We start from the raw sequence: 144,179 nt of genomic DNA, 5'->3' as shown, positions 1-144,179 counted from the left end.
AAATTATTCCCAAAGAGTTATTAAACTGCCTATACCCTTTGACCCAGCAATGTCACTATTAGGTTTCTTTCCAAAGATGATTAGGGAAAAGGGAAAAGAACCTATGGTTCTAAAATGTTTATAGCAGCTCCCTTTGTGGTGGCAAAGAACTGGAAATTACAGGGATGCCTGTCAACTGGAGAATGGCTGAAGAAATTGTGGTATATGATTGTAATGTAATACTACTGTGCTATAAGAAATGATGAGCTCAATGATCTTAGAAAATCATGGAAAGACTTGTAAGAAATAACTAAGAGTGAAATGAGCAAAAATGAAAGAACATTGTATACAGTAACAGCAATATTGTTTTAAGAAAAACTTTGAGTGAATAAGTCATTTTGACTATTATAAATACCCACATTAACTATAAAGGATATATGAAGAAAGATGCTATCTGCATCCAGAGAAAGTATTGATAAATAAAAGTATGTATAGAATAATTTTACATATGTGTGTGTGTGTGTGTGTCTAATAGTGGCTATCTCTAGGGTGGGGAGGAAGAAAAAAAGAAAAAAAAGGAATTTACATGATAATGGTTGTACATTTAAAAGGAATAGCAAGCTGTACATAGTAGATTTGCCATTTCATGTGAAATCATCTTTTTTATTATACTATGTTATGGAAATGCTTGATTTATTCCATAAATTTAAAATAAAATAAATTTAAAAAAATTTTTTTAATTTAGAAAGTTTTCTTGGTTTTGTTTATATTGTCACCTCCCAGTGCCTCCCAACCTCCATCCCAATAGAACCCTCCTTTATAACAGATAACTACAGTTAAACAAAACAAATCAATATATGAATGATGTCTGAAAACGTATGCCTCAGTCTACACCTTCCATTGACACTATTTATACCCTGTATATAGATAGATATAGATATAGATATAGATATAGATATAGATAGATATAGATATAGATATAGATAGTTGTTCACATGTCATCTCCCCCATTAGTCTGTAACTTCATTGAAGGCAAGGACTTTTTCATCTTTCTTTTTTATCCCCAATGCTTAGCACCGTGCTTCGCACACAGCAGGCATCTCATAAATGTGTGTTGACTGACTGTAATCCACCAATCCTTTGCCAAGAATCGGAAGACATCTAACCTCAGCCTTAGCCTCAGCTCCTCACTCTCCCTCACCCCACGTACCCAATCAATCGCTAAATCTTCTTGTTCCCACCTCCAGAACATCTTGCATCTGACCTCCTTTTCTCTCTGCTCCCATAGCTACCACCTTAGTTTAGGTCCTCATCATCTCTCACCTAGATTATTACCACAGCCTCTGACTGGTTTCCCTGCCCCAAGTACATCATCACTCTAATCTATCCACAGAATTGCTGCCAAAGTAATCTCACTTAAGTGAGATCTGACCATGTGACACCCCTACTCAATCAACTCAAGTGACTTTCCATTGCCTCTAGCATAAAAATATAATCTCCTCTATTTAGCTTTTAAAGCCATCCACAAATGGCCCCAGACAATTTTTCCATCCTTCTTGTATCTTACTCCTCCTCCCCTATCCTGAGAACTAGGTAAAATGGCCTTTTCTCTATTCCTCACATGTGACTATCCATTTCCTATCTCTATGCCTTTGCACTGGCTGTCCCCAATGCCTGGGATGCCCTCCTTCCTTACCTCTGCCTCGTATCATAGAGTCCCTCTGTTTCTTAAAGATACAACTTAAGCACTATAATCTGTATGAAGCTTTTCCTAGTCACTTCAATTTCTCATGTTTTTCCTCCCAAACCATCCTGTATTTCCAATCCAATCCAATAAACATTCATTAAGCATCTAGTAGGTGCTAGCACTGGGTTAAGCACTGGGTATACAATTAATTAAAAGAAAGACAGTTCTTGCCCTCAAAGAGCTCACAATCTATTGGAGGGAGACAACATACAAAAGTCGTTGGGACAATGGAACACCAAAGGGTACTGAGTGAGGGGGTTCAGTGGAGTTGAAACCAGGCAGAGCAGTAAATACAGAGTAGAATGAGCCCGAATGTCTAGTTTCTACCCTCTATAAAGAAAGGCACTGGAAAGAGTTCGGTACTCCCTGCTCCAATCAGACAACACTCCATCTTCCGTCTAGGCTCAGAGCCTTTGGACTTACTATCCCTTGTGTCCTCCTTCCTAACCTCTACCTCTTGAAATCTCTGATTTCTTTTAAGACTCAGTCAATGTGCAATGATCTTCATTGATCTTTTCTGATTGTTTTCTGATGATTCTTTCCTGATCTTCTTTTCCCCTCTCCCCAGCTTTTAGGACCTTCTCCCCCAGTATTGCCTTCTAACTGCTTTATATATTTTCTGTGTACCTACATATGCACAAATTATTTCCACAGTTATCCCTATTTGTTATAAGGTTTTGGTTTTTCTTATTGTTTTCTTTTTTTCCAGTAGGTGAAGGTGGTAAAAAGGGAGAGAAAAATTTTTTTTGTTAATTAAAAAATTTCCATTAAAATTTTAAAAGTAACACTGGGTCTATTTCACTTTGATCTTGGTATTCTCAGTGCCTCATTCATGCCTGGCACATAGCAGACATTGTATAAGAGATTATTGATTGACTGCGTTCTATAGGTATGGCCTACAGAAATGAGTAGGACTTGTGGAAGGGACACTGACCTGGGTTCAAATCCCAGCCTTGTCACTCACTGCCCACACAACGTTGGCCAGTCACCTCACTTTTCTGTACCTCGGTTTCCTCTTTAGCAGGATGAGGGGTTGGACTAGTTGAACTCTAAGGTCCCTTCCAGCTCAAGTGATGCTCCAACTATGCTCTGAATTTGTCTGAAAAACGTCACTCCTAACACTTCCTTTCTCCCCCAAGGTCAGATCCAGCAAGAGATATTTATCACAGAGAATTAATCAGGAGCCAAGTGTGAAGCTTTATGGGGTTGTCAGTTTCTGAGTTATTTTGAGAAGGGGAAAAAAAGTCAAATGAAGCCAATAGGGAATATTTTGCTATCCTTGCCCATATAACTCAAGCCTTGTTTAACCGAGTTCGATTTTTCAGCAAAGTTCATCTTCACATTGAGCTAAGCAAGAAGAGGTCGCTTCAGGCCAACTGGGGAATTGCTGGAGTCATTATGGACTAATGAAACAAAGGAGCTGATGATGGAAGCAGTATGAGAAACTTTAGCCACAGGCAAAGAAATGGCTCTGTCAGGTGGGAGCCCATCCACCTGTATCCATCCATCTATCTACCCATTTGCTGCAACCTTGTTGGGGCCACGACATTAAGTGGCAAAGTGGATAGAGTGCTGGACCAGGAATCAAGACGACTTGAGTTCAAGTTCAGCCTCAACCACTTAATTGCTGTGTGACCCTGGATAAGTCACTTAATCTATCTGCCTCTGTTTCCTCATCTACAAAACAGTGATAGTATCTACTTGCCATGATTGTTGTAAGGATCAAAAGAGATCATATTTCTAAAACACTTTGCAAATCCTTATGCAAGCTATTCTTATGCATGTAGAACAGTTAATTTTCAGCACTACAATGCTGTAGCTGATACTTATCATTGGCATTGTTATGAGGTCTGCACAAAAGCCTACAATTTCCAGCTAAAGTGTGGTTGCTTGTAAAAGGGGGATGAGGTTGGTTATTCTTGGGATGAGTTGGCCTGGTTGGAAGATAAAGTGGGAATGGGAAGAAACTACAGAGAGCTAAAAAAGGAAGTCATTTTACAAATGGGTAAACTGAGGCCCAGGGAGGTTAAGTGGCTTGCCCAGGGTGAAAGGTATTAATTGTTAAAGATGAGATTTGAACCCAGGTCCTCTGACTTCAGAGCCGAGGCTCTTTCCACTGTGTTCCTCCCTCTCTGGTCGTCCAATCAATACTTCTTTCCAGTTGCCGACCACTGAAGGAACCAGTTAAGAATGTGCAATCATTCCACTGGAGAATATTCTTGATTATCCAAGAGAAGCAGACTCTAGACATGTCTTCTGTATTATCACTAGCATAAGTGGTCATTTTTCAGTGCTTCCAGTTTCAAAGAACATTCACATCCATTATCTCACTTGATCTCTACCATAGTCCTCTGGAATGGGGAGTGCAAGCCTCATCATCTCCATTTTATGAATGGATAAACTACAGCTCAGAGGTTAAGAGTTTTTTCCAATGTCATACCTCAGCTATTAAACTGTAAAATCATAAACTCTCAGCATGAAAAGAGACCTCAGGGCTCATCTATTAAGAATCCTCTTTGTAACATCTCATCTAGATTAGGAAAACACTTACTTATGGGAAACTCACTACTTTCCAAGACATCCAGTTTCACTTTTTGCAAAAAAAAAAAAATTTTTTCATATATTAAATAGCAAAATGCCCCTCCAAAATTTCCACTTATTCTTCTTAGTTTTGTCCTCAGGGACCAAGCAAACAAGTGTAATCTTTGTCCTATGTGAGATTTATTATGCGTTTCCCTCTATCCAAGTCTTCTCTGCCTTGGGCTAAATCTACAGATTATAGCAGCAGTTCTCAAAGTGACAATAGGAGATGTTTTAAAAATACATGCAACAGGACCTGGTACCTGATTGGATTTGAAAGGTGAATGAAGGGAAGAATCAAGCCAGATTTGAACTCAGGACCTCCTGACTCCAGGGCTGGTGCTCCAATACACTCAGCCTCCTAGCTGCTTTAGCCTCAATCATTTTTTTTTTGGTGAGGTAATTGGGGTTAAGTGACTTGTCCAGTATCATACAGGTAGTGAGTGTTATGTATCTGAGGCTGGATTTGAACTCAGGACCTCCTGACTCTGGGGCTGGTGCTCTATCCACTGAGCCACCTAGCTGCCTTAGCCTCAAGAATTTTTAAGGGTACGAAGGGATGCTGAGACCAAAAAGGTTGATTACTGGATTACAGGAAAACAGACCTAGAGCTGAAAGGGACCTTAGAGGTCATCTAGTCCAGTTCTCTTCATCTTACCTAGGAGAAAACTGAATCCCACATGATAAAATGGTTTTTCACAAATTCACATAGCTAAAAAGTGGCAGAGTCAAGATTAGAACTCAGGTCATCTGATTTCAAATTAAATACTCTTTCTACCATATCACATCTTCCCCTAATGGGGAGGGGGGAACCTGTAGCCTCGGGCACATATGGCCCTCTGGGTCCTCAAGTGCAGCCCTTTGACTGAATCCAAACTTCACAGAACAAATCCCCTTAATAAAAGGATTTGTACTGTAAAATTTGGACTCAGTCAAAAGGCTGCACCGGAGCACCTAGAAGGCCCCATGTGGCCTTGAGGCCACAGGTTCCCCACCCCTGACTGATCCTATGTATACCAAGGTTTCCAGTCCCCACACCACCCTGGTCACCCTCTTCTAAGCACCTCAGCTCTGTTAATCTCCTTCCCAACACATGGCACCCAAACCTGATTATGAGGGTCCCAAAAGCCAGGGGAAAGCTCAGTCGCTATCCAGACCTTTCAGTCTTTTTAGCCACATCATCTGGAGGGTGCAAAGGCCAGCCCCACACTTTCTTTTTAGTGCTTCAGTCTGGCATTTAAGACCTTCCACTTCTAACACCAACCCACCTATCCTGCTCCTCCTTCTGCCTCCACCACTGCTACCTTTGGCAACCCACTTCATCTTGATCAGCCTTGTTCATAAGCTGGGTTTGTACTTGACTCTTTCCTTCACTCCCCTTTCAAATCCAATCAGGTACCAGGTCCTGTTACGTATGTGTTTCTAAAATATCTCCTATTCCTCCTGCCCTCACCCTGGTAGAAGCCCTCATAACCACCCATTTAGAATATTTAACGATCTCAGTAGTCTTCTAATAATTTCCCCTCCCTTTGCTCTCTCTCCCCTCCAGACCACGTTTCATAATATTCATATGTGCTAGAATAACCCATTACTCCTCTTCTCAAAAGTCTTCATGGCTCTGTACTGCCTTGTAGGGAAAGTTCCTTACAAGCCTTCTGCATATCATTTGCAGCTCTCCAAAACCTGGCAACTACCCTACTTTTCCAACCTTACTTGCTTTAAAAAACAAAAAAAAATTTTTTTTAATTTGTCTTTCTTCTTTGGTCCAGACCTGTGATTTCACTGGAATAGGGAACTTCCTGTGAGGAGACTCCCTCTACCAATGCAGACCCAAAGCAGTCATGCAGAATTGCCTGCAGCACTGAGAAGGTCACTGACTTGCATAGGTTCACACAGACAGTTGGGGGGGGGGTCTTCAACTTGAACTTGAACTTGAACAGAAGCACTGGTTCTTTCTACTATGACTCGCTGCCTCTCTCAAGCTTTATTTCACATTCATTTTCTCTGTTCCCTAAACATCCAATGTGCTCTCAGTTGTACAAGACTTTGCTCAAGCTGTTTCCAATGCCAGCAATGCTCTTCCCTCCCCCCCCCCATCTTCGAGTTTCTACACTGCCTTGAAAACTGGGGTGCTTTACTTGAGGTCAGTGAACTTGTTTTTTTTAAAAAATATTTTGATAACTGTATTTCAATTCATTGTCTTCCTTAGTAAGTCGATGTATTTTATTTTATGCACTTAAAAACATTATTCTGAGAAGGGGCTTTGTTGAAGGAGCCTGTAGGTTTCACCAGACTGTTGAAATTGTCCATGACGCAAACAAGGTGAAGAACTCCCATTTTAAAATCCAACTTTTTAGATGGATGAGTGCTGGGACAGGCTCAGTAAAACCGAAGTTTAATTCAGGCCTCACACACTAGTTGTGTGATCATGAACAAGTCAATTTACCTTTGTCTGCCTTTATTTTATCAACTGTAAAATGGGGATGATGATAGTATCTACCTCTCAGGGTTGTTGTGAGAATGAAATGAGATATTTGTAAGTGCTTAGCATAGTGCCTGGCACACAGTCAGAACTTAATAAATGCCTATTTCCTTCCTTCCTCTCTATCATCTTCCTTTCCTTCTTTCCTTTATTCTTTCCTTTTCCTTTCCTCTCTCCTTCCTTTTTTTGTTTATTTTTTATTTATTTTTTAAATTAATTCTTCCTTCCTTTCTTTCTCCCCTTCCCCAGCTAAAAATAATTCTCTGATCCTGCTGTCTTAAAACTTGGCTTTGTAATTCTCTAATGAACTTGGCATGTATTGTTGTATACTATAGCTCTTTGTATTTGTGTCTTATTTTCCTACTAGTCCATGAGGGCAAAAACCTTGTCTTCTCTAAACTTATATCTCTCCATGGGACTAGCATATACAAATATATGTATATGTATAAAATATATATATATGTGTGTGTGTGTATTAGTGACAACATAATATCAAAAGAGAAGATAATAGTGATAATGCTATATTTCAATGGATCTGTTATCTTACCAACATGGCTACTTACTCCTTCCAATGGCACAACTCCTGATCCATCCACTCTTTCTCATCCGGGATGCCTTTCATCCATGTCTTTCTGTAAATTATCCACAGGGGGGCTCCACCCAACAGGCTTGGAACCTGCCTCCCTCAAGGTCACTTGACATTATGCGGGTGGCAATGGAGTCCACAACCGTCTGGCTGTTACCTCTTACTTTTGCTTCATGACCTTTCTTCTTAGTCATATATATATATATATATATATATATATATATATATATATATACACACACATATATATATATATCTTGTATACATATATATCATATATATATCTCTTGTGTATATATATTATATATAGCATATATATATATCTTGTATATATATATATAATATATACATATATATATATCTTGTATTACATCTTGGATGTAATGGATTTGGATGAGGGACTCCATCCCTCAGACCACCATTTCAGGAGAGCCCCAGCCATGCTCACTTCACTCTTGATTCAACTCATTCTCTGGACTTCTTAGGTATTATCTAGTCTCTTCTTTCTAGCTTCCTTTTATGTGTCAGTCAAGCCTTTATTAAGCTCCTACTCTGGAGCAGCTAGATGGTTCAGTGGACAGAGCGCTGGGCCTGAAATCAGAAGACTCTTCCTTCAAATCTGGCCTTAGTCACTTACTAGCTGTGTGACCCTGGGCAAGTCACTTAACTCTGTTTACCTCAGTTTCCTCATCAGTAAAATGAGCTGGAGAAGAAAATGACAAACCACTCCAGTGTCTTTGCCAAGAAAACCCCAAATGGGGTCACAAAGAGTCAGACGTGACTGAAACTACTGAATAACAACTGTGCTAGACACTGTACTAAGCTCTGGGATACAAAAAAAAGAGACAAAAAAAAACCAGTTCCTTACTTCAAGGAGCCTATAGAGTATTGAAGGTGACAACATGAATTTAATCTCCTTAAGGCAGGGATTGACTTGTTTGCTTATATTTGTATCACCAGTTCTTTGAATAGTCCTTGGCACATAATGTGTCTAATAAATGTTCTCTAGATTTATCTATCTGCTGCAGCCTATCTATGCCATTTCCTTCCACTTTGGGTGACCTCTGACTTCAGTCCTTGAGATTAAAGGACTGTGACCCAACTCCACGTATGGGCAATGCAACAGATTCCTGCCCCCCAATGTCAGCAAAGGGACCCCTGTAATCTCCTTCTGACCAGTTGTCTGACCCCCTTACAGGTCTATGGGCTGAGAGCTTTAGAAGCGGCTGCTCCTGATTCAGTCCCCCCGCCCCAGGTCCTGCTGCTGGTTTGCTGGGGCCTGGACTGTGCTGGCTCAGCCTGCACTGGGCAGCACTCCTCTCTCACCCCTTTCTTGCTGACCTTCTAAGTGGTCTTGGGCTGTAAAATTGTTTCACCCCATCTTTTTGTGGGTTCTGCTGCTCCAGAATTCATTTTGAGGGTAATTTGGGAGAGCTTAGGCAAGCCCCTGCCTTTTCTCCACCATCTTGGCTCCATCCCCGGAATAATGTTTTCAAATGCCTAAAGTAAAAATGCATAAGGTGATGAAAAAAATTATATTGAAATACAATTATCACAATATTAAAAAAAGTTCACAGATCTTGGCATTAAGAACACTTGCTGTGGTCAAAAGTTATTTATCCTTCCTTTTAATTCTAGCATTGTAAAAATTCTAGTATTGTATTAGTAAAGACAGTCATCTTTACCACTTACATGGGCCTTATCACATTCTCTCATGTCTTGCGATGATTTGTGTCTGTATCTTTTCTACCTACTTAAGACTACAAACTCTTAAAGGGCAGACTATTTCTTATTCACCTCTGTCACTGCTCTTCCCCTCCCCCTCCCCCGTGATTGTGGTAGCTGAGTAACAGGTACTTAACAATGTTTATTGAACAAATAAGTGAAAGTACAATCACTTGAAGAGTGAACAGTAGGACATGGGCTAAGAGTACTCCAAAGCTTAGAGAGGAATCTCTGAATCTCGGAGTTGGTATTTTCCTCAGAAGTACTATTATAAACAACCAAATTAACTATAAAGGAAGGACTTATGAAGAAAGATACTATCTGCATCCAGAGAAAGAACTGACAAATAGAAGTATGTATAGGATAATTTTATATATATATACATACATACATATAGGATATACATATATACAGGATACACACATATAGGATATATACGTGTATATATAGGATATACATGTATATATAGGATAATTTTACAAATATGTATACATATATATATGTATATACCTATTTGTGTCGAATGGTGGCCATGGGGGGGTAGAGAAGAAAAAAAGAAATTTACATGATAACTATTACATATTCAAAAGGAATAGTAAATTGCACATAATAGATTTGCAGTTTCATGTGCAATTATGTTTTTTTTATTATACTATCTTATGGAAATGCTTGTTTTATTCCGTGAATTAAAAATTAAATAAATAGGTTAAAAAAAAAAGAAGTATCTAGTCTAACCCTTACCATTTACAGGTTATCTGACAAGCAGTCTCTCAGCTTTCTTTGAATACTTCCAGTAAGGGAGAACCTACAGTTTACCCAAGTAGCCCATTCCATTTTTGGACAGCTCTATCTTAAGGGGGTTTCCTTACATTAAGCCTAAATTTGTCTCTGTACAATTTCCATTCATTGTTCCAAGGTCTGCCCTCTAGGGCCAATTTACATGGAGTCCTTTGGATACATGAAGAAAATGATCATGAAGACTCTTCATCTTCTTTTCTCTAGGATATTTATGCTGAATACTTTTTAGACTGCAGATGATACAATTAATGAATTCATACAATAATAGATCTAGAGAAAGAAATGTTCCCAGAGGTCTTCTAGTATAGTTCAGGAAAGCGAAAGCTTTCTTTAACCAATTCTTAAAAAGCTAGCATTTATGTAGAGCTTTAAGATTTGCAAAGCATTTTAGGAATATGATCTCTCTCATTTTATCTCCATAACAACTCTGGGAGGAGCTGAGAAAGGTTAAGTGACTTGCCCAGAATCACACAGCTAGTAAGTATATGAGGCTGAATTTAAACTCAGGTCTTCCTGGCCAGGCCCAGTGCTCTATCCACTATTCAACCTAGCTGCACTGTAATTCTCATGTGAACTTCAAGAATTTTGCCATCATGGTTGACATCCTTTTGGTATCCCCCAGCTTTTCAATGACTTTTTTTTTTTTAGTGTCATGCCCAGAACTGAAACTGATACTCCAGAAACAGTTTGACAAGGGAACAATGTGGCAGGACTACCACATCCCTAGCCCCAGAAACCATTCTTCTCTCATACTTAAGACTTCACTAGCTTTACTGGCTGCCAAGTTATACTGTTGATTTGTATTGAGCTTGCATTTCGCTAAAACCTCCCGACAAATTGTGGTCTGGCCAACATCCTTCATCCTGTGCTGGTGATGGTGATGGAAACCAAGTGTAGGCTTTACATTTGTCTCTATTAAATTTTGTCTGATTAGATTCAGCCCACTATTAGAGCCATCAAGATCTTTTTTAATACTGACTCAGTCACCAGTATCTTAGCTATCCAACCAAGTTTTGTAGCACCTGTATCATTATGCATGACAAGCATGCTGTGTATGATGAAAATGAGAATCGCACAGCTCTCTGGGACACTCCTCAAGAGCCATCATTCTAAGGTGAAACTGGACCATTAATAGTTACTTTTCGGATCTAGTTAATCAATTAGTACCTTTTTTTAGGCTATACATGTACAATTATATTAAGCGTATTTCCACATTAGTCATGTTGTGAAAGAAGAATCAGAACTAAAGGGAAAAAAAAACAAAAGAAAGAAAAAACAACAACTGAAGAGAAAACAGTATGCTTCAATCTGCATTCAAACTCCATAGTTCTTTCTCTGGATTTGGACGGCATTTTCCATCATGAGTCCCTTGGAATTGTCTTGCATTGCTGAGAAGAGCTAAGTCTATCAAAATTGGTCATTGGATGATGTTGCTATTACTGTGTACAGTGCTCTGTTTCTGCTTACTTCACTCAGCATCAGTTCATGCAAGTCTTTCCAAATTTCTCTGAAATCTGCCTGCTCATCATTTCTTATAGCACAATAGCCATTACATTCATATACCACAACTTGTTCAGCCATTCCCCAATTGATGGGCATCCCCTCAATTTCCAATTCTTTGGCACCACAAAAAGAGCTGCTAGAAATATCTTTGTACCTGTGGATCTTTTTCCATTTTTTATGATCTCTTTGGAATATAGACCTAGTAGTGGTATTGCTGGATCAACGGGAATGCACAGTTTTATAGTCATTAATCAACTAGTTCTGAATCCATCTAACTGTACTATTGTCCAGTCCTTACTGCTCCATTTTTTCCACATGAATAACACGAAAAGCTTCCAAATACTCCAACACTGATTATTTCTGTCTCTCTTCATCTGTGCTGATTCTACGAATGCTTTTCCTTTAAACATTTAGATGCTATACCATCAGAAGCATGTATGTTTAATATTGATATTAATTTATTGTTTATGGTATCTTTCAGCAAAATGTAGTTTCTGTTTATCTCTTTTAATTAAGTCTATTTTTGCTATTGCTTTGTCCCAGATCATGATTTTTACCTTTTTTACTTCGGTTGAAACATAAAAAATTTTGCTCAAGTTCTTTATTTTAATTCTTTAAGCATCTTCCTGTTTCATTGTGTTTCTTGTAAACAACATATTACTGGATTTGGTTTTCTAATCCATGCTCTCTTTCCTTTTGTAATTGTGTTCATTCTATTCAAATTCATGATTGCAAATTATGTATTTCCCTCCATCCAATTTGCTTATACTTTTTCTTCTCATTGTTTCCTGTCACCTCTTTAACAGAGTCAGTCAATCAGCATTTATTAAGCATCTACTATAGGACAGGTACTGTACTAAGTCCTGGGGATACAAAGAAAGACATAAGATAGTCCCTGTCTTAAGGGCCTTATAGTCTAATAGAGTAGGACAATACAATAAAAAAAAACTGAAAAAAGAGGGGGTGTTCAGTGTAGGGGTATGATGAAGTCTGGTAGCCAGGGTGGAAAATGATCTGAGGAGATGTGAGTTACAGACTTGATTTCATCTTGCAGGGTGATGAATTTCTAGAGATCATAAAGTCCAGGAGAGCACCCAGGTGGGAAATGATGAGGTGAAAGCCCTGGGTACTTTTCCTTGAATGGTGGAGGATCTAGGAGGATCTCTCCAATATCTACCCTGCACCCTCTCATAGTAGGGGCAGGTGGTGCTGAGGAGGTATGAGTTTCAGAGTTTATAAAGTTTATAAAGAAGAAGAGGGTGATGAGAGACAAGGAGTGAGCTCAACATCAATTCCCTAGATTTGGTATAATCTGCTTCTGTTTCCCTGCCCCTTTTTCTTTCCTTCACCCAAGCCCAGTAACAGATTCTTATCATTTCTTTCTTTTCTTTTAAACTCCTCTTCAACATCCACCCTCCTTAGTTTGTTTTGCTTAAGACTCTCTCTTAATTTACCCTTCTTCCTGTTATCACCTTTCTCTTTTTCCCTGTTTCCTTCTTGAGTGAAATACATTATTTTATCCATTTTTTGTGTATGTGTGTTCTTATCTCCTTTGACCCATTCAGATGAGAGTGAGGTTCAAATTGTTTACTCCTCCATCCCTTCCTTGTTTACATAGACTTTTACTTTACCCCAATTATGTGATATAATTTTGCCCATCTTCTCCCTCTTCTCCTCTACCCAAATATACTTCTCCCACTTCCTTTCCATTCTTCTTTTTAGATCATCAAAACATAACAGAACTATTCCCAGGCCCTCTGTTTAATAGACTCCTTCTATCACCCCTGATGATGATGACTTCTGAGGAGTTATATATATAAATTGGGCATGTTAGAAGGTAAATAATTTATCTTTGTTTTTTTCCTTTTGATTGTTTGCTCATGTTTGCCTTTTTGTATTTCTTGACTCCTTTGTATTTGAACATTTCTACGAAGCTCTGGTCTTTTCACCAAGAATGCTTGGAAGTCCTCTGTTTTGCTAGAGATGGATTTTTCAATTTGTAGGATTATACTCATTTTTGCTGGATAAGTTATTCTTGGCTGTAAGCCTATATCTTTTGCCTTCTGGAATATCATATCCCAGCCTCTCTCTTTCTATATAAGGGTGGCAGCTAAATTATATGTGATCCTGATTGTGATTCTTTGGTACCTGAATTCCTTCTGGCTGTTTATAGTATTTTTTCTTAGACCCAAAAGCTCTGAATTTTAGCTATAATATTTCTTTGAGTTTTCATTTTGAGGTTTCTTTCATAGGAGGAAACTAGTGGATTTTTCCATTTCCTCTTGGCCCTCTGATTCTAAAAATCTGGGCAGTTTTAAAAATAATTTCTTAAAATATGATGTCCAGGTTTTTGTTTTTTTTTTTTAGTCATGGTTTTTAGGTAGACCAATGGTTCTTAAATTATGCCTTCTCAATCTGTCTTCCAGCTCAATTGTTTTTCTTGCAAGATACCTTACATTTTCTTCTATTCTTCAGTCTTTTTACTTTAATATATATACATGTATATGTATGTATGTATGTATGTATGTATGTATGTATGTATTTGTTATTGTCTCACGGAATTGCTGACTTCTGTTTGGTCCATTTTAATTTTCAGACAATTTGTTGCTTGCATAAGGTTTCATACCTCTTATGCCAAGCTGTTAATTTTCTTTCCAATTCCTTCTTCCATAGTTCTCATTTATTTCCCCATTTTTTCATTTAGAGCACTAATTTGACTTTTAAAATCATTTTTAGCTTTTCATTTAAGCTCCTACCTCCTATCTCTCAGGAACTTTATACCTATGATATGTTTTTCTTTGAGGTTTTGCTTGTAGATGTTTTGGATTTATTCTTTTCTTCTGGTTTTATATCTTGAGTCCCCTGTCCCCATAATAGCTCATTATGATGGGATTCTCTTTTAATTTGCTCATTTTATAGCTTTTTTTCTGACCTTAGACTATATGAGGGCCAACTTTCACGGACTTCTAGAGAGAATGTTTCGGCTGAGCTTGTGTCCTTTTGGATACTTCTATTGATTTCTTGGGGATATTGAATATTATGTTAATTTAGGATTTCAGCAACAGATCAAATCAGGGACCTGTAAGCTTTCAGTGCTCCTAAATTGGTCTCATAAGAGGCAAAGTCTGATCACTGCCCTCCTGGTCTGATCACTACAAGATCCTGATGTAAGTTTGGGTCTGAGCAACACACCTATGAGCCTGCCCCTGGTTTGAGTTACAAAAGACTTTAACTGGATTCAGCCAATATTAGTTAGCTGGAAAACTTTGCAGAGAAAAGAACTTCAGGGTTCCCTTTGTTCTGAGAGTCCTATCCTGGTTGTTCCACTACAGGCTTCAGAGTTGGCTAGAAGCTGAAAATGAGACCCAACTCTGCTCCTGGAGTCAGAGCCACACAGCTACTCTTTGCTTCTGCACTTTGTCCTTACTCAGTATACAGACTAGGGCTCATGTGTGTATCCTGGAATGTCATCCCTAGGCACATCCCTTCTCAGTTATCCCTAGATCTGTGACCAAGAACTGGGTAGTGAATGACAGAACTGCAAGTTGGTACATTTTCCCACAACCTGCACAAGATATGAGCCCTCTAGTTTGGGTCTGGGATCTCTTTTTTCTCTGGCCCACAGCCTTGATTTTCTTTTAGTATCTTCACACTGGAATGTTCCTCTTGGCCCAGTGGTACATGGGTAGCTAAACTTCACTCCCAGTTGTTTTCTTGTTTAGTTTTGGGTTTTTGGTTTTTTGGGTTGTTTTTTTTTTTGCAAACCTTTCTGACTGTATCCCTATACTTACCTGGTTTGGAAATATGACTGGTGAATTTTCTTGGATTTCCTGATCAGGATTCAGTCTGGTGTATTTCCAAGATCTTTATGGAGGAGTTGTGTTGGAGAGCTAGATTACATCACCATCTTGGGTCTGCCTCTCATTCTCTCCTTTCTCTAGAAATTCAGTACCTGACTCAGAGTTTTCCTCTCCATCTCAACCTTATATCAGTAAACTTCAAGATATATATTGTATTATTTTCCCCATCAAACAGTCCCAGGTCTTCAGTCTCTTCAAATCCCATGATCTAGTCCTTCAGTCTACCACAGTCATATGAGGTAGAAATGGTCACACCTTTGCCCTGGTCATTACCCACAAATGATTTACATCCATAATCAAGAATTCTGAAATTTGTACACCTGACCCAAACCCTCTGATGTGTTTGTGTGTGTGTGTGTGTAGGTATATATGTATATATATATATATATATATATATATATATATATTATATCAAAGTGTGTGTGTATACAAATATGTCTCTCTTTCTCTGCTTCACTCTTCCTAAACTTATTCTCCATCTTCAAAGTGACCTCCAGTCCCTCTGTCCCTAAGTGCTCTCCCAAACCATCACCAGGTCCTTTGCTCTGCCTTTACTTTCTTCCCCTCCAAATCTTGACTTCATAGTTAACCAGTTCAACATTACATTGTCCTCCAGTCTCAAATTCCTCTCCCCTTTGTCCTGCCACTGTTCATTTCTGCCAGATTTTTAACCCTGGACTATCCCTTCTACTCACTTCACTGCTGTTCCTAATCACACTGTTGGATAATGCTGTAGGAAGTCATACAATTCTGCTGACTTGGTCCTCTATAAATGAATGTTATCTCAGCACTATTAGGTCTTCATTACATCAAGGAGATCCTTTTACTCTTCTCTATTTGACTCTTTCACAGTCCCCACAGAAGCTGTTCTGAACCTTTTCTTCTTTTCCCAAGCCTCCCATAGCACTCCTTTTCCCATTCTCTTAGCAGATGATCTTGCCTCATACTTTACTTAGACAACAGAGGCTATTTGTGATGAACTCCTTCTTCAACATCTCACTCAACAACTCCTTAATGTTATTCCTCCATTCTCCTTCTATCCTTTACTCCATTCCTTCTCATGTGCCAACAAAGTCAACTCCTCTACTTGTACGCATCTTTCCTTTCCTGTCTCCTATGGGTAGATCTGTTGAGTCACTGGCACCTCTGGCTCAACAGCCAATAAGGAAATTGCTTCATCACTTCAAAGCACAAGCTCCTTCAGGTGGCCCCATTGGACCATTTTCTGTCATGTGCCTCAGGGATGTATCCAAATTCAGCCCCTATTTCAGAGGTATTTCATATTTATTTATACATGTGCATGTTGTTCTCCCTAGTAGAAGTCATCTCCCTGAGGGAACGGACTGAACTGTTTCATTTTTTGTCTTTGCAATCACATTACTGAGCTCCTGGGTCACAGAAGGTGCTTAATTAATGATTGATTGACTGACACAAGAGTTGTCCTCATTCCCCTGGATATGAGTCCTTTCCCTTATGAAATATTTTTGTACTTAATTTGTATGGATGCATGTTATATCTTTCCAGTAGGGTGTATTGTTGACAACAGTGGCTTTTTCATTTTTTTCTTTAATATTTCCACCATCTATCAAAGTGCCTTGCATAGAGTAGGCACTTAATAAATGTTCGTCAAATTGAATTTGTTGGTGTTAGAAGTCCCCAGAAGGTATCCAGGTCCATCTTATCAGAAAGGACCCCCTACATACACACACACACACACACACACACACACACTAGAATTATAACAGCCATGTTAGCTCTCTGTCCCTATCCTAGAGATTATAAATATAATGTCTAGGATATATAATATCATCCAAGGGATCTGGCAATGATGCTCTCTTCCCTCTGGCCTGGAAGGGTATAGAGGACAATCACAGAATCTTAGGATCTCAGAACTAGAAGGGACTCCCAGCATCATCTTGTCCATACCTGAATAGGAATCTCTTTCACAAATAATAATCCAATCTCTACTTGAACACCTCCAGTGATAGTGAACTTACCACTTTATCAGGCAACTCATTTTATTTTTGGAAAGATGTGATTGGTAGATTTTTCTATAAATTGAGTTAGGGTGCCTTAAAGAGGCATGGAGCTTGGTAAATTTTCAGTACCAATATAGAGCAGATAGGGTTCAAGATAGCCCTGAAGAATGTTTGGGACAACAAGCTGTTTTCTCCACTATTCAGAGAAAGGACTCTCCTTATCTGAGGACATCTCAGTTCCACAGATTTGTCCCTCTGCCCCTTCTCTTCAGCCTTAGACAATGGAGTAGTTGAGAAGAGGGAAAACAAGAAATCCTTCATTTGCAGCCCTGGAACAAAAGCCACTAGTTGAAGCCAGCAAGCTTGTGGTAAATCCAGGGCCCCAGGGGGCAGGGGTCCTATTTCCCAAAAAGAGGAAGCCCAGAGAATGGTCTCTGTGGAAAGAATCCATGACATCAGGGGCCCCTGGAATCTCCGTGCTTATGACTCTGGCCAACTGAAGGAACTGTTTGAGTGGGGACACTGTGTCCATACGGTTGGACAGCGTGTCCCTGATATAGAGATCACTGAGAGACTCAAAACAAGGAGTGTTTCACCGTTTTGGGGAGGGAAGAGGGGAAGGAGGAGGAGAAAATTTAAAACTCAAAAGCTTACGGAAGTGATTGTTGAAAACTAAAAATACATTGATTAATTAAAAAAGGGGTGTTAGCATGCATTGGGAATGGCTCCAAAAAGAGGCAGAGGAAAGAACATTGGGCTGGGAGTCAGGAGAGGTAGGTTTGGATCTTAGCTCTGTCACTAACTCATTTTGTCAAAGTGAACAGATCACTTCTCCTCTCTGGGCCTCAGTTTCCCCATCTGTAAAATAAAGCAGTTGTGCTAAGTTGTCTCTATAGTTCTGATGTTCTATGGTTCCACTCATCAGCATAGGCTTCCCAGGGCCTGTCTATGGAAAGACTCTTGACAGGAAGTTAGTTTACACACTTTGAAAATCACAAAACTATTTTTGAAGAAATATTCTTTTCTTCAGAATGGGTACTTATTCAACCTAGCTGCCTTTCATCAGTTGTAATTCCTAAGAATGGGCTATGGCTATCCTATAAAGTCTCAGTTTCAATTTCCCTGGGAAAGGGAATGGCCCTGCTACCCTGTCCAACAATCAAAGTACTTGAGAGCTACAAGAGACCTCAGAGGTCATCAGTACCTGAACAGGAATCCTGTCGACAACATCCTGCAACCGAGTCATTAGAGGACCTCCAGTGGTGGGGGAGTTCATTATCTCTTGTGGAAGCCCAATTCTGTTTATATGGCTCTAATTATTTTTTTTTATTTTTAAATTTTAATTTATGGAATAAAACAAGAATTTTTATAACATAGTATAATAATAAAAAGATGATTGTACATGAAACTGCAAATCTATTATGTACAACTTGCTATTCCTTTTAGATATGTAATAAAGTTATTATGTAAATTTCTTTTCTTCCCCTTTTTTTCTTCCCACTTTCCCCCTGCCCTAGAGATGGCTACCATTAGACACAAATAAGTGTGTATATATGTAAATATATATGTAAAATACATATGTAAAATCATTTTATACATACTTCTGTGTATCAGTTCTTTCTCTGGATACAGATTGCATCTTCCTTCATATGTCCTTTGTAGTTAATTAGGATGTTTATGATAGGCAAAATGACTTATTCACTCAAAGTTGTTCTTAAAACAATATTGCTGTTACTGTATACAATGTTCTCTTGGTTCTACTCATTTCACTCTTCATTATTTCGTGTAACTCTTTCCATGTTTTTTCTAAGATCAAGCTCGTCATCTCTTATAGCACAGCAATATTCCATCACAATCATATACCACAACTTATTCAGCCATTTCCTAATTGATGGGCATCCCTGCAATTTCCAGTTCTTTGCCACCACAAAGAGAACTGCTGTAAACATTTTAGAACATATAGGATTTTTTTTCCTTTTTCCCTAATCATCTTTGGAAATAAACCTAGTAGTAGTTTACTGAGTCAAAAGGTATAGGCAGTTTAATGACTCTTTGGGCATAATTCCAGATTGCTCTCAAAAATGATTGGATTAGTTCACAATTCCACCAACAATGAATTAGTGTCCCAATTTTTCCACATCCCCCCCAACATTTTTCCATTTCCCCTTCAATCATTTTAGCCAACATAATAGGTATAAAGTATCTCCAGGTTGTTTTATTTGCATTTCTCTAATAAATAATGATTTTTTTTTTTGCTTTCTTCATTGGAAGACTGCCTGTTCATATCCTTTGACCATTTAGCAATTTGGAGAGTGACTTTTATTCTTATAGACTTGACAAAGTTCTTTGTATGTTTGAGATATGAGACCTTTATCTGAGAAACTGTCTATAAAAAATTTTCCCAAATTTTCTTCTTTCCTTTTGATCTTGGTTATAGTTATACAAAACTTTTTTAATTTAATGTATTCAGAATTATCCATTTTACACCTAACTTTGCTCTCTATCTCTTGCTTATTCATAAATTGTTCACCTATCCATAAGTTTGATAAGTAATGTTTTATATTCTTCCAATTTTCTTGTAGTATCTTTCTTTATAGCGAGGTCATGATGTATCCATTTTGACCTTATCTTGGTAAATCGTGTAAGATATTGGTCTATGCCCAATTTCTGCCATATTGTTTTCTAATTTTCTCAATATTTTTTACCAAATAATGAATTCCTATCCCAAAATCTTAAGTCTTTATGCTTGTCAAATATAAGGTTATTGTATTTATTTGCTACTGTAAATTGTATATCTACTCTGTTCCATCGATCTATTTTCCTATTTCTTAGCCAGTACCAGATAGTTTTGATAATTACTGCTTTGTAATATAATTTAAGATCTGGTACTGTTAAACCTCCTTTCTTTACACTAGTTCCTTTGATATGCTTGACTTTTTGCTCTTCCAAATGAATTTTATTATTATTTTTTCTAATTCAGTAAAAAACTAATGGTAATTGGGGCAGCTAGGTGGCACAGTGCATAAAGTACCAGCCTTGGAGTCAGGAAGCCCTGAGTTCAAATTCTGACCTCAGACAGTTGACACTTACTAGCTATGCGACCCTGGGTAAGTCACTTAACCCCATTGCCTAGCCCCCCAAAAAATTGGTAATTTAATTGGGATAACACTGGATATATAAATTAGTTTATGTAAAATTGTCATTTTTATTATATTGGCCCTGTCTACCCATGAACAATGAATATTTCTTGAATTATTCAAATCTGATTTTATTTGTATAAAAAGTTTTTTATAATTTTGTTTGTATAGTTCCTGGGTTTGTTGTGGCAGATTTACTCCCAGGTATTTTATATGGCTCTAATTATATAAAAATGATTCCTTCTATCAAGCTGAAATTTGCATTTCTTCCACATCATTCATCACTTCTAGTTCTTCCTTCTGGGACCAGGTAAAATAAGTCTAATCCTTTTTCCCATGAAAAATACCCAAAGACATCAAAATAAGATATTATTTAGTCCAATTTGGTAGTTGAAGAAACTATGGCCCAGAAAAAGTAAGTGCCTTGTCCTAGGTTACATAATTAGTAAGTGGAAGAGCCAGGTTTAGAATTTAGGACCAAATTAGATGCTTTTTTTTTCCACACCCTATTGTCTCTCAAAAATATTGCCTCCACCTACTTACCCCTACCCAGGACAACTAAAGGAACATGTTTCCTCTAAGTCATCTCTTCTCCAGGCTTAATCTCCTCAGTTCTTTCCACATATCTTTGTATAGCCCGGCCTTTCTTTCCTTTTCACAATCATTTCTGCTCAGAATTTAGTCCTTGGGAGTTCTTCAAGTTTTAGTACAGAGATGTCTCCGGCAATTATTCAAATAATTGAAGTTCCTCATCATTCCCATTATGTCACTTCTGTGACCTTTCCGTCATCTGTTTCCAAAATACATTATCCATGTGTTCTTTATGGCCAGCTGGTCTGTAATTTGTTTTGTTTTGAATCATCACAATATTACTTCTGTTTCTCCTTCTAGTGATCCTCACACAACATTTGGCCCCAACTCTAGTTTGTGTATTTCAACTCAGGAGTATATCTTCTTGCTATTTGGTGCTATTGCCCTGCCTCTTTTAACTTATCTGTTTCTTTGGAATGAGATACACCCTTTCATTGCCATATTCCAGTCATGGATCACATCCCACCAAGTCTCAGTGATACCTATGAAGTCAACTTTATTCTCCTTGTATTAAATTCTCTAGTTCACTTTATTACCTTTGTGTGTGTGTGTGTGTGTGTGTGTGTGTGTGTGGTTTCAGTTGTGTCTTATTCTTCATGACCCCATTTGGGATTTTCCTGGCAAATATACTGGAAGTGGTTTGCCATTTTTTTCTTCAGTTCATTTTACAAATAAGGAAACTGAGGCAAACAGGGTGATGTGACTTGCCCAGGGTCACACAGCTAGTAAGTGTCTAGGGCCAGATTTGAACTCAGGTCTTCCTGATTCCAGGCCTGGCATTCTACCCACTGCACCACCTGGCTGCCCCTTATTGTCTATATTCTGTGCATTTGTGTATCAATATCTGAGGCCACAAGAATTGTTACTTCCCCCTTCCTGAATTTGCCTACTGTGACTTTTGAGGCCTCTTTTTTTCTTTGTCATAATACTATTTTGGCTTAGCAGATGGCAGCTTAGCATATTTGTATGGGCAGTTTTCTCTCTCTATGGTTTGATTTGCCCTCTCTCATTGGAAGAGTAAAGATATAGTGAGAGTAATATGAGGCAAGTGACCCCAATTTGAGGCATTTACAAGAATCAAAGACCAAGTTTACAAGGCAGACTTCTCTTTTCAAAGGCCATGTCTAAAAGGATGCTTAATTCCTACCGAAAGGCTCAGGAGGAAATAAGGATTCCCTTGGTTATCCTGCACTATAATGTCAACAGAGAGGAAGCAAGGGGCACCCTGGCAGGAAGGCTTTGTGCGAAATTAGAAAGTAGTCATTGACTTGGATTGATTTTGTGTTGTGCAAATTATTTAAGTCTGTCTGGGCTCACCTAGGTAAGCATCCCTGAAGAATTCTGCTTCAGTAGGCAAGTGGAGGAAAGCCCTCAAGTATTGGTAATTACTAACTACCTAGGGCAGGGGTGGGAAACTTGTGGTCTTCTAAGTCCTCAAGTACTGAATCCAAGCTTCACAGAACAAATCCTTTTATTAAGGGGTTACGTTCTGTGAATGTTTGGATTCAGTCAAAGGGCCCAACTTGAGGACCTCAAGGCCAAAGGTTCCCCACCCCTGACCTAGGGCAACTAGAGGGTAAAGTCGGAGGGTAAGGGATAGACAGAGTTCAAAAGTGATGGCAGCCAGTCCATCCAGGGCTTGGACAGTTCAGTGACAGTGGCTGACGATAAAGCCCAGGAGATCCAATGTACGGGAGGGGCGAACAGGTCCAATATGAGACAGTATAATGTGGGACCAGACTTCTCACTGGTAATGGTCACTGAGAAAGGAGTCAGGAACTGCAAGGGCATGGTCAGCAGGCAAAAATCGTTATCAGATCAGTAGCGTGGCACTAAACACAGCTCTAGTACTTATAGTCTTACTTCATCATGGAGGGAAGGTGTGTTTGTTGCCAGGTTTCTGTAAAGAATTATTTGTCTGAATAACTGAGTAGCACTAATGCAGCTGTTTGACACCCCCCTTCAAAAGGACCTCCAACCCACCCACCCAGTGAGGGTTGAGGCTTTCTGGTGATGACATACTTGAATATAGATTGTTTTCTACAAATGAAGCTAATTACAAACATATCTTGACGCAGGCTCTGAAGGACTTTTGCTCAGAATGTCTTTCTTAGCACGTAGTTTTGAGTTATTCCACATACTTGAAAGTGATGATGAAGTGAAAGCCGATCTTCCCAGGGAAGTTGCAGCTGGAGGTTCCTCTTCTTTGGCTCCCTCCTAGGTCCCAGTGTTGTTCTTTTAGCCAGATGGACAGCAGTTGGCAGCTCGGGGAGAAGGTGCTTTGATTCCCCCATGACTCCTTTCTCGGGTTTTTGAAGCTCAGATGCCCATGGCTTCTCCATTCTCTCCAAGACACAGATGGATTGCTGCTCCAGAGCCCAGCTCTCCAAAGGGAGTAGTTCCACTTCCCTGAGGCTCTGAGGACAGGTTATATCCCCAAACTGGTTCCTTTTTTGTGCTGCCTCTCCTTTCCAGAGCTTACATTGCCACATCCCAGGAGAGCCTGGATGATCAGTTAAGTCCACTCCTCCCCCATTTTGCACTTGAGGAAAGCGAGGCTTGGAAAGGCTAAACAGCATGTTTATGGTTACACAGCTAGTAAGGTCTAGGGCTGGGCTTGGAACCCAAGTCCCCTTCCTCCAAATCTAGTACTCTTCTGCCCAATCATATCATGTCTCAAAAGAAAAAAAAAAGCTATTACCCTTGGGTGTCCTCTCCTCCCACCTATAAATCCCTCTCCGGGATCCCTAAAGGACCATGCGTCTTTCCCAGGCCACAGGGTAGAGCACTACTAGGGAGATAGCATCTGGTAGTCAGTTCCCATGATTTCCTCCGTATTATCAGGAGGGATAACTATAGGTGGAAGGCTAAAGGGCAAGGTTAGACCTCTGGTCAGGGCAGTGTAAACTAAATTTATAAGATTGTAGGATCACAGATTTGGAACTATGGAAGGAACTTTAGAGGCCATTGAGCTAAATCCCCTCACTTTACAGATAAGGAAACTGAGCCCCAGAGAGGTTAATCAACTTGTCACATAGCTATTAAGTATCTGAGAAAGGATTTGAACTCGGGTCTTCCTGATTCTTGCAAGTCCAATGCTTTTTCCACTATGCCATCTAGCTGTTCCTTGAGGGCAGGGACCACTGCATATCCATTTTTGCATTCCCAATACCAACAGAGTGTTTGTAGAGTAGGTGCTTAATAAATGTTTGTTGAGTAGGGTTAAATTGAATTGAATTGGACCTGTGCCCAGTTCCACGTGTGGAGCTGAATGAAAGACCAATATAAAAACTGAATCTACATGGCAAAGGTTTCATTTTCATTCCCATAGGTAATGATGTGTCGTAATTAAAGTCCAGATGAAGACCCTGACGCAGATTGTGTTTATCGTATCCAGCACAGGATATCCCTGGAAATTCAGGGTGGAATACCTAACCAGCCCCTTCACCTCTCCTCCTCCTCATCTTTTATCCCTCAACCAAAACCCACTGAGGGCCAGGAATAGAGAAAACCTTTGACCTCTTGAATTCTGCTCCCTGCTCACAAAGGATGGCTCTGGTCTCAAAGGTGACCCTTTCCCTTCTGCAGGGGGAGCTGGCTATCCTGGTCCTTCTAGCACCTGTCAGTCACACATCAATGGCCCTGCACCTGGTGAGCTTCTGAGCATGGCCAAGCAGTCTGTCACCTGTTTTATCAACTGTTGGGGACAGCTGGGGCAACCCCTTCCCCCTCCCCCATTCAATGAACCAGCTGTGCTGGGCTTATGTTCGTGTGTAGTGAGAAGTAGCCCTTGGCAGGCCTGACTTTGTGGGGTTTGGGGAAGGGAGACAATAAGGGTGCTATTACTGATGGCAACAGGGAATATTGGAAAAAGCACTGCGTTTTGAAGTTGAAAGACCTGGGTTTGAGTCCTGCCTTGGCTCACACAGACACCACAGTTAGTTCAGGCCCTCATCACCTCAGTCAAAGCACTAGAGACCCAAAGGCAGAGAAGGGGACAATAGGTACAACATATCCCTTTGTTCTTTATTGCCTTCAATTCACTGAGGATTGTCCTCTGTGCTAGCTTTTAACATCTCCCCAGGGGAAGAAAAATGGGAGAAGAGAGACCAGGCTTTCTCTATTCTGTTCCTGAATCCTTGGCCAATCCAGCCCAACTAAACCAAGGCTTCCTATGTGTAAAGTCCTGTCCTACGTGCTGAGGGGGAGACAGAGTACTGAGACCTCATTCCTTCCCTCAGAAAACGTACAGCCTAATGAAGAAAGGACACAGACACAGGGTATGCTCTGTGCCCAAAAGAGAAAGCACAGAGTGGTATTCACAAGGAAGCATAGTATGGGGGTGAGAGCACTTGACTTGGAATTGAGACACCTGGATTCAAATACTTTCTCAGATCCTCACTAGCTATGGGGCCTTGGCCAAGTTACTTGAACTCCCTGATCCTCAGTTTCTCCATATGTAAAATGGAGATAATAATACTCACACTTCCTACCCCAGAGGACTGTTGTGAGGAAAGAGCTTTGTAAACCTTAATGTGCTTTTTAGAAAAGTGAATTATTATTATTGAGGTCATTCATAGGATGGAGAGGCTGGAAGAGACAGAGACAGAGACAAACAGAGAGAGAGAGAAAGAGAGAAAGAGAGAGAGAGACAGAGACAGAGACAGAGAGAGAGAGACAGAGACAGAGAGAGACAGAGAGAGAGAGACAGAGAGATTGAGCACCCCAGGCAGTGTCTAAGTGCTGAGTGTCTCTAGCAGTCAGTGCTATCAGAGTTTGGCTTTCTCTCCTGTGCCCCCTCACACACTCTATGCTTTAGGCACATTGACCTACATGCTGTTCTTCACACATGACACTCCACCTCCTTTCTCTGTGCCTTCACACAGATTGTCCACCATTCCTGGAATGCAGGCTCTCCCTTCTCACTGACCCTTCTTGGAATCTATATCTTTCTTCAAAACTCAGCTCAAGAGCTGCTTCCTGTTGTTCAGCTGTGTCCAACTCTTTGTGACCCCATTTGGGGCTTCCTTGGCAAAGATGCTGGAGTGGTTTGTCATTTCCTTCTCCAGCTCGTTCTTACAAATGAGGAAACTGAGGCAAACACGGTAAAGTGACTTGCCCAGGGTCACACTGCTAGTAAGTGTCTGAGGCCGGATTTGAACTCAGGTCCTCTGACTCCAGGCCTGGCAATCTACCCACTGAGCCACCCAAGAACTCAGCTCGAATGCCACTTCTTACACAGGGTCTTTCCTGATCAAAATGAGGATCAAATGACACACGGTACAAATATTAATTTGTAAAACAAAAAAAAAACAAACAAAAAAAACCCCAAATATTAATTTGTATAGCACTTAGCACAGAGCCTGTCACACGACAGGAGCCTGACAAATGGTTGTGCCTTTCTCCTTTCTTACTCCCCTATGTGTTAGTGTGACACTCTCCCACATTATTTTGTATTGCCCGACATAATGTGCCTAGCTACCACATTCTGCCTCAGTAGATACAAAAACTTCTTGAGAGCCTGGACTGTTTCCCAGTGCCTGGTTAGCAAGTTAGGACAGTGCCAGAAGCTATCACCAATATGGGGAATCAAGAAAAGCCTTTTATCACTGAAATTTTAGCTTGAGGGGAAGTTCACTAACATCTGGTTCTTCTTTTGGCTTTGGGTAGGGTCTCTATTATTTGCAGACATATAAAGGAGCTTTCTGCTAACAACCATGAGAAAAGAATACAGAAAAAGGACTGTGGTCAATACTTACAGTGCTGAATTTGCTGGAAAGAAATTTATAGAGGCATTCGTATTTAGTGTCAAGTATTTGAAGGGCTGTTGTATAGAATAAATCAAACACTTATTGAGCACCTACTATGCCCTGGGGATACCTACAGGTACTGAGGATAGATAGAAAAGAAACAAATAAAAAAAAAACCCTCTAGTCTCAAAACTTACATTCTAAGAAGAGAACCATGAGTCATGAGTAGAAGCTGCAAAGAGGCCAAAGCCTGGCTTAGAACCAGGAGGTTCTGAGATAGTCCGGAACCATTTCCAGGGTCCTACATACTCTCAGATCAGGTTTTTGGAGGCAAGATAGTTACGCTCTATTCCTAACAATTAGAGCTGCCCAACATCAAACAGCCTGCCTTGTGAGGTGAAAATCACTAGGGAGGTCTTCAAGCAGAGATCACTTGTCAAGGATGCTATAAAGGGCAGCTTTGCTGCTGCTCACTCAGGCCCGACGTTAGTTCACGGGGAGTAGGGATGTTTGGAGAACAGGGACCTAGATAGAAGACAGGGTTGGGATAGGTCAAGGAGAAAAATATGAAGCTAGCTCTGACCATGTAGTTTAGAATTTCTAGGGCCTGAGAAGATAGAAGGATGGAGGGGGTGGCGTCTTTGTGCTTTGCTCCTGGGAGAAGGGCGTAGAGTGCAGAGTACAGCTGGGGGCCCCTGAGGTACTCTCCTGGAGAGTTAGGAAGGAGGGGAATAGAGGGAACTTAGCCTCTACCATTCCCTGGGACAGGCTATCCTTCTGTCACCTGGGATTTTCTGCTTTGGGCACAAGCCTGGGGTAACTGTCGGTAGCTCAGGGGATAGAGCACTGGGCCTGGAGTCAGAAAGACCTGAGTTCAAATCTGGTCACAGACACTTACTAGCTGTGTGACTCTGGGCAAGTCACTTAACACTGTTTGCCTCAGTCTCCTCGACTGTAAAATGAGCTTGAGAAGGAAATGACAAACTATTCCAGTATCTCTGCCAGGAAAACCCCAATGGGGTGACAAAGAGTCAGACACAACTGAACAACAACAGGGGTGACTTCTGTGGACTGGAGGGGCTGGGTGTACTAGACAGAACAGGGACATTTTAGGGTAGATGGAAAAGTGGGGAGGGTGGGAAGGATCAGAAACAGGCGCTTCTTTTCTTGATTCCAGTATCTTCACTTTTGAATAGACTGCCCCCTAGTGGCCGCAGGGAAGCCAAACCCCTTCGCTACATCTGAGGCTCTGAATGTCTGGTGTTTTGCAGGCAGTTTTCTGAATGTTCATGCATATTAAAATCACAGAATATCGGAGCTGGAAGGGACCTCAGAGGCCGTGCAGAAGCTTGCAGATGAGCTCAAGGGCCCAATTCAGATTCTCTGAATTTTCCAGTTCTAACTCAAAGTTTCAATAGCCACATTTCAGTTCAAGTTAGCAGGATAATGTTACTGAAAGGATTGCTGGACTTGGGTGTCCAAGGACCTTGGGTTCAAATTGTGGCTCTGAGACTTATTAGTTGTGTGACTGTGGGCAAGTACTTCACTTTTCTAGATGTGTTTTCTCATCTGTTAAATTCAATTTGACAAGTTTGTATTAAGTGCTTACTATATGCACAAGCATTGTGGAAGGTGCTAGGGATAAAAGCAAACACAAAAATCAAAGATTCCTTCCCCTCCCCCATCCCATCTCCAGCACCCCCTTTCAGCCAAGGAAGTTAAATTCTACTAAGGGTGAGTACAGGGTGTCCCAAAAGTCTTAGTTCAGTTCTAAGCCACTTAAAACTGACAAAGACTTTTGGGACACTTTATATTTTAAGCTAGTAGAGTTTAAAACTGCATTTAGATTTTACGGACACCATGTATTATTGATGCCACTTACCTCACAAGATTGTTATGAAAACTTTAAAGTGCTTGAGAAATACCAAGTATTCACAAAGATGAAGCTACCCTGCTATTGACCAGCCTTTCCTTAGTCAGTACTACTCTTCATCTCCGTAAAAGCCACTATGAAGAGCTCTTCTCTTCAGCACGTTTAATAATCTCAGTCACTTATTTCCTAGGAATTTTCCCTTCAAAATAAGGGGCAACACTTTACTTTTTAATGGTATCTCTAGGAACATTTCTGCTACTTGGCAGTGGGAGGAGGCAGTGTTTCAAATGACTTCACCTTGGGGCCTGAATGTGTGCCTGAATTAAGGTTTCCTGCTTTTGGAGAAGCCAGAAAGACACCAGGGACCCCTCAAAAGATGTAGGAAGCAATATAATACAATGGGTATTCAGACATTTATTATAGCCTTACTATGTTCTAGATCCTGGGGATGCCAAAACTGCTATGGCACAGAGCCTACTTTTAGGAACATTCAATTTAATAAGGAGAAAGGACATGCACCTAAATAACTAAAATAAAAGGGAAAGTGAGAAGTACAAAGGAGAAGTCCAATGTCCTAGAAAAAACTGGAGGTGAGAGTACCTTCAACACAGGGTTAAGGAGAGCAATGAAGGAGGTGGTGCCAGAGTTGGGCCTAGAAGGAAGGGATAGACTTCAACAGATGAAAATGAGAGCGGGTAGGTGAGTTCATTCTAGGCATGAAGCATAGCGTGAAGTAGGGCTAGGAGACAGGAGAGAGCAGGAGACGGGAGATGAGAGAAAAGCAAAGTGTGACTATTAAATAGGAATAACGAGGCAAGGCTAGAAAGGTTTGGAGCTAGATTGTGGAGGGCCTTGAATATCAGGATCAGTTACTTATACTTTATTCAATAGACAATGAACGGAGAGCAATGAAAAGTTCTTGAGTGACGTGATCAGAATGGTACATTAGGAAGCATTCTGGGAAAGGTAAGAAAGATGAATTGGAGAGGGAATATAAATAAAGCTGGACAGTCAAGAAGGCTTTTGCAATTGTCTAAAGTGGATCAGTGGTCTCCAAAGTGGGACCCCAAAGGATATGTGAACAAACAGCTAGGCGGTGGGAAGATGGGTCTCATCCTACCCTCCCCACAATAATGGTGGTCTGACATCATCACACCTACCTACATTCAACCTCCCTCCCACAAACTCCAAGCATTCCTTTAAGCTGTGCAAGCTACCAACTTCCCTCTTCCTAAGCCAGGGGTTGGAATTCATAGTAGTTCTAACCTAATAGCCACCCAAATTCCCAGAGCAGCAGCTGTGTAGCTACCATGGGCAAAAGTTACCAACTTCTTACCCCCGGGGAAAAAATTGATGAGTAAGAGCTCCCCCTTACGCCTTTCCATTTGGGATGAGAGTGGTACAGGATGGGTAGACATGGATAGACCATGCTTGGCATTACAAATCTCATCACATTACTTTCACCCCCAAACAAAACCCTCTTTCAAATTTCTCTATTCCTTTAAAGGGCGCCACCATCCTTCCAGTTCACCACATTGGTGCCATTGTTGACTTTTTATTCTCCTTCATTCCACATATCCAATTTTGTCATTTCTATCTTCACATCTCTACAATCTGTCCCCTTCTTTCTATGCACACAGCCATCACTCTAATTCAGACCCTCATGTCCTGTCACCTGGACTACTGCAATAACCTAATTGGACTCTTTGTCTTAAGTGTCTCACCTTTTCCCATCTTTCTCCATATAGCTGACTTTCCTATAGTTCAAGTGACCAGGTCACTATTGTAGTCAACTCCAGTGGCTCTTTCGTGACTTTTATTCCATATTTATATTATCCTTTTAAAATGTCTATTTTTGTGATTTACAGTGTACATAATTATTATGTGTATAATTTATAAATATATATATATATGTATATACGATGTGAGATCTTTTTTTTTAACCTATAGGAGTACATGATGAAAAAAATTTGAAGACCACTGGTCTAGAATAGGAAAGGAACCTGAACCAAGAATAGAATAGAAAGGAAATGGATATGAAAGATATTGTCGAGGTGGAAATCAACAGAACTTGGCAACTTATTGCAACTTACTGAAGGAAAGAAAGGAGTTACAGATGCCTGAGGTAAAGGACCTGGATGAACATAATGACGGCGGTATTATTCATTGAAATAGAGAAGTTAAAGGGAAGAGCAGGTGTTGTAGAAAAGATAAGTTTTGTTTTGGACTTGTGGAGTTTAAGACAACAGTGGAATATCCAGGTAGAGATTTCCATATAGAGATAAATTTCTACAAATAGGCAACTAATAGGTCAAGGACAGGATTTCCAGGAGGAAGTTTACCTTATGGGTAAAGGGAGGATTAGGGAAGGCGTCATGAAAGGAACATCTAAGATGGGTAAGATTTTGATAGCAACGATGGGGGTGAAGGTAAGAGGTAAGGCATTCCAGGTCGAGTAAGAGGGAAGGTACTACTTTAGCACAGTTAAAATATCAAGCCGTGATATTTTTTGCTCAAACTTTTTGTTCACAGCACATTATTATTCCTTGCTGTGAGGAAAGGTAGCATATTCCCATCTTGAGGGCATGTGATTGCAAATGTAAATTCTATTACAATTCATGGTACACCTGGACAAAACTACTATGCCCAGGCATACCCTGTACATGTAAAATAGAACGTACATGTAAAACAGTGGGAATCTGGATTAGAAAGGTAATTTGTGGGCTGAGGATGGAGAGCCATAAATGCCATGCTTTAGCATTTGTACAATTGTACAATTTGTACAATAGAGAACTACTGAATCTTTGGAAAACTTGAGGAACAACAGAATAATTTCTTTATAGGGGCCCTTCTCAAATGACCAAATAGAATCTTTGCCACTGGCTTGACACCACTATCTTCTGACAAGGATCATAGGTCATGGACGTAGAGCTGGAAAATCCTCAGGAGTTCACATTTAGTCCAACCCTCTCATTTTACAGATGAGAAAACAAGCTAATATTTTTTCAAATCTTAATACTACATAGCTGCTACAGAAATTACACTGAAAAAAGTTTGAAATAGATAATGACTTTACTGGTCAGCTATGAGTAGGAATATAGTCAGCAGTAAAGAAAAAAAGATACTGTGTGTCAAGGTCATATGGGCAGGCAAGAATGGGAAGAAAATAGCACAAGTAAGATTTTCTCTATACAAGATACAGACCCATTTCCAAATTTTTATTATTTTAAACATTATGTCTAGACCAGTTCTTCTTAAACTGTGGGATGGGATCGCAAAAAATTTGGCAACGTTAAAAGGTTTCTGAACATGTAACGACCAAAAATTTATTAAAATTCAAATACGTAATGAATCCCAGGTGTTTCTGGCAGCGCTGCATCCGGCAACTTCCCTGAAGCCTTGGTTCTGAATACAAAGCAGGTGCACTTTGCACTGTGCATGCCTTCAGGCCGAGCAATGCCAAGGACTGCTGCTGGAGTGGGAAAAGTTTAAGAAGCCCTGGTCTAGACACTCACTAATATACTTCTCTTTATACTGACTAAACTATCTTTTAGGTCTGAATTAATAGGCCTGCAAAGAGCAGTTAGTTTAAGCCCTGGAGATCCACCACAATGAGAATTCACAATGAATACATTTAAGAGCCCTGTGAAATAGGAAGATGGAATTGGAACATTTAACAATTTAAATGAATTTTCGATATTATCTTACATCATTTAACCTCCCCTTTCCCTTATTTTTGCATCTGTTTTAAGAAAACAATGTTTTAGGAGGTTTTCTATATTTAAAAACCTGAACACATTTTATTTTAATTAGATGATTTTCTTTCACATAGCTGGTTCTCAGCTATGTTCTATTAAAATACTGTAATACAAGGTAAAACAGATGAGGGAAATAGCACCTGCTTACCTAGTACACCAACCCTCCCTCCCACTCATAGTTGACTTCTGGCTACTGAAACTTCACTCTCATAGCTAATTTATATATTTCTACAGTTGTTCTAAATCCATCATCAAAAATTATAAGCCAAGGAACATCTTTTCATTCTTAGACATTAAGGGAAGCCACTATAGCGAACATTAAAAATGGCTTTAAAAATCCTAATAGTGCAATAGGATGAAAGCTGGATGTATATTAATATGTAATTAATATTGAACTACTGAGTAGTTCAGTTGAACAAGTGTTCAAACATTGATGTTCCTTGATGTCAAAGGTTTAACAAACTTATCCATATGGCTGACTAGCCTCTCTCTCTTTCCCAAACCAGCCTCTGAAACCCTGGACAGGGGTCAACATTTTAATGACATTTAGATTTGAAGACAGTGCAACTCATGGATTATTCTAAGTGGCTAAGTATGACTAGAAAGGCTGAAAGGCCTTCCTACCTGGGGACAGGGATTGTGTAGGATCTAAAACTTGCATGTCCCCCAACACTAAGCTGGTGCTCTCTCCTCAGTAGGCACTTAGTAAATATTCGTACATGTCAGTCTCTTGCACCTGAGTAGAGGTCTAGTCCAAGGCTTCTGCTCTTGCCTGGAAGTGGTGGGTAAGTTGCTAGGTTGGTTTCCAGATCTCTACCATTTTAATGTTGTAATCAAGCAGTAGCATTGACTCAGCAGTATAGCAACCTAGCTCACTTTTGCAGGTCAGGTTGTAAGGCTCCATCATAATCAAGACCCTACCTTCTAAGTACTACTTCAAGTTACATATTTTTAAAAAATGCAGTATCCTTGGTGCCTGGCCTACCATAACTAATGAAGCTAACAATTCATACAACTGACAATTGTTTTTGAAAAGCTAGTAGGTTTTAGTGATTTAAGAAATTTGCAGTGATTCTGAACTGTTTCAAACTCTAACAAAGAGAAAAGCCTCATTAAAAAAAAAAAGAGAGACATTTGACCATTTGGTAATCATTTATTTCTAAAGGCTAATAGGGTACATGGAATGATATATCAGTTTGGGGTTGATTTTTATCCTGAACTACAACAGGCTGAAAAAAAATACCACTAAATTCTTTAAAATGTCCCACTCACGGCAGGTATGCCATGTGCAGGAGAAAGAACTAGATTCAGAGTTGGAAGATCAGAGTTCAAATCCTAGTCCTATCACTTCTCCTGTGTGACCTCAAACAAATGACTTAACTAAAGGAAAAAAAAAAAAAGACAGTAGCTAGGAGGTAGCTTCTAATGCCTTAAAGAGTTGTGAGGAAAGGATCTGGGGAGCAAAGACTATCTACCTCATAGGATTACTATTAAGAAAGTATTTGCAAAGGCTATATAATTTCGAGTTATTGTAATTATTGCTTGGCACTTTCCAGTATTTGATTTTCTAAGCTTACCTATGTGAATTTTTAACTTACAATAATATTTATAAAATTCAGACATTGATTCAGACTTCTAGAATATAAGAGCCTTTGGAGATAATAAAACCCAATCTTTTCATTTCATGGATGAAGGTCAGAGAGGTTAAAGTGCTTTGCCTAAGTCACCTTGTGAGTTAGTGGCAGAGGCAGAATTAGAACACAGGTCTGAAAATCTTCAAATAAATGTACTACATTGTTTTGTTTTTACTTAATAAAATGGATCCAATCCTTGTAGGATCTGTAAAACTAAGTTTCGCCCAACATAACAAAAGAGTGAGTCAATAACTAAAGTGAATTTAAGCATGTTTAAAATTTTTAAATGTTGCCAACTCAATATTATGAAATTAAGTATTGTAAATATTCAGACATAGTAATGAGCATATGTAGCATTTATATTATGAACAAATCATTTCTACAAAAAATGGAAATTCACCTTATGTCCATGACTCTCCCTTGTCTAAATCAAGCAACACTACCAAAATTTTGGTTTTATTAGCACATGGTAGCATATAGCATTTAGTAGCCTTTCTGTGAAAACTTGGTTGCCAAGTATATTCTGTAAAGATGAAAACAAAACCAAAATACCTGAAAATATTATATGGATACCATTGCCTTAATCAATCTTTATACTAATGCTACCTCAAATATTGAGGCAGAAAAGACACTTTTCCCATGCAGAAAATAAGTGAAATCCTTGCTCTTTAAGGCTGAGCAGATTGCCAAGACAAAATTGAATGCTTTGGCAAATATCCGCTTTATTTGAATTGTCTCCTAGAAATCCTCGTAAACATTTCATTTATAAATGGCTATTTTTAAAAGCAAATAAAACAGGTCTATAAAAAAAGATACATCATTTCCATTATTAGAAGCAGACAGGAAAATAATTTTTTGTCTCCCTCCAAATGACTATGGTTGGGATGGCACAAACATGTTCAAAATCTTTTTCGTAACACAAAATATATTATGGGATGTCAAATGTTTGTGGAAGAATCAATACCACTGATCTCCATTATGTCTGAGAGCAAATACTAGTCACACACATTTTGTTGCTTTCAATCCTGCTGGAAGGGCACAAATGCATAAATAAGGGTATCTATGTTAAATATGCAATGACTACATTCTTCCCAACAAGCTGACTTGAGCACTTATTTGCTCTATCAGAAGTCAATGAAATTTTTTTAAAAATCCCACGTCTGAAAGGATTGTTCTTTAAAACATGTAACTCCCTTAGTTACAAGGAGCAATCTAATCCTATTTATACCTAAATAATGAATTCCTTCTAAAATACTGACAAGTCATTATCTAGCCCGAAGACTTCCAATGTTCTCCAGGGACGGGGCAACAAGCTTTGGTAAAGACACCAGTGTCATCCCGAGTGACTGAGCATATTCTGAAACATACATATTGCATGCCCCAAGCCTTCCCTTGGAAATGTTCACTTTATTAAATGACTTCATGGTTGATGTTCACCAAATGCCTCTGAAATTAAGAGAGTCGAGTTCTGTGTTGGGGATAACAAGATCTGAAGCTTGTTCCTCAGACCATAAGGTCTTAGATTCACAGATGGAAGAGCTCTGGCATCCAGTCTGACCCCTTCATTTCACCTATAAAGATGCTGAACTATATCAATATTTATTGTTCTTGATACTTTCACACAGTTGCTTCAGAAATAACACATAAAAAATAGTTTGAAACAGATAATGAATTTATTGGTCAGCTATGAGTAGGAAAATACATTGGTAAAGAAAAAAAGACCCTGTATATAAATATAATACTAGCTAGTTACAATTTGACCAAGAAGAAAGTTCCACTGAAGAGAACAGTAAAAGCCCTTGTTTACCATCAGACCATATTCAGTTTCCCAATAATCTTATTAAAGAGCTGCCTAGACAAATGCAACATTCTTTGAGCTTAGTGCTGATAATGTGCTGGTTTGTATTACATGAATGGTAAACAAGAGATAGTCCAGTGCATCACACATTATACAGAAGTACTGTGAAGAAAGACTAGATATTCTATTTTAGACACTACTTGAACATTCCAAGACATCTATGTGTTATTAAAATATATGTAGCCAAAAAAAATTGCAAAGTTAACATATACTAAAATACTGTTTCAGGCTGGGTTAAGAAATGCCAACAGGAGCAGTTGCTTGAATAATAACAAAGAAGTTATACAGTTAGTTGATTGCTTTAAAAATAAATTGTAGAAATTCTTTTGTCTTGGGTGGTTTATTTCCTAATAGAGATGGGACTCTAATGTAGTGAGACTGATTTTATGTAGCTTATAGAAATCCAGCCTTATCACTTTAGAGTCACACCACATATAGCTAAAAACGGAATACTGAAAACTATCTGTTGAGAATTTGCATCTCAGAAAAAATTAGAATTTGAATTTAAAATCCAACATTCAGGAGAATAATTTCCCTAGATTTAGAAGCATTAGGCCAAACTAAGGCTTATTAGAATGTTACTGAGTTGCACAAAATAACAACAAATTTCCTAATGGTCTTCTTTGCCTAATTAATGCTGTTTTATTTTGTTTTGTTTTTTTAAAGCTTCAATTAGTTCATATTTCCACAGCTTTAAATTGTGCCACAAGCTAATTTAGATGAACATTATTTTCTCAAAGGATAAATAATCTCCAAAGATACTGCAGACTGTCTTAAGCTTCAAGACACTTTACAGCATGGAATTTAATGGCCCCAAATACCTGTTTTCCTGTAAGAGAGGAAACTCTAACCCTTCACTTTCCACTTTCCCACCCCCCACTTCAAAGAACATTTGTATGATGTGCTTAGCAAGAACACTGAAGGCCTGTTATGGCAACACCAAAACTGCATTTAATTAATATTTGTCATAGAGCTTTTGAAGAAAAAAATTTGCACTGTGAAAACATATGAATTTTATTGCATCTTTTTGGGTACGGCTTGTTGGAAAAGATGTCGAAATTAGATTCATGACATAGGAAAATATTTTAACATAAAACTTGCTTGACAAAAGCATCTCAGTTCAGTCTGGGTGTAACTGTTCTTCCCCTTTAGATTCAAAATATTTCTTCTTGGAAGTTATAGCTGTAAACCATTGATAGATCCTCACAATTCAATTTATCACTACCTAAAAGGTGGAAAAGCAGTTTAAACTGACCCAAAGACTGCAATGTATCTGGTCTAGGCAAGAACAAGTATCTTCAAGACACAACAGTTCATAATATTTTACTCTGCTGCCATAAATTCAAATCTATTTAAGACAGTAACAAATACAGGTGAAACATAATGAGTAAAGCTCAAACCTTTAAGAATCTAACAAGTGCACTCCAGCTCCAGCATCTATTAAAGTAAAATAGCCCCTACTAACAAATACAAAATGAATAAGTGCTTCCCCCAAACCTGCCATAAAGCTTTCTGGACTTATTATTACATAATCCAGATCATCAGAAAAATAGTTTACTCAATTTGATAAGCTCAACTAGCTCATCTTCACTGGAAATTGTCATGATGCACATTACCAATACATTGTTAAAGAAACATGAGTAAACACCTTTTATTCACACTTTACAAAAAAACAAAAACAAAAAAGAACATAAAAGTTATGCATTGACGCTACTACAACAATTCTACCTGCGTTTCAATGTACTGATTATAAACTGGACATGTTGATGTCTGCACAACTTTAAAAAAACAAAACCAAACAAAAAAACACCTCAAACAAAAATCAGGTCCCAGACAAGAATTCAAGATCAAGACTTTAGAAATTTAAAGTGAAAATATTACAATTTACACACTATGTCATTTTATCTTAAAATGGTTAAGCACATTTAAGTGCTGAGATTTTATAATAAAATTTTTAAGTCATTATTGGCAATGACTCATCCACTGTATTAAAAAAAACGCTCACAGTATTCTGCAATTTTGCCTTTAATGTTCATACAGTGCTCTTTTGCTTCCCTGCCTGCAGTTGAAACAAAAGCAGTTAGACCAAGCTCTTTTGGAATTCATTTAATTGATTTTTGAAAGATGAGAGAAGGGGGAAAAAATATAAGTTAAATTTTCAAGATAAAGTTGGCTTTACATCTCTAAGCTACTAATGGCACTATGAGCAACAAACACAGGATGTGATATAACTTAAGTCTTGCTTGACACCCTAAAATAAGACTTGGTCACTTTAAAATGATCTGAAGAATTGTCTTGGGAACCTGTTCTGGATATACATCTAATTTACACTGCTTCATAAATGAGAAAACATTACTTTTTTTTTTTCAAGGAATGATATTCTCTTTTTTGGAGACAGGAACATATTGAAACTGAAAAGAATTCACATGATAGTAGTATTTTGAGTGACAGGCAGCACTGTGCAATGACTCTGTGAGCAGTGCTTGGGTTTGGTGAGCTAGGAGTTGGGGACCCACATTCTGAACATGTTCAAATATGTGATATTCAATGCTTCACAAAAGGAATAAATGCCACAGCTTCTACAAAAGCATTTTCATAAAATTTTCACAAATGTTAATAGTATTTTAAAAATATAAAAGAGGATGCACAGATTCTCTCTGCATGCACAGGCAGTGCTTGTTGAGAACAAATAAGAGCAGGCACAGTGGAGATAGGACAAGTAGTATTTTAAACAGAAGTTAAGAAGCTGTACATAAGCATCCCTAATTTTTCTTAACTTAAAAAAGTTAAAGATTTAAAAATATTAGAATGTACACACATTAGCCCATAGAAGTCTACTGATCATTCACTGCTTAGCTTATCTGTCCTGGGAGTCATATGTTTTTCATACAATTCAGAAATGCATGGATAAGTTATCTCTCATCAGAGTTAATGTCTTAAGCATTAAACAGATTTTGATTTAAAAAGCAATGTTCTCAATTTAAAAATAAAGTAGTTCAAGAGGGCCAACACAACCCTAACAGTGCAAATCCTTAGCAGAGAAAGCCTGTGGCAGCTTCTTTTACTTACAAGCTGACCTAACACATGAAACCAATAAAAATTTAGCCTTAGTTTACAATACAATCATTTCCAAATCTGCTTTTTTAAAGTACAAAATCTCATAAATCAGGTCTTTAGTTCATATACAAGCATAAAGGCTAAATTCAAATTCTATATTTTACAAACAAGTCTGAAAAAGGAGGGAGTGAAGTACAGAAGAATGGTCTCTGGATGTTACTACTGGCCTTAGAAAGTAGTGCTACAGATTTCTGTGCAAAGAGAATATGCTATATAAACATTTCCCTATTTCAAGGCATGAAAATATTATGCTGGATAGAATAGGAAGATTACTTGTAACAAATTAAAGACAGGTGCAAATGCACCAATCCCTGTCTATCGGTATACAAAGCAGATTGGGCTCAGAATTTTGTCTCTGTTGATAGCACCTGGCTTTTACTATGTCTTTACCAAATAATCAAGATTCAAAATTCAGATCATCATTAAGAAAAAAATCCCTGTTGGCCATACCTCACTCCTCTATATTCAGATTTTACAATTTTACAAATCAGATTGAGGTTGCCCTCTCAATATATTTGACTACCTCCTGCCAGGAAGGTGGATACCATTGACCGGGGGCAGGAAGGGTAGTAAGAGCTCCAGTTGTGCAAAAAGTGAGAAGTGGTCAGAAGGGATGAGTGGGTGTGGACAGCCGCTTATATTGTTCTCTATTAGCCAATGGTGATCCAGAGGTCCAAGAATGCCTAGGATGTTCAGCTGAGGTTTAGAGTAGAAGATGTAGTCAATAATACCCTGGAAAACAAACAAAAACAAAACCCACGAGATGTTATTGAAACATCAAGGGCTTTCTTTGGGGAACACAGTTTTAAAGTTTTATCACTGGTATTACCGTAAACCAAATCATTCAAAAAACTTCAGTCAAAGAAAGCAATGAGAACATAAATCATTATGAAGGATTTGACTCAAGTCAATGATAGGAAGGAAAAGGGAATGAAAGTGACTTCTAGATTATGCTATTTGGCTTTAGAATGAAATCAATATAAATCCTGTTTACAGTGACCCGTCCTGATTCAGCCCTGCCACTAACCTAGGATCCAGCAGAATATCAAATGGTAGGAAGAAAGTCTCAGGTTCCACTAGAGTTGACTAGCTGAAATGCATAGAGCTAAGTAGTTAGAATGAGCAGTATAAAGCTGTACAAATTAAAATGTTAAATGACCTAATTTTGGGGGGTGGGGTAGGAAGATGTCTACAGCTATGACAATTAGCACGTATCTCTATGAGAAAATAATAGACCATAGGAACACTCAACTGAAAACAATCTTTTTTTCCCTTGCCCCCCAAGTCCTATTAAGATACCTCATGAAGTGTTGCTGAGTTTACGCGTAGGTCATGCACTGTGTGTATGCCTCATATGATCACTACCCTAGTATAATGGAGAAGGGCTCATAAGCAGCAGGTTGGCCACTACGCCAAATGACGAATTTTTTTGGCCACAGAAATTTACAAAGAGCTGTGCAAGATGTGGAGGGGCTACAACCTGCACTGAGATCTATACTGAAGACTCTTTTGAAGTAAAGTGGTAGGAAAGATATTGCAAACATTCTACTGGAGGATTAAGGTAAAAATAGTACATATACACAATCTGAATAACTTATAATTCATAAATACATGACATACAGATAAATAATCCACAGAATCTCTAAATAGGTAGGTTAAAAGTCATTCTGTGACAGGCATATCTGTACACAAAAGCAGTACTTTCAGAAAGATACAGATTATTTCATTGAGGCATCTTTACTTTTAAAAAAGTAAAAGTGAAATCAGCTGCCTTGGTAAGTAGTTATAAATATCTGGCTCCTCCTCCTTCACTGCTGCAGCTAAGTATATAGAGAAGGCATGGGATTATTCTCAGTAATAAATGACATTTATATAGCACTTTAAAATGTGTAAAGCGCTTTACATACACTTACTCATTTACTCTTAACCCTGTAAGGTAGGTACTTTTTGGTATTCACCTCATTTAACAAATGAGGAAAACGAGGCTCAGAGAGATGAAAATATTTGCCTGTGGTCGCAGTTAAGTGCTAAAATTGGGATGTGAATCCAGGTGTCCCAACTCCAAGGCCAGTACTTTTTTCATTACAGCATGAGGCCTTCACTTATATAATCAATGAAAACACTGAAAGGGAGACTATTTCAATGTCTTTATTCAAACATAAATCTGGGGAGGCTACTGGGAGCAGCCAGTTTTGACTGACTTTTTTTATTTTCACTTAATATTTTATTTTTCCCAATTACACATAAAAACAATTTTAACATTCTTTTTTTCAAATTTTGAGTTCCAAATTCTCTCCCTCCCTCCCCTCCTCTCATTGAGAACGTAAGCAATTTGACATAGGTTATACATGTGTAGTCATGCAAAACACATTTCCATATATTTCACTGACATTTTTAATGGGGAAAAGGAATGCAAGCAGAGAAATTAAGGTCAGGGCAGAAGGCTAGGTTGAAGAAGCAAATGAGGACCTAGTGAATTCAGCACAAAAACACGAAAGGAATTACAGAAAGCAGAAAAAGATGGCAAGTAAAGTATCAACACCATCAGAAATTAAATTTGTCTTCAGTTTCTTTTCTGGTTCCAGGTTTAATCTCTGATGAATCAGATTCTTTTTGCATTTGTCTTCTGACAACTTTTTATTTTTTCCCACTATGTTCAGAAGTTTTCCTTTCTTCAAAAAAAAGTGTGTGTGTGTGTGTGTTTGTGTATATATATATAATATATATAATAAATACACACACACACACACAAACACACATAAACATATATATTAAAAATAATCCAAGGTTTTAAAGGGTAGTTTGCTGTTACCTTGACAGTTCTATCAATGAATCTTCCCATTTGAGCAATAAGGCAGACACACTCATGTTAATTGGGTTAATAGAAAGTGTGTGTGTGTGTGGGGGGTGAGGCACATCCCTTGGGAGATAAGCATTTTTTAAGTACCTACTATGCACCAGGTACTGTACTAAGCAATTTCCACCAACATTATCTCATATGATCCTCACAATAACCCTGGGAAATAGGTGATATTTTTATTTCCCTTTTACAGTTGAGGAAATTGAGGCAGACAGAGGGTAAGTGACCAGGGTCACACAGCTAGTTAAATGTCTGAGGCTGGATTTGAGTTTAGGTATTCCTGACTTCAGGCCTATCGCTCTATTAACTGTGCTACCTATCTAAAACAGAGTAGTAATTCCTCCGTAGATTTTATTCACAGGCAACAAGTTGCAAATGAGACTAATCTTGGGACCAGTAGTCCACTCTAATATTTATCCAATGCAAACACAATAAATTACACCTAATATAGGGTTACTATAAATTTATCAAGCATGATCAAGGAATGAGATGTACCCGTTAGTCAAATATTTTGGTTAATAAAAACTACCAATCAACTTAAAAATTAGAACGTATGCTATAATGTACATCATTTCCAAAAGAATATCATAGTATCTCAGGAATGGCAATATAAAAATTATCTTCTAGACCTTACAGTTCAAGAAGGAAGACCACCTTATTTTTGGTTTCACACAGAAATTAAGTGTTATTACATCACCAATTTACAACAAAAGATGATTTTTCCCCCTTACTGAGGGTCACATATTTTGATCATCATGTATTTTTATGATAGAGATTCTAATCAAATAAGCATGTACTGAGAAAATGTGAAGAGGAAGTCTTTTTCTAACCTAAAACCAATCCACTCCCCTACTCTTACTTCTTTAAATTTTAAAGCTATACAGAGATATTTGGATGGGAAAGAGAATACCTTTTTTGCTAGCTTGTAAACATAAAAACAGCAATATTTAGTATAAAGAGCACTGGAATGGGAGTCAAGGGGACAAGGTTTGAGTCCCTGCTCAGCCAGAACTTAGCTGTGTGTAATGTGCAAGCCACAACTCTGGTTATCAGGGTCTTCCACTGTAAAATAGGGGGATGGGAGTTTGGGGATAAACCAGATAAACTCTACAGCCCCTTTTAAGCTCTGGTACTCTAGCAATCTATAAATCTAGAGTTTACAACAGAATTTCAATGGGAATCGTAAGGCACCACCAGACTTCACTTCTATTGCTCTACTGTTAGACAAAGACAAGTAACTAAGGGGAATTGAAGAACTGCTTTAAAAGTTAGCATAAAAACTGAGAATACATTCTTTTTCAAGCTACTACCTCACTCACCATATTTATTTCAGTAATTGACAAATTAATTCAATGAAGAAACAAAACCAATTACATGCTACACCTTGGACATAAGAACCATCCTTCAACTTGTACTCTTAAAGCTGCATCTTTGAGCAAAACCAACAAGAAAATCAGGAGGTACAGTGATAATAAACTTTCCCCATAATTTAATGTTCTAAAGTTGACTTCACTTAATTCTGACAGTAAAACCAAAGACACCTCAGTTTAACAATTTTGTAATCTGAGATGTGGTAGCCTAAATAAAAAGAAAAATCAGTTAACACATCTAATTTTACTCAATATAGTAATACCTTAACTATCCAAAACAGAGCTGGGGGGAAAAAAAGAAGGAAGTCTAAGAAGTCTCTGAGAAAACAAAATAGATGTTTTTGAAGTATACACATTGAAAAACAAAAACTTTCCTCACAGGATAGTCCCTCATTGAGAGTTTACCTGGTCTTATTTTAAATGTGTATCTAATGAGTTTGGTAATCTGTTTTCCAAACACAGAGAACAAAAAGCAGCTAACTGTTGGTGAGCTGGGGTGGGGAGAACTGTTAGAAGACATAATAGAGTAAAAAAAGAGAAATAATGTGGAAAACAAATATAGCTTTAAAATACAGCATAATTCAGGGACACAGTCTTATAAACCTCAACAATTTAATCACTGTATGCAGCACAAATTTATGTCATGTTCTTGAATCACCAAAAGGAGGTTAAGTAGAGCATATTTTATCTATTCCACTAAAATCCTCCTCTGATTGTCTCCCCATAACATGAAAGGGGCTTTGGATATCCAAAGCCGAAGTCAGATGAGCACAAAACTAACTGGTTCTACCAGCCTGGAAAAGCTCTTGATTATAGGCTTGATAATAGATTATATCTAGTCTAAGGACTAATAACCAAATTCAGAGAGGCTCATCCTTCTTTGAGGTGGGGAGCTGTCTTGAAGGCTACCAAGTGATAAATTTTTTTCAGCAATAACTCACAAAAACTATCTACATCATGGAAGAGTTATGACTTAAATCATAAATATAAGTATACTTTGTTTAAGAAGGCAAGGAAGTATATAAAACATTATTAGAAAAATTTGGTGATCTAAAATGTTCACTGATGCAAATAGCTCATTACCAAACAAGAAAATGAGGGGTCATTTTAACACAAGTCTATAAAAGGTTATTAATGGTTATATGTTTTTATGCTAGAAATATGAAGCACATGTCACATGGACTTCTATCAAAGGACTTACAAATGCTCAGTATTCTAGAAGAACAATACAAATGAGTCTTTTTACCCCAATTAAAAAAACTTGTCCTTGTTTTAAAGATGTGTATTTTATCACTTTAAGTGAAAAGGCTACATGATTTTCTAATGGAATAGATGTTTTCAAGTACAAATTCTCACCTTGAAATCAAATGTGTAATTTGTATAAGGCATTAGGCCATTCTCATAGGCACTCTTTAACTTGAAACCATGTGTAATCCTTCCATTTGTTGTTCCATTTTTCCCATTACAGCTGAAGTTAGTAAGACTTTCGTTGTATCTTAATTCTTTGAAATCCTTATGATTTGTTTCTACTCCACCAGTACTCAAGTATTCTACAACACCTATAATAAACAAAAAAATCTACTAATTAAACTAAAATTTAATTAGTTAAAATTGCCAGGCTTACCCAGTTGCCTTACAACAATATATAATGTAAGTAAATCCTCTAAAAATACTATTTATAAAAGCATCTTAAAACTCATGTTTACTTTACATTATATTTCTACAATTTCCAGATACTTTACTAGTAAAACTGGAGGATATTATGCAGTGATATTTCCAAAGCATAATCCTCAATCCTAATTAGCAATAATAATTCCCTGAAAGCTTTATGAGACCAGTTGTAGAGGTAAAACCATTTGACATAAAGCTCGCTTCTCTAATTGCCCTTAGAGTCTACTAAGCAAATTACGTGATATTGTATTTATTCTACCAAATCAAAGAATATTCTTGCACGGTACTTGTGTTTGTGGAGGAGAAAGGTGTAAATATAGGAGGAAATAAAATGACTTGTTTATGGTCACAAAGGTAAGCAGCAAAGCCAGAACTTGAACCCAGGTTCTCTGATTCAAAACTCAACACTCTTTCCACTTTATCACATAACAGTTGCATTACATACCAAACGGCATTTCAAATGCAGTCTGACTCATTTACCCAACTTGGCTGAAGTTAATTTCCTTGAATTTTGTAAATAAAAAATAAGACCAGTTTAGCCTACCCTATGTCAATAAAAGAGAGTATATCTGAGATCCTGCTAAAGGATGGTTAGAATCTAAAAAAGGTATTGTTAACAATCTTTTCAGAATCTGGGTTACACCAAACAGCTGGAGAATACATATAGACATTTAAGAGATAAAAACAATTATCCATTTTTATCAATATAAACAAGATAAACAAACTTTAATAGTATACATTACAAATAAAAGAAAGACATGAACAGAATCATAAATGATTAGTTCTTTAACTATCATTTAATCACATACTAGGTGCAAAGTACAGTGCTGGGAAAGATACAAAAATAAGCGAGACAGGGTCTCCACCCCTCATGGAACTAAAAATATGGGGGGGGGGGGGCAGGATACATTATTTTTGCCTTAAGTTAAATTCAAGTACTGTCATGAATTAAGACGGAGAATCTTGACCTGGGGTCTGGGAACTTGTTTACTATTTTGATAACTTTCAATATAATTGATTTCCTTTGTAATCCTCTATCTTATTTCATACATTTAAAAACATTATTCTGGGCTGGGGCAGCTAGGTGGCACAGTGAATAGAGCATCAGCCTTGGAGTCAGGAGGACCTGAGTTCAAATCCCATCTCAGACACCTAACACTCACTAGCTGTGTGACTCTGGGCAAGTCACTTAACCCCAAGTGCCTCACAAAAAATAAATAAAAAATAAAAAAAATTATTCTAAGGACAGAATTCAGAGGTGCCAACCCTGATTTAAGAGCACTAATTCAGACACCTAAATTCTAATTAGGTCACTTCTCTATTTAAACTATGTGTTTATCACATCCAAGAAGAGTAACATATTAGGGTTTTCATTATACTATTTCATTTTTTAAATGTACAAAATAATTTCATGGCATACATTTGAAGTTGATCTTTTCAAATGCTAAATCTAATCAACAATATTACCTTCAGTGACAAATGCATTAAGATAAAAAAATTGTATTCTACAAAATAAATATTGTAGTTCTTACCAGAGTCTGGCAAAGAATTGAGATCTGCACACAGCACAAGTGGAATGGTTCCAAGTTCTCCTAGTACATTGGACTTGAGACTCCGAGAAGCTTTGTCAATAATGTTCTTTACTTCAGAGAGGAACATCATAGTTTGTACCAATTTCACATCAGAATATTCAGGATCCCAATGCATATGTGCATTAGCAACAAGAATAAGTTGCTTTTCTGTTCCAAGATGCGGCTTTCCAGCTAAAATTAGAGGATAAGAGAAACCAAACATTTCATTTCATGAGACCTTATGACTGAAAGCAAATGATTTTAAATGGCTCAGTTCATTTAAAATGTCCTTAGTATCTAAAGAGTCTCAAGATCCTTAAAAGAAAAAAACTACAACCTCAAGAGGGAGACTACTTCCAATCTACCTTTGCTGCCAAAAAAAAGTAGGAAAGTATTGAAGTTCAGTGTATGAATAGCTATTTCGTTTCACATTTACCTCTCTCTTTCTTTCAAATCAAGAATGCTTAGAAAAAAATACTGAAGGCTTTTTGCTTTTCACTCATTCTTTACAAGACTTTCTTCGGAAATTCACCTGTATCTTAAGCTTTGTGGGTAGGAGAAATGATTTGACATATTGGAAAAGACTGAAATTTCTACTTTTTTGAGGTACTAATCAAGATAATTAAGATATGATTGGCTATTTTCAGATTTTGACTCTTTTCAAAACTGTCAAGACAACACATCTGTATTTTAGATATCAATTTCATTAGAAATTAGTCACTTACATGACATTTCAATCAATTCTTTTCGAAGTTCTAGTAGCACTGCAACTCCAATGTTATCTTTTGTCATAACTCTGTTCAGCATAGCTTCAGACCCTTCTGAATTTGCCATTGCTAGTTGATTGAATTCAACAGTGTGTTTCTGAACCAATGTGAATCTAAATATTAAAAAAAAAAAAAAAGCATAGTTGAGAAAATGCTTTCTCAGGGGAGGCAGCACGGTATAAAGGAAAGAGACTGGGACCAAGAGACAGGAAGCCTGGCCTCAAGTACCCACTCTACCACATGACTTTGGTAAGATACTCTTTCTTTCTGAAACTTTTTGTTTCTCCATCTGAAAAATGAGAGGGTTGCTTTGGCTAATCTCTCTAGTTCCAAAATTCTATAATTTGAAAACTGAGGAATATACTAAACACAAAAGATTTCTAATCTTGTATATTTATGCATATCTGATGGAGCTAAGATCATTCAAAGACAAATTCTCCACATTTAATGGCAACTTTGCAAAATTAATTTTAAATTATTTTCAATTTGGCACTAATCTACATAGGGCTTTAGAGCACTACACACCTAATAAGGAGATTCTCTTTTCTGAACTTCAATTTGACTTAACCACAATACATATAATCTCTTCTCATAGCTCCTATACCACACTTTCCAAGGATCAGGTTTAAGATAGGCAATTTAAGAAATTCTTTGGGAGGACACAGAAGGGCACACGATGCTTCCATTTATATGAATTAAACCCCAACAATTTAACAGAAAATAGAAAAAACATATATGTATGTATGTATACATACATACATACATACACACACACACATACACACACATATGAATGAAATCTCCCTTCAAATCTATTAGGAAAAAAATTACGACAGTAGCTTTATTTTCATTTATAATTCGGTTTCTTTAACTCAATCAATAAATGAGTTAATATCCCCTTAAAAAAGCCAACTTGAATAGAAAGTTAAATATACTGTGTTTGCAAGGGAGACAGCTTACTTACTTTTCTGTCTTGAAGAATATTGCACAACCATCAACATGTTTTCTTTCCTGTTCTGACATTGTCCTAGCTCTAGATTTTGGACTAAAGAATCCATTATAGCCGCGTTCCTTTAGCTCTACCAGAAAAAAACTGTAATACTGTTCAGTTTCAACCTCCTGAAAAATCATAAACAGCAAAGTATTTCAGTTCCCTAAAAAATTCATTATGACACACAAACTATTATAAGCATACACTGCCTACCATAATTAATTGGTTATATGAAAAGATAACGTTAGGTGAAAAGGGGCAGTCAGTATCAAAGGATCACTACTGTTAATGGATGATGATATTATGGCTGACTTTAATTGTAATGTATTAACTTTTTTATTGCAAAAAGGCATTGGTCAGGGCAATCTTATAGAGGGTATGCCTGTATACCCACATGTTATCTATGGAGGTGTTGCACTTGAGTTATAGAGATAAGAACTGCAAAGGCCCATCCCCTTTTTTCAATACATTTTCTCACCTGCTTGTTTTTCATTTTATAAGTACAAACTGCCCAGATCAATTCTTTTGGTACCCAGGAACACAGAAAAAAACCTAAGATGTAAAGATGTTGTTTTACCCAGGCAATTTTTAAGTAGTTAATTATAATGTCATTCCAGAAACTGGTATGTAAGCACCATACGTGTAAATTTTTCCTATATAAAGTCAATATGCCCTAATCCAGATGGTGCTAAAATGAAAAAGAAAAATCCCATATACATAGCTCCATTTTCCCAGGTACTTCAGATTAAAATATGCTGCAGCAGTGGGGACAATGTTGGCCACACATCAAAGGCTGAAATTAATTCACCAGTGCAGTAGAGGGTTGCAGTGGGAAACTGATAGTCAGTTTTCCCACCAAGTCTAGAACCCAGGGGATTAATGCTGAAACTGGATGACAAGAAACTTACAAATATAGTAATTAAAAACTTTCTTAACTAACACCAATTAATGTATATTTCATTTGTTTCTTATTCTGGCAATTCTGAAAGATGAAATTTTGTACATTTAAGCAAAAGTTTTTCTCCATAAATTACCTGAAGACTTATGATGTCGGCATTGCAGCTCAAGATTTCCTGCATAATGGCTTTTTTTCTGTACTCCCAAGTAAGTGCCCACGATGGACAATAGCCATATAACTGCCGGGTTGCATACTTATCACAAAGAACGTTGTAGCACATAACAGAAAACAAAGCTACAGGAAAAAAAACATTTAACTTATTTACATAAATTTAAGAAAAAAGATTTTTACATTCCTTAATACAAAAACTTTGATTTAAGGTGCTTTAATTAAGAGGATAACACAATACTGATAAAATAAAACAGTTCAGACTCGGCTTTTAGACATTCAATGTGTTACACTCTAAAATGCAAGTTTCTGAGACTCCAATTCCTCCCCATTCTTAACTCCACCCCACCCCACCAAACTACACTCATGGAGAAACATGTAAAATTGATAGAAAAGTTATATTAAAGTTATATTATATTGATAGCAAAGTTATATTAAAAACTAAGTCTTGTTCACTTCTGCAGAACTACACAGTTAGCTTATGCAAAAGCACAAGGAAATCCTGTTAGTTTTAACAAGTATTATACAAATTATTTTCATCAAATTTAGAATTTCAAAGGGCATCAAAGTCAGCTGGCAAACCTCTTACTCAACTAAGAAGTTTGTTGTCCTGAAAGTCTACTCAATCAAATGCTGCTTGATACAATTGGGGCATTACCTAGGTCTTGAAGATTCTGATTTAACATCTATCAAATAATGTTAGCAATAAGAGGACCTCAGATACCATGTAAAATCATAGAAAAGTGAGGCCCAGTCCAAAGTAAGTGAACTAGAATCAGAACTAAAATCTATCAAATTCCAAGCCAGTCCTCTTTCCATTACATTACGCAAATACCCTTTTGCTGTTAACTAAATTTGACTGTACTTTACAGGACACATCCTCAGTACCACACGGAGGCTGGGTATGCCAACATGAAGAAGTTTAGTTTTCAAAAGTGTGATTATTAGTATTTTCCAAATTAAGTCAATTGCAGACAAGTTTCTTTCAAAGACTACTTAAGGATGACCACAGTTATTGGTATGCCATAATTTTAATTATATTTAGTAATAACTAGTAGAAAAAAAAGCAAACAAAAACAATGCTACCAACCAGTTGGCCTTGTTCTGTCTGGTTCTTGTAACATAATCCAAGATCTTGGAGGTGGTTGTTCTGTTGCCACTAGTGGAATATTTAACACAAAATGAAATGACAATATTTCTATTTGTCTTCCCAAAAAAAGTAATCTAAACTAATTACCACTTACTTGTTTTTCCAGTACCTGCCAAATTATCAAGCAAATAGTTCAGTAGCCTTCTTGTCCCATCTGGTTCCTGATAGAGGTTCAATATATCTTGTGTAAGTGGATTTCCTTGAAGTATTTTAAAAAAGCATAATAAGACCCAATTTATGAGTATTCAATTTAGAGATATCAAAACTCTGAATATTAATTACTTTGAAGTATCATAAACTGAATTAGCCTAAATTATTTTAAATGAAATTTTGTTTTAGTCAGAAAAAAAAATCTTGATAAACAACAGCAAAAACTGAGAAATGAAACTCTTTTTTTTTTCTGTTTGGATTTTAATCAAATTAAATGAAAAGGTAAAAGTAATTAATGTATAGGTATGAAATATGTTTGCTTCTCAGGCTACAGTACTCTCTCAGTTAGTGGGTAAATTAGTTAACAAAGATTAATGGATTAATTTCAGCTGAATATAGTCAAGAATGAAGAGTAATGAACCTAGAGCCAAAGGATCTGGTTTGAAGCACTGGTTCTCATACTTGCTTAATTGGTTTATTGGCAAGTCAGAACTTTTCTGGCCCTTATTTACTTCATCTAGAGATCATACTTACATACCTGGCTGTAGTAAAGAACATGCTTTGTAAAAAACTAAAACATTATATAGAAGTGAATTTTTATTACTATGACTATGACTATCAGTGACTTGGAAGGCCTAGTTATCATGTTTATCAACTTCAAAGATGACAAAAAAGTGGAAGGTGAAGCTCATGTACTAGACAATAAGGATATAAAAAGATTTTGACAAACTGGAAAGACAGGCCCAATTTAACAAGATGAAAAATGTAATTTTTAATAATAATTTATTGAAGTTAGTATATGTAAAGTAGTGTAGTTTTTTTTTTTAACTTAAGAACAAAAGTATAGGAAAGCAGCATGGTAAAAAAAATACCATTTCATTCACATCTCAAACAATATGCCATAATAAATTCCCAATATAGTAATGATCTAAATATTAAAAAATTTAAAATATGAAGAGCATGTGAAGATCTTTTTCATAATTAAGATTTGTTTAAAAGAAAAAGTGTTGCTTTATTTGATAATGTACTGCTTGTCACTGTAAGTATTCAAACAAAGGCTGGATCTTTTTCAGGGATGTTAAGGGACTCCTGCATGAGGTATGAGGTTCTAAGTAACATCTTATGTTATTTCAACTCTTAAGATTCTATTAACCATTCTTAATTTTTGAAGACTCTCCCTGTTGTGAGAAAAAGTAACTACAACCCATGTGACAAAATGATCAAAGTGTGGAGTCAAAAACCGTAAGAAGTTTTACAAGGAAAAAAAAAAAGATTAAAGGAGGAGAAAGATGGGAGGCAGACTGGAACAATGATCAAGCGGGAAAAGACAGCAGATAGAACTGATCAGTAGGGAGACAAAATTATGCAGAGATAAATGGAATTGAGATAGGAATGGTTAACCAGAACTGAAGGTGCCCTTCAAACAAAATTTTTTTTGTTTTTTTCAGGTAGTGAAAAACTTGAGCATTTTTTCCTTTTCCTCAAATGAATTTTTTCTTATTTTTCTAAATTTCCTACTTAATTTCAAAAATGTCAACTACTTCTCATCTTTTACCCACCGAGACAACAAAACAATATGCAAAAATTTTTTAAAAAGCATACCTTTTAGACCTAAAGTCTGCAACTGAAACAGTTTTCCCAGCTCAAAAGGTAGAACTCGTAACAGGTTGTTATTTAAATGGAGTTCCCTATTGGAAAAATAAAAGTTTCAGGCAGTCAGACGTCAACATTAAGCTTCACTAAAGGTTTTAAAACTTATTCCTTGGGAAATAAACTCTTTGGGCAAATAACTTATTTTTAAAAATACATTCTAGTATGAACCTAGTCTAGCACACAGGGTACAAAATAGACTAAGTGATGATGAGACAGTTTAACATTTATAATTAGAAAATGGAGGGCTAAAAAAAAGGTTTACATGACCTTGTAGTAACATTCAAAGGAAATGTTTAGATTACCCTTCTGTTGTAAGTTATTCTTTGAATTTACTCAATATTCATTAAGATTCACAAATACAGCAGGCTGTTTTACACAGTTAAAATCATTCACAACTGGATCTTCAGTGCTACCAAGTATAATAATCAGTAGGAATATCAGTTAACAATAAAGGCAAACACCTGCAACACAATGTTATTCTTCGATAAGTATTCATGAAGGCTGTTCCTGTAATCCCTGGTGCTTTCACTTATATTTTAAATCACCTACTCAGTAAAACTAAAGGATTCTACTAAAAAGAGGGTAGGAACAATAGGATTTTGAATAATGTCAGTATTTATTATTTTTTGGGCCATAAATGTATTTGATTCAGCTCTCTTTCCTGGCCAAAAACTACTACAACACTGAACTCTTAAGAATTTTCATTTTCCATTTGCATATTTTTCTTAGGACTTATTTTCTTAGTATACAAGGCTGGATCCTACTCCATTAGAGCTAGAGTGGAGCCAACAAAGTTTTGCTATTTTCCTTTAAATGGACCACGACAGGAAACGAGTAAAATGGAATCGCAGGAAGTGGACATTGACTCAATCAAAAACTATTTATTTGCACACACTACATGCAAAGCAGTATTCTAGGCACTAACAGAGAAGCAAAGATAAAGACATAATCTCTACTCTCATGGAGTTTATAATCTAGGAGGGAGACCACAACAAGTACACAAATATGCAACACTACAAAATACTTATACGACAACTACAGTAACACATAGAAAATAAGCAAAATGCCAAGAAGCAAAGTCATTTCCAGCCTGGGACCGGGGCAGGGAGGAGGGTGCGAGGGAGAAGAGAAAAACCAGTAAAAGTTTCAGCAAAGCTAGACCAAGGTTTGCAAACAGCACAGCAGAGATAGGTGCTAAGGAAAGGAGAAAAGGGCATTCTAAGCATAGGAAATGGTTGTGCATGGGCTCATAATTGTTTTAAAAAAAAAAATCTGTGTGTAAGACCTCAGTAGAAATGTTAAACCAAGGCCCATTCATCTTTTGGAGACAATACACAACACTTAGCTTTACAAGGTAACATAGCTGGGATATACTCTGTACAAAGTTATCCCCAAATCTAAGCTTGGTCTAGGAATTAAGTATAATATAGATGAAATTTTTAATCCTAACTATTTAGCCAAATTTTTATAACACACTTAGTTCAAGTATTACACAAAGCATAACAGTCTGTTCTACAATATAAAGGGCCTGCTACACAATTTCAGAAAATATGGTATCCACTTGTTACTAAAAGGTTATAAAAATCTACAGAAAGAACAAATCACAGTTTTAAAAATATTTAATGCAAAGAACTACTAATGAATGCATTTTAATTGTTTTCAAGATATGTAATGCTATAACAATGTGTCTGAGGGTGCCTGGTTTGTGTTACATTAAGTCAAATATATTTACCTGAGTGACACCATGTTTCCGAGTTCTGCTGGCAAACTACGGATTTTATTAGAGGACATGTCCAGATAAACCAAATTTTGAAGCTTGGCAATGTCTGAAGGAATGCGGGATAAAGAATTGTCACTGAGATGCAAAGCTGTCAAATGGGTCAGTGACCATAAAGATGAGCTTAAGCTTCTTACTTTTCCTATAAAAGAAAAAAAGTAGTCTAAAGATTTCATATCATTTTCCGCTCAACATTTAGTTCCAAAATGAAACAAAAATTAGGGTTTAACAAACCGCTTTAAAAATCAGTCCTACAATGTACACTCAAATAAATTCTAACTTGCTTCAAATCATTTTTTTGCTTAAAGTTATGAATTGTCAAGGGCACACTAAAAATTTTTCAAGGTACTGTCCTTCCCAGAGTAAAACAGGAAATAATTTATCATTTAACTTGATATTTTTCAATATTTTAAGTAGAAAGAAATTAATCATTTGTATCTAAGATAAAGGGGCAGCCAGGTGGCGCAGTGGATAGAGTATCTGGCCTGGAGTTAAGACTCAGACACTTACTAGCTGTGTGACCCTGGGCAAGTCACTTAAACCTGTTTGCCTCAGTTTCCTCATCTGTAAAATGAGCTGGAGAAGGAAATGGCAAACCATTCCAGAACCTCTGCCAAGAAAACCCCAAATGGGGTTACAGAAAGTCAGACACAACTGAAACTGAACAACAACAAACCTATAATACACTCCATCACACTTGAGCATAGGTTTCAGCTTAGATTCATGTCAAGAAATAACTTCAGATTGGTAAGCTGTGCTATATATATTCCTATGGTGGGAAAAAAAATACTCTTAACAGTGATGCTCCTAACTTGATTAGTAAATCCAATTTGCCAAGAGTACTTAAAGGACAACAGCATCCACAACACATTAAGAACCCTAACCCTAAGCCTATATTAAAGACAAATAACACTGCCAGAAACAAACAACTTTCAGAGAATGGTTATCTTTGACTGACAAACTGAGGCTATGCCATCAAGTTAAAGCACCATCAGCCAGAATATGGAATCAAAGAAACGATAATGCTTCTTGGGAGTATTAAGCCTGATCCCTGGCCTAAGATGAATACAATCTGCTTCTGGTTTCCACAATCTCTTTAGAACCTACCCCACAATCTTTGATGGTCACTGCTGTTTGAGAAAAATTGATAAGATCTCATGGAAAAATGCTAGCTCTAGAGAACCAATTTTCTAAAACCTCAAAACTATCTCAAACCTTTAAGTTATTTTCTTTATCATGCAATATTTAAAAGGGGGCACCACAATGTTGTATGCATTGTCAGGTAGAGTTACTATTCTGATTAGTAGTTTTGTTTAGCTGTTTTTCTTTGTTATAAGGGAAGGGTCAATAAGGAGGCTGAAGCAGTATACTGGGAAGTAACTGGTATATGAACAAAATTTATCAATAAAACTTTTAAGAGCAGCACATAATTGTCAAACAGTGCATTTTAGGGGTTTTATTCATCCAACAAAAACATCTGTGAGCACTTCCTATGTACTAGGTGCTGCAGAGAAAACAAAGAAGAATAAAAATGGATGTCTTCTCTCCTGGTGCTGATAATCACTTTGGGGGGAGTCAGACACATGAAATAACAGCGATCAATATATGCAACTACAATTTTAAAAGCATTTTTTGCAAGAAAAACCTAAGAATCATGAAATACAGAAAAAGGAAGTTTTCAGTAGGAATTAAAAAAGACTTTTGGTTATCTAAGGACTCAAGAAATACAGACAACAAACTGTCACTGTGATAAGTTAATGTTTGCTTTCTCTTATGAAGTAAATCACTAGCAACATTATAACTAGCCTCCCTGCAAGAAAAGGCTAAAAGATTTAAAGAATATATTTTTATACTGTGGTTTACCAAACAGGATGCAGGAAACTCTCTAGACAATTAGTCAAAAAAATTTCCCAAGTAGGAAAGGGAATACAAAGTCAAGAAGGAGGTAAGTAGGAAAAAATGACAGTTAAAAAAAAAAGAAAGAAAAGAAATTTTGTATCATTGAACCTATGCAACAGGTTCTCTTCATAAAGACTTCAAGATCTTTTCAAATAAGTCTGTCAGAAGACCCAGAGGACACAGGAAAGCCTCAGGCATGGAACATCTGATTTGTTTCCATCTACCACCCTTCAGAGTGCAGGCTCAAATGTTAACCATTTTTCTTGTCAGTTACTAAATTAGAAAACCTCACTCTGTCTCATTGTACTAAAACAGCATGCTAAGAATATTCAAGAGCTAAGTAAACTGCACAAGAGGATAAGTGTGGCCTGGCTGGATAGGTCATGTGAAAAGGATATGGGGATTTTAGTTGGCCACAAGCTTAATGTCAACTGACAGTGCAATGCAGTTGCTGAAAAAAAATCAATGTGTTCAGTGTTTTAAGTTTAGCTGAAATGGTTTTTTTCTTTGCTTTTTATTCTTTGTTACAAGGGATAGCCTGGGGCAGGGAGTGAAGAAAAGGGGAAGGACATATTTGGTAATGAAAGTATATAAATACAAAATACATACTTTTAATTTAAAGACTGAAGTCTAAATAAAGATGTTCCTGTGAATAAATTACCAGAACAGAGAAGGGGGGAGCATGGCCAAGAAAAGAGCACTTCATACTACTTCTACACTAAAATGCCTTTGTTAGCTAATCAACTGGGATTCTATTTCCTGATACTCCAAAGGCTTAAACTATACTTCATCACACAAAATGATCTCTCTGGCCAAGGATACTACATTTACATATGTAAACACATATACACATGATAAAAATAATTTCACTATCTTAAGCTTCATTTTTCATAACTCATTTCACCAAGGCTTACCACTTATTTCAAGCTCTGCCCAGTGTGATTTCTTCCCATTGGCTGCTTCCTCTGAGGACATAATTGTGTACATCCTCCGGGGGTCAGGTGGATCGTACTTTTCTTTGGGCATGCCTGTTGAATTAATAGAAAACATTTATTATGTCTGCATATCATTTATATATTCAAATACAAAAACAATTATAATTGGTTTTACTTATACTTAAATTTACTAAAATCATGACCTAAATGCTAAACACTTATCAAGTAAAACAGCTTATTTAAATAAGCTGAAATATAAAACTACTTGAAAACATAAGCAATATCTTCAAGAGGAAAAGACTTAAAAGCTTTAAAATTCCTTTTCCATATTCAGGGTGTTCAAAAAGTCTTAAAGACTAAGACCTTTCGGAACACTCTGTCCATCATAAACCGCTGAAAAGTGTCTAGGGAGAGGATGCTATTCATTCAATGGTTACTAATGCTTTTATTCTTGTTTTGGGAAAAATTCAACAACAAAACAAAATTACCAAAAGTACTTTTATAATATTCTTGGCTTTATCCATTAGATTTTTATTGGAAAGAAGATTCATGAAGGAAGGAGGAAATAACTTAAGGGATGAGTGTGTGCGTGCACACGAATAAAATAAAAACATTTACTCATTTACTTGTTTGTTTACTTATTTTTATTTAAATATTTGTGAGGCACCTACACTTTTGTTTAAATCCATGACTATCATTACATGGTGAAAACTACTTTGACAAGATTCAATATTCAGTACTACTATCTTATGGCATAGGACCCTAATTTTTTTGTGAAAAAGTACTCTTCTCCCTAAAGCCTTGAAAAAGCACTGGGGGTCACAGACAGCTAAGTCTCTGAGTAAGCATGGAAAAAGAGGAGAAAAAATAAGAACATTAAGGCCCTGAGAAGAATGGCAGAAGGGGCATCATTGCCAGTTACAATGTACTCTCTATCAGGGACTTTAGAAAATCCTGAAGGGGGAAAGAGTCTGGTGGGTAATGTGGCAGCAGTAACTAGGCTTATAAATACAGAAAGTATGGGCTGAGCTGCACTAACTTACAAACTCCTTATAAGAAAGATTCTATGATATTTACCTGTAAACACCAATATATTTACTGGGGACTTCTGGTTAAAACTAAGTTTTAAAACTCTGCTAAACTATCTTCTATTATATACTGTTACCATAATTAGCAGCCACAGTCAGTGAAAAAAACTTTTATAACTGCTCCAGGGGGTAGCAGTGCATCCTAAACTGCAAAAAACAAAACAAAAACAAAAAAACACACCTTACTATCCTAGTTCTTGGGTTTTAATATTAAAGGCTTCACACAATTTTAATGTGAAATGCTATATTGAAAGATTTCACCCAAATAGTCCATCCAAAGGAAGTGACTTATAGCCATCAGAAAAATATTTTCTCACATTTCATAAAAGTCTCTAGGATATCTGACTAGCAAAACTACAAGTTTTTTAAAGTTTAAATAAGTATACCAAGGTAATCTTAAAAAGCATTAGGTGAGAATGTTAACTTTTATTCAAATGAAATATATAGTAAGTTATCAAATAATCTTAGTGGTTAATGCTACCATTGCTAAGAATACTACTGGCCATGAACTGAGAATTTGTTGATGATATAGAATTGACATAGAGACCCTAGAATGCGACTATAGCATCATAAAATTAATAACAAAAGAAAGGAAAGCTGGGGATAATAAAATATATGCTCCTAGGTTTTAGGAAAATAAATCTTTAAATGTTTAGAAAACAGAAATCAAGACTCATAAAAAGTTCTAAAAGATGAAATTCCTACTATACAAATTATCTAAGGGAGGAAGAAAAAAGTGAGGAATCTAAAATGTAAAACATTGTAAAAGTATACAACAAAATGGAAGGAGGGGATAATCCAGAATGAACATTAAAAAAAATGGCACAAATTTTTAAAACATCAGAAAGGCAAAAGCTTATAATATGCCAAGGTGGAAGTGGAGATCTAAAGATATCATAAAAGGCATTTATTAGCTATGTTCAAAAAAAGAAGAGAAAGAAAGAACAGGCAGTATTGCTCAAGTACAATGACAAAAAGGAAAATTCCAAAGTTATTTCTCTCTTCTGACACAAAGTATCTTCAAATTAGGAAAGTAAAACACCATAAAGAAGGCATTACAGCCTAAAAGCTCCCTAGTCAGATTTTCTTAACGCTTCAGCAGCTATCACATTCTATATTATATTTAAATACATCTTCTCTCCTGTTAAACTATAAATTCCTTCAAGAGAGGAAGCACTGATTCACATTAGTCATTTCTTTATGTCCCTCATTACAAATAATAGTATTCTGCATTTAGCAGATACTCAAATGCGTTAAAACTAAAAATAGTACTTTCGTTATTTCCCCTGATTACCAATTATTTTAAAAATTCAAGCCCCTATGTCCAGAATTACATTCTAGGGTGTTAAAAAAGTTAGATGACCTCAGAGCCATAAGGAATCATGACAAATGGAAGATACATAAAAACTGGAGATGGACAAAGGTGACAATTTTCAAAAGAAGGAAAAAATAAACTCAAAAAATACGGGCAAGTATGACATTAAATGTCTGGGAAAGTTTTAGAACAGAATAATAAAAAGCTGATTTGTAGCCCCTTAAGGAAGGGAAATAGTAATTACAAGAAGCCAGTCTGTGTTCACACATACTAAAGGGTCCTCAATATTTGTTCTATTTGAAATTGTCAAGAACTTGAAGACACAGAAAGTTTTCCTATTGAACCTACAAGTGGCAATAAAGAATAGCTAGCATGTTGTAGGAAAAAAATTTAGCTAGGTTAAAACAAATGATAAAAACAAAAATGATTATATTTAGTTGTGGAATATATGAATTGGAGCTGTGATTTAACTGACATAGAGAACTCTTGGATGAGAAACCTAACTGCCTCTATCCAATGCAGTTTGGCACCTTCTCTGCAAATGATAGTCTTAAGAGAGTTAACTAAGGCAAGGAAAGGTTATTTGTAAGCACACAGATTCATATAGCTAATATGTGACAGAGGTGGGACTCGAGTCCAAGTCTTCCTCCAAAACTAGCTGGTTCTCTATCCACAATGTCATGCTGCCCCTCAATATCATAACAAAGATAAGTACAAAGTTCTACCCTGAGTTTAAAAAATCAATTGCACAAAGATGGGCAAGGGGAGACATTGCTCAAGAGTAGTTCATGTGAAAGATTCGCAGATTGTATTAGATTATAGCCTCAGTATGAGCCATCTCTAAAAGAAGCTAATAATATTTTACGCTGCATCAATGTCGGTACAGTGGTTAGAACAAAGGAGGCAATACAGTCCCATGGTACAATACGCTGATAGATGAAATACCTACTCAATTCTGAGTACCTCATTCTTAAAAGAACATTGACAAACAAATAAATAAAAAAAATCCAGGAAGATGACCAAGATGATGAACTGTGTAGAGACTTCCATCAGGTAAAAGACTGTTGAAGGAATGGAGAATGTTTAGTGTGGACAAGAAAGGACTCAAAATATTTCAAGGAAAATCATGTGTAATAGTTCTAGCAGGCACAACCACAACCCATGAGTCTCAGAGACAGAAATTTCAAACAACTAGAGCTGTACAGCTGTCCATCACTAAACTATTTATGTCCTTTTACCTAGAGATTCTACAAGTGAGCAAATACCTCAAAGATATCCAAGACAGTGAAAAGAGTGCTATAAAATATCAAAATATTCATAGCAACACTTTTTGTAGCAGCAAATATAAACAAAGTGAGTTCTCATCAACTGGAGAACGGCTAGAAAAATTGCAGAAAATGAATGTACACACATACATACATCCCATTCACATTTATAATTTTATCATAAATAATGAATGCAATCAGAGCAACATGGTATGACCCGTATGAACTGACAGACTGAAGTAAGCAGGTAAGAAAACAATACAGATGATAACTACAATAATGCAGATGAGAACAATGAAATGAATATAAGGTGATTATAATCTCCAAACTTTACCCCAGAGAAGAGCACACACCTCCCTCCTTGGGGGAAAAAAGTGAGGGACACTATATATGAAGAATATCTCAACGTTGCATATGCTGTCACACATGATTACTTTGCCAGTTGGTTTTAATTGTTTGGCACTATTGTTACAAGAAAATATTTAAGTGAAAGTAAAAAAGGAAACAAAAAGCATCTAGAAAAATTATTTTTAAAATTTAAATTTGAGCTGTCCATAACTGTGACAGGATGTCTAACAAGGTAGTGAGATTCCTCATTACCATAATGGTTAAAGGAAAGACTATAGGACCATTTGTTAAGGATAGTATATAGATGATTCTGGTTTTGATTAAAAGACTGACCCATTATGATTCATTTTCAGCTTTCAGAATCTGTTATTCCAAATTACAAATGCATAATATCTTAAAAACGCATGATATATACAAACACTGCTATATTATTTATATTTACTATTTTTATTCTGTCAAACTTATCCCATAAATTTTGTTTATTAAAATAAGACCACAAATACTTACTGGGTACCTAAAATGTGGAAGATACTTTTAAAATATAAAACTCTTTGTTTTAACAAAAGAAATATGTGCAAGGTTACAAAATGCTGAGCTGAAATAAAGTTATATAAGAAATAAGAAAAGTTATGTTATAAAGCAATTCATAATATCATCTTTGGGGGGAAAAAACCTATCAAATGGAAGTAATTCAAGTTACCAAAATCTCAAGGGTGGATAAAATACAGTTAAAAATGCACAGAAGAGTCAATTTGTAATTGTATTAGTTCTTCCTTCAGAGCCCATATTTAATTTTTAATTCACCCCCCCCAAAAAAAAGCTAGAGGAAATTTTTGGTATATAAATTTAGGTTGAGACATCTGAATCTTAATTCAAAGACAGATAAAATTCACAGTATTTTTATTTCATAGTAGAACCACTTTAGAAGAATGACTACCTAGCATCTAAACTATAAGTACATAAGGAAATACTGTTTGTTTTAACAACACAGAGTAGCTGATATATATCAATATAAAGATGGAATGTGTCAAATATCTAACCATAAATATAATACCCTTATATTAAACATGAAAATGATTAAATATATGACTACAAACCACTTGTGGTTTGTATCATATGTTTATGTGAGTATGTGGCTGGTAATCTTATAGAGTTTACACTAACTTTGTAGAAAGGGGCTTTAGAAAGTTGAAATATTACTCAAATTGCCTTTACTTGAATTGAGATCATTTAAATGTTAAAAATATCTCACAAATGCAATTATTTAATTTGTTACATGTACTTTCAACAGTCTCTGGCTACATTTCCACAACCATAGGCTAATTAAAGATGATGATGTAAGGTGATTTTCCTTTATGTGAGGAAGGGTTCATGAATCAAAATTAAAATTCAAGGTATAATTAATCATATCAAAAAATCTTGTTTAATGACAAAAATTCAAATAAAGAAATATACTAGTCAAGTAGCAACTTCATGAAACCCCAAGTCAAATAATGTACATAAAAATTCAGAATAAAATAATTTTAAGTTGTTTTATTTGTACCAATCATACTCAAGACTTTTAAATCAAAATACCCTAATAGGTAAAACACCCCAAATCTTCCTACCTTATTTTCCTAATACTTTGGTGAACCATATTTAAGAAATACATGAGTTAAACTCAATCTCAGCTCAGTAAAGAAATTTTTAAGACAAATTTTAAGACAAAATATTTTCCCATTTCTTTATATTCACTAATTTCTCTTTTTCTATATCGTCTGTGGTTGATTCAGCTCTTGCTAAGGCCTTTAAAGGTGCTCTGCACATGTGCAAAAGAAGTGGTCTTCAATCTTTGAGGTCAAGTAAACATTACCTTGACCCAGAACATAAGTGTTTGCAAAGAGCCTGGAGGTGTCAAAACCAACACTTGTTAAACATTCACTAGGATTACCTTTTGGTTAAGAAACTACAAATGCTTTGTAGGAACCTATGTTTCCATAGAATAGTTTGAAAACTACAGCTATGAGGGAATTTTCATAAGTGGACTTCTGAAATTTGGTATTTCACACAATTCTCATTAACTTAATTAGCAATCAATCATTTATTCATCCAGAATGCATCAGGTAATATGCTAGGTGCTGGTGATACAAAGAAAAAAAAGTGCCCTCAAGAGCTTCTATTCTATAGGATAGTCAAATGTAGTGCATAACAAAATAGATACAAAGAAGACAAAAGGTAATTATTGGGAAGAAAGGCACTAGCAGCTAGGTAGAATACAAACTGAGTCTTGAAGGAAACCTGGGATTGTTAGAAATTAAGGTGGGGAGTGAGTGGATTCTAGGCATTGGGGACAATCAAAACAGAGACATAAAGATGAGGCAACAGTGTTGTGTATGACTAATAGTAGTAAGATAAGTTTGGCTGGACCACAGGGCTTCAAATAGAGTAACGTGTAATTAGGCTGAAAAAATATGTTAGGATCAGGCTGTGAAAAGCTTTGAAAAATGAGGAATTGGAAGTAAAAAGGATCCACTGGAACTTGAGTGGGTAATGAGAGTCAGACCAGGAAAAACACTTTGGTAGCTGAATGGAAAATGCATTAGAATGGGGATAGACTTAAGGCAAGGAGACCAATTAGAAGGCTAGTGCAATATTACAGGCAAGAGGTGATCAGAGTCTGAATTAGGATGGCAGCTGTAAGGAGAGAAGGAGATGGATGTGAGAGCTGTTGTGGAATTATAAATTTAAAGATCTGGCAAATGACCAGATAAGCTTCGGAAAGAGAGAGAAGAGGAATCGAGGAAGACAACAAGGTTGTGAACTTGGGTACCTGGGAAGTATGGTGGGGACCTCAATGGAAAAGAGAGAGCCTGGAAAGGCATGGGCTTAGGGGGAAAGTTATGTGATCTGTTCTGAACATGTTAAATCTGAAATGCCTATGGAATATACAGTTCAAAATGTTGGTGATATGAGACTGATGCTCACGAAAGAAATGAGAAATAACATATCAATAAAAGTTATATCTGCATTGAGATCATCAAACCTATGAAGTCACCAAGTAAGTGACTATAGAGAGAAAAACCCAAAACAACTTTAGCATGAAACCAAACCATGCTTTGCTCCCTAACTGTAGGCATACTACAGTTAGGAGACAAACTATGGATGATGATCTAGCAAAGGAGATTGAGTAGGAGAGATCAAATATGTAAGGAAAAGAACCAAGAGAGAGCAGTGTCAAGAGAGTATCCAGAAGGAAAGGGTTGTCTACAGGTGAAGAAAGATAAGGATTGAGAAAAGGCCATTAGATTTAGCAGTTGAGATCACTGTTATCTTTGAAGAGAGCAGATTCTTCTGAGTAATGAGGCTATAAGCTAGACTGCAAAGGGCTGAGAAAAAGACAGAAGTGGATGTTACAAAATATACACATTTTTTCTTAAAGTGACTTTGAAAAGAAGAGAGATACTGTGAGGAAAGAGTGTGAAGACGTGATAGGGCCAAATGAGGGTTTGTTGAAGTATGGAAGGAACCAATTGGGAGGGGGCAGAGGAGTTGAGAAAGAAGGAAAAGGATAAGATCAAGATACATGTAAAGAAGGGTTGGCTTTAGCGACAAGGGCCACCTCTTCAAAAACTAAAGTAAAGGAGAAAAGAACAGGGCATAGATTAAAGAGTATCAAGTGTTTCAGTCTTACAAAATAAAAAATCCACTAAATTTAAAAACATGAACAGAAACTGGTTTCTTAAGAGGCATCTAGTGAAAAGAGACTAAGATCATAAACAGTTCATAGCATAAGTGCAAAATGCTAACAGAATTTGTATTCATTGTCTCATGTAAACTTACTATTTGAAATAAGTCATATAAATAGTGATCTGACACCCAATTCTTAAACTGGAAACATTCCACCATCTTAAATGGCTAATTGAATTAGGATGTTAACTATAGAAAGTGCAATTTTAAAAATACACTATCATTTAAAAGTATTATTTAAATGTTGAAACTCAAGTGCTGATCTAGAGCAGGAGCTGAGAAATCTGGAAGTTTATGTGAGAGGGGAAAAAAAAGTACATTTTATAGCTGAGAATTAGCAAAAGGAGAATTTGGGACCTGCTTACTTGCATTGCTGTCTTGTATTCCAAACTGAGTTCTAGGGGATACGGAACAAAATCTCAGCCCTCATTCTAAAGAATTCAAGAGTGTATAGGGACCATACTGTTCAGGGGTCACTAATACTGCTTTTGCTACTGGGATGTACCTGAAAACTGAAAGCTTTCTTATTTTTTTGGTCACCTAACCAACTACCATCTCCCTAGATAACTAAGCTTAAAGCCTAGATGGCATCATCAGTTCCTAGTTTCATACCCCTCCACCCCCATATCTAATCATTCTCCAAGTCCCGTTTTTCTACCTTGGTAGCAACTTTTGTGTACACCCTTTCTTCTGGTGGGGACACCATCCCCCTACAGGTCTTTACACCTGGACTAGTACTATAATAGCCTCCTGGTTGGTCTCTGCCTCAATTCTCTCACTACTTCAATCTATCCTCTACTCAGCTGTCAAATTACTCTTCCTAGGTACAGATCTGATGTTGCATCCCACTTCCCCTTCCCTGTCATTTCCAGGATCAAATACAAAAATCCAGTTTGGCGTTCAAAGCCCTTCACAATCTGCACCCCTCTTACCTTTATACTCTTCTTACACCTTACTCCCCCTCCCCCAACTCCGAATTCCAGTTGACATTGGCCTCCTTGCTGTTCCTCACACCTGACACTCCATTTCCTAACTCTGGGCATGCTCACTGGCTGTCCCTCATACCTGCAATTCTCTCCTTCCTCATATCCTCTTCTTGGCTTTCCTGAAATCCAGCTAAAATCCCATGTTCTACAAGAAGCCTTCCTGATCCCTTTTAATGCTAGTCCTTTGTTGACTACCTCCAACCTATCTTGCATATATCTTGTTTGTACAGAGTAGTACATGTCGTCTCCCCCATTAGACTGTGAGCTCCCTGAGAGCAGGGATTGTCTTTTGCCTTTGTTTCCCCAGCATCTAGCACAGTGCCAGGCATATAGCAGGAGCTTAATAAATGCTTACTAACAAATCATTTAAAAAATAGGAGTTTCAGAATACAAATAAAGCAGTTTTAGAACTACCATGTTAAATGAATTATATCCCTCCCAATCAAGCAATATATAATAAAAACTCACTTTCATATACTTTTTTTCTGTTCTTTGTATAAAGCATTCATGTTTTTCAAATTCATAAAAAGGAAAATGTTTTAAAATAAAATGCATACTTGCCTAAAGCCTTTTTTTTTTTGCATTCAACTATAGTTCTTCCTTAAATGCATCATTTCGTATTTGTCCCTACTAACTTCACTCAATAAGTTGCTGACCATTTCTAGTTTTTCAAAGATATTTAGAGAATTTTAAAACTACCCTCTAAAGGCAAGTTCCCTCTTCCAACTAGTTCTTAATCTGCCAGTTCAATCACTATTCTATTTCATTATCTGGATCACAAATAAAATTTCTCCTAACAGTTTTACTGTCCTAAAAACATAATCTACAAATTGCTATTCAAGATTTTCTCCCCAAAATCTCACCTAATTCTACAGAGAAAATAAAATTCACCATTTAACTGCAATGTGTACAATTATGATGTTCTCTGTGGTAGTTTATCATATGGCCACAAGTTAAATTGGGGGGGAGGATCGGGGAAAGGGACTATTGGCAAAGTCAATCACACTGAAATATTTTAGAAGTTGCAAATGCTATGACAGCACTTTCTGGGTCAATCAATATATGTCTTCTGAGAAATTACCATGGACAGGGAACCATGGTAAGAACTGCGGGGCATGTAATGTAGCAAGACTTGATCCTTGTTTTCAAGAAATGTATAATCTAATTAAGAAGATGCTTAAATATCTAAAGTTGTGTAATCTGATCTTCTGTGACAACCAAGTAACGTTAATGATTTTAACAAACACAGCAAAGTTTTGCCATACAAAAATTTTGGTATTTGGATGCTCAAGAAATTTGATGTTCTGGATAATTAAGGTAGCTAAATGTTAATCCCTGTAAGTATCTTTTTATTTTATTTTAACCATACTGGATAGGAATTTTTCTAAAACAGTATTTACTTTCTTATCTTACTGAACAGAATATACTTTTTCTTAATGTATCACAATCCAGTAATGCTCAAAAAGGGCTAGAAATCATGTAATAAGCCAATAGGCAAAATACAAAGGTGTAAAAAAGGTAAGGCTCTTTCTTCAACGGTCTGTGATTTTATCAGTATGGTCACTCCCCCATATCACCTTATAACTTAGTAGAGTCTTCTAGAATTGCTGTAGCCAAAAAAAACCCCATCTTACAGCTAACCTGGTGATGTGCCTCTGGTTAGTGCTAACAGATACAATGCTGGGCAGTTAGGTGGCACAGTGGATAGAGTGTGAGACCTGGGGTCAGGAAGACTCATCTTCACAAGTTCAAATCTGGCCTCAGACACTTAATAGCTGTGTAACCCTGGGTAAGTCACTTAACCCTGTTTGCCTCAGTTTCTCACCTGTAAAATTAGCTGGTGAAGGAAATGGCAAACCACTCCATTATCTCGGCCAAGAAAACCCCAAATGAGAAAAAAAAAGAAAACCCCAAATGGAGTTGTGAATAGTCAGACACGACTGAAAAACAACTGAACAACAAGAGATACAGTACTCTAGACCCATACCGAGTTTCTAGCTTGGTAGAACCTGCCAGAGTACACTGTCTTCAAAAATCCTTAGGGTCTATTAGGTATATATTCCCAAAAAAGTGAAAGACAAGAAAAGGGGGTATGCCAATATTCATAGCAGCACTTTCTGTAGTAGCAAAGACCTGGAAACAAAGTGGAAGCCCATCAACTGGGAATGACTAACCCTGTGGTACATGAATAGAATATTATTTTACTATAATAAAAAAATGAATACTAAGAATTCAGAAGCATGGAAAGATTTATATGAACGGATGCACAGCAAAAAGACCTTAAAAAAAGAATATATAATAAAACAACTACAAAATGTAAAGAACAGTTAAAAGAAACTGAATGCTGTCTAATTATAATGACCAAACTTGGCCCCAGAGATGAGAAAATGCACTTTTCTCCATTCTTTGCAGAAGTGAGGAGGTATTGTTATGCAATATTATATACCTTGTAATTTTCAGTTGATGTTCTGATTAGCTTTGCTGAGCTAATTTTTTCCCTTTTTTCTTTGTTAAAAAAGAAGACTCACAGGGTAAGATGTGTGTGGGAAAAGGATTTATTAGAAAATGAAGGTGACAAAAACTAAAAGATGTTAAAAAAAATTTTTAAGGAAAAAAATGAACTGTTTTTGCAGGGGCATCTGAGCTCTATGAGGTATCAAAAGACTTTAATAGAGAAAGGTCTTCTTATAGAATATAATTGTTCCTATCTAAATAGCCTTAAGATTTACAAAGAGCTTTTCTAATAATAACCTTCTGAAAGATAGGCAGTTCAGGTATAATTACTCAACACTTAACAGATGGGCAAATGAAGGTTCAGAGAAGTTAACTGACTTCTCATAGAGACAAGCAACAAAGTTAAGATTCAAATCCAGATCTTCTGTCTCCAAATTCAGGGGGGGAAAACAAATAAGACAAAAAAAAAATCTAAAGATTAATGGTCTCTCTCTGGTAAAGTATGTGATGAGTTGAGCAATTTCACAACTACAGGCAATGCAGGGAACACAAAGATAAATAAAACCATCCTTGCATTCAGGAAGCATGTATCCAGTAGGGAAGATGAGACATAAAGCAATAGAGTATAGAAAGAGGTAACTGTCACAAGGGTTTGTTTTTTTTTTAAAAAAAACCTCTTTTTTCTTGTTTTGCAAAGGTCAGGACTATAAATGTGGAATACTGAATTTATTCTCAAATTCAACACATACGATTTTGCAGAAAAAACTTTTTCCTCTCAATTTTTTAAATCTGTGTTACAAAAGGACATCCTTCTCTTGCTAAAGAGATATATATACTATTTATATATCTCTTGCTAGAGAAGGATATATCTGGAAATGAATACAATGTAAAAAACAAAAGGCATTTATTAAAGAAAAAAATAGGAGAATGAGAAAAAGCTGTATTTGGGGCAACGGGACTAATCTGAATGACTATCAACAAGTACTTACTAAGCACTGTACAAGGCACTGTGCTAAACACTGAAGATACAAGGAAAAAGTTAAGAGTTAACATTCTAATAGAAGAGGCAACATGTATATGTCAATCAATCAATCCATAAACATTTATTAAGTCCCTACTGTATGCCAGGCACTAAGCTAAGCAGTAGGGGATACAAAAAAGGAATATGACAACCAAAAAAAAGAAAAAAAGGATTATCATAGTCACTGCTCACAAGGAGTTCACAATACAATGAGGGAGACGACAAGCAAACATATACAAACTATATATGGGATAAATAAGAAATAATTAACAAAGAGGAGGTACTAGAATGAAGAGCTTGGAAAGACTTGCTGTGAAAGAGGGGACTTTAGTTGGAACTTAAAGTCAGGAGTCGAAGTTGGAGAAAGAGAGCATTCCAGACATGAGGAAGGGTCAGAGAAAATGCCTGGCACCCAGAGATAGTGTCCTGTTGATGGGACATCCAGGAGGCCAGTGTCACCTGGGATCAAAGAATACATGTCAGGGAGTAAAATGTAAGAAGGCTGGAAAGATAGGGGGCTGTGTTATGAAGGGCTTTGAATGCCAGAGAATATTATATTTGACGCTGGAGGTGACAAGGAGCCACTAGAGTTTAAGTGAGGGTGGTGGTGGGGTAATAGGGTCAGACCTGCACTTTAGGAAAATCACTTTAGTGGTTGAGTGGAAAATGGATTGGAGTGGGGAGACTTGAGGCAGGCATACCCATCAGCAGGATATGGCAATAGACCAGGCATGAGGGGATGAGGACCTGGCTAGTGTGGAAGCAGTGTCAGACAGAAAAAAGGGGAGTATTCAAGGGATACTGCAGGGGTGAAATTGATAGGCCTTGACAACAGTCTGGATATGAGGGTGAGAGATAGTAAGGGGTTGAAGATGATTCCTAGGTTGCAAGACTGAGGGACTGGGAGAATAGTGCTGCCCTCTAGAGTTAACAGGGAAGGTAGAAGGGAGGAGAATTTAGGTAGTTGTGTTTTGGAGTTTAAGATGGTTACTGGACATTCAGTTGAAGATAACTGGTTTTTTTTTCTTTTTAGGCAATTGGGGCTAAGTGACTTGCCCAGGGTCACACAGCTCGTAAGTGGCAAGTGTTTGGTCTAAGGCCAGATTTGAACTCAGGTCCTCCTGACTTCAGGGTTGGTGCTCTATCCACTGTGCCACCTAGCTGCCTCCAGCTGAAGATACCTGAAAGGCAGAAAACAGATATGAGACTGGAGGTCAGCACAAAGGTTGGGACAGGATAGGAAGATTTGAGAATCATCAGCAAAGAAATGGTTATTAAATGCATGGAAGCATGGATGAGATCACCACTTGAGATAATATAGAGGAAAAAGAAAAGGCCCAGAACAGAACCCAGTGAAACAGAGGCCATGAAACGAATTAGGAGACTGAGAAGAAACAGTCTGATAGTAGGAGAATCAGAACACAGTGGTATCCCAAAAACCTAGAGAGAAAAGTATATTGAAAAGATCAATAGTGTCAAAGGCTATGGAGAGTTCACAGAGAATGAAGACTGACAAAAGGTCATTGGATTTGGCAACTAAGAGATCACTGGTAACTTTAGAAAGAGCAGTTTCAGTGGGATGAGGCTAGAAGCCAAATTGTAAGGGTTTAAGAAGAGAATGAGAGGAAAGAAAGTGGAGGCATTTATTTACTGTAGACAACCTTTTAAAGGAGATTAACTACAAAAGGTAGAAGAGATATAGGACAATAGTGGGGATGGAAAAATCAAGTGAGAGTTTTTTAAGGATGGGGAGACACAGCAGTGTTTGTAGGCAGTAGGGAATAACACTAGGGGCAATGCGTTGGCAGAGGCAGGATGGAATGGGATCACTTAAGCAGGAAGAGAGATTAGTCTTGGTAATGACAGTAGTAGTGAAGGATCATGAGCTCGTGCATAAAATTGTAGATTTTCTGTATTTGTAGTGTTTGAATTGTGTGTATATGTATGCATATAGAAGATATGTACAAAGTTGAAAACAAAGTAATCTCAAAGTGGTAAGCCGTTAGAGACCAGGAAAAGCCTCTGGCAGAAAATGGTGCTTGAGCTAAGTGAGTCTTGAAGGAAGCCAAGAATGCTTCTCAGGATTTCAAGCCACCTCACAACCTAGCTCTAGGCACACACTTGAGAGTCCAGCCAAACTGTCCTTCCTTTTCATGACACACATTCTATCTACCCTTGTGTGACACTGCAAAGGCTATCTTCCATGGCTGGAATGTGTTTTCTCCTTATCTCTGCTTCTGGGAATCTTTAATTTCCTTTAAAACTCAGCTACAACTAGACTTTTTATAAATGGCCTTTTCTGATCTTTTCCTTGTCCCCAACTGCTACTATCTTTCTCTGACATTACCTTGCATTCATTTTCAGTAAATTTAAACATATATTGTCTCTCCAAATAGAATATAAGCTCCTTCAGGGCAGGAATTGCTTCATTTTTGTTTTTATATCCCCAGGTCTAGATGTGTTTGGCAACAGTAGGTGATCAATAAATGTTTGTTGATTGAGATCTTCAGAAGACCTGGCTCAATTAAGTCACAACACAGTATGTAAACCTCCTAACCAAACTGCTAGAAGGACTATTTTCATATCTGACTTGACACTCTAGGCTCTAAAGATACTTCTTAATCTAACTGGCAGGATTATTTAATAGGTCAAGAAATTGAGACCATCTTGTCTCATTCCTGGCAAGGGGAAAGAAGGCTTTCAGGTTTTCTTATTACATAAGTTTACTGGAATTTAATCAGTAAAATTATTCCTGTCAATATTTTCCTAATCTTAATGTATTTTTTTTCCTGTTCAAGGACAAGGTCACTTCAAATTTCATTTTAAATCAAATTATAATGACTAATTCTGGCATCTCCAAGTCCTAAACTTATCCAGGTTCCCCACTTCAAATTGTTCTCCCTAAAACTCCTTTTCCCTTTGCTGAAGATAACAATTAGTTACATGTTTAAAACTGTATTGTTTAAAGTTACTTCTATTTTTATGGCTCTCTGAAATGACTTGATGTCTGAATCCACCCCCAAATCTCCTCCAAAATCTTGGAGAAAGCATTATGATGCAGATTTGTTGCCATTTTAGCTATTTATTAGTTGCTAATGTAAAATTAGCTATTAGAATTACAAAAGCCATTACAAAACTAACTATAACAAAACTAGACAGACACATACTCCTGAATCTAACCTCATATGAAAGTAAAGGGCAATAAAAAGTTACATGTAAATGAAGAACTTCATTAAGTAAAATAAAATGCCATAAATAAAAGTGCTGAACACATAAAGGTTAACTTCTAATGAAAGCTGATACTCTTCATCCACAAAAATAGGGTGGGGAAATCAGATGTATAAATATGCATTTATTATGCACCTTTGTGCCAGGGACTGTGCTAGGAGCTGGGCATATAAGTACAACGAGAATGAAACAATCCCGAATTGCAAAACACTTAGTTAACTAATAAAAATGACTCCCACCATTTTGGTCAAAACCTTTGATATTTTACTGGTGTAAAGAACTTGAGGAGTCTTTCTACTAATGCAGATCAAGAACTGCTCTGCAACTTAAAAGTCTTAAAGTTACCTGGGGGCACTGAGAGATTAAGTGATTTGCCCAGGGCCAGACAGTATGTATCAGAGGTGGGACTTGAACCAGGTCTTCCTGACTCCAAGGCTGGTCCTCTATCCACTATGTCATGCTAATCTGAAATGCATAAAAACATCAAATATGGAAAACAGGTTGGGTTCCTAATATCACAGTTACGGATTTTGGGTATTAATGAATAAAATTAAAGCCAAACAAGAAACAAGACACTCCTCATTATTTACACTGGTAAACTGTAAATGCTATGTTCCTGCAGGTTTTCCAAATTTGCTGTATCCTACGTCGCTTCTTTTATAATCCTCATTCCCTCTTCTCTAGACAGCCACAATACTGAATTATTTCTGATCTACATGCTTTCACAGTTGTTAAGTTCAACAGATCAAGGGAATAACAAAATTGACATTTATTAAGCACCTACACTATGTACCAGAAAAAGTACATATTATGTCCATATCCACTAAAATAACTGGGATATGGGCTCGCCCCATCTATTCAATCCACAAACTCCCATTTTGAATAGAAACATAAGCTCCTTGAGGGCAAGAATCTGTTTTTACTTTCTATCTTTGAATCTTCAAAATCTATCCAGTCCAGCACATAGTATGCAGCTAAATACCTATTGATTAACTGATCTGTGGATCTGGTTAGAAAGTTCCACTGGTTGTCAGTCATCCTTGCTACATAAGTTGGCCACCAACAGATCTGGATATTCATCATGTCTGAAACATTCTTACTTCCACTTCTAGATCCCCACAAACCTCAGCTCAGGTGCCACCTCCTATATAACACTTTGAACACTTCTGACACTCCTTCCCATTATTACATTACCGTGTGTGTGTGTGTGTGTGTGTGTGTGTGTGTGGTTTTATTTGAACGTATATGCTATATTCCTCCAAGGCAAGAACTGTCCTGTTTCAGTCTTTAGATATCTCAGTACATAGCACGATGCCTTGTACACAGCAGGTACTAAATGTTTTTGAATGAACAGGTTGATCTAGAAAAATGAAATTTAATAGAGGCAGCTAGGCAGAATAATGGTTATGTGCACTGGTTCTGTGATCAGGAATATCTGAGTTTACACCCTGCCTCAGATACCTATTAGTCTATGTGACAGTAGGCAAGTCATTTAACCTCTGTCTGTTTCAGTTCACTCGACTATAATATGGGGATAATGAGAGCATCAACCTCCCAGGACATGCCTTGAGGATCAAATATCTGTAAAGCACTGCCTGGCACATAGTAGGTGATTAATAAATGCATATTCCCTTTCCCTTTCCCATTTATAGGGTTAAGTGCAAAGTTCTACAGGTGGATCTTCAAAAAAAAAAAAAACATGAGTAGAAAAACTGATCATCATGATCAATAAGGTACATACCACAAGTACATAATAGTGGAAGTATTATCTTACAACACTATTTATAAATAAGACTTGGGCACTTTTGTGTACTGTAAACTAAATGCTAGTTAGGGAGAGGCAGATTTTGGCCAATATATGAAAAAACTTACTAAAGATTAGTGTTATCTAGAATAATGGGCTGCTTCATCCCTAGAAGTCTTTAATTGGAAATCAGATTCCTCCTTAAAGAGAGGATCTTGTAGAAGGGAATAATATATGAGTACAAGTTGGATTATGTGACTTCTGGCATCCCTTCAAACAGATTCTGTAAAGTGGAAATGTTTAGCCTGAAGAAGAGACAATAGAGGATATATGATCATTGTCTTCAAATATCTGAGGGGTATGAAGTGAAATATATGGAATGTCCCAAAAGTCTTAGTGTAGTTTTAAGTTACTAAAAGTTCAAATTTCACTAAGACTTTTTGGACACCCTTAGAGTAACAAAATAACAAAAACTATTTAGTAACAGCTGCAAATCAAAAACCAGTATGGTATAAACAAAAGAAGACTGGATTTAGTTAGAAAACCTAAGCTCAAATCCCAATCTTGCTTATTACTTGCATAAATGAAGAAATTGATTAACAGAAAAGTTAATTGGCTAAATGATCTCTAAGGTTCCTTCCAGCTTTAAATTCTATGATCATATGTTACTGTTAGGGAAGGTAATTTAGGATGATGGATAGAGAGCTGGCCTCAAAGTTTGGAAGACAAGGGTTCAAGTACTACCTTTGATATATCCTTGATAATCGCAGTCTCTCACCAATCTTCAATGGCAAAAGAAGTTTCCCTTTCAAAAGTTCCCTAACAGAAAGGGATGTCTGAGGGTAGCATATCGACTTAGAAATTAACATCATCAATGTTGTACTGTATTTTTTATTTATTTTGTTAAACATTTCCCAATTACATTTTAATCTGATTTCAGCTTATCTATTGGTAGTAGATAACTTTTAAAGTCTCTTACATGGATGGAAATAGTGATAAAATCTATTATTACCTAACCCTCCCAATTTTGTATCACTGGCTAAGCAGGGCTCTCTATTTTTTGTATAAGTCACTGATAAATATCAGCAGAGTATGGTCAGGGAAAGTATCCTACAGATACTACTAAAGATACTTTCTTCACTTATAGCGACTAATCAACAGTCTCTGGATACTGTTATTCAGCCAATTATGAAACTACTCAATTGAACCACAGAATTAAGAACTGGAAGGCTACTTCACCCATGGCCACATTCCTCAGCTGGTATATGTATTTGGGCATGGGTTTTTTTCAAATGATGCATATTTTTATGGAGGACAAGAGTATTGTCACTTGCACGTGGAATGCTAAATAAAAATAGCACTTAAAATGATTGGAAAAAAAAAAACTTTCTTCCATGCTACTGTTCCCTAATTAAAGAAGTCCATTATTAAATCAACTCATGAACCATTCAGAATGATACACACCTATAATATTAGGAGTTAACATTCCAGAAGCTTAGCATTCTCTTAAATATGCAAATCAGTTTGTACAACAGAAGACCCCTGACTACCATAAATGACTTCACACTGGTCTTCCTCTTTTGGTAACGTTTTTTTTTTTTTACTTTTTAAATAACACAGAACTTCATTAAATGTCAAGTGACATAAAATAACTAATTTGCTGATCCTATGTCTAGTTAGTGCTTTTGAATCACTACCCATCAGGCCACTGACAGGAAAGTCATATTGACTTTGGACCCCTGAGGAAAAAAATTATCTAAGAAAAAAAGTTAAAAAGAACAGAAAATTATGCTATCGATGGCAAGGAAACAGGTGCTGCAACTGTTCTGAGCCATAAATTCTATTTTTTTATGTTCCAATCTGTATTACTGAATTTGCATTTAAGCTAAAAACCATGAGTGCAGATTATAAGTATTAACAACTATGCTCCAACACAATACTTCAAGAGATGGGATTTTAGCAGTGTAGCAGGGCAGATGTTCCTTCAGCCTACTTAGACTAATGTCTACACACCACACTATGTTTTTTGTGTGTTGTTATAGCAAAAAAAAAAAAAAATCATCTACTGGCTAATGTTAACCTTCTGTTAATAAGCTTTTTCACATTTAGCAAGGATAATTCTTGGATGACAGATACACAGTTCATTGCCAGAACTGTACTTGAAGCATTCACAGTTTGATACAGCCTTCAACAGCTTCCATTCTGCTGGCATGGTGTTTGAGAACCCAGGGTCGTACATCCATGCCAGTTTAAAACAACAGAATAGGACTTGAGTTTCAATATTCCATAAAAAGGCAGAACAATTAGAGAGAAAAAGTTGCCTATGTATAACTGATATCATATTATTTGCCTTCTCAAGGGATGGGGGATGGGTGAGAGAATTTGGAACTCAAAATGTTTTAAAATAAGTTAAAAAATCTACGTGTAATTGGGAAATATTTGATGAAATAAATAAAAATACATTTAAAAAAAGAAAAACAATTCAAATGAACATTTCAATCCAACCAATATTTATTAAGTGCTACTATGTGCAAAGCACCAACCAAGTGCTAGAGGTACAAAAAAAAAAGTCCCTGCACTCAAGGAGCTTATATTCTCCAAGCTAAAATGTTATTAGTTCATTTACAAAAAAGAGACACCCAAAACTTGAAAAAAATTGGGGGGGTTTTTTGAAACTAAAAAAATTTCTGGTTCCAATTTCAGATGCACAGGAATTAAATATATTGTCTCCCTGAAACTTAAAATCTGACTGTTTTAAATGTATACCTTTAAATGGATTTCATATTTTGTTATAGCTAAACCTTTCTCAAATATAACGTCATTGCATTTTGTTTTAAATAATCCTTTAATTTTACACATTTGGACAGGGTTGTTAGAGAGAAATTCCCAAGAGCAGCATTAAAATTCAGGATACAATAGTGAATAGTAAATACAATTTAATACATCTGCAGAATATCTAATATCTATGTTAACATCTGCAATGATATAGCTGGGTTTAGATACTAAGCAGCACCTCCTTATTACTCTTTCCATGAAATGTCATTGACTTACCAAAAAAATTAAAATGGTGAGTACAGGTAGAATTCAAAATCACAGAAAGAAACTAAAATTGAAGTCAGTAACAAAACTCACCTTAAGTCCCAGTCTTATGCCCAAATCACATTTCTACTTTTGTACTACAAATTCAATATTAACAGCAATTCACATTCATATAGTGTTTTAAGGTTTACAGAGTACTTTTCCCTAAACAAGTCTGTGAGGTAGTTGGTACAGATATTATCTCCATTTTTTAGATGATGAAAGTAAAGCCCAAAGAGATGAAATGATTTATCCATGGTAATATATAGGCAATTAAGTGTTGAAATGGATTCAAAATCAGGGGTCAGTGGATTTCTTCCAGTTATCACACTACCTTCTTAACCACTATGATATTCTGTAATTAATTTGTTAAAGATCTAAAGTAATTTTAATGTAATATATCCTACTATATGCCAAAGCACATGGATTATGAATTTAAATTACCACATATGACCATAAGTAAAAATCAAGAGGGATTTAAAATCTTAAAGATTTTTGAAGTTAATCAGTCAACAAGCATTTATTAAATGCCTACTATATACCAGGTACTGTCCTAAGCATTGGGAATACAGAGAGAAGCAAACAAAGAAAAAGACAAACAAAAAAAGTTCATGATCTCAAGGAACTAGTCTGTTTCTTCCCTTTTTTGGTTTCACAGATAAGAGTATTTTTTTTTCCAAACAGATCTTATGGATCTGTGATCCCATCTACATTGGCAATCCCTTTAACAGACAATTGAAATCATCGAGTCTCTTTTATCCTATGCAACTTATGTTCATGTCTTTTCATAAAAATCATTCCTGGGGAGGGGAAGGGAGATGAAGAAAAGGGAGGGTGTGCATCCTCCTTAGTGAAGACCTTCCCTCCAGGTCTTTTAAATTTGGGAATGCTTGTACAGATTGAGTTATCACTCAGTCTCGCTATATGACTAGCCTACTCCCTTTTACCATCACAGCAACCTTTCCAAATTTAAACTTCTTTTGAGGAAGAAATTAAAGAAACATGTCAGTAATAATGACTTTTCCTGGCAATTGGAGGTCTGGAGCTACAATTGCAGTTCTGTGACAACTAAGCTTTACTCACAAGAAAACTTAAAAACATACTTACCCAGAAATCCCAAAACTATTGCCATTAAAATTAATGGTGCCAGATGGCCCCTACTAAAATGTTTTTTTTCCTTTCAGTGTTGTGTGTAGACTATATGTATCTATAAATCTGTAAGTTCATAAATACAAGGTGGATACATGTATCCACAAGCCTCAATTTGTCAATGGCAATATCATTTTATGCATTTAAAAACTGTAAACATAACAGGAAATAATGAGTCCTTCTGCACTAGCAAATGATTTCGGAGTTTTTCCACTTAAAACATTAAGTCTCATTTTAGAGTTGGAAGTTTTCCTAACCAACCTTGGCTGATCAACTGAATTATGCCCAATAAGAAACTTGTGGAATTTTATGATCATTTAATGAAGCGTTTTCACTTGATGATATAGTATACAGGACATGAATAAAATGTAATGAGACTGAGTCCTAAGCAGATACATTGGGAAATATAGTCTAATAAAGCTTAAGCCACATTTAGAATTACAATAAAAGCCAGTTAGATACAAATATTCTTGTTCTTTTATAGTCACACCTCTGAGTAAAAAACAGAATTACCTAGTTGATTTACCTATCTTATCCACCAGACTCAGTGACTCTGAAAGACTTTTGTCTATTTTTGGAAAATAACTCAACCCTCAAAAGGTAGAAAGAATACTGAATTGGAATCAAAAGACCTGGGTTCTAGTCCAAGCTCTGATACTAATTAATGTGACTTTAGGTAAGGCACAACTTCTTTGGGCCTCAGCTCTCTCATCTGTAAAATAAGTAAGTTAGACTATATGCTCTTACGTACCTTAAAGCTCTTAAAAGAAAAAAAAGTCCAACTTTACAATTCTAACTCAAGGACTAAGAATTGCCACCATTGAATATATTTAGAACTAGATGTATACTCAAGACAAATCCCAGAGATAATCTAAAAATGTTTGAAGCAACAGAATCATCACTAAAATAAATACAGAACTTCCCATTGTACCTTGCAAGAGACAAAACTTCTGTCATTTCTATATACACGTTTTAAATTTTTCTAAGTTTTTCAAAACCTTAGTCATTTTTCATATTTAATTTTTTTTATTTCTGCACAATCATCCTCATTCCTCTTTGAAACTCTTTCAAGAATCCAAAAAGAAAAGTTCTATTAGGCCTATACAACCAAGAAGAAAGTAAATAAAATCAATGTAAATGTGGACATATTCATGTAACACATTATTTATTTCTCATTGCAAACCCCAGAATGTCAAGATGACCATTTGAAATGTGCTTAATTCTTCTGAATTAGTTTTGATAAGTCAGTTCTTGATTCTAGGTCCAATTCCAAAAAAGAGGGAAAACGGATTCAAACTAGCATAATAATAGTTTGTTTGGTTTTTTTTTTAAACTTAATTCTCACACTACTAGAGAGGCAGATTACCACAGCACATAGGAATAGAACCCAGGAGGACCTGGGTTCAAATTCCTCCTGAGACACTATTAGCTGTGTGACCTTGGCAAGGGTTTTCTCTGTCTCAGTTTCCTTATCTGCAAAATAGAGATAACAGTACTTAACCTCTCACATAGCTGTTATGAAAAAGTGAAAACGTATGTACTCTGCAAACCATACAGCACTATATGTTTCAACCATGTTATTATTAATAATGCAAAACTTGTGTTCAAAAGGCCAAATCAGAACACTGAACTTGTAGTCAGACAATTTGGGTCTGTCACTAATGCTTTATGTGACCGTGGGCAGGCCACTTGAAATTCCTCACCTACAAAATGAGAGAGTTTGGATTATAGGATCTTTTAGGTCCTTCCAGCTCTAACATGCTAGGACCTATAAAAATGTTCTATAAAGTTACTGTTCCAGTTAATCGTTTTTTAAAAAAAAAAAAAAGATCTGATCCCATGAATCACTGGATACAAGATTAATCTAAAACATGCATACACCTCCCCTGAAAATCAAAGTTACCCAAGTTATACAAGAAGTAGTTATTTCACCCCTGTTACAAACCTAGTCTCTCCTACTAGCTGGATACAAAATTACTCACTCTGATTTAAAAAAAAAAAAAAAAAAGACAAAAACACATCCCCAAGCAGCAGGCATGTTCTTGGAGTCATCCCAAAGAATGGAATTGGAAGCAATCCTCTACTGTTGTTGATTTCTTGCATGCGTAAGCCTCACAGACTCAGCCACTTACCTGCTAGTCATCTTAAGTCCCACCCACCTTCCTTCGGTTTCCCTGCACTTTCCGTCAATCAAAGCCCTAACCCTCTTTCCTGACGGTTTCAGGCTCAGCCTCTGACTGCTCGCTGCCGTGGTGGCTTTTTTTAGTGCCAACTAGGCCTCAGCATCCTGACCTGCAGCGGCAGCAACAGCAGTTGCAGATTCTTATCAAAACAACCAACAGCCCTGCTTTAACAAGCAGCTCTGTGGCGTGGGTTTTTTTTTTTTCCGACTTTCACGGGACCAAAAAAAAAAAGTTGTGGTTTTGTTGTTGTTGTTAAAGTGTTGGTGCTTCCGTGCCTATTTGGGGGAGGGGAGGCAAATGGGAGAGAAATCGCACCCGGGGCTGAGATGAATGAAAGGAAAGGGAGCTCGAGGCGGGGAGGGCACTAAGGGAGGAGGAGGTGGCAGCAGAGGAGACGGAGCGGGCAGCGGCGACATCCTGGGTCCCCAGCCAGGGACGGGGGGCGTGTGTGCGCCCCTCGGTCCGGGCGGGTTAAGGATGGGAAGTTTCGGGGGGAGACTTCTCCCCGGCGAACAGCTGCTCCTGGAGGGGGGGGCTTGTGGGCAGGAAGAGGAGCCTCGGTGCCCGGGAGCCCCGCTAGGGGAGCCCAGCCCAGGACGCCCGCCTGCCCCGCCTCCCCTCCCCCTCCCCCCCCCACCGCCTGCCACCTTCCTCAGCCCCGGCCCCTTCCCCGCCCGGGCCGGGCTGGGGGGTCCCGCTCCCGAGCGCTTACCTCTCGGGGTTCGCCTCCTTCCTCCGCCTCCTCCTCCTCCCTGTGAGTGCAGCGGGGTCTGACCTCTGGAACCACCATACCAGTCCCCCCAGTTGCCGCCGCGCCGCCGCCGCTGCCGCCGTCGCCGCTCCCGCCTCAGCCGCCGCCGCCTCAGCCTCAGCCTCCCGCTGCTCTTTGTTCCCTCCAAGGGCCCCGCGGCCGCCCGCCCGGAGCCCGGCCGCCGCCGCCGCTACTCCCTCCCCCAGCACCTCCCCTCCGCCGCCGCTTCTTCTTCGCCACCGCCCTCTTCTCCTTCCCCGCCGCCGTCTCCTCCTCGTCGTCGTCGCCGCCGCCGCCGCCACCGCCGCCTCCTCCTCCTCGCCCCCCTCGTTTTCATTGAAAGCAAACAACCATCATGGCGGCGGCCGCCGTCCCCAGCCAGCGAGAGCCCACACAGCGGCCCCGGCTCCCAACATCCCCGCCGCCCATTGGCCGCGGGCTCTAGACGCGACCATTCGGGGACCAGCTCGGGGAGCAGCACAACAAACGCCTCTGCCTCCCCTACTCCCCCCGCAAAGGGCTGCAGTTGAGCTGGCCTGTCCCGTTTGCTCCCTCCCCTTCTTCTCTTCCCCCATCTTTTCTCACTCTCCTTTCCTCTCTTTCCCTTCTCCCTTTTCCCTTCTCCTTTCTCCTTTTCCTTCTCCTCTTCTCTATCTCTCTCTCCTTTTCCTCTCCTCTTCTCCTCTCTCCTCTACTCTCTCCTCGCCCTATTCTCTCTTCTATCCTCTCTACTCCTTCTTTTATCCCCTCCCACCCCCTTGCCTCTTTCCCAGCCCCTCTACTCATGTGTAGCAGAAAGAGTAGGAATCAGGAAACCTGAATTTGACTCCCAGCTCTGACACTTATTAGCCCTGTGACCTTGGGCAAGTCAATTCACCCCTCTGAGCCTCAGTTTCCTCCTCTGTACAATAGGGATAGTAACAGCTTGCATTACCTACTTCATCGTATAGCCTGGTATTTAGTAGGTGCCTGGTAAATGCTAATTGACTAACAGTTAACTAGAGAAAATACTTTGTAAATCTGAAAGCTGTATATAAATGTAAATTATTATTGTTACTTTCTTTCATCACCCTATTCAGATTGCCCCAAGGTCATTTCCTCTCCTTTATCTAAATAGAGTCCTCACAGATTTCCTTTCTGCCAGTATCCCTACTCTGATACTTGGGGACTCTAATATGTGTAGTTATTACCTCACATACCTGAATCTTCCTCTTTATCAGCCTCTACTCCAAGAACTGTAATTTTGCTTCACCTCAGCTGCACAAAGGTCATAAACTTGCTCTCACTATCTCCCGTAATTCTTCCAACTTTATGATCCAGATCTGAAATTCTTCCTTCCATCATAACTTCCTATCCTTCCATTCCTCACTGAACCTCACACCTAAAACTATTCTGTGTTGTCTCCCTGCTTTCCCAGTGTACCTTTCCTCTTCTGCCTTGCCTCAGCAATGTAGTGAACTACTCCTTTCCAGTTCACCAATCTAATTATGCTCTTCCTCTATCCTTGTTTCTTTTTCTCTATCCCCACTCAGGCCTTGACAAACCCCAATCCTGGAGTGCTCTCACCTTTTCTGCTTCCATTCAAATGATGCCAAATAGAAGCATCCTCTATTAACATATTACCCCAATTGAGCCCTCACTGCTATAAGACAATTCTTTTAATTCTTCTCTGTCTTACATTCTCTCATACTCTTCACAGCAGCTATTCCAAATCTTCTCTCTTTAAATCTCCTAGACTGTCCTTTACTGGCCCCACCTCAGCTGAAGACAGTGCCTCCTACTTTACTAAGAAAATAGAGGCATCCATGGAGAACCCCCTTTTTTCTTTTCTACATATAAAAACTAATCTATATCATCCCCTGTTCACTATTCCTTTGCTGCAGTGTCTGACAAAGAGATACCTCATTTCTCCAAGGCCAACACCTCTCTTGGTACCCTTGGTCCTATATCCTTACTTCAGTCATCCTCTTTATCTAATCTTCAATCTATCTTTATCTTCCAGGCCCTTCCTAGCAGTGCCCTGTTCTCCCTGATCCTTTGAAAGAAAGAAAGCAGAAAGAAGAAAAAAGCCCTTCACTTCCAGCTATCTATATCTCTCCTCTCTTCCATAGCTAAACTCCTAGAAATAGCTGATTGCCTCCACCACTTCCTCCCAACCTCACCACCATACAGAAACTGCCCTTTCCAAGGTCAAATGGCTGTCTGTCATTCTCATTCTTCTTGACCTCTCTGCAGTTTGTTTATTTGGGTTTGGTTTGGTTTGGTTTTATACTGCTGGCCACTTCATGATTTTGTATGTTGTCTCCTCCCTCCGCTTCGATGACACAGCTCTTTCCTGGTTCTCCTTCTTGTCTAAGCATTCTTTTTCATTCTCTTATGATATAACATCTGCCATGACTAGCCCCCTAACCATAGGTGTCCCTTTAGACACTGTCCTGGGCCTTCTCATCAGTTCGCATTGATTTAGTTATCATCGAAATGCAGTGGATTTTCAAATCTATAGAGCTCTAATTTCTTTTTGAGCTCCAGTCCTTCATTACCAATTGCCTGTAAGACATCTCCAAAAGGATGTCCCCTAAGCATTTCAAATTCAACACACTCAAAAAGGACCACATTAACTGACACCTCTCTTACCTCTCTCCAATCCACTCTCCACATGGCTGTCAAACCATTCTTCTTAAATCACAGGACTGATCATGTCACTAAACTTCCCAAGAATCTGCAGTGGCTCCCTGTGGCCTTTAAAATCAACTCCTCAGCTTGACGTTTAAAGCCCTTCACAGTCAGATTCTACCCTGCCTTTCCAGTCTTATTTTTCATTATTCTTCTTCATGCATTCTACATTCTAGTCAAACTAGCCATCTTATTTTCCTGAACTCAGCACCCTATCTTCTATCTCCATGCCTTGCATAGGCTGTTTCCCATTCTTGGAATGCCTTCCTTCCCTCTTCACCCCTCCTCTTAGAATCCTTAACTTCCTTCAAGGCTTAGTTCAGGTGGCGCCTCCTATGGGAGACCTATGGCCGGTTGGTGACGAATCTAGACTGAGACATTTAGTAGCTCTGTGACCCTGGGCAAGTTACTTATCCTCTATCTCAATTTCCTCAACTCTAAAATGAGGTTAATAAAAACACCTATCTTAGGGTTGTTGGGAGTATCAAATGATATTATTTGTAAAATGCTTAGCACAGTGCCTGGCACATGGTAGATGCTTGAAAAATGCATGTTTCCTTCCTTTCTCATTAATGTTCACTTTCTTTAAATGATCTTGTATTTACTCATCTGTGTACATATTGTACCCTCCCCCACTAGAATTCAAGGAAAATTTCAATTCAACAAGCTTTTATTGTCTAGCTGCTACAGCTTGGTACTTTGCTAGAATTGTAATTTTGAGGGCAAAGACTTTTTTCCTTTAATTTTTCTATCCCTAGTACCTAGCATCGAGTGCATCACCTCTTTCTCTTCAGAATCAGAGCTCAAGCCTGATAATCAAAGCCCTATGTCTAGAGCAGCTCTCTGCCGCTATAGGAGAAACTGAGGCTGGCAGATCTCTTGAGCACCAGAATTCTACATTGTAGTGGGCTAAGCTAATTGGGTATTCACATTAAATTTGACATTAATATGGTGAGCTGCTGGGAGTGAAGCCCACCAGGCTGCCTAAAGAGGGGAAAATGCTCAAGTCGGAAACTGAGCAGGTCAGTACTCTTGAACCAGTTGGACCTGGGGTGGTCAATGGCTCTTCCTCTTCCAGTCTGGGCAAAATAGGGAGACCTAGTCTTAAAAAAAAAAAAAAAAAGCATTAAATTTCAACTCCATATGTGTTTAATAAATGCTTATTGAGTTGAATTAAATTTTTTTTCTCTCCTTTCTTCCCTTCTCCAAGTTTCTTTATTCCTCCTTTTCCCCTTTCCTCTCTTCTCCACTCTCCCCTTTTCTTCTCCTCTACTCCTCTCTTCTTTCCTTACCACTTCTCTCCCCCTCCAACTTTCTACCTTTCTCCACTTTCCTCATTTCCTCCCTCACTTTTGCCTCTATAAGTAAGTGCCTGGTTTTCTGTCCTGTCAGGCACCAAGAATTCAGTATTCGTGCCCTAGGTGAGTCACTAACACCTTTTTCCTGTTCCCTGGCTTTACTGCATTGTGCTGATAAGGCAGCTTGGAGGAGGTGGATACAAGCAGGCCTTGTACCCTCTGGGACTAGAGGCATGGAAGGTGAGTAAGAAATGGATGATAGAATGCTTGCTTATTTTAATTCCTTGTTAATTAGATTGCTATCTACTCTAAATGAATGCCCCCTTCTCCTTCCTATGTTGTAAAATGTGTCTAATTCTATAAGGGTAAAGGTCAATTCAGCTTAAGTGCCCACCTCCAACATGAATCCTTTTTTGATCCACAGTCTGCTAGGCCTCTCTTTCCAAAAATCAGCTCATATTAATTTTTTACATACTCTATGATTATATTGTACATGTCATTCCTCCTGTTAGAATGTAAGCTCCTGGAGGGCAAGAACTATTTTTCTTTTATCTCTGTATCACCAAGAGCTTAGTTCAAACTCACATCCAAAACAGAACCCTCCTATCTTTTCCCTAAATCCTTCTATATTCCCGACTTGCCTATTACTGTGCAAGGTAACACCATCCTTGCAGTTACCTAAGCTTGCAGCCTCAATGTCATCCCCTCATTTGTACTCATCTTACATATCCATTCTGTTGTCAAATCTTGCCATTTTAACCTTCAAAACATCTTTTCTGTGTGTCACCTCTCCATTCATATAGTCACCACCCTTGTAGAGGCTCTCACCACATAATACCTGGGCTATTTCAACAGCTTTCTACTTGGTCTCCCTGACTCAAGTCTCTCCCTACTCCAATTCATCATCCTCTCAAGTTCAAAAGGGATCTTGCCAAAGCGCAGGTCTGCCCATGCCACCCCACTAATCAGTAATGTCCAGTGGCTCCCTATTGTCTCCAGAATCAGATATAAACTCGTCTTTGTCATGTAAAGCTCTTCACAATCGGTCTCCTTCCTTCCAACCTTTCCAGTCTTCTCATGTTTACCTCACTCTATGTACTGTATCCTATGATCTCGCTATATTGGCCTACTTTATGTTGCTAACACAAGACACTACATTTTCCAACTCTATACATTTGCACTGGCTGTCCCTTATGCTTGGCAAGCTCTGCCTCCTCACCTCTACCTCCTAGCTTCTCTGGATTCCTTTAAGACTTAACTTCTACTTTTTATAGGAGGCCTTCCTCTCTACCTACCTTCTGTCCCCACCCCACCCCCCACCTCAGTCCCTTCCTTCTAAGATTACCATTCATTTGTACTGTGTATTGCTTGTAGGTCCATAGTTATTTCCATCCATTACAATGTGAGTTTCTTCAGAGGTCCTTGAGCTTCATGTATCGCCCATGCTTAGCACAGTATCTGGCACAAAGTAACCACTTAATAAATGCTTATTGACTGATGCAAATAAGTCCTTGATAAATGCTTGCCAACTACTACAGTATTACTACTAAAATGGTAGAAATAAGTATTCTAAATGGTATAAAGTGCCAATAAAATAGTAAATGGGAACAATAAGTTATAAACTGAAAATGTATGCATTAGAATCATGCCTGAAATCATATCACTTTACCACTTCTTTGAGGGGAATATCTGTTGGAACCTAAGTTTTCCCAATGCCACATGTACCATAAACCTTAAAATAAAAGGATGTCCTTGCCCCTGGGAAGCTCATCCCGTGGTGCTCTTGCCCATGCCTGTCTAGTTCCTACACCTGGAGACAATCCCCTCTCCAGCACCAAGACTTCGGCATTCATGCCCTAGGTGAGTCACTAACACCCCTTTCCTTTGTTCCCTGGCTTACTGCATTGTGCTGATAAGGCAACTTGGAGGCGGTGGATGCAAGCAAGCTATTACCCCCTGGGACTGGAGGCATGGGAGGTGATAGTTTTATGAAATGGGTGATGGAATGCTTGCTTATTTTAATTCCGTGTTATTTACTTTACAATTTACTCTAAGTGAATGTCATTTCTCCTTACTATGTTGTCAGATTTGTCTGACTCTATATGGTAAGGGTCAATTTAGAGGAAAATAAGAATTTGAAAGCAGTGGTTCTGAACAGATTGTAGCCCCAAATAAGTTCTAACATCTGTGCTACTCCTGATCCCCCTTTTTTTCCTTTTCTTCACTTAAACCAGCCAAACTGGGATAGAACACCATGATTGTACTACTGCTTCCCCTCGGCCGGACTGGAACTGTAGTCCCCATGGAGTCTGACTTCCATTTCTTAATAATTATATGGGAAAAAAACCATGATTAAAATAGGGGGGGCAGATAGGTAGTGAAATGGATAGAGCTCTGGCCTTAGAGTCAGGAGAACCTGAGTTCAAAACCAGCCTCAGACACTTCACACTTACTAGTTGTGTGACTCTGGGCAAGTCACTTAACCCCGATTGTCTCTCAAAAAAATTTTTTTTATGGGTATAGGGATGGGGGGAAGTGGACTGCTTTGAGTGTTGGCCTGAAGCTCTCCAGGAAATTGTATTGTCATTATTAGGGAAGTATGACAATTGAACTGTGAAGTTAGGGAACTAGCAATTGCTGTGGGTAGTCAGTCAATTACCATTTGTTAAATGCCTACTGAGGTGAATGGGATATTTAGGGAGGACTAGCATTTCTGGTGAGAGGGCTTGAGGAGCCCTTTTCAGGGCTACCTTTAGTGTCCACCTGCCACCCAACTCTCACTTGTGGCTCCAAGAAGTTGTAGAAGTGACCACGCCCCAGTAAAACTATCTTGGCAGATGGGTTAAACCAGATTGGAGGTAACTGACAGGCTCATTGGTGAGGTAAGGGGGAAGTCTACCCTAAGCATGTGAAGACTTCCCCTGATCATGGGCAGATGAGAACAATTTCTTCCAGTGGTCATAAAGGTGTCTAAAGCAAGCGCTATGGAGTGCTTTGAGCTCGGTCAGACATCAAAAATGCCAAAATCATCCACTGCATCCCAAGCCATCACCAGTGTCTTGACTTTTGTCTCACCAGGCAACGTGCTAAGTGCTGAGGATCCAAAGACCAAAAAAAAAAAAAAAAAAATCAAACAGTCTGTGCTTTCAAGAAACTCACAGCCTATTGGGAGAGGCAACATGCAAGTAACAGACTAGATATATGCAGAATAAATTGCGGGTAGTCTCAGAGGACTGGGGAATGCTTCTTGAAGAAGGTGATACTTTAATTGAAACTTGAAGAAAACCAAGGAAGCCAAAAGGTAGAGATAAGGAGGAAGAGTATTCCAATCAATCATTCAATAAACATTTATTATTTGTTTATTTATTTTTCTTTTTTAGGCAATTGGGGTTAAGTGACTTGCCCAGGGTCACACAGCTAGGAAGTGTCAAGTGTTTGGTCTGCGGCTGGATTTGAACTCAGGTCCTCCTGACTTGAGGGTCAGTGCTCTATCCACTGCGCCACCTAGCTGCCTCTCAATAGATATTTATTAAGCACTTACTATGTGCCGGACCATACAAAGAGATACAAAAAGAGACAAAAGACAGTCCCTGTCCTCAAGGAGCTTCCTTGAGGAATAGCCAGTAAAAATACTCACAGAGCTATTTGTGGTGGATAGCAAGGAGACCAGTGTTATTGGATTGCAGAGTATGTGGTTGAGAATCAGATGTAAGCAGACTGGAAAGGTAGAAAGGAGCCAGATTCTGAAGGATTTGGGGAAGCAAACAAAGGATTTTATATTTGTTCCTGGAGCTAATAGAGAACCACTGGTGTGGGTGGAGGGAGGGAAGTGAGTCCATTTGAGGGGTAACCTGAGAATGCTTTCACTCAGTAGATAAAAAGGTAGAGAAAACAGAGTTAATGGGTTCCTGTTGAGCTTGGCCTAATATCCATGAGCTGTATAACAAGTACCTTGGAAAAGAAGCAAGCAGAGCATGTTTATGCCAGGTAAGACCTTTCTCACAGTAGAGCATGTGAAAGCCCAGAGGGTCCATTATCCCTGTGTGTCTTTCCTGATTTTATTATTTATCACCCTGCACTGAGTAGCCTGGGGGGTGGGGGGTGGGGTCCTTACATGCTGAGATATGCTATGAGCTGCCCATAGTCTTAGTTAGACAGAACACTGAAGGGCTAGACCATGATGTCTTTTTGCCACAAGGTCAGTGATAGTTACGACTTTGATAACACCTTCAGAGAGCTTATCTATTCTTTTCTGGGCATGCTTATGTCCGAAGTTCAATGTAGTCTGAAGTCATGTGATTAGGATATGATTTTTGCCCTGGTTAGGTAGCAGGGTCCATAGAGTACCTGACCTGCAGTCAGGAAGACCTGAGTTCAAATCCAGCCTCAGACACTTACTAGCTGTGTCACCCTGGGCAAGTCACTTAACCCTATTGGCCTCAGTTTCCAAATCTGTAAAATGAGTTGGAGAAGGAAATGGCAAACCACTCTGGTATCTTTGCCAAGAAAACCCCAAATGGGGTCACAGAGAATAGGACATGACTGAAATGCCACAGCAACAACCCGGTAAACATTTTTTTATGTAAATAGCATTTTATTTTTTCCAATTGCATGTAAAGATGGTTTCAACATTTGCGTTTGTAAGATTTTGAGTTCCAATTTTTCTTCTCCCTCCCTCCCTCCCTCCTACCCCCCTCTCCAAGATGGCAAGCAATCTGATATAGGCTATACATGTACAATCATATTAAACGTATTTCTACATTAGTCATGTTATAAAAGAAGAAACAGAACAAAAGGAAAAAAAAGGAGGAAAAAAGTGAAAATAGTATGCTTCGATCTGTATTCAGACTCTTTCTCTGGACAGCATTTTCCATAATGAATTGTCTTAGATCCTTGCATTGCTGAGAGGAGCTAAGTGTATCATAGTTAGTCATGGCACAATGTGGCTGTTACAGTCTACCCTGGTTCTGCTCACTTCATTCAGCATCAGTTCATATAGGTCTTTCCAGGTTTTTCTGAAGTCCACCTGCTCAACATTTCTCATAGCACAATAGTACTCCATTATATTCATATACACAACTTGTTCAGCCCTTCCTCATTGGATGGACATTCACTCAATTTCCAATTCTTTGTCCTGGTAAACACTTTCTAAGAAATGTAGTGCAATCTTATCTGAAAGCCACCAGGTGGTGCTATTGTCTGTGGTCCTTCTAGTAGAGGCGATTAGCGTTCAGAAAGGCAGTGCATATGTCAATAGCTTTGGGCTGGAGTGGCAATAGGGAGCTAAATTTTCTGGGTCTCTCCACACTGATAGGGCCTCCATGCCCTAACAATACAATCACCCATTCACCCCTTATCCCAATTCACTACTAAAAGGAGAGGGAAAAAAAGCAGAAATTCAGGGGTCACCTAAGGTAACCCTCCACCCCCCCCCCCTTTTATAGCTGAAGAAACTGAAGCCAAAAGAGAAGTTTGCTCAAGGTACAACAGTGAATAAGAGGCCAAAGAAAGGACTAGATCCAGAGCTTCTGGCCCTCAGGATAGGGAACTTTCTACTTTCTTCCATTTATTGTGTTTCATGAAACCAAAGCAATTTCAAAGGAGAATCACAGGATGGCAGTCACATATATTCAATTTTCTTTCTGCCTTTTTTGTTAATGGGAACACAATCCAGTTACTTTTTGCCAAACAATTCAATGAATATTGATTAAGGGATTATTATGTACAAGGTCCTGGGCTGCTGCATGCTATCTGAAGAGCTCTTTTGTTTCGGGAGACAGTGGAATCCAATTGGTCATGCCAGTCTCTAGTTTGTCAACAGCTTGAGTGTCAGGTCATCTTTCTGTGACTCCCTTTGAGACATGAATCCCTGGGGAGATTCAAAGTCTTTATGTCCTGCCTAGAAATTTGTTCTACCTCCTCAAAAATGTGTGACTGTGCCAGCTTTCCAGTGCTTGAAGTGCTATGTCAGCAATGTCTGAAGGACACAAACCAGAGCAAGTTTGATATTTAAAACATAAAGAGTTTTTATGGTGCATCAGCTAATATAGAATTTGGAAAAATGCATACAAGGCGTATAGCATTTTTTTCTCTAAAAATATTTTTGAAATGCATTTTGCTTTGTTTCCCCCTACCACAAGAATTTCCCAATAACCATCCCTACCCCCTCTCAATACACACAGAGAATCATTCCTTAATTTAAAAAAAGTTAAGTAACACCCCATGACACATTGCTGCCTCCCACATGACATATTATTGTTCCCCAAGACCGGGGGGTTAGTTTGGTGGAAATAAAGTCAGCAAGGTTAATAGTTGTAACCCAAGCCCAGAACCACAGCCTTTGGGTTTACGTGTACTTGGGAGATTTATCATTGATTTGTTTTTGTCTTCTGCCCCTACCTAGGGTTTTCCCCTGGGAATAATCATGTCTCATTCTCTACAGATGACAATAAAAGGGCCATGCAAGCACTCAAACTATCAGAATCTATTAGATACCCAGAATAATCTGTTCTATTGGCTTCCCAGAATCACCTGAAATCTCATCACCAATACTGGTTGATTCATTTTTTGATACGTAGTTGCCTCTCCCCTCTGATTGGGGTTCTGGAGGGTAAAGCAATAAACTCTTTCAAAAGCCTTTGTTTATAGAGGGCTTAGCTCAGAACTTTCCATTTTCCATCAACAACTTTGGTTTTAATTCTATGGAGCATCATGCTCCCATGCCAGGTGCCCCCTGGTTGTTGTTGTTGATCACTTGTGTCCAACTCTTTGTGACCTCATTTGGGATTTTCTTGGCAAAGATACTGAAATGGTTTGTCATTTCCTTCCCCAGCACATTTTACAGATGAGGAAACTAAGGCAAACAGGGTTTTCCCAGGTCACACAGCTAGTAGTGAGGCTGGATTTGAACTCAGGAAGACGAGTCTTCCTGATTCTAAGCTCAGTGCTCTATCCACTGTGCCACCTAGCACTCCCTGGTGTGATTCCCCCTTTTCAGCTTCCTTTTATGTGTTATATTCCTCCATTAGATTGTAAACTCCTTGAGGACAGGGACCACCAACTTTTCCATATTTATATCCCTAGCACTTAGCACAGTGCCTGGCACATAGTAGATGCTTAATAAATATTTATTCAATTGAGTTGAAAAGACAGCTTTTATTTAACCCCATAGGAAAAATGTAAGAAATGACAAATAGGAGTTCATAACCAGTCAAAGTCAATTCTTCTCCCTCTCCAGTGAGTCTTACCTTCTCCCAGAGACCTATACTATCCTCCAGATACAGAGTATTACCCCGTGGTTAAGACTCCTTCAGAAAGGAAATGTATCAGGGCTTGCTAGAGAGTCAACTTCTCTTTTCCACAGGAGCCAAACAGTCTGCATCCTTCACTGTAGAAGTGATAGACAGGGTACAAATTTGTGCTTCCATATTGTGGCTCAGTCCTCAAGCTCCAGGACCACATGTTCTTTCCTTTTTCTGAACAGGAATTTGGCCTTGATAAGGAACTCAGAGTCTTCCAGGAAATTCTCCTCTCCCCCTCCAGCAGTTAAGTCCAGGAATTCTCATCACTCCACCACTGCTCCACTGGACTCTGGCGCCACTTGGGTCTTATGGTTTCCCACTGCAAGAATACTTTGACATCAATGCCAGTTTCTCCATAGCTTCCATCTTGTGGCTAAGGGATTTCCTGGGAGACTGCAGGCTTCACACCCAGTCTTGAGTCTGTTCTGTGTGTGTGTGTGTGTGTGTGTGTGTGTGTGTGTGTGTGTGTACACATATGCTTTCTTATATTAGTAGAAGAGCTCCGTCAGCTCTACTTTGCTATGGATTTATTACATGCCTCCCTGCTGACTTGCTCTGTCTGCTCCTTTTTATAACCCTAATCCAAGTATGTAGCTCAGATCTTCAATGGCCGTGTATTTCAGCATATTATATAGGGATGTGCACCCCTTCCGCAGAAAGATGTGTTAAAGGCATAGCAAAGACCTTACCTTTTTAACCTGCTCATGTTTAACAAGCTTCTCATTCACACGCCATGAAGGAAATGTCATCACTCATCTCAGTGGGGATGTCCACACCTAGTATGGAGAGATGTCTTCAGGCTATTCCTGGTTACACCTTCTATAATAATAATGATAACAATAACTGCCATTTATAAGTTTCTTCATCTATAGAACAAGGGGGTTGAACAATGGTTGACTTCTGAGGTCTCTTCTTAGAGCTGTAGTTTCTTCTTAGATTTAAGAACCCATGCAGTGCCTTATGATTTGTAAAGTTATACGGGCCGCACGCCGACCTTCTGCCAGTCGTGCGCCAGTACCTACTTCCCTTAAAAGAAGTACACCACCAGAGTCTTACCCACGCCTGGGTCCTCGGTTCTCAGCCGGATCACCACACAGAGACAAGCCATCGGGAGGCACCAACACCAGAGCTTTATTCAGAGGCCAACACAGCAAACCATCATAGCAAGCCCAAGCAGCAAGGCCAGAGCAACAGGCAGGAGCCAGGGGAGCGCACACGTGTGTTCTGACCACGCTTGTTCCTAAGTACCTACTTAGCCCCTCCTCCCCAGCCCGCTACTAGCTACTAGCCAATGATTGTAGGGTCAGATACCGGAAGGGGCTGTCTGAGTTTAGCACACCAAGGGGGGAGGGAGTGACGTAGGAGGCTAGGATTGGATACAGGAAGGAGGCATCTGGGATTGACGCATAGACAAGAGTACGTGACCTAGGAAGTCAGACTCAGGAGGGGACTGGGTCAGTGCTGCACAAGGTCAGGAAGGTCACAAGAGGCATCTGGGGATGACGTTGCATATAGGGAGGGGACTAAGCAGAGGGAACTCAGTCCTCTGCCATCCCACTCCCACGTGGCACCGCCCCTTGCCTCAGGAGCTCAGGCTCGGCTACTTCCTTGAACCCAGCTTATCTCATAGCACTGCCCAATTGCCTCATGGCTTCTCCGAATCCAGCCCATCCCAGTACACACGACTCTGCCTACCACAGTCCCTGCCTCGACTTCCAAAATACCCAGATCTTACCTTACCCATGCCACAGCACCCAACTGGCAGCTGCCAACATCAGACAGTCCCTCACATAAAGTATTTCATATATGTATCCTGGACTTCTCTGGGCATGTCCAGTTCTAATATGGCAACACCACTGAGAGGGGTCTTTTGAGCCTGCCAAGTTTGGCCAACAAGCAGCCTGTGTCCCCTGAATCCGCTACCACATGGATGGGGGTAGTCTTTTTTTGGCTGCCTGCATCTTTAAACAAGATGGCACTCTTTTCCACTACTCTTTTCTGCCATCTTTTCTGCTGCACTCTTTTTGGCAACTTTTATATTCTTTGTCCAATATGGACCCCATGAACTGAATTGGTGAAAGGGAAAAGAACATCCTTCCCGGCCTCCTTCTCTTTTACCTGCCTCTGAGAAATGGCCCTGGGGGTATTTGTTTCTGTTCTTTGTCCTCAGTTTCAGGTGCTGGAGATGATCCCCTTAGGACCAGGAATTCAAGCCATGGCAACCTTGGAAGCAGGATTGTAGGAGGGGTGGGTGAAGCCCCAGATTACATACACATTAATTTACTTGATGAATAAATTTCCACAGAAGTATATATAATCTTGAGGAATTTCTGCTGAATCACCACGGGAGTTTTGACACTCATCTCTACCTCTTCTGGACCCAGGCTTGGTGTTGGATCAAGTTAAGTTCTGGGGAATCTAGCCTCTAATGGGGGAGCTCTCTTTTCTCATGTTCACTTTATTAAACTCCTCCCTGGCACCCCCAGGGATAATTTTTATTTGTAGCTTATATCTAGGGCTTTCCCAAAAAGGAGGAAGTAAAAAAATGTGCTCATTGTACATTATGAATCAGGTATGAGACAGATCATTTATTGCTACACACAAAAGGAATAATAAACACAAGATTCTCATACAAGCACATAAGAACAGATTTAAAGCAGGATTCAGCAAACTCTCTGGTGAAATCTGCTGGGAGGATGATACTTAAGCTTCATCATAACATAAAGTCATGTGTCAGATCACTGATTAGGCATTTTACATTTTACCTTGACTCTGCATACTTGCTTCATTGCAAACCCGAACCTCCTCTAAACTTTGTGCTCAGCTACTTTTGAAGGTCCTATTTTGCTGCAAATAAACACTCCTTGATGGACCTAGGAGTTTTAGACCTTTCAGAATCACAAGTTTACCCCCAAATCTAGACATAGGAAACCTAGAGATTCTCTGAGTTTGAGGTGAAGAGAAAAACCTACCTACATGAAATTTTTCCTGGACTTCATCTCAGGAATCATGTTCAGTCTACTTAGGAAAAGAAACAGAAAGTGAAAAAGACAGCCAGGGTCCTGGGCCTTAAGACAAGGATACTCTACAACTTATATCCCTAGGTAAGGCCCTCCTGGTTAAGTGCACTGTCCAGTAGTCAGTCCTGCCCTACCACCACCATGAAGCTGTTTTACAGAGAAAGAGAGAGAGGGAGAGAGGAGAGAGAGAGAGAGAGGCAGAGAGAGAGAGAGAGGCAGAAAGAGAGAGGCAGAGAGAGAGAGAGAGAGCTCCCCTTCCGCTACTGCCCTGGTGTCATGGCTATTTCCCACAACATTTTATCTTCTGCCTCTGCCTCTGCCTTTGTACATATGGTCTGGGGTGCACTGTCTCTTCACCTCTAATGCAGAGAATCCCTAGGTTCCTTCACAACATAGCTCTAGTGCCATTTCCTACAAGAACCCTTTCCTAAACTCTCTTCCCCTTCCCTCAGTTATTAGCCCCCTCTCCTTGAAATTACTTTTTTACACACTTTGTGTTTACTGTGTACATGTTGTGCCCCTTAATAGAATGTAAGCTCCTTGAAGGAAGGGACTATTTGATTTTTGTCGTTGTATTCCCAGTGCTTTAGCACAGTGCTTAGTATGTAGTAGGTGTTTAATCAATGTTTACTGAATTGAATTTCATTCTTTACTCAATACTCATAAGTAACTTTCCATGGCTATAGTCTAAACTTGATTTTACTTCCCTAACCCCTACTGCTAAGAGGAACCCTGGGTTATTCTTCTCTAATCAGACCCTTTAATTTCCTATCTCCCTGCCTTTCCCCTGCCATTCCCTAATGCTAGAATCCCTCTCTCCCAGCTCATTCCTTTCCACTCATTGACTGTTGAACTCCTCCTATTCATCCTTCAAGGCCTAGGTTGAGTCTTTGGTGGTAGCTTCTGTACATGTGGTATATAATATGTAACCATTTTGTAAGAGAGTCAAAGGTCCGTAGAAATGGTCTGAATGGTCCATAGAAACTTTGGTATTCTGGGGGATTTTTCTTTTTCTTTTTTTTTTTTTTGGCTCATAACCTTCACTTAGGAAACCTAGGAAAATCCCTAACTGATACCAGCCAGTACATGGAGAGCAACTTGCCTTGCGTGAACACAACTCCCAATATTTGACCACAGGAAGTTCTGAGTTCAAATCCTGCCTTGAACAGTTGCTACATGCTGTATGGACAAGCAAATGTTATAGAAATGAGAAAGACCCCCAACTGATAAATAGTCAAAGAATATGAAGAGGTAGTTTTCAGATGAAGAAATTAGAGCTATCTATAATCATATGAAAAAATGCTATAAATCACTATTGATTAGAGAAATGCAAATCAAAACAACTCTGATGTACCACATCATACCTGTCAGATTGACTAACATGACCAAACAGGAAAATTATAAATGCTGGAGAAGATATGGGAAAACTGGAACACTAATGCATTGTTGGTGGTGTTGTGAACTGATCCAACCATTCTGGAGAGCAATTTGGAGCTATGCCTATAGGGCTATAAAAATGTGCGTACCTTTTGATCCAGCAATACCACTTCTAGGGCTGTATCCCAAAGAGATCATAAAAATGGGGAAAGGACCCACATGTTCAAAAATATTTATAGCAGCTCTTTTTGTGGTGGCCAAGAATTGGAAATTGAGGGGATACCCATCAACTGGGGAATGGCTGAAGAAGTTGTGGTATATGATTGTGACAGGATACTATCGTGCTATAAGAAATGATGAGCAGGCAGACTTCAGAAAAACCTGGAAAGACTTATGTGAACTGATGCTGAGTGAAGTGAGCAGAACCGGGAGAATGTTGTGAACAGTAACAGCCACATTGTTTTATGACTAACTTTGATAGACTTAGCTCTTCTCAGCAATACAAGGATCTAAGATGACTCCAAAAGATTCATGATGGAGAATGCTATCCACATCCAGAGAAAGAACTTTGGAGTCTGAATGCAGATCGAAGCACACTATTTGCTCTCTCTCTTTTTTGTTTTGTTTCTTCTTTCTCGTGGTTCCTCCCATTCATTCTAATTCTTCTTTACAACGTGACTAATATGAAAATATGTTTAATAAGAATGTGTGTGTAGAGCCTATATTAGATTGTACTCTGTCTGGGAAGGGAGGAAGGGAGGGAGGCAGAGAAAATTTAAAACTCAAAAACTTATGGAAATGAATGTTGAAAACTAAAAATAAATAAGTAAATTTAAAAATTTGAAAAAAAAAGAAAGAAATGAAAAGAAAAATAAATCAGAACCCATAGAAACTCAAGAGAAACCCTCCCAATGAGCAGCATTCTCCAGAAGATGTGAGTGAATCCCAGTCACTTACAGCCCTAAATAGGTTAGCTCCTGTCTCATTATATTTCCAAGTACAATTGGTTTTTGGACAAGCTCTTAAGTGCTTTCTCTTATCTACCTACTGTGTTTGCTGGTGAAATGACTCAAAGACTCCACATTAGTTCCCTCTGCAGGCTTATAGGCCTGGTAGGCTCTTTGCTCTTCCCTTTTGTTACCTTAGAGTATTTCTAAGTATGAACCACTTTTGCTCAGCTACAGCATTGTCTTTTGGCCAGTCAAAACCCAGAGCCCTTCTCCACAGGCACAAGGCACTCCATGTTTTCTTGGTTTTTGCCACCAAGGAGGAAAGCCTTGAGAATTCTCATGGTCTAATAGGAACACTAACACAATACAACAGCTATAATCATGTGGGACCAGACCAGAGACTCTATAGAATCTCACAGCTGGGAGGGACCTCAGTCAACTGGCTCAACTCCTACCTGCATGGGAATCCCCATTACAAACACGGTCTCATCTTCATTATCTTTTAAATCCAGTAATTCCTGACAGATAGGGTTGTTAAGAGAGCAGGAAAGTCAACTCAGTAAAAATTTCTTAAACTCCTTTATATGAAGAGCACTATGTTCAGCAGTGCCTTGAAATGAAAAGTCTGATGTAACTCAAGCTCTGCACTCAGGGAGCTCATCATTTAATGGAGGGAAGAACAAGTACAAAAATGTGTACCTTAGAGATCATCTCATACGGGGTAGGCAAGGGATAGCCCAAGGGTCATTGATGGAAATTTTATAAGTAGATACGATAACTCTAATCTAGTACAATCTTCTTGTTTTACAGAAAAGGAAACTGAGACCCAAAAGAGGGCTAGTGGCTTGCCTAAGGTCACAATCATTGAGAAACAACATGGTGTAGTAGAATGAGTGCTCTTTGTAGTCAGGAGAGCTCCTGGCTCTGACACAGTAGCTATATGATCATGGGCAAATTGCTTGATTTCTCTGGGTTTCAGTTTCCTCATCTGCAAAACTAGGATAATAACTGTAATACTTACCCTATAGAAACAGTGTGGTGTAGGAGATAGAAAAACTGTCTCAGAGTCAGGAAGACAGGGTACCAGGTGAAGAGTCAGGAAGACCCAAGTCAAAACCAGCCTTATATACTTACTAGTTATATGACTCTGGATGAGTCACACACATTTCTGTTTACCTCAGTTTCCTCATATGTAAAATGGGGGAAATCATTTAGTCACCTGCTGGCTAAATTTTCACGCTGATAAATGTACTCTTGCAAGATAATCCCTAGTCTTTCTGATTAGTGGTCCCCCAAAATCTCTAGAGAGGTTGGGGAGCAAGGCTTAAGATAACATCTTGGTAAGAATCCATGGAGGGTATTGGTTCTAATTCTTACTTACAACATCACTAATGTGAAAATATGTTTAATAGGAATGTATATGTGTAGCCTATATCAGATTGTGCGTTGTGTTGGGGAAGGAGGTGGGGAGGGAGGGGGAGAAAAATTTAAAACTCAAAAGCTCATGGAAGTGATTGTTGATAATTCAAAATAAGTTAATTTTTAAAAAAAATCCATGGAGGCTGAACAGCAGAGAAACAGACTGGCTGATAAGACAGGACAACCAGGAATGGTGTTGGGCTAAAGACTACTTTTAAATGAAGAGATACTTCAGTTCATAAGCTAATAGTATCCTATTCTGAGGTTTACTCTTGTCTCAATCAAACACCATCCTTAAAACAAATGTTCATTCTGACTATTGTGTTATAAGAAATGATGAGCAGGATGCTCTCAGAAAAACCTGGAAAGACTTTTATAAACAGATGCAAAGTGAATAGAGCAGAACCAGGAGAACATTGTATATAGTAACAGTGATACTGTGTAATGATCAACTATTCTCAGCAATACAATGATCTAAGACAGTTCTGAAGAACTTCTGATGAAAAATGCTCTCCACCTCCAGAGAAAGAAGAGATGGAGTCTGAATGCAGATCAAAGCATACTTTTTTCTTTACTTTATTTTTCTTGGTTTTTTTTTTTTGGTCTGTTTTTTCTTTCACAACCTGACTAATATGGAAATATGTTTTGCATGACTTCACATGTATAACCTATATCAAATTGCTTGCTTTCTCAATGAGGGGGAAGGATAGGGAGGGAAGGAAAGAATTTAGAATTCAAAATTTTTAAAACCAATGTTAAAAATTGTTTTTACATATAATTGAGGAAAAATAAAATCTTAAACAAACAAAAACCAAATGTTCAATCTGAAAGACTAAAAGGTTTAGTTAGGAGTGGGGAACCTGCAGCCTTGAGGCCACATGTGACTGGGACCAAATGTGGCCCTTTGACTGAATCAAAACTTCACAGGGCTGCACTTGAGGATCTAGAGGTCCACATGTGGCCTCTAGGCTGAAGGTTCCTCACCCCTGGTTTAGATCAATGAAATGACAGACCACGAATCTATTGGCAGAAAGACTTTGGAGAGAGAGAGAAGCAGAGTTCTAGAGGGACCTGGAGAAGAAGCAAGGCATAATTTGAATGGCTGATGGGAGCTCCCTAAAGTTGTCTGCATGTGAAGAAACCCAGCCACCCAACATACCTCTTGATTCTCAGTGCCTGCGACACCAGAGACTGCTAAGAGCAGACTTCCTGGGTTAGATTGTTCTCTTCTTGGATGAGCTAAGGTTTCAAGTAGATCCTGAGTTGCAAAATCCCCTGACTCTTTTGTATTCGATCATTTAATCTAATCTTTTAACTTCCCCAATTATGGTTTTATTGCTTGCTTTGATAAATATGTTTGTTCTTTATCCATGATTGACTTTTGTGTAATAAATTACTTGGGAAGAACCAAAGCTGGCTATGAGTAAGCTAACAACTTCTATCCCGTTGAGGCAACCAGAGAAAGTGGCTTTTATCCTGAAATCCTCCCAAAGAGCATGGTACTCTTAAACTAAAATATTTCATGTGTAATAGATATGATTCCAGGTCAATACACCTCTTGGAGATAGGAGAGTAGAGGAATAAACATCCAAGTACAACCTTGCTCCTGCTCCCCACAAAAGGTGTTCCTAGAGATGGAGTGGGTTTAATCCCAGATCCTAGCTCTCAATCAATACTCATATTATAATATCTTCCTGGATGCTGGTCCTGTTGAGACCCTAGGTGAGTCAGAGCTCATAACCCTGTAGATTCCCAGAGTGGGTGATACCGCCCCTAGGGGGTGCTGGAATGATCCAGGGGGGTGGTAGTAGCCTCAGGTGCAATTGGGAGGCATTGAATAAAAATAAGGGGGCAGTGGAAACATAAGCAAAGAAGAAAAGAGAAGAAAAATTTGAAAAACCGTTCGTACATGTTTCATCTGTTGTATAACAGAGTTAAAGTTGTAATGATTACATTATTTTCCAAATAAACACACAAAATGCAAGTTATAACTAATCAGTGGTCAAGTCTGCCAAGGTCTTAATAAGCAACTGTTGGCAGGGAGCATGTCACATTATTGGGAAGTCCAGCATACATTGGCAGGAATATGTGCATGTAATGACTTGTTTGCAATACAGTACTATACAGTTAAGATCTCTGGCAATGTTGCATCATCCAAATTTCAATGCAGGAAAAACCCTACAAATTTATAATAAATTATTAAATTTAAGATGCATCATTTTTTAAAGAATATTTTATGTTTTTTTAAAAAATTGTACTTTTTTGAAATGATGCAAATTTTTTTAAAAACTGCTAAAGGGTCAAAGAAAATAGATTTCCAGGGGAGCACTAAGTAATTTTTTTCTTGAAAAGGAGGCAATAGGCCAAATAAGTTTGGGCACCTTTGCTGTAGGCTTCCTTCTGCTTCAGTTAACCTGCCACTGATCTGGGAACTTGGCTTTGTTACCATCCCTAACCAGAATAGTATTGATAGAAGAACGAATCCCCCCAGCTCCAATTCTACAATCAGATCTTCAGTTTATCAATAGTGTGGTACAATGGAAAGAGCCCTGGGTCTAGGGGCAGGGGACCTGAGTTTGAATCCCAGCCTCTGGCTCTTATAGGCTTCATCTTGGATAAATCACTTTATCTCTCTGACTTTTGTTTCCTCATCTATAAAATGAGGGAAATAAATCTTACATTTTCTGCTCTCAGAGATATTGCAGGGAAAGCACTTTGAAAACCATGGAACACCTGAGAAAGAGGAGTTGGTGTTATTTTTATCAACACCATTTATTGTCTGCCATATGCTAAGCACTCTAGTCAATGCTGTATTTCAGTGCTTTGAGGATCTGTGATTTCAGTGGCACCCCTCCTCAGATGCAGAATGTGCCTCCTCCTTATCTTAGCAGATCAAAAGATCACAGATTTAGATCTGAGACACTCTCATTTTATAGATGAGGATTCTAAATACCAGAGAGGTTGCAACTTGCCCAGAGTCACACAAGCAAGTACATGTCTGAGGCAGGATTTGAATCCAGGTCTTCCTGGATCCAGATCCAGCATTCTATCTGCTAGGACCATCAGATTCTTGTAAAAATAGACTTTAGGAGTTGCTGTGACTGAGAAACTATGGCTTTTCCTCTGGTGAGGAAAAATCTTTGTACAATTAGGCTAACAAACACATCATGGGCCTGAACTTGAAGTCTTCCCAATATAATAGTATCTTTCCGAGACTGGGCACCACTGGCAAAGCCTCAAAGAGCCCTGGATCACCTCATGCCATGAAAGACAAGACATGCCATGAAAGAAGCTAGGGGAGGACTTTAAACGGTTGAGTGCCCTGGGAGCCTTAAAAGAAAGAGAAAGAGGAAAAAAACCGCTTTACATATTCAAGAACATTAAGGTTTTCAAAGAATTTGATTTTCCTAAAGTGCAGGTCCAATCACATCGATACCCTCCCACCACCACTCAGCATACTCCAGTGGCTCCCTATCACCTCTAGGATCAAATACAAAAGGCTGTGTTTGGCATCCAAAGCCCTCTTACCTTTTCAGTCTTCTTACACCTCACTCCCCAAGACTTACTTTTCCATCAAGTGACACTGGCTTCCTGGATGTTCCATGAACAAGACACTCCATCTCTCTGCTCTGAATACTTTCTCTGTCTGTCCCCTATGCCTCTGCCTCCTCTGCTCTGCCTACTGATTACTCTGACTTCCTCTAAATCCCAAATAAAATCCTACCTTCTACAGAAAGCCTTCCTTCTATTGATTATTTCCCATTTACCCTGTTTGCCTCAGTTTTCTCTTCTGTAAAATAAGCTGGAGAAGGAAATGGCAAACCACTCCAGTATCTTTGCCAAGAAAACCCCAAATGGGATCATAAAAAGTTGGACAAGACCTGAAAACTAGAGAATAATAACAACAACTGAAATTTATCCTATATCTAGCTTGCTTTGTATATATTTGTTTGCATGTTGTCTCCCCCATTAGATTGTCAGCTCCTTGAGGGCAAGGACTGTCTTTTCCCTGATTTTGACTCCTCAATGCCTAGCACATACTAGGCACTTACTTAATAGATATTTACTGATTGATTGCCAATTCACAACAACCATGTGAAGTAGGTGGTGAGTAATAGTAACAGTAACAGCTAACATTTATATAGCTCTTTAAGATTTGCAAAGTGCTTTACAAATATCTCATTTTAGCTTCACAACAAGCTAAGAGGTAGATGCTATTATCCTCATTTTATATAAGAGGGAATTGAAGCAGACAGAAGCTGAGTTACTTGCCCAGGATCACATGATTGGTAAGTGCCTGAGGCTGGATTTGATTTCATCTTCCTGACTCAAGGTCCAGCACTGTAGCCACTGAGACACCTACCTGTACTAGGTAGTGCACATGTGTATGTATATGCATATGTTTGGGTATATATGTTTGTGTAATGTGTGTGTGTGTGTGTGTTCCAGCCTTGTTATTCCATGGGTCTAGGGAAGTCCTAGTGTTGAACCTTCCTCTACCCAGGCAGGGCAGCATTTCTTTTTTAACTCCTAACCTTGGAGAGTTAGGCACACAGCTCGGGTATAGCCAACTTCCTAACTCTATATTCCAGGCTATGCTGTTTTATCCTTACCCCTGTGTTAGGATGCCAGGGCCCTGAGGAGCTGAGTAACTTGGGCTAGTCACAAAGCTGGTAAAAGCAATAGCGGACATTTTGAGGTCTTCAAACCCATACCTCATTTAAGCCTCATAACAGTTCTATGAGTTGACTCCATTGTTTCTGGCCAAACATATTTAGGGAATTCCTGATGAGTAGACCCTGTCTTCCACACATATCGGTACCTTCTCTGCAACTTTGAATCTTAAAGTGTTGCTCAAAATACTGTATGATCAATAATACCAAAATAATAACAACAACTAGCATTTATATAGCACTTACTATATGCCAGATGCTGTGCTTAGTGTTTTGTAATTATTATCTCATTTGATTCTCACAACAACCCAGCAAGGGAGGTGCTGTTATTATGTCTCTAGCTTGAGCCTCAGCCCCCAGATGTGCTGGATGTTTTGGCCACCTCCAAGTCAGAAGGACTAGGGACTAGAACATATTAGTTAAAGTAAAGATTTAGCCAGCAGGTGGTGGTGTGAGTTCATGTCTCCTCTGTAAGGACTTGGCTCTTGATCCTTTGTCATATCACTCCTGGTCCCCACTTAGCCTCCATCCTAAGGTTTCTGCTTTAATCACGTACAACGATTTCTTAATCAGAAGAGTGACCACAAGAAGAAGTTTTTATCTCATACCCCTTCTTGCTGCCCTCTGCATTGCATCCCCCCACCTTGTTTCCTTAGAAACAGGAAAAACATTGAGACATTAGGAAAAACAGTCAGTCAAGAAGCACTTAATTAAGCATTTATCATATACCAAGAAAAAAATGCTAAGGTGGGGATATGAAGAAAGTGGAAAACAGTCCCTACCATCAAGAACTTTATATTCTAAACAAAGTATAAGCAGCCACCGGAGGATAGAAACAAGGGTGAAGGGAGATTGAACGTTCTGAGCCATGGTGAGGGAAGCAGGTATGGGTGTGATGTGAGTTTTCCCCGTGCTAGGCTGTGCTTAGGAAACAGATGTGATTTACTGCCAAGACCATACTCAAAACCTTCCAGCATGATGGAATGTGTCAGAGCTTGGGCCTCATTGGCCCAGCTCTTGAGAACCCAGGGTTACTTCCACACCACAGTGAGATTATCTAGAGGATAATGTTAAGAAATATGTTGGAGATAAGGCTGGTGCAGTGAAGTGGTCAGTGATCAGGGCTCCAAGTCAGAAAGATATAGTTTCAAATCCTCCCTTTGACATAATACTGGCTGTGTGACCCTGGCAGGTCATTTAACCTATAGTCTCCAAGCTGCAGAAGAGTTTCTGTTTGGCATTGGTAAAGAGAATTTCCTTACTAGGGAGCTCCTTGTATTAATGAAATCATAGATATGGACTTAAAAAAAAAGCTAGAAGTATAAGTTGGCGTTAGGGGCAGCTAGGTCATGCAGTGGATAGAATGCCAGGCCTGGAGTCAGGAAAACTCATTTTCCTAAGTTCAAATCTGGCCTCAGATACTTACTAGCTATTTGACCCTGGGCAAGTCACTTACCCCTGTTGGCCTCAGTTTCCTCATCATGAGCTGGAGCAGGATGGCAAACCTCTACAGTATCTTTGCCACCAAAAGGGGTCATGAAGAGTCAGACTGAAAAACAACTGAACAACAACAAATAAGTTGGGGCTGAAACAGGGCTAAGAAATTATTCAATAAGTAATAGGTAGTGAAAAGCCACTAAAAGTTTTTGATGATCTGTAATTAGCATCAGCCTTGCCTTCATCCTTCATAGACATTCTGGGTCCTTTAACCCCTTTACTCTCTTTCCAAATGAATGTTGTTCTTGCCTGAAGATAGTCAGACCTTCCTGATGTCATTGGTCCTCTTCAAGAACGAAGGACAAACAACAATCTGTGAGTAGTAGTAGCTGATCCACTGAGGACCCAACTGGTCAGTACCAGTTGGGCAGTGCTGCTTGCTTGCTTGCTTGCTTCCTTCCTTCCTTCCTTCCTTATTTCCTTCTTTCCTTCCTTCCTTCCTCCCTCCCTCCCTCCCTTCCTCCCTCCACATGGGGAATCATACACTTACATGTGGGTGCTCTCCCCAAAGGAATATAAATTTCTAAAAATAGAGCTCTATTGGACCAGGCTTTGATGAAGCCCATTTGGATTCAAATGGAGCTATTTGACTATGCCTTGAACCCATATCACTCTGGCTTTCACTGATTGGCCAATGATGGGTCCCAGCCCAAGCTGGGTTTGGGTTTTGATGGCTCAGAGTGAGTATAAATAGCAGTTGTTTCTGTTCTGGCTAGAAACTCTGAGGGTCTTCCCCTCCCAGATTGATTTTTTTTAAGCAGGTAAAAGAGGCCATTTTTTACTTCATTTCTTACCTATTCTTAATCACTAATTGAGTGTTACCTCAGACAAACTGAGAGCTAGGAAAGACCTTAGCTTAAAAAGGGCCAAGATCTCCCACTGCATCCTGGGCTATCTCCAGTCCTCCTGATCTATGTCTTGGCACTGGACCCAGATGGCTGTGGAGGAGAGAGTGAGGCTGGTGATTTTGCACAGCTCTTCCTCACTTAACTTCACCTGGAAGTCAAGATACCTTCCTGATGTCATTGGTTCTCTTCAAGAACAAAGGACAAACAACAATCTGTTCTTGCCTGAAAGTAGCCGGGCAGAAGGGCAGAGATGGGGATTGGGAAGTGAGGAAAAAACTCCAGAGGTTTTGCCATCATCTCACACCAGAGATACGGCATCAAAAGATTGGGGGACTCCAGAGACTTGCCTTTGCCTGTTAGAGAAACTGGTGGATGACCACATTACCATGATACAGAGCCATGAAGAAACAAGAAGTAAAAGGAGTGGAGGGGAGGGGGAAGAGAGAGACAGAGAGACAGAGAGAAACAGAGTCAGAGACAGATAGAGACATATAGAGAGAGACAAAGACAGAGGGAGGCATAGAGCACCCCCTGAGGCAGGACTTAGGGGTAGTGGGGGCTCCACAAAAGAAGCCTTCGTGTTTAGGACTCTATGACTTTGAGAAATTTATATATGTATATATACATATATATATATATAAATATATATATATATACACACATACATAGGCATATACATATGTGTGTGTATAAAGTCTCTTACATATAAAGACCATAAATGAGGGATTGCGTGTAACAAGTAGATGGAAACAAGGCTCCCACATTTTAGGTTAAATAGGGATCAAAACTAGGTATGTAAAATCCCTAAAGGTAAAAAGTATTAGGGGAAATAAGGGAGTTTTCCCCTGGAGTTGCATTCTATAAAAGGATAGGTACCCTGCTGACAGGTTTAATAGGAAGAGTTCAAGCATCTCTAAAAGTAAAAACAAAAAAACCACCAAAAATTTCCTTTTCTAATGTTGTGAACCATGTGCTCTCAAACAGAGAGTTAATCTCTGCATACTGGGGTGGGAATTGAAGTAGCATGCATAGATTTTTCTAGTTTCCCTGGATGGGAGTTCTGAGATGAGAGAGAAAAAAGGCTCATAAAGTTCTCTAAAAGTGTACTAGAAACCCTTCCATCCTAGAAGCTCTGCGATGCAAAGCAAAGCAAAAAAATGGCTATTTCTAAAATGACTAGAAATCAGGATGTGTGGTAGGGTTTTTTTTATACTTTTTTGTTGTTGTTGTGGACTTCATTTCCAATAAACACAAACATTTCAACATAAAGAGTAGAAAAAGAAAGAGGGAAGAGAGTAAAGGAAGTGGGGGGAAGCCACATGAATGTCTCATAAATGAGGGTGAAGACTTTGACACCTCATAGCACCCCAACCACCACCAAACCAGTTTCTGAGAGATCTTTCAATTAACTAGTTAATCTATAAGCATTTATTAAATGCCTACTATATGCCAGGTGCTGTGCTAAGTTCTGAGAATACAAAGTCAAAAATGAAATAGTCCTTATTCTCAGAAAACTTGCATTCTATTGAGGGAGACAACAAATTTACATACATAGGTTTCAAAAAGTTTCCTAATCTTTTTCATGGAATCATATGAGCTGACCTTTATTAGAAGGGATACTTCCCATGGAGTTAGATATGTACCCTAGAATTCAGAAGAAACTCCTCTGATTTACCAGGGACTGAGACTACATCATAATAGTTAGTTTGGACCTGAGAGGACAAACTCTTATAGGGAGAACCCTCTCCCTCTCTATCCCCCTGCCCCAACCCCATAATCTAGAAAATGAGGTGTGGAAATACTTTCAACTTTAAGACTCTTTACAAGTAAGTTGTCTCCTTTCAATTTCTAGAGAGACAGAAGTGTTTCTTCTCCATCCTACCACAGCCTCAATGGTCATTTTCAGCAGAAGCACAAGGCAGGTGGAGGCATGTGCTTGCCTGGAGACTGACATTTCTTTTTTTAATTAATTAATTTATTTTTAGTTATCAATATGCACTTCCATAAGCTTTTTATTTTTATTTATTTATTTTGCTTTTTGGTGAGGCAATCGGGGTTAAGTGACTTGCCCAGGGTCACACAGCTAGTAAGTGTCAAGTATCTGAGGCTGGATTTGAACTCAGGTCCTGCTAACTCCAAGGCCAGAACTCTATCCACTGCACCATCTAGCTGCCCCTCCATAAGCTTTTGAGTTTTAAATTTTCTCCCCCTCCTTCCCCAAAACAGCATGCAATCTGATATAGGCTCTACATATACATTCCTATTAAACATATTTTCACATTAATCATGTTTTAAAGAAGAACTAGAACCCATAGGAGGAGCCATAAGAAAGAAGAAATAAAAAACAGAAGAAGAAAAAAAGAAGAGCAAATAGTATGCTTCAATCTGTATTCAGATGCCATAGTCTCTGGATGTGGATAGCATTTTCCAGAATGAGACTTTTGGAGTTGTCCCAGATCCTTGCATTGCTGAGGAGAGCCAAGTCTATCAAAGTCAGTCATCCCACAATGTGGATGTTCCTGTGTACAATGTTCTCCTGGTTCTGCCCATTTCACTCAGCATCAGTTCATACAAGTCTTTCCAGGTTTTTCTGAAGTTCGCTTGCTCATCATTTCTTACAGCACAATAGTATTCCATTACATTCATATACCACAACTTGTTCAACCATTCCCCAATTGATGGGCATCTCCTCAATTTCCAAGTCTTTACCACCACAAAAAGCTGCTATAAGTAGAAACTGACTTTTCTTAAAATTGTAATTTCTAGCAGCCTTCTTCTGCCTGTGTGTGTGTGTGTGTGTGTGTGTGTGTGTGTGTGTGTGTGTGTGTGCAGGACTAGGACCAGCAACTTGAAAAAGGAATGTTTTACTGACTTGGGGTCACTTTCTATGTTATTCTGAGTTTGAAAGTTTTTGAAATTCAGTCAGACATCAGCCACCAAGAGGAAGATTTTCTTCCTCTCACAATTCTCAGAGAAGAGAACAGCTAATAGGCTCTTGCAAGTAAAAGACTAAAGTCATTCCAAGAAGTGACTGAGAGATCTGGACTTTGTCAATCCTCTATAATAATTGCTGTGAGTGGCTAGTAAGGTGCAAGTCTGAAGCGAATGGGAAATATCTGTTCAGAAGGCTCTCAAAGGATCTTGACCTTCCACGGGCAGTATCATCATAAATGTAACTAACGTCTCCTCAGACACATCTTCATTCCCCACCCTGCTGCACTCGTTTTGGTCTTCTTTTGGTTTCTCCACCATGTTTCCTCAGGTACCTCCCCCAAAATATTTTCAGCTTTCTTTTGTATATTGTCTTGTCCCATTAGATTGAAAGATCCTTGAAGGCAGGGACTGTCTTTTTTTTTTTCTGTTCATATCCCCAATGCTCAGCACAGGGTCTGACACATAGTAGGTGCTTAATAAAAGCCTATTGACTGACTGACTAATGGGCAATTTGAGTATTTTATGTCCCCTTCAAATATTTGTTCATGTATGTCTATACATGTTATGCAGTTTTAGAGATGGAGGAAATAAAAAACCATACCATGTCTCATACCCCTATACCTTTGTGAGAAGATCCTGTTACCAAACCCTAGACATGAGCCATACCTAAGCTTTGTTTTGAGATTGAGTTAGGTGCAGAGTCAGAGGGAGAAAGTGACCCCTCTGGGGTCAGGCCTCCCCAAGATCAAACCTGAGTCATGTGAATCTAGAGTCCCTCTGTGGGGAACCCTGAGCCACAAGGTATACAAGATAATTTCTCATGGGATAACTACTAGAAGCTGGGAGAGGTAGAGAGAAAACAGATAAAGCCTTGTATAGGACATGGTATTTAAGCTAGTAGTAAGTACATAGGTAGAAAATGGAAAAGCTGGGAACTAAACCCACGTCCTCTGCCTCCAAATCACCAGGACTTTACCCACTGTAACATAATGAATTTGGGAAAGGGTATGTGTGAGGAGCCTCAGAGATAAGGCTGGGAGGAGGTAGGGAGAGGCTCTAACAGTATCTGGCGGTGCTGGAATGACTGTGTGGGAGTAGGACAACCTCTTGGAATTTCCCAGCATTCTTACAACCTGAAGTGTATGGGTAAGAGGGGGAGAAGGAAGGGAAAGAGGGAGAAGAGGGAAGAGGTAAAAGGAGAAGAAGGGAGGACAAGACAAGGGCGGGAGAGGAGGAGGAGGAGAACACATTCTGAATGTAAGGAGGTAAAATCAGTGCTGAGGGATAATCTTGGTTGGGAAATCCCAGGACCAACTGCTTTTGAAATTGTCAGGAAAACAGAGGTGGAGGAGGGATGACTCAAAGGGAGGGATGTGCCCTGGAGAAGATGTACCCCAAGGCTCAGAGAAAGAAGCAAATCAGTGAGCCAGAGATAAGAATTCTTAGGAGTGGGAAAGAGAGAATAGGAAAGAAAGGCCTCTGGATATTTTCTGGTCTAAATGCTGCCTACCAGATGATAGTGTGTCTTCCTTATCAGTGAAACAGGAAGGCAATGTATCTAGGCCTAGAACCCAGCTTGGGGATTGTCCCAATGTACAGTCCAGGAACTCTCCTCCCTGGTCAGTAGAGTCAGACAGGCCAGGATATCTTATGTCTGGGGAGGAGAGGCTCACCCTGTCTGTACACTCAGAGTGCAGCCAAGTGATTACAGCCATAGACTCATCACTGGGGTAGGAAAAACGTTAAGTAAGGGTTCATCCTGTGTGTATGCAGCCCCTCGGGGATAAAATTTTTTTAAAAAAGTAGAGATGACCTCAATCGCTCAGCCAGGATAAATGTTTCTCTTCCAGAGCCATACAGACTATAATACATCCCCATGTTTGCATTCTGTTCCATTCTTGTTTACATCTTTGAGTAAACTCTCTGTAGAGATGATTCTCAAAGCCAAGACCCAATGGAAGTCTTCCTCTGATTCTTTTCAAGTTTTGTGCTTACAAGGGCACTGCTCCATCTATCCATCTGTTATTGTTCACTTTCATTACATGATTGACCAGCCTCCTTTTCTAGTCATATTAACATAATAATCATAATACTACTACTACTAATAATAATAATGATACCTTATATAACAGACACTTTATTGAAAACTAACTGGGAAGGTAGTAGTACAGTTTGGCTCTACCAAGTCAAATGCTTTTTCATATCAAACCACAAGCACAGTGGGATCTTTCAGTCAATTGTGAAATGATAAAGATGGTCCATTGTTGAACATCACTTGCAAAACCCTATTTGTTCCCCACTAATACCCGCATCAAGGGTACTCTGTTATCATTGTTCAGTTGTTTCCATTAAAGCTGACTCTTTGTGACCCCCTTTGGGGTTTTCTTGGTAAAGGTACTGGAGTGGTTTGCCATTTCCTTCTCCAGCTCATTTTACAGATGAAGAAAGTGAGGCAAACAGGGTTAAGCGACTTAGCCAGCATCACACAGCTAGTAAGTGTCTGAAACTGTATTTGAACTCAGACCTTCTGACTCCAAGCCTGATGCTGTATCCACTGTGTCACCTAGCTGCCATGTACTCTGCATTCCAGTATAAATAACTTCCACAAAAATGTCTGCATAAATAGGAGATTGAGCATAGGTCAATAGTTGATGACTAATATGCAAATACACATATACACATACATATTTGTGTATACATGTGTACACATACATATATGGGTATGTTGTATATGTGTGTAGGCACACAAATATATTGCATTTTCCAAACTTTAAAATGTTATATAAATGCTATTACCATTATTATCATTATTAGTTATTGATATTCTCTCAGTGACCTTTTTCAGTATTAATAAGGTTTGAGGTTTTTTGGATTTTGGTTTGTTTGTTTTTTTTTTTCCTTGCACATTTCCCCAAATTCCCCGGGCCTGGAGTGTAAATGCCTAGTGGAAAAGAACAAAGGATTCCATTTCCCATGAGGCCTTGCATACCTAGGGCAGGGAATTGGAAAAGAGATTTTTGAAGATTCAGGTAGGATTGCCGCGAGGTGGAGGAGGCTTAGTGAGATTCTTCTGCGAATAGTAGCAACTGGTAGTGATACTTATTTCGTAAGGTGAGCTAATTGGAAGTTTCATGAAGAAAGGGAGTTAAGAAAGAAGGTTGCAGATACTGCCAGGGACATTTTTCAAGCAGAAATGTAAAGGCTGTCTATACTGAAGATTCCAAACTTCCACATCCTGCCTCCCTTCTCTAAGGGAGTTAGGAATCTATTGCGGGAAAGCCTACTTTAGGGAGAAGGCTAATATAAATGTACTCATTTAGGAATATGGCCAAGATTGTTTTCTGTTGGTTTACTATTCTTTTTTTGTTTTTTTGTTTTGTTTTGTTTTTAGGGTATTGGGGTTAAGTGACTTGCCCAGGGTCACATAGCTAGTAAGTGTCAAGTGTTTGGTCTGAGGCTGGATTTGAACTCAGGTCCTCCTGACTTCAGGGCCAGTGCTCTATCCACTGTGCCACCTACCTACCCCTGGTTTACTATTCTTTTGGGTTAATGAGATATTACTGGCTCCAAAGTACTACTCTATAAAGATATTAACAATAAAGGTATTCTCAGTTGATACTAGCACCCTCATTTCCAACCCCTTCAAAAAATAAAGGTTTTCTTAGTCGCAGGAGTAAGTTGGTTTATTATGCATTTTATCGTGATTAAATGCATTACTGTTCAAATGCTTTCCTTCGCCTGGGTCTGTTTACACAGTGAACAACTGAATCCCTGGGACTAAGTGAACTTCAAATATTTCTCAATTTTGAAACGAATGGAGGCAAAAGCAAACCAGACAAATCCAGTGCTTTAAATCTGGTAAGGTGGGTCTAAAGTTGATTGGACCACAACTACAATTATATTTACATAATACTTCATAGTTACCAAATGTTTTCACATCCATTCTCTCCTTTAATCCTCACAATAAATTCCACGAGGTAGTCAATTTAATTAAATTAAACTTGAATTTATTAAATGCCTACTATATGGCTGGCAGTATCCTAGGTTAATGATTTCTGCCCTCAAGGAGCTTGCTTTCAATTGGGAGAAAACAACACATATACAGATAAATATTATATATATGCATATATATATACATACATATATATTGTAGAGTACATAAAAAGTATTTTCATGAGATAATGAGGAAAACTAATACCTTGAATTGGTAATTTATGAAATTATAAAATTATGAAATAGTACTTGCTGGGAAAGACCATGATTGGCAAGTGGGAAATGGGGCAGCAATCACATTTTAATAAGGCACAGAAAGCAGTGGCAAAAAGTGGGAAGGGATACCAAGGCAAATTGCGACATGGGGACAGGGAATGGGATAGTGAAGGGAGGCAGCATGGGGAAAAAGATAGGGAGGAAGAGAGGCAGAGAACATCACTCACATAATCATAGATTAGAGTTGGGAGCACTAGAGATCATGGACCCAATGGAAATGGAAAAGGGCCGGGAGGCAGGAGTCTGAGGTCTCATTTTTATAGGTTTTTTGGTAAAAACAGACCAACTCCTATCTGTGCCACCTTGGGGTTAGTTCATTTACACATACAAATCATCTCAAAGTTATCAGTAAAACTTCAAAGTCATCATCCCAAAGTTATCAGCCTCTTTTTGATGTTTTGCTGCTCTGGAACTATGGAAGTCTGGATTTTGTCTAGAATTTACATGTCGTAGGAACAGAGACCTTGACAAGCAGTGCCTAGGTGATTTCTCCTGATTCAGCACATATTACCAGGATATAAATTTTAATTAATATATGATACAATTTGTAAATTATACTCCTTTGATCTTTGGAATGCTTTGTATATGACTCCCAGGTTCTCCTTTGCAATCTAATTTCCTACTAAAACTTAGTGATTAAAAGAGGAGGGAATGGTCAGAGAGATCTAAAATTTTAAAACATACCTGGAAGGATCAGGCAAGGTCTTGTTTGGGAAGTGGTACCTGAACTGAATATTAGTATCATTGATATTGATCAGTATTACTAATATCAATATTATTATCACCCCCATTTTACACACAAGGAAAGTATTTCCCCTTTTTCCACCACTCCTTTCTTTTGGTGATTAATGGGTTAATGAGGTATTACTGGATCCAAAATGCTACTCTATGAAGATATTACAAATAATGGTATTCACAGTTGACACTAGCACCCTTATTTCCAACCCCTCCAAAAATAAAGGTTTTCTCAGTCACAGGAGTAAACTCATGGAACTCAGTATCACAAGAGATCTGTTGTTTTTGTTTTTGTTGATGTTGTTGAGAGGGTTCAGTTGATTTACCCCTGGTCACACAGTTAGTCAGTTTCTGAGGACAGATTTAAACTCAAGTTTTTTAACTCCAGATCTAACACTCTATCCACTTCATAACCTCTGAAAGTGTTCTTTGATACTGGATACATCATTGCTTCAATGTGGTAACTTTTCCCTCTGTGCAGACCATGGTCTTCCATTCCTTCTTATTTAGTATTATTGCCCTTTTTTTCCCCGTAAAGCCCTTATAGAGGATCCTCCTAATGTGCTGAAGGCATCTTCTTATTCTTTTAGTATTTCAAGGGAACTGCTTGGACTGTGTCCATTACCTCTCATTCCTATTCTATGGCCAGATCACCTCCTTTTCCATTCATTAATACCCTCCATAATGGCTTCTATGCTACTTTTCTTATAGAAGTTATCATTGGCAATGTAGTATATAGTCAGATTCTATTAACCATGCATTTTCTATGTCATTTTGGGTTCTCTGTAATTTTAATTCTTCTGAAGTCATGATGTTCCACAGTTCACAACTATGTGGTATCATTGAGAAAACTGATGTTAAAGAGGTAGGTTTTTGCCATAGCAAGCAACTTCAAATTATTGAAATAGTGTCCCATTTCACAAGTGTGATCCAGCCTGATCTCCTTCTAACTTACTAAGTTCAGGACACAGTTCATTACTCATCTGCAGTTTCTGTCTAGGATGTACCAACATGACAGCTAGGTGACACAGTGGATAGAGCATCAGGCTTGGAGTCAGAAGGCCTGAGTTCAAATACAGCTTCAGACACTTACTAGCTGTGTGATGCTGGCTAAGTCACTTAATCCTGTTTGCCTCACTTTCCTCATCTGTAAAATGAACTGGAGAAGGAAATGGCAAACCACTCCAGTACCTTTACCAAGAAAACCCAAAGGGGGTCACAAAGAGTCAGCTCTAATGGAAACAACTGAACAATGATAACAGAGTACCCTTGATGCAGGTATTAGTGGGGAACAAATAGGCTTTTGCAAGTGATGTTCAACAATGGACCATCTTTATCATTTCACAATTGACTGAAAGATCCATGGATCTCTTTCCTTTCACTATAGATTTCACTGAGCATATTTTATAGTTTGGCCAAGGGGAGGAGGGGTTATGTGATTAGTACAATATCACCTGCAAATCAACTGATCTGAGAAGATATACATACTGGAAATGTAAGTAGATTCATGGAGGTTTAGAAAAATTCCCAAATGACTGATCCAAAGTAGGTTCTTAGTAGGAACAAGGACTTTGGAGGGGGGAGGGCAGGTCTTAATGCTACTCCTTTTGGCTAAAAGCTGCTAAGGCATATTTTCTGCAGATGTTCAGAAATGCTTGAGGGTGATGTTCCAAAGAGGACAACCTTGACCCACTCCTACCCCTCCCCCAACCCAACTCTCCTTGGACCCTGTCAGAACCTGGGTGATTGGGACCAATTCAGGAGTTGGTTCCTTGTTATTTAGGTTTCTGACAGAAAAAGTAAGATCAGATACCTTCAAATTCCCAAAGCATTCACTAGAAAGTCAAAAAGAGTTAAATCTGTGTGTGGTTTTGTCCTCCCTCAGTTCCCAGTCTCACTGCTAGCATTCAAGTAAGCAGACTAGGTAGATTCAAAGGCCATCTGGATCTTAATGCATATCACACAAATATTGTGAAAATACTTAGAATCATGTGGTTTACTTCTCACAGCTCAGCAAAGAACATTTTGCAGTCTATCATTAGGAAATGCCTCAGAGAGAGAAGACTGATGAGAGATAAAAGACTATTTGTCTTCCTAAAGATATCTTTGACAGGACTCTCTTACATATTCATGACAAATTCAGAACAGATCTAAAACAAGTACATAAGTGGTAGCAGTTTTAAAAAGCATTCATATTCTGCTGCTGTGAGCAGGGGAATGGGGAGTGAATAACAGCAGAGTTGGCTTCTGCTTCATCCACCTCCACATGAGGAAATGGGTAATGCATGTGAACAGGACAGGTAAGAGTTGAGAGAGTCTGTGCCCTCCTAGGAAAGCACAGTGGGGAAAATCAATGCAAGGCAGCCCTTGGCTTCCCAGTGTTTGCTTAATCTGTCAATCTAGCTATAATGACAAAGTTCAGCATGTAGACTCCATGTGAGTGGGACGCTTCTCTGCCTTTAATCTCAGCCATCGTCCCACCTGTCCACCAAGTCACAGCCTTTCTTCCATTCTGATTATTTCTGTGTTGCACTTGCTTGTTCTCATCTTCCCTTGCCCCCAGCCCCCTTTGAGGTCAAGATCAGACAAAAAAAATATCACTGGGTAGTTCAATCTCCGGAAAATTCCAAAATACATTAGAACTTTGAAAGTACTGGAAAAAGACTTGCCCACTTATAGGCTGCTCTGTCCCCCCCCCCTTTGTTCTGTAGCAAACCCTTTTTTGAGGAACTCCATAAAGATGACTTTATTGATATACATAAGTATATGTATGCATGCATATGTATGTGTATATATATATATATATACTTACAAATATATGCATATATATGTAAATGTATGTGTAAACATGTGCATTCTGGCCCCACTCTCTTAGGGTGAGACAAGCTACACCAACCCTTAGGATTCCAGGGTACACTGAGGAGTTTATTGGTATCTCTTTTCCCAATGGTTTGAGCCCCCACCAGTTGTTTCCTCCTATTGTTAGGGATCTATGACTAGCTCTCAGTATTATTTTAACCACTTAACAGCAGATGGCTTTTACAAAGGGATAGATATTTTACAAACACTTTCTCCAAAATACAAATATTTTCTCCAAAATCTCAAGGACATACTATCTCCTATACCTCTCTGGTCCCTGGGGCTCAAAAAACTTAGCTCAATTTCTTCATAACATTGGTCTCACAGAGTCCATGTCCAGATGTGGCATAACAGCCAGACAAATCTATTGCAGAGTGGTCCTCCCAAAGGCCATGCCTGAAAATCACTCTTTGTTCTTTGGGGCATTCATACTCAGTTGGCTGTCATACCATGATTGAATTCTGACTCCCAGATTACTATGGCTCCTATTCCTGACCAAGATCATAAACCTATTCTTTCTTCACCTGGAATGAAAAATAAGAAATGAAAAAGCCCAGGAGGCCCCATTTCTAGTGGGCTGCTTGGCCCTGGAAGAGGAGGAGGGAAGAAGGCTCCACGGCTTTTCCATTTACAGTATTGTCTCTCATGCGGCACTGTCATGCCACCAGAGCGCAGCTGAAAATGGTGGGCAGAAAGAGGCAAAGAACAAGTAACTGACGCATGTAAGTCTTTTGGAATGCCCCCAAAACCAATCATCAAAGAGCCTCCCTTTTGAACTATGGTTAGCTGGATGGAACCAGTTACAGAATGTCTGCTTACTCTCTAGTGTCGCCAAAGTACTTCTCTGACTCATCAGTATTCTCCCAGAAGGAGGCTCCCTCCCTTTCCACATGGAGAGGTACAGTCCCAGGAGCTCTGCAGATGTGCTAGTCATCAATTAGTCAATAAACATTTATTAAGCACCTACTATGTGCCAGGGTCCCTCATTACGTATATACATATCACTCATATGTTGATATCAATTTTGCAAATAGGTAAAGCATTCCCTACTCCTTTCCTGCTCGTGGCCAAGGATCTATGGGGAGGGGACAGACACCAAGGGAAACATTTAAATATGAAAATCTGTTCAGTGTACACAGTACCCAGGAAGAAAAAAAAATAAATTTTTGAAGGAGAGAGAGGGAAAATATGTTCTTCACCTTTCACATGGGGTGGGAGATAGATTTCATCAGATCTGGCAACTGATTGGATATGGTAGATGAGGGAGAAGAGAGAGGCAAAGATGACTTCAAGGTCACAAACTTGGGTGCCTCGACACCATCAGAGCATGTATCACAAACTAGTAGTTTTACATGACAAATACAAATAGAAATATCTCCTTATGAGGAACTTCTGTTCCAAAGATGGTATGAGGAGATTGTGGATAAGGTACTAAAAAGAAACATAAATGATCCAAGGATCCCAAGTCAAGTAGTTTATTCAGGCAAGAATATTCAGGGAAGAAGGTGGCTCCATGGGCAATCCAAGGGGTGGTATAGGCATACTATGGGATATATATAAAATTGTTGCTGGGCATTTCCTCCCAAGGACCAAGTGGGAGGGGCCTTTGGGGCAGTCAATCAGCAGGTCATCTGGACTATCCCCACCCCCACCCCCATTGACCACAAGGGTATTGTGATTAGGAAAGTTTGCTAATCTTGTATCCCTGGATTAGAGGAAGTATGCTAAACTGATTAAGATCATAATCTTGATCCCTCACCTAAATATAGGTAACTAAACCAGTATTGGGTATATAGGAACTTCCCAGCACATAGGTGGGTCAATCAGTGGTCACACATGGAGTCACTCATTTCTGTCATCTAAGTCCTAGAAATATACCAGTTGTCCCAGATGGGCATGAAAAAGCCTATACTTTCAGGTATGCTCAGTTGTGAATGGCTTTGTTTCTCGAACTCCTGGGACCCCACAACTCCTCGCCTTTGAACAGAATTGACCAATTATGCTGTTAAGGAGTGATGTTGGAGGAAAAATCACAGAATATCGTAATTGGAAGAGGTTTTAGCTCACTTAGCTCTCCTAATTCACCCTGTATCTGGACAAGAATCTCAACTCTAACCTTCTCTTAACATGGTCGTCCAACCTTTTCTTGAGGACCTCCAGAGAGTGGGAGCCCACTTTATCTCAAGGCTGCCCATTCTACTTTTGGATAGCTCTAGTCACTCAGAAGTTTTCCCTTACCTCAAACCAAAATTTATTTCTTTGTGATTTTCCTCCATTGCTTCTAGGGAGGGACCTGCCTGTTCAGGACTATGGGTCCTTTGGGTCATTTGCAAAGGAGGTAGGCTGTTTTTGCTGCCTTGACCAATGATTCTTCTGTTTTTTCCTGAGGCAATCATAAAGAAGGTGAGTCCCAGTTGTCTGGAATTATGTGAGCAGACACATGGCATAAAGTTCTATAGAAATATACATAGTATGAGGTCATATATATAGACACGCAGAATAAGGTCATATACATGGGTACAGCATGAGGTCACATATGCAGATGCATGGCAATAGGCTGCTGGGAACAGTTGAAGCTTGGACATAAACACCCAATTCCCTTAACTGCTTTGTTTTCTGAAGAGTGATATTTCTGGCATCTTCTCCAGGGTGGGTCAGCCCGGGCAGCCCAGGGGACTGCTGCAGCCAGGCAGATGAGAGGTGGAGGCTGCACCCCGAATGACGAAGATAATTGGGGCAGAAAACACACCACACTAATTTATTAATCTGTGCTGTCAGCGGGTGTGCCGGGGAGTTTCCCAGGATGTCAGAGGATTGGAAAACAACAAGAAGTGGAAAAGTCCCAGGCAACGGGGGGTTGGTGGCAGAAGGAAGAACGTGTGAAGGTTCCCACTATTCCTTCTTCATATTTGACCAAGGAGACAAAGAATCTGCTGAAAGTGTACCCTTGGGTCAGACTGGCGTCTTCAGGCATTCGGGTCACTCACTGCTCCTTCTATTCTTTCTGGATACAGAAAAAACACGTGTCCCCTCCTTCCTCACTCCCCTTTTCCCTAGAGACCCATTCTACAACACTAGAGTCATAGAATAGAGCCTTGGGGAAAGAAGGAAGGAAGGAAAGAAGGAAGGAAGGAAGGAAGGAAGGAAGGAAGGAAGGAAGGAAGGAAGGAAGGAAGGAAGGAAGGAAGGAAGGAAGGAAGGAAAGAAGGGAGGGATGGACAGAGAAAGAAAAGATAACTCAAAAAACCATCTAGTCTAACCCTCTCTACTCCCTTTCCAAATTTTACAGAGGAAGAAATTAAGAGTTTGCGATACAATTGGAAGAGCATTGGATTTGGAATCAGGAGACACAGGTTTGAAATATGGCTTTGTTACTACTTTGAGCTTGGACAAGTCACTTCCTGTTTCTAAGCCTCATTTTACCCATCTGTAAAATGAGAGTGTTAGACTAGATTATCTCTAGGGTTCTTTCTAGTGTCTAAATCTTTGATCCTTAAGGATTTGCTGAAAGGTCCCGGAACAGAGGTGGGGAACCTGTGGCCTTGAGGCCATAGGTGGCCTTCTAGGTCCTTGGGTGCCGCCTTTTGACTCAGTCCAAGTTTTACAGAACAAATCCTTTTATTAAGGGGATTTGTTCTGAGAAGCTTAGATTCAGTCAAAAGGCCGCACTTGAAGACCTAGAGGGCCACATGTGGTCTCCAGGCCTCAGGTTCCCCACCCCTGTCCCAGAGTGAATTAATTGTAAATCTGAAATCTGAATCCAGGTCTTCTTACTTCCAGTCTAATATTCTTCCCTCCCTCCCTTCCTTCCTTCCTTCCTTCTCCCTCCCTAATATTCTTCCCTCCCTTCCTTCTTCCCTTACTCCCCCTCCCTCTGCTTTTCGCACTCTGTCTCCCCCACCACTCTCTGTCTCTGTCTCTCTATCTGTCCCACACACACATACAACTCCCCACCTCTTTTTCCACCCTCTCTCATTTTGAGGAAACAAACCAGTGAGCCAGTGCATAGCAGCATAAACATGTCTTCTGTGGTAGGAGAAGGTTGGGAAGCCTGTGCCATGAAGAAATGGCTGCTCTGGAGTAGCAGCACATGGGAGTTACACATAGGAATTATTTGTCCATAGCTTCTAAGCACAAGTCAGAAACTAAAGTTTCTGAGAGCAGCTTTCACAGACCAGAATGCAACAATAACCAGCCCACTTCTATAGTTCCTGCAGAAGCATATGGGGAAGCAGACATATGTTCCCACTGAGCTCAAGTTTAAGAGCTTCCAAGTTCAAGGGTTAAAGGATCAGACCTAGAGAGGGGAGATTTCCTGATACAGTGTGTTCTTTGGAGAAAGAAGATAATTGTTTACTCAGTTCCTAAGGAGCATTTTACTTAAGAGACAAAAAGCTAATGAGTTACTCAAACAGTGAAGTCCAATGGGAAGGGCCTGATGGCTTGTTCAGAAGCCTATAAAATAAGGTTACCTTCTGGAGGAAGTCACAACGGTAGGGTGACTTCCTGGGAGGATTGTGTAGGAAGGGCTCTGTGGTAAAGAGATCTCACTAGAATGACAAAGGTTGCTGTGATAGCAATTCCAAGTTCCTTTTCCTTCCTGGGGAGCTGATAAGCTGAGTGCTTTATATTTTTTTATATCCGTTTATAGGCTCCTGTGAATATTTTGAGTTTTCTGCATTTCCTGTGGGGTGAACAAGGGTGTGCTATATCCAATTTACATGTATTACCTCAAACACTTATACAGGAATTGAGGACCCATTTACCCACATTTACCACATAGACATAAACTCTACCTAAGCTTTATTTTGGACATTTCATTGAGTAACTCTAGGCAGGAGATATGAGCTGAAGAGAGATAATTATCTTCTTGAATTGGACTTTAGGTTCCACGTGAGCTCAAGGTTGGGGGGTTGGAAGAGTGGACCTGGCCCATGAGTTACATAATGCATGTTTTATTGAGGCTCTTTTTTATATCACATCACTTCTCAATGACTTCTCCCTCCATTAGAAACTTTCCTTGTGATCTAAGACATATCCAAAAGTCTCATGATGGAAAATATTATCCACATCCAGAGAAAGAACTATGGAGTTTGAATGCAGATTGAAGTACACTATTGGCTCTTTTATTTCCTCTTTTGTTTTGTTTCTTCTTTCTTGTGGTTCCTCCTATTGGTTCTAATTCTTCTTTACAACATGACTAATGTGAAAATATGTTTAATAGGAATGTATTTGTAGAATCTATATCAGATTGCATGCCATCTTAGGCAGAGATGGGGAGAAAATTTAAAACTCAAAAGCTTAAGAAAGTGAATGTTGAAAACTAAAAATAAATTAATTAAAAAAAGAAACTTTCCTTGCAACAAAGAACAGCTATACAACCAAAGTAAACATGTCTAACAATGTATATACCTCATTGTACACCTAGAGTTCACTACCTCTCTACTCATATGAGAGTCATACCCAACCAATAGTTTCCTGAGGTCGTGATTAGTTACTGTATTAATCAAGGCAAGATTCATGGGCAGCAGGCCCAGGAGAAGCAAAGAAAATGTTGGTGGTCCTAGAGGTTCAGAGGCCTGGATTGCTTCTCCACACATTATTTTCTCATCATTTATCTAATCCCACGCCATAATCTGGGCAATATCATCCCTTTTGTTCTTCCTATTGTAGATGGCTAAGATGACCCATGAGACAGAAAAAATACAAGACTCCCATCTAGGTACAATACAAAAGAGAATGTATATACATAAAAGCTACAAATAAACTGTTATTAGAAGAAATAAAGATCATTTTTATCAGGGATGACTGAGGCAGGAATTGAGAGGAATAGGTAGGACATTCAAGGCAGTAGAAATGACAGCACAAAGATGTGGAAGAAGGTGGGCTCAGGAAATCACACCATAGGCCTCTAGAGTTATTCTGTGTAAGGCAATAGTGGTAAGAAGAAACAAACTCTGGAGCGATATGTTGGGACCTTATTGTATAGCATGTTCTATAGCAGACTAAGAAGTTCAGATAGAATTCCGTAAGCCGTGACCCTGAAAGTATTAGAACAGCAAAAGTGACATCAGCAATCCACCAAAGTCTTCTGACACATCAACATGGTGTGGAAATGACCCCAGGATCTCACAGGCTTTGCCAGTAAAGCATACACTCTGAAAGGTTTTCAAGCACAGACTGAATAAAGGACCAGCCTAAGCTTAGCTAGAAGAGGCTTATTAAAAAGACATTTGGCCCCACTGGAAGAATTGTTTTAGTACAGAGAGTCAACGATCTCTATAGGAAGAGGCAGGGCTCAGTGATGAAATCATATGTCTTTTGCCATTTGATGATGCTGTAAAGTAATAGATTGTGATTACATTTGCTATTTTGTTTCTAAGAAGACTAATTCAAAGGAAAAGCCTTTATTTTTTGAACCAAGAGACCTTGATGAGAAAAGTAATCATCAGTTAAACAATGTAAGAGAGAATAGGAATGATTGATGGAAGAAAGTCCCAGAGGAAACTGGGAAGACTGGAATGGAGTCCGTAGATGAAACAGTGGAGACTCTGGGAAAAGAGAAAGGTCACTTCTTTAAAAATCAGAGGGAAGGAAGAGAGGGTGGGTGAAGGTGAGGGAAACAGGAGGAGCTCTCAGATGTTGCAGAGGGCAAGTTAAATAATCTTCTGAGTAGGAAACCAGGAGATGAGTTCATCTGCTGAGAGAGTGAGGGATGGAGGTTGAGCAAGGAGATGGAGGAGAGACCAGAAAGTTTGGAACAGCCACTGGGAGGAATGCAACAGGAAAAGAGCAAAATAAAAGGGTTATTGAGTAGCTTTTTCCTCTGAGAACTTGGGAGCTCAAGCAGCACAGACCTGTGGTGCCTTAGGATGGTCAGGAGAGGGTGCCATGAGCCCAGATGTCCAGACTTTGAAAAACCATTCTGTCCCGGAGCTGAGTCAGAGTCTCATGGCATCTTTTGCCTATGAATCTAGACTCTAAAAGGCAAAGTCACAGTCAAACACTCCCTTCATCCCAGCCATCCCTAATTATAAACAGAGGCTGACAAGGGGCTCTCAGTCCTGGGCAGGCCTTCAGTTTGCTTTTCATATGACTGCCCCTAATGATGGTTTAGGAGATGGGATTCAAAGAGTCAGCCACACAAATAGTTAACCAGTAGTTCAACAATCTGTCAATCAGCAAGCTTTTATTAAGTCCCTGCTATGTGCTAGGCACTGTGCTTGGCACTAGGAATATAATTACGAAAGAAAAAAACAATCCCTACTAACAAGGAATTTACATTCTAATGGAGGAGACAAATACATATGCAGTACACATACATATAAAAAAACCAGCATAAATATAAAGTGAATGAATAAATGCAATATATGCACATATGTGTATATATTACATATATTTATTTATTTTATATTTATGCTACATGTTTCTATGCATGTATGTGTATGTGTGTATATATATATGCATATATATATACACATATACATACATATATAATTTAAATACAAAGTAGTTTGGGAGGGAGGCCACTACCAGTTGGGGATGCTTTACCCAGAAGGTGCTGTTTGGACTGCATCTTTAAGGAAGAGAAGTACTCTCTCTAAGGTGGAGGTAAGGAGAGAATGTATTCCAGACATTGGGAATTCCAGCCTGTGCAAAGGCCTGGTAGAATTGACAGGACTTGGCAACTAATTAGATACGGGGTTGGGGGAAGTGTGAGAAAGTGAGAAGTCGAAGATGAAACATAGATTTTGAGCTTGGTGATACCCTTGACAATCATAAGGAAGCTGCCCTGCTCTCCCAATGACTCCATATTGTTTTCTCAGGCTCGACACTGTTCCCTAGAGCAAGCAGTCTAGAGAGCGAAAAGGATGCTGGGTTTGGGGTCAGAAGACCCTGGTTAATATTTCTGTTCTGTGACCTTGGACAAGTCACTTCACCTCTTTGGGCCTCAGGTCCCTCAATTATAAAATGAAGGGATTGGACTAAATGACTTCTGAAATCCCTTCTAGCTCTGAATCTTTGATCTTATCCTGTGATTTCTCTTCATATCTCTTAGGTCTTCATTCATTATATGGCCGTATCGATTTTAGCCTCCAAATTCCTAGACTTAGTATGCCCTGCCCTTCGTATGCCATGTTACTTTAGCTTCTCATCCAGTTCCTTCCTAAATATTTTTCAGTGTCATCTTCTAATTGCGAATGGTTCCTAGTTGGCAGAATGTATTTACATATGCTATCAAAGTTCATTCGTTGTAACATCAGAAAAGGAAATAACCAAGTATGTGGTGAAAATGAGGGCTAATGAAGAGAAAGTCCAAGTGTGCCGCTGGTACCTACAAAATGTAAAAATATGTATAGGAAAGTCTCCCATGAACTGGGTATATCTTTGGTGGGGAACTATAGCTAGTAATCACAGAATGATACGACATGGATGGGTTGCAATCTTCACCAGTGGGGGAAATATCCTTGTCAAAGAGATCATAGATCCAATGGAGCATTGAAGTGTATCATGTATTATGCTTTACATGAATCATGTAATATATTCCCCGTTATGATCTCAACATAGTGATATAACCATATCCCATATGTAATAGGGAGGTCCCCCCAAACATCCAGCGACACTACCTTAGACCACTGATTGCTCTCTAGAAAGTACTCTTCTTTTCCATCAAAGTACTGTCATTGTCATAAATGTTTTCTTAATTAAATCATCTCTCCTATCCTTTTCCAGTTCCCCCACCAATCTCCTTATGATGAAGCCAACCCTTATCAGTGATGTTGCCAAGGTCTTAAAGACTAGCTTTAGGAAGGCCAGCTGCCCCAGAATATGGGTGGATAAAAGACAGCAGACAGCAATGCTGCCACAGTTGGAGGTGCTAATGAAACTGTCCTAAGACACCTAGGCTTTTGTTGCACCCCAAACTCTGTGACCACCCCTTGCAATTTCTATAGCTCCTCACCTAGCCTGTGAATAATCTCCATTAGAAGTTATCCTCTAGATTTTTTGGGGTGGGGTAGAGTCCATAGTACTGGTGTTACTGCCAGGGTCCCACTACTGATGACTCTCAAGAGTTCAGATAACATTGTCAAGGTGGTGTGAGCTAGGACTGACTCAGTGGTTCAAACTAGTCAGGCAATTAGACAATAAGCATTTATTAAATACCTACTCTGTGCCAGGCACTGTTCTAAGTGCTGAGGATACAAAGAAGAATAAAAGGACCTATGCGCTCAAAGAGCTCACAATCTAATATTCACAACATGCAAACAACTATTTACAAATAAGCAAAATATAGGATAAATAGGAACTATCTGATAAAGAGAAAGTGCTAAAATCCAGGGGGATTGGGAAAGCCTGCCCACGGAAAGTAGAATTTTAGCTGAGACTTGAAGGGAACCAGGAAAGCCAGGAGGTGGAGGTAAGGAAGGAGAACATTCCAGGTATGAGGGACAGCCAGTGAAAATGCCTGGAATCTGGAAATGGAACATCTTGTTCAAGAAACAGGAAGGAGATTAGTGTCAATGAATCATGGAGTACATTTGGGAGGTGTAATGTGTAGGAAGACAGAAAAGGTAGGAATGGAACACGTTATGATGGTCTTTGAAAGACAAATAGAAGTTCATTTTTGGTCCTTAAGGTGATAGGGAGCTACTAGAATTTATTGAGAAGGGGAAGGGTGCATGGTCAGAAGATCACTTTGACAGCTGAGGAGGATGGATTGGAGTGGAGAGAGACTTACGGCAGGTTATTGCAATAGACAAGGCATGAAGTGAAGAGGATCTACACCAGGGTGGTGGCGGTGTCAGAGAAGAGAAGGGAGAATATTTGAGAGGTGTCACAAAGATAAAATTTCTAAGTCTTGGTAATGTATTGGACATGGGAAGGGTGAGAGAAAGTGAGGGGTCCAGCATAACACCTAGGTTGCAAGCTTGCTTGACTGAGAGGATTGTCAAGTACCCTTGACAACAATAAGAAAGTTAGGAAGAGGGGAGTATTTGAGAGGAAGAATGAGTCTAGGTTGGGATGCATTGAGCTTAAGATGTCTATGGGACATACAATTCGAAATGTTTACTAGGCAGTTGGAGATGTGAGATTCAAAGTCAGGAGGAAGTTGAGGGCTGGTTAAGTAGATTTGAAAAACATCGGCATAGAAATTATATTGAAATGAAATGAGACATTTGTAGACTATCTGATACTTAACAAAATTAAAAGAACACATAAAAGGTACTCAACAAAAGATACAGTGCTGGTTTAGACATTCACAACCTCCATTGTGTTCATATGTAATTGCATCTGATCTGAAGAGTGTGTTAACTCTCATAGCAGTAGAACATGTCAAGTTTGAAGGGTTCCTTTGGCTGACCTTTATATTCCCTGGGTGACCAGAAAGCTGTGATTATGGTTTGAACCTTAGCCTCCTGGACCAATCAAGTGTCAGTGACAGCTTCCTTGCCTTTTAGGGAAAAAACTAGCCTGACATAAATGGCAGGGACCCTAGTTGATATTGCTCTTTCCGCACAATAATCTGCCATCACTGACCTTGTGACAGAGTCATCATCATCCATCCCTTTGGTGTTTTCTTTAACCAAGATCTCAGGAAACTTACCACACAGGACAGTGCACCAGATATTCCCAGGGAGACATATAACAGAGAAACATAAACAGAGACATACAAGGAAAACTACCACAGCAGAGGCTCTTCAAAGCCATTTTGATCTGTCCCCAAAAGACCTCATCTATCTCTTTTGACTTCTCTCTTGTCAATACACTTATCTCTTTGATTACAATGTAAAGTCCAATCTAGGAGCAAAATTCCAGAGGCATAGGCAAACTGCCTACTGGTAGTCTAGCAGAGTAGGAGGGAGACATGTCTTTACTATGAAGTGACCTAAATTTAGAGGTTACCAAAAAAATAGACAGAGACTCTTTGGGTGAAGGCAAGACACAAGCCACGTAAAATGCTATTATTGTTATATTGCTAAGTTTAAACTGTCCCTCTCTGCTCAGTTGACACAGAAGTTATACACACATGCACACACTGTGCTTCACTAGAAAGTAAAGAAAGCTGCCTTCCTGTCTCCACAGCTTCACTACTCTGTCTCTCTGATTACAGAAACTAAGCCCAATGTTCTTTCCACTATATGACTCTCAGTACTAATAGGAATTGCTAGCATTTATAGAGCATTTAAGAATTGCAAAGTACTTTACAAATATCTCATTTTATCCTCACAACAACCCTGGGAAGTAGGGGTATTATCATCCCCATTATATAGATTAGGAAGCTGAAGTAGACAAAGGTTAAGTGATTTGCCCAGGGCCACCCAGCTAGTAAGTGTCTGTGGCTGGATTCAAACTCATATCTTCTTGGCTGTAGGTCCTGCATTCTATCCACTGCACCATCTAGCTCTCTCACTCGGCACCTACACATGAAGGCTGTACAACCACTTCTTCTTTTTTTAGTATTTTATTTTTTTCCCCAGCTACATGTAAAAAAATTTTTTAACATTCTTTTTTAAAACTTTGAGTTCCAAATTCTCTCCCTTCCTCCCTCCCCATCCCTCCTCATTGAGAAGGCAAGCAATCTGACATAGGTTATACATGTGTAGTCATGCAAAACATATCCATAATAGTCATGTTGTGAAAGAAAACATAGACCAAAAAAAAAACTGAAGAAAAATAAAGTAAAACAAAAAAGTATGCTTCCATCTGCATTTAGACACCATCAGGTCTTTCTCTGGGAATGGATAACATTTTTCATCATAATTCGCTCAGAATGTACAACCACTTCTTGGGGAGAAACTGTAGAGAGAATTCCTACTTGTCTATAGGTGGGAGTAGGTGCCTATAAGGTCCCTTTCACTTCTGACATTCTGTGATTTTATAATCTCTGTTAATATCTTTAAATCTCATTTGACATGAAACTTTACTTCCTAGTGAAGCGCAGCGTGTGCATGTGTGTATAACCTATGTGTCAACTGAGGAGAGATGGACAGAGTTTAAACTTAGAAATAAAGCAATAATAGAATCTTTATGTGGCTTGTGTCTTGCCTTCACCCAAAGAGCCTCTGTCTATCTTTTTGGTAACCTCTAAATTTAGGTCACTCCAGAACAGTCATGCCAAAGACACAGTTCAGAGGGTGTAGAGAGCATAGTAGAAGGTTGTAGAGGGAAGGTGGCTAGCTCACCTGCTAGAAACCAATGTAGCCACTAGGTGTGTTTGAACATAAACATATTTAATACAAAAATAGACTTAAGAGAGACCTTTGCTCACCATTAACCTTTAAGAGGCAGACTCATGTCTGGGTACACAAGGACTCTCTTTGGAGTAAAGATGCCAGAAAGCTTCAAGATAGAGATGATGTTCACTGGGAAAGGCTCCTGACTGTGCCTTTCCGGAAGGTTTGTGCATGAGGTACACAAGGTAGAAACATCTCTCTGGCAACATTTGAAGAGCCAGATGAAAGAAGAGGCAGAAGAGAGAGGAACTGTTGTGAAAGTGGAGGAGGGGGAGAAATGGACATTGCAAGATTTCTCCCCCTTCTCCTACCAGTTTGTAGATGAAGTGTTTTCCTATAGCAACTAGTGTAGTTCAAACCCATTATTTCTGATAAAAATAGTATGGAGAGGTGAACAGAACAACAATCACTTGTGAAACTTAGTCAAGGTTCTTGCTGGTATGTGATGGCCTCAGGATCCCAGGAAGTGTAGCAATGGGCTCTAATAATATCTAACCTTTATAAAATGCTTTAAGGTTTGCAAAGCACTTTACATGTTATCTCGTCTGATCCTCACAACAACCTTGTGAAGTTGGTGCTATTATCCCCATTTTACAGATGAGGAAACTGAGGCTGAGAGAGGTCAAATAAACTTGTCCAGAGTCACACAGCTAGTTTTTGAACTCTGGTCTTCTCCAAGCCTAGCACTCTTCATTGCATCGACTAATAGTAGTGTGTCTCCACTCCCCTCTGTAAGTCACTGAGCTATTCCCTCCCCCTTAATGTGGGAAGATAGAAATATCAATGAAAGTGAAATCCTATGCATTGAAGCAGCTAGGGACATGTGAAGAGGCTGGACTCTAACCTGGGATGGGGAGCAGGGATTGGGGTGGAAGTGATGGCCCTGTTTTGTGTTGTTCGATGCTTCTTAATAACACAGTATTATCTATTTTAAGTAAATTGCTATTTTTGTACTAGGATGTGAAGTCAAATGATTCACAGAATTAAATAGTTTGAGATTTAGAAGTACCGCAGGAGTCATCTTGTTCAACAAGCGAACAAAGAAACCCCCAGTATACCCGACAAGTGGTCATCCAGCCCATTTGTAGACTTCTCAGGAGGAGGAAATCACCTCCCACCCCACCCACCCCACCCCACCCCACCACACACACACACACACACACACACAGAGCTCCTGAGGCAATCTCTTCTACTTTTGGATAGCTTTTAATTGTCAAGAAATTTTTCCTAATGAAAATCTTAAATTTCCCTCTTTGCTGCCATGTCTGTTTTTGGGACCACACAGAACAAATTGAATCCCTCCTTGATGTGACAACCCTTCAAATACTTTTACTTTTTGGGGGGTAGGGGAAACAATCAAGGTTAAGTGACTTTTTCGGAGTCATACAGTTAGTAAATATCTGAAGCCAGATTTGAATACTCAGCTCCTCCTGACTCCAGGGCTGGTGCTCTATCTACTGCACTACCTAGCTGTTCCCCTTCAGATACTTTTAGATAGCTATTATGTGTGTCCCCTTTCCCCTCTTTTCTCCAGCTTTAACATACACAGTTCCTCCAATCAAGCCTCCTATGTCATGGACTCAGTTCTAGGTAGTGAAGTGGATAGGGCACTGGGACTATAGTCAGGAAAGATCCAAGTGCAAATCTAGTTTCAGACATTTCCTAGTTGTGTGACCCTAGGCAAGTTACTTAACCTCTGGCTGCCTGACTTTCCTCATTTGTAAAACTTACCTCTCAGGGTTGTTGTTAGGATCAAATGAGATAATATTTGTAAAGTGCTTTACAAAGCTTAAAGCATTATAGAAATACAAGCTCTGCTGCTGCTGCTGCTGCTAATGATAATGATGATGATGATGATTGCCTTACTCTGGACAAATCTTTCTTAAACTGTGATAACCAAAACTGAATATATAGAGTTCTAATGAGATAGAATACAATGATTCTATCACCTCTCTGTTCCTAGAAGCTATGTTCCTGTGCTACCTCCGTTTAATGCCCAAGATTATATTATCTTTTTTGGATGGCACATCACACTGCTGACTTATTCTGAACTTGCACTCCACTAAAAACCCCCAGATCTTTTTCAGAAGAGCTTCTGTCTATCCATGCCTCTCTCATTTTATACTTATGAAACTGATATTTTTATCTAAATGAAAATTTTAAATTTATCCCCACTAAATTTGATCTTTTTGGGGAGGAGGGGGGGAGTCAATTGAGATTAAATGACTTGCCCAGGGTCATAGCTAATAGGTGTTAAGTATCTGAGGTTGGATTTGAACTCAGATCCTCCTGACTCCAAGGCTGGTGCTCTATTCATTGGACCACCTAGCTGCCCATTGAATTAGATTTTATCAAATACAGTCCAATGCTCTAGGCTGCCACAATCATTTTGGATCCTGGCTTCATCATCTACTGTGTTATCTATCCCTCCCAGCTTTTTGTCATATACAAAAAAAGCATATGAGCATGCTCTCTATACCTTTATCCAAGTCATTAATAAAAATAAACATTTGACTTGGAGTCAAATACAAATCTCTGGGATACTCTCCACTGGAGATTTCTTGCCATATTGACTCCAAATAAGACAATTACTCTTGGAGCCCAGTCACCCACCAGATTGTTTAATTTGTCTCATCATCTCCATAATAGGAATATGAGATACTTTGTCAAAAACTTTGCTAAAATCTATCCACAGCATTTCTCTTGTATACTAGGTTAGTAATACTGTAAAAAAAAAAAAAAGAAATGAGGTTAGTATGGTGTGATCTCTTCTTGTCAAGGTCATGCCAACTATTTGAAAACTATCTTTTCCTTTTCTAGACATTTAGCAATCATCTCTTGAAAGATCTATTCTAGAATTTTCCCCAACAACCAAAGTCAAAGTCACTCCCCTTTGTCAGGATTCCATTTGCCTTTCTCCAGTTTTATGGTTCCTCTCCTATTTTTCATGGTCTTTCAAATATCACTCAGCAAACACAATTGTCAGTTCTTTCAGGACCAGGATGTGGTTCATCTGAGCCAGGTGACTTAAGGAGGAGAAAACTTGAGGCTCATGAGCATTAACCAGAACATATTGAACCCAAAATTGGCTTTGGAAGATTGGAAGGAGGCAGGGTCAAATGTGCAAGCAAGGACATAAAGGAGACTGGGACAAGTTCAATATTAGGGTACATTCTCACAATATCAATAGTGAAGGCCTTGACTGGCAGTGGAATTGAAACTTCTTTAGAGCTCCTAGTCTGCATCTATCAGCCCCTGCTCATGTGCAGAGCTCAGCCGGGTTTCCATAATTCCCACAGTTCTTACCTTAACATAGGAAGTCTCAGTCACTGGCCTGACAGTCAATGCCTTTGACCCTGCTGCTGCCACCACTCACCATTTTACCTAGTTTAAGGATCGGGCTCCATTGATTATCCCACCCCATTTAAAAGTAATTACCTTTGTTAGCAAAGCATACTTCTTTTTAAAAACAGTTTATTATTTTTATCTTTTAAGTAATAGGTATTTTTAAAAATTAACCTGTCCCTCCCATTGCTTCAGATTGAACAAAACAAAAACAAAGCCCTCCATACAAATTCCTAATTAATCATGTCCGAAAATGTATGTCCCTCTGTATTTTAAGTTTATCACCTTTCTGTCAGGAGGACAGTAGTGTTTCATTGTTTAACCTTATGATTTATCATTGTGATGACTAAAGTTCTAGTCTTTCAAAATTGTTTTTCTCTATAATGTTGTTTTCATTATGTAAATGGTTTTCTTATTTATGCTCTTCATAAAGCTCTTCCCAGGTTCCTCTGAAATTGTCTATCATCATTTCTTGTCATAATATTCCATTGTATTTGCAAACTACAACTTCTTTAACCATTCTCTAAAAAAAAGGATTTCCAATTTTTGGCTAGTCTGGAAAAAAGTTATATTTTTATACATTTGGATCTTTTTCGTCTTTCTCTGATTTCTTTGCAGTAGGGGTCCAGTATTGTTATAATAAGGTTGAATGGTATGCATAGTTTGGTAATTTTCTAATCAAATGTTCCAAATTGCTTTCCAGCTGGACCAATTCACAGCTTCGCCAATAGTGTACCTGTTTTCCCGTGGTCCTTTCAACATTTGTCATTTTCCACCTTTGTCACTTTTGCCAATCTGATAGGTATGACATAGAACCTTAAAGTTGCTTTAATCTGTACTTCAATTATTAGTGATTGAGCATTTTTATGTGATTTTTAATAGCTTGGATTTCTCCCTTGAAAGCTGCCATTTCATATTCTTTGACCATTTCTCTGTTGGGGAATGGCTCTTAGTCTTATAAATCTTACAGTCTTTTCTGTGTGTGTGTGTGCGTGCGTGTGTGTGTGTGTGTGTGTGTGTGTGTGTGTGTGTGTAGTGGATATAAGATTTTCATCAGGGAAACTTGTTGCAAAGATTTTTTCCAGTTACCCTTTTCCCTTCCAATTTTTGCTACATTGGATTTGTTTGGGTGAAAATTTCTAAATTTTATATAATCAAAATTGCCCATTTTATCTTATGCGAATTCTTTCCTTATCCACATAACAAAAGATAATTTCTTCTTATAAGAGCACTTCTTGATTAAATTAGTCAATTAGAACTGGCTGTGAACAGGGCCTGTATACCTCTTTGAATCAAAGTCATTGTGTGAGAGAGTCGGTCCTATTCTGGGGAACTTGTATAAAAAGAAGGAGCTATCTCAGAACCGAAGGGGGATTATTAGGATCTAGAAGCAAAGAGGAAAGAGTGGGGTCATACAGAGCTGAGCCAGAAAGAAATAGCAGCCCAGGAGTAACCAGTGAGAGGGGAAAGAAAAGGTGGGCTCAAAAACAGAAGGGCCAAGTAGAGGAGGGTCATTGCCCCTGCAGGCATCTTCAGAGCAGAAAATTTGGGCTGATGCCACCATTGTACCCACTTACTCAAAGACTGAGGGATGTGGAGCAGCTGGTGATACAGTGAATACAGTGGATAAAGGCCCTGGAGTCAGGAGAACCTGAGTTCAAATCTGGTCTCAGACATTTACTAGCTGTGTGATCCTGAGCAAGTCACTTAACCCCAATTGCTTCACCAAAAAAAAAAAAAGGCTAAGGGATGTTTGAGAAAAGGTCTCTTTTACCCCAACTTCCACCTTCCAATGCTCAACTATCCATAGCCACTGTCATGCAATCTACTGCCTAATTACCTAACATACCTGATAACCTGAACCTTGTCTCAGGCACAAAGAAGTCAGGGATCTTTGTCTATTTCTCTGTTTCTGTCTCTCTCTACATATATATGTGTATATATATATATATATATATATATATATATATATATACACACACACGCACATATATGTCATATGTATGATATCATATCTATATTAACTTGGAAGATCAGACCAAGGCTGGTTAGTATACAATTTAACCTACTTAAACTATATGACTCCAATGACCTTGCCTCCTAAATAGGAGGATGTATGTATGTATCTCTGTGTATGTATAATACACATGTATATATATATACATATAGAAATTATGTGCATATACACACATATGTATGTATGTATGTATATACTTAAGGTAAAGAGCCAAATCTTTTTCTAAATGTTAGAAATTGTTCTCTCTGGAAGTTCAGAGCAACTGAATATATTCAACTTTTCATCTAAAATTCCCTAGAGCCAAAAGGAAGGAGTCATATGGATTTTAGGCACCATTATATTGCCCCTAGGCTTAAACTAAGTTAATTATTTTAACAGAGTGTTATACTAGACATCTCTTTCCCAACCCTATTCTTCTCCGCAATCGACCTCTCCTTCAATCAGAACCAGCACACTGACCACAGCAATACAGGAAATACATTCTTTGCTGCATTCTAATCAACGTATTCACCTTTCTTTCTTGAAGGCTTGGTCGGGGGAGAAGGAGTATAAGCTCCCATAAGCTTATACTTACATGCATGAAGTCATGAGTTTGGAATTTTAGCAATTTATTCATGTCTATTGCCTCACTAACTTCCTATCTGTTTACTTAGCTATAAAATTGTGGGGTTGGATTAGAATAGGGGCTCTTCACCTTAGAGGATAATTTAGGTATTTTGGCAAAGCATATGGATCCCTTCTCAAGATAATATTTAATCCTGGGGATCCCCTCTCCTACACATAGAATGCTAGTCCTTCCCACATTTCTTCCTTCCTAAATCCTCATCTTTCCTTTAGTGCCTGGATTTGGGCCTGACTCTTTTTGGAAGTCTTCTCTAGCTCTTTCTATGCCCTCTGAACCCAGATTCAGAGAAAGGTGGCTTCAGTGGGAGGATGGAACAGGTAGAGAAGACTTCTCAGAGGAGATGGACCTGAAGTTAGGCCCTGAAAGGATGAGAGAGCACCTAAGGAGGTCAAGTTTTATAGGTCAGCATTCTAGGTAGAGTAGACATTAGCCTACAGCTCTATAAGCATCCATTTAGGGTGGTCCTGGAGACTTTTGTATCACATGGCAGCTTCATCGGGGTGAGCTGGCCTAAAAGGGTCAGTGTGGATATTAACTAGCTTTGGTCTGGTTTCAGGTTAAGAGGGGTTAAGCACAGAGGATTCATGGTCAGACAGTTTTGTAATAGTCATTTCCTAGGAAACCACAGAGGTTTCATGGTCAAATAGTTTGTTCACGATCAGTTACAAGAAAACTAGGGAATAGGGACACTGCTACGTGGATGTGGAGGCTAGCTGGAATATAAGCTCCAAATTAGAGGTTCCACAGGAACATTCTTTTTTGAGCGGGTTCCCTAGAAGAACTGAATTTGTCATATCTCACAAACCAGAAAATATTCTGATACAGTCCAAGGGCATACAAGAAGAGATGATTCTGGCCTGAACACCATCACTGAACAGTCTGAAAGTCCAGTGAGTTAGCAGTTACAGGAAATTGAGCATCTGGATTCCATCATGTCTCTCCCACATCCTCAGTGCTACACTGATCTCCTGCAGCCTGTGCTGCTTCAAGGGCAGCTTCAACTCTAGCCTTCCTATCGGGGTAACTTGAGGGTTAAATACACAAATATTGCACCCATTAATCCCCAGCAAGCCACCACTGGTCCTCTGGGTATAGGTGAGGCCTAAAAAACTCTGTGAACTCTATCTTCCCTTGTGCATCATTCCCTTGTACAGTAGGAGGACTCACAGGCTTCACAGAATCATGTCATCTCAAAGCAGGAAAGACCCTTAACAAATCAGTACCTGAGCAAGTATGTCCTCTTCAAGATGTGGCCATCTTGCTTCCTCTTGGGGATCTCCAGTGACAGAGCTTGTCCTACCTTCCAAGGTAACCCATTCCATGTTTGGTCAGCTCTAATCATTTGAAAGATTTTCCTTATGTTGAGCCAAAGTCTTACCTTTCCAACCTCCCACCTCTTGTTTCTAGTTCTGCCCTTTGGGGCCAAACAGAAAACGTCAAATTCCTCTACTCCATGGCAACCCTTGAAATACTTATAGAAACTATCATGTCCCTCCTTAGTATCTCCCCAACCTCCCCCAGCTAAATAACTTTATCCTTCAATATTTCTCATAGAGCAGATTTTCTAGTAGAACGGGGACTGGCTCATGTCCAGAATGCATCAGCACACTAGGCTGGTGCAAATTCCCAAACTGGAGAGGCTTAAGAACCTGATTCCAAGGAGTCCTGATGACGTGCAATGGAAATGCCTTGGAGAGACTTGAGTGTGTATCAAGTATGCAGTCTGTAACTGGTTCTAATCTGTTTATCACATGGTCTAGAAAAGCCTTTTCAATCATCTGTGTAACTGGATCTAGGGGTGTCTTCAAAAAGGAGTTAATCAGCCTCGGCTTAGGCTCTTGCCCCATTTTCTTTGTGCCTTGTGGTTTTGCTCCTTCCCTCATTATGTCTGGTGAGAGAAAGAGTTGTAAGGGCAGAGGCCTTGGGGTCTTCTCCTTCCTGAGATCATGTGGCTCAGTTAAATGGACCTTGGTCCTTGATCTCTATATTTATTCTTTTTCGTTCTAGCTGGACTCATTAGAGCCTCTAATCTTGTGAGTTTCAAAAGGTCAGGAGGGAGCCCTCATGCACTATTCCTAGGTCCAGGTTTCTGTATCCAAGTTTCTGTAGCCAGTGCCACATCGATGGCCTAAGGAGCAAGGTGTGACCTTTGGGACCCAGTTCAGTAGCAGTAGAGACAAAGGCTATTCTGGCTGTAATTATACCTTTGGATATATCTTGGTGGGACCAAGTAGGAACAGAACTAAATTTGAGCCTGCTTTCCTCAGAAACTGAAGGAGGATAGAGAAGAATATGGCTCTGACATGGGGAGGAAGGAAATGTTTGTACATTTGTTCTGGCAAAAATCTTCAAAATATACATTCTTTTGTAAAATCTAAGTGATATTAACTAGGTAAGTGGAACTGGGGTGCTAGGCACTGGAATCTAACAGTGGTAGTGGTGGTGGTAGTGGTGGTGGTGGTGGTGGTGGTGGTGGTGGTAGTGGTGGGTGGTGGTGGGTGGTGGTGGTGGTGGTGGTGTGGTGGTGGTGGTGGTAGTAGCAACAGAGACAGTGGAGCCTCAAGCTGATGACATCATCAGAGAAACAGCCCAGCCCTTCCCAGTCTTCTATAACCTTGAGGGACAGATGTAGCTAGCCTGGCTCTGGGAGAATGACTCAGAGCACATTTACTACACTAGTCTTCCATCCAATGAGGTTGGCTTTCACTGGACATGTTGAAATGCGATGTCCACAACTCAACACAGTAATTCTAGGATTTTTTGGGGACCTCTTCCCATTCATAGGACCATTAGATCTAGACCTAAAAGGAGACCTTGGTGTATTTTCAGTCTAAGACCCTCATTTTATAGGTGAGACACTGGAGGCCCAGGGAAGTAAAACGACTTGTCCAAGGCCATTGACAGAGGTTTTAAATGTCAGAGGTCACATCTGAACCCTGCCCCCTGCTCTAGAATCAGTCTTCTTTCTACTGTACAATTTTGTCTTTCAGGCTTTCTCTGGGCCATCTCTACATGCAGAGAGAGGCTTCCTGGAGAAAGTGACATTCTTCTGGGCCATGAAGGATGAGAAGGATTTCATGGAGATTCAGATGGAAAGATAAGAAGTTTCAGGCATAGGGAATGTAAGTTAAGGCCAAGAGAAAGGAAGGCATAAGCCAGATTCAGAGAATAGCAAATCTTCTGGCAGGGCTTTAACACAGAGTACATGAGGAAGAGGTCTATCTAGAACTTGGGGCCAGCTGTAGCCAGTGGAAGGTACTAGGGAACGCAGCTAGTGGTTAGCATGGCGGACGTGGGGGTAGTAATTCACTCTAATATAGTTGAAGTACTTTTCACTGAGTGGTGAGTAAGACTATAGTTATTGAGGAACAACTAGGTGGTGCAGTGGATAGAGCACCAGTCGTGGAGTTTAGAGGACCTGGGTTCAAATCCAGCCTCAGATACAACATTTACTAGCTGTGTGACCCTGGGCAAGTCACTTAACCCCAAATGCCTTGCCAAAAAAAAAAAAGACTGTAGTTATTGGGGAAAGTCTATTCAAGTGCACTGGCTATCCTATGATGTAGCAACTGGGCTGGTGGTCCATACATATAGCTACAGTTGGTGGCCAACTTATGTGCTGCATCCATAGCTAGTTAATTAATCACTTGGCAGCCTTTGGTTCTCTTTAGATAGCAGAAGCCAAACACGTCCACCTGGCACCTACCACCCACACTACTTCTTTGTTATGTATGCATCAGCATAACTTCCCAGAAACTGAAAAGGGAGATATTTTCCATTGCTATACTTCAAGTAAGAGGAGCTAAAGTTGTGCAATGGATAGAGCACCAGGAGTCAGGAAGAACTAAGTTCAAATCCAGCCTCAAATACTTACTAGCTGTGTGACTCTAGGCAAGTCACTTAACCCTGTTTGCCTCAGTTTTCTCATCTATAAAATGATCTAGAGAAGGAAATGGCAAATGACTCCAGTATCTTTTCCAAGAAAACCCTAAATAGGATCATGAAGAGTTAGACATAACTGAAATGACTAAACAATAACAACAACAACAATACCCCAAGTGGAGTCCCTCCACCTAATAACTTCTCACTCTGAATCAATTCTTTATTTTATTGTGCCTTGCTCCTTCCCTCATTATGAGAGGCTCACCTAAACTCTGAACTATTCTTTCCCAAATTCTTTCCCCTTGCCACTAACTGAGAATGGGTGGGAAGAAAACATTGTCTAAGGTATCCTAAGCTGATGGAAATAATTGGGCCAGATCCCACACCTAGTGAACTGGCAGAAGTACAGAATGTCAGAATGGGAACCCACATGTAGCACGGTTGCCCCAGAACTGGTAGAGTCATTCCATCAATGCTATCCCACTAAGCCATGGCCTCAATGTCCACAGAGGCATTCTATGGGGAGTGGTGGCTGCTAAGCTCATGACCTCCCCAGCCAGGCTGGATAAGTACAGAAATCAGAAGACCTAGCCCTTGACCACGTCAGAACAGGGCAGCGAGGTGAGGCAGCATTCTGTTACTTTGAGGTGGGAGATCATGACAGACAGTTATTGCATCAGCCCACTTAGCGCATGCTGCCCCCTGATCCTCTGCAGACCTCCTTGGCTTGATCTTCCAGCCCAATTGCTGGAGTTTCTTTGTGTCTTCCTCACCCCTTTAAATACTGACATTTTAAGAAACCTTGGCTTTTGATCCAACCCAGCCTCTGGTTTATGCTTATTTACTTTGAATCTTATTTTGGACCCCACCCTTTTTTTCCCTGGAGGGGCCTTTCCCTCAGCCCTAGTTTTTACCCAGTCAATAGTATGTGATGACTCTTCTGGGCAAAAGACAACAGTGAAGATCTTGGACTGGATAGATAGATAGATAGATAGATAGGTAGGTAGGTAGGTAGGTAGATAATTTATTATGTCCTTTACTATGTGAGAGGCACAGCCTCTAAAGTCTCTTTTAGTTTTATGATTCTACATCCAGAGATTATTATTGGAGAGATGAAACATGCCAGGGAGAAAAGGAACCATGGGAAAAACATGCTGTCTTGGTAGAGGGCCAAGGGAATGAGGCCTCATGGTGAAGGGCAAGAGGCCACAAGCATCAGTGCTGACTCTTCCTGAGGCCCCGACAGAAAATAGACTTTCTCTTCCAGAGACCAGAAGGGGATCTACAAAGGTAGTTTGCCCAAGATTGGCAACTGGTTTCTGTGCAGTATGCACTCTACTACCCTACACTGCTTTTATGAGAGAAATGTCCTTGGATTCCTCTCCCCTTTCAGATCCCTGGTGGGGCAAGCAGATGAGAGGACTGGAAGTTCTCCCAGATCAGATGCAGAGGATGAGACAAAGAGAACCGCTAGGCTATAAGAGGTTTAGCTCCTGGGTGGTCATGGTCACTAAAGGAAAGAGATCAGAGATGCGGAGAACCCAAAATTTCAAACGATCCACTTAGCACTGTGATTTTTCTCTTCAGGAGAATTAACTTCCTGGTTCTGGCTGATAATAAAATGAATCTCTCTCAGTATAGGAGACAACCAAGAAATCAGCTTGGTATTATTATTCCTAATGATTCACATTTCCATCTAAGCACTTTAAGGTTTTTAAAGATCTTTCCCTAAAGGTCATAGTATGATAGGAGTCGATCAGCCAATAAACATTTATTAAGCTTCTCTTATTTGTCAGGCACTGTGCAAAATAATGGAGAATCAGGAGAGGAGTGTCTTGTCTGAGGAACAGCAAGGCCAGTGTCATTGAATAGCAGAGCACATGGTGGGATGTAAGGTGTAAGAAGACTGAAAAGAAGGGGGGCAGGTTATGAAGGGCTTTGAATGCCAGACAAAGGACTTTCTATTTTATCCTGGAGCCACTGGAGTTTATTGAGTGAGGGAGTGACATGGGTCAGGCTTGTGCTTTAGGAAGATCCCTTGGATGTCTGAGTGGAGGCTGGACAAGAAAGACACTTCCTAGAGCTGGAAGGGACCTCAGAGGCGATCTAACCCAACCTCCATATTTTACCAACGAGAAATCTGAGCCCCAAGAAGTTTAAGTGACTTGTCCAATGTCACACAGGCAGTAAGCCTTTGTGGATCAAAAGGTGGCAAGGAGAATAGGTCTTAGAAAAAGGGGCAGAAAAATTACAAAGAATAAGCATGGTCCCATAGAATACATCTCACCCCTGACCTCTATTCATTTGCAGAAGTGGGAGGTCCACATATGAGTAATACTGCATTTAAAAATATGTATTGATCAGTTTTGCTGATTTTTCTCTTCAAAAAAAAAAACTTCTTTGCTACATGGGATGATTCTGAGAGGGGAGAGAGAGAAATACAGAGGGAAACAGGTGATATAAAAAACAAATGATACACATTTTTAAAAAAATTTAAAAGAATAATCTCGCTTTTGTATTTGTGTACCTAGGGCTTATCTCAGTGATGAAACATAGTAATTCCTTATTAAATTTTTTTTAAAAGAAAAGGGCACAGACACTAATACCCTGTTGGTGGAGGTGTGAAGGGGTTCAACCATTCTGGAAGCAATTTGCAATCATACTAAGAAAATGACCAAGGTGTGTATATGAATCCACCCAGAGATCCCAATGCTAAACGTTTACCCTAAGAGGGTCAAAGACAAAAAGAAAGGTTCCACATACATCAAAATATTTAAGGTAGCACTTTTTGTAGTAGCAAAGAATTGTAAACAAAGTTTCTGCCTATGGATTGGGGAATGGCCACACAAATTGTGCATTACATGAATGTAATGGAATATTACTGAGCTATAAGAAAGGATGAATGTGGGGTAGCTAGGTAGCGCAGTGGATAGAGCTCTGGCTTTGGAGTTAGGAGGACCTGAGTTCAAATTCAGTCTCAGATACCTGACACTTACAAGCTGTGTGACCCTGGGCAAGTCACTTAACCCCGATTGGTCCCCAAAAAAGAAAAAAAAGGATAAATATGAAGACTACAGAGAAGAAAAGAAAGACTTAGGTGAACTGCTGCAGAACCAAGATAATAACATACACCATGATTAAAACAAGCTAAATGGAAAGAATAGCAACAAAATGAGGCTGAACGTTGTGCGATTATAATGACCAAGAGATGAGAAAACATACCTCCATCTCTCCTTTTTAGAAGAGGGGGATTATAGGCATAAAACATTGCATATGCTATCAGACTTAGTTGATGTATTGGTTAGTTTTTGATGAAGTGCTTTTTTCCGCCTCTTTTTTTTTTTATTATTCATTGCTATAGAGGGATGGCTCTTTGGGTAGGGAGTAGAGACATAAATGAAAATGAAGTAATATAAAAACCAAAGATACCAATAACTTTTTAAAAAATAAGGTATAGAAAATAAGTGGGCAGCTAGGTGACACAGTGCACAGAGTGCTGGGCTTGGAGCCAGGAACATCTGAGTTCAAATCTGGCCTCAGACATGTACTAGCTGTGTGACCCTGGGCAAGTCACTTAACTCTGTTTGCCTCAATTTCCTCATACGTAAAATGAGCTGGAGAAGGAAAATGGCAAACCACTCCAGTATCTTTGCCAAGAAAACCTCAAAACAGGGTAATGAAGAATCAGACATGACTGAAATAATTGAATGACAACAAAGAAAATAAGTGTCCATCTGGGAAGGGGCTGATCATGAGGATATGTAGAGGTTTTAAACAAGGGATGCCATGCAGTTTTTATTTAGAAATAGAAGAGACTTTCGAGGTCACTGTGTCCAACCTCTTCATTTTACAATAAGGAAAATGAAACTTGGATTAGTTAAGAGACTTTCTCAGGGTCACACAGCTACTAAGTGACTGAAAGAGGATTTGAAGACACCCAAGTCTTCCATACCGTATTGTTTCCACATGTCCACAAAGGCATCAAACAGGAGGAAATAAGTTTAAATTAAATTACAGTAAGATTTTGGCCCCAGAAGGTAGAACTAAGACCAAGATGAGGAGGGGAAAAAGAGGTGATGGGGAGAGTTACAGGGATTCAATTTCCTGACAATTGAGTTATCTGAAAGTGGAATGGGTTCATGGGCTGCCCTGGGAGTCCGGAACGCTACCCTGCATTCCCTGAAAGTACTTGAAGGTGCCTGAACTGCTTTAGAGATGAGGTAGAGAGGATCCCTGCACTGAATGGGAGGTTTAACTATATAATTTCTGTTTATCCATATGTATGTGTGTGGGTCTCTGTGCTTGTACTTTTAAATGCGTATAGACGGTGCCAGACGGGCATACTTTGCTTTGGAAGACCTAGTGGAGACTGAAGAGATCAGACCTCTATTTCAGCCTTCTTGACTGGCTGAAGCAAAGCAGCCTCAATCTCTCTCATTTTGCTGCCTGTCCCTCAGTTTCCTGGCCCCCTCACACAGTTCACGTGGCCTGTGGCTACCCCTCCCCCCCGCCCCGCCCACGATGTCACTCTCGCCCTCATTTTCCCCGCATCTCTCTCCTCCGCCCCCGCCCTGCCGCCCCGCTCCCCGCCCCCCTCACTGTAGGGATGCCCAGGGATAGGGTGTCTCCCGGGGAGGGGAGGAAAAGGGAGACAGAGATTCCTGGCTGCCCATTCGTCCAGAGTAGGGGGCGTTGCTGATGGGAGGTTGTAAGACAACAGCTTCTGAGCTCAGAAAGGGAAGACAGCCATCCAGGGGAGATACTCACTGGAAACAGAAACAAAACGTTCTGAAAAAGCAGTAGTTCTCCATGGACTTAGAAACCTAATGGACCACAGATGCCGGGAGCTCTGTTCTCCAAGCAAGGGGTGGATGCTGGTCAATCTTTTTCCTTGGAGGCCTCTTACCCAGACCTCCTCCCTGCTTTCCTTGCCTCTAGGCTTTCACTACCTCCATCCCCGCAAGCCAGTCAACCCTCTTGCGGGATTATTCTTACTGAATCACTCCTTTCATCCTGTACCGCCCTTACCCACCCCTCAGCTGAAGAAATTTCAGTGTGCTCCTTAAGG

General features: G+C 39.1%; 1 protein-coding gene across 3 annotated transcripts; it reads right to left on the bottom strand.

The window, feature by feature from the left end:
- Positions 1-35,633: 35,633 nt before the first annotated feature.
- Positions 35,634-81,222, bottom strand: CNOT6 (CCR4-NOT transcription complex subunit 6). 3 transcript variants are annotated; one of them, XM_027867120.1, is made up of 12 exons: positions 81,115-81,222; positions 56,797-56,910; positions 53,939-54,125; positions 52,156-52,241; positions 50,513-50,602; positions 50,344-50,412; positions 49,222-49,379; positions 48,161-48,315; positions 47,155-47,309; positions 46,391-46,621; positions 44,544-44,746; positions 35,634-39,689 (listed from the first exon to the last, which is right to left on the bottom strand). In XM_027867120.1, exons 2-12 carry the CDS (start codon positions 56,906-56,908, stop codon positions 39,477-39,479), a joined length of 1,659 nt encoding a protein of 552 aa, XP_027722921.1. In that variant the 5' UTR covers positions 56,909-56,910; positions 81,115-81,222; the 3' UTR covers positions 35,634-39,476. The 3 variants fall into 3 exon arrangements, with proteins under 3 accessions (XP_027722921.1, XP_027722919.1, XP_027722920.1); XM_027867118.1 differs by having other exon boundaries at positions 50,498-50,602; positions 81,115-81,221; XM_027867119.1 differs by lacking the exon at positions 81,115-81,222 and adding an exon at positions 72,594-72,629 and having other exon boundaries at positions 50,498-50,602.
- Between the last annotated feature and the right edge of the window lie 62,957 nt (positions 81,223-144,179).

Source organism: Vombatus ursinus, unplaced genomic scaffold (assembly GCF_900497805.2).
Source record: "Vombatus ursinus unplaced genomic scaffold, bare-nosed wombat genome assembly UNPS02014785.1, whole genome shotgun sequence".
Taxonomy (NCBI): Eukaryota; Metazoa; Chordata; class Mammalia; order Diprotodontia; family Vombatidae; genus Vombatus; species Vombatus ursinus.
The sequence above is the reverse complement of the archived record's forward strand: the minus strand, read 5'-3'. Positions and strand labels throughout refer to the sequence as shown.

Bases quoted from the DNA above. Each gene is read 5' to 3' on its own strand.
- CNOT6 (XM_027867118.1), bottom strand. From the start codon at position 56,908: ATGCCCAAAGAAAAGTACGATCCACCTGACCCCCGGAGGATGTACACA. The intron at 54,126-56,796 runs GTAAGCCTTGGT...TTTCTTTTATAG, and splicing joins GGCAGAGCTTGAAATAAGTG to GAAAAGTAAGAAGCTTAAGC. The intron at 46,622-47,154 runs GTAAGTGACTAA...CTCTAATTTTAG, and splicing joins AGAATTGATTGAAATGTCAT to CTGGAAAGCCGCATCTTGGA.